This window comes from Lytechinus variegatus, chromosome 11 (genome assembly GCF_018143015.1).
Source record: "Lytechinus variegatus isolate NC3 chromosome 11, Lvar_3.0, whole genome shotgun sequence".
Lineage (NCBI taxonomy): Eukaryota > Metazoa > Echinodermata > Echinoidea > Temnopleuroida > Toxopneustidae > Lytechinus > Lytechinus variegatus.
The window spans coordinates 6170898-6305000 of record NC_054750.1 but is presented as its reverse complement, the minus strand read 5'-3'; the positions used below and the strand labels follow the sequence as shown (position 1 = coordinate 6305000).

The following is a 134103-nucleotide window of genomic DNA, read 5'->3' as shown; positions in this document are numbered from 1 at the left end:
ACAAGCATTAGAATGATAAGCATCAAACATTAAAGCAATCGTAAATTTAAAATTGTAAATAATATTGCATCTACCATAAATAATGGGATATAGGACAATAAGAATTGATAAAACCATATAAGAGAGATCAAATGACATGATGTTGAGGCTGAAATAGGCCGGATTAAATTTAGTGTATAAATTATGAATAAACTTGCTCTTTAGTTGAAATTTGTCAATGGGGAAAATAATGAATTAAACATTATAGAAAGAAATATTTATAAATCAGACATCTAATTATTCAAAAAAACACAAAGAATTTCACGACGAAGGAGGTTCAGAACTTTTGAGATGTTTCCAGATACAATTTCATCTTTGATATGTGAGGGCATACTTTCCCATATAATTGGAAATCTATGTATTGCAGTTTGATGCAAACGTTCGGTTCTGGCTTTCATGTGGTGGAATAGGATTGTGTGTTCACTCTGGCGTGATCGGACCGTTATATTGTCATTGACTGCCTCACATAATACAATGTTATACAGGTTTTTGATTACAAATGACATCATTAAATACTTCCTTCTGGATTCGAGAGTAAACCAAGAAAGGGTCTGTAAGCGCTGTGGGTAAGACATTTCCTGTTGCCTTTGTTTCAAGATTACTCTCGTTGCCCTTCGCTGAACTCTTTCCAGGGCTTCAATATGTTTCCTAGTGAAAACGTACCATGACGGGACCCCGTATTCTAAGATTGGCAACACAAGTGATTTGTAGAGACAGAATAATGCCTGTTGTGACACGCCATTACCTAATCTCGATATAAGACCTAGCATTCTATTTGCCCTTTTAATAACATTATCAACCTGGTCATCCCAGGTCACACTAGAATTAAGGGTGACCCCGAGGTACTTGACAGAATGTACTTGTTCTATCATTGTTTCGTCAATTGTGTACTCTGTTTGCCCGACATTTTTCTTACGAGGTGCAATCCTGAGAACTTTAGTTTTCGCAGCATTAAGTTGCATTTTGTTTGATTCACACCAGTTAATTACACATGAAATGTCAGCTTGGAGTAATTGTTTATCGGACTCATTTCGTATTATTCGGTATAAGAGCGTGTCGTCCGCAAAGAGCACACATTGAGATTTTACTACATGAGTAATATCATTAACGAACAGATTGAATAATCTTGGCCCTAATACACTTCCCTGTGGTATTCCTGAAGTAACTTTTGACCAGCGTGATCGTGAACCCCGGAACTGAACGGTTTGCTCTCTCCCACAAACAAAAGATTTAATCCATTTCCACGTATCGCCCTGGATATTGTAGTTTTTTGATAATTTATTTAGTAAAAGACCATGCGGCATTCGGTCAAACGCCTTGCTAAAATCAAAGAAAATGGCATCGATTAAAGGGGTGGGCAGTACATCCAGGGACGTTAACCAGTCATGGGTGATATTAAGCAATTGGGTAACACATGACCTTTTGGGAGTGAAACCGTGTTGTTTTGGAGAGAGCAAACCATATGAATCGACATGTGACACTATTGATCTGTCAATAAAAGTTTCCATCATCTTACAAACTATTGAAGTGAGTGCAACCGGACGATAATTACGATAATCAGAGGGATTACCAGACTTATGAACTGGAATTACAATGGACTGTTTCCATTGAATGGGGAGTTGACCTAGTGAAAGTGAAATTCTGAACATACGCTGTAATACCACTGATATCGGTTTTTTAACTTTCTTGAGTACAACAGCAGTAATCCCATCGATACCTGGAGATTTGTTCAATGATAGGTTGTCAATAAGCTTCATGATTTCACTTGCAGGGAAATCAAGGGTACTCATTGAATCAATAGGGAATTTACATACACTCGGTAATTCCGGAACATTGTCAGAATCGCATGGACTAAACACTGAAACAAAATAATCAGAGAAACAATTGGCAATCTCATCAGGCTTGTTCAATACTCTGTCATTATGACTAGAAATTATTGGTGGAGTTGGGTTGCGTCTCAGCGAGCGCATGTATCCAAAAATCGTTTTCCGTTATCTCGCATGGAGAAAAGCCCATTTAGATAATTCCAATAGGATTTGTTAGATTCATGCTTGGCGAGATTGCGAACTGCTTTGTACTTAGCCCACCATTCATTCCTTACACCCTCTTGATCATTCACATGCGATTTGGCAATAATGAAAATTTGATCTCTTTATTACAAAACAAAATGTGGATTGATTTGATAATTTTTTTACCAATTGAATTTGGCTTGTCTTCCATTCAAGTCAACACTTGCTTTCCTGTTCTGCTTCAATTCAAACTTGTACACATTCCATAGTATATTGTTTTATTCCATGTAGCTTTGGTGTATGGCGGAGGCGTTGACAGCTATGACCTGACCATGTTACAACCAAGCACCCGTTACAGCATCACAGTGGCTGGTGAAAGGATTGATGCAGAGCTTCCTCAGGTTGGACCGGTCTACGTCACCACACCTGAAGGTGATCTTTATATTTTATAGAAGTCTACAGAACTAACCCTTTGTCTACCGAAGCTTGTAGCTCCTATAGGCTTTGTACAGGGGTCATATAGTCTCAGAAGGCAATGGGTTAAGTTCTTTTACAAAGGTCTGAGCCTTTTGATTCCGTAGATGCTAGCTTGATTCCCACTCTGTATCTTTTTCCTTTTAATCCTTCATTTTCTGCTTGGACAAAACAGTTGGAGGTTGGGGAAGAGGTAAATATTCTTCATTTTGTTGGCAGTTTCCAACTAAATCGAAACAATATCAAAGAAATATGGAGAATATCTGGCCATTTTATGTATATAAAAGATGTAAAATGTCAAATTTTAGCAACTTGTGGGAAGGTTTTTTTCCCCTAGATTTATATATGCTTTATACTGTTGTCAAAATGGCTGAACTTTTCTTCATTTAACGGTCATTGAACAGCGTTCAAAGTTCTTACTCAACCCTCAAATAGTTATTCTTCCCCTTCTGCTTCTCCTGTTCTAGGGCCTTGTCCTGCTTACTATGAATCTGGTCCTAATGGCGGTTGCTATCGGTTTGTCACCAGCGAGTATGGATCTATCTGGTCCAGTGGCAGGAGTGGGTGTGCAGCGGTCGATGACTCTGACCTGGTGATCATCGATGACCAGGCGGAGTTTGAGTTCATCGTCAATCGCACCAAGGATTTCTATCCCATCAGGGATTGGTGGATAGGTACTGTGATTGATTATTTAGACCAGTTGGAGACTGGCAAGATGTGCTTTATCACCCATTTTCCAAAGACTATAGCGTTCATACATATAGGTTCGGTATCCAATGGGTTAATCGCATACAACTGGTAGCTTTTAACTGTTATTGCAAATTTGTAATTGCAACAAGTTTTATGAAAACGACTCCTGACCCTGCGCTTACTGAAGCATATACTTGGAGGAATATTTTTTTCTCTTGTATTGGTGCCTCTATCTTGGGCATATAAGATTCTGTGAGAACAATCTTAAATATTTTGTTGTTTAGTAATCTACATTAGATGTAGACATATCACACTAACAGATAAGATGTAAATTCTTTTGAAAGAAAGATGTGTGTATCTGTAAATATATTTTCTCTCTCTCTCTTTTATTGGTGCCTCTATCTTGGGCATATCAGATATTGTTTTAGAATCCTAAATGTTTGTTTTGTAATCTACATTAGATGTGGACATGTTAGGCTAACAGATAAGATGTAAATTCTGTTGAAAGAAGTATGTGTGTATCTGTAAGGATATTTTTTTCTCTTATATTGGTGCCTTTATGCCAGGCATGTCAGATTTTGTGAGGGGAATATGAATCCACAGGTGTCAATATATCTGGATGATTTACGCCCATAACTGTTAATTTGTAAAATAAACAATCAAACATACATGGTTTATGATACACAAATTGAAACCACTAATGATACATGTAAGTTAATATTCTATGTTGTAAATATATTATCTTGATAGATGAGGCTTACTTTTTCTGTTTTCGTAGGTTTTTCAGATTTCTCGGTTGAGTCTGACTGGCGCTGGCTGACCTGTGATGCCCCTACTGATTGGCAGAATACCATCTGGGAGACGGGGTACCCTAGAAACGGTCTCCATGACTGCGGTGCTCTTAGTTCAACCAGCGGACAGGTCATTGATGATGTTTGCGACAAACCAAACTATTATATCTGTGAGATTACACCTAAAGGCAAGTTTATTCATTATTAGTATTATTATTGTTACCTTTGCCTAGGAGGCGAAATGCAGACTGAATCAGTGTGACCTGCAGGTTTCTCCTCCTGATATAACTGATGGGGGGATGATTTGGGGTGCAGGTGGACTCAGTTTGTCAAGGTACATTGTTACTTGATAATATCCTTATCTCTCCAGAAACATTACATTGTGAAACCTCCAGGTTGATAATGTATGTTATTTTTACCCAGATATCATCCTTTCTAACCAAAATAAAAATGGAAGGACACCATATTGATCTGATGATAAGAATATTTTATTTCAATGAGAAATATTTCATATTTGGTTGAACAATATTCTTTTTCTGACATGTCATTAATTTAGCAGTCAAGTAATCATGCATGATCTAATAGTTCATAATCATAATTTTCAATTTCTGTTTCTGTTTGTGGTAACTCCCGTAGGAACTCTGCAGGACAGTATTTTGCTGGTAAACGCCAAGCTGGTATATAACCAATTACCTTTGAAACATTTTACGTCTAGGTTAATCAGTCATAGTGGATGACGTAATAGACGACAGATATCACTCTTGGGCCTTTTTATCAAAGTGAAGACAATGGCAAAGTTGGGATTCCAACTTACAACCTTGCGATTATGAGTCCAATGCTCTAACCACTGGACCACATGACCCGTTATTCAAATATCTTTAAATTTTGTTAGGTCAATATTTTACATAATAGTGTGGATTTTCATTATGATTTGATGAAAAAAGAATCAGCATTCCTAGCCTTGTATTCCATTATCATTCCCAGACATTAATGAATTAATTTATAAATTAAACCTCTACTGCTGGAGATTAGTGTCACATTTGGCTTTCCATAGTTAAACCACAAATTTGGATCAGAGATTGAATATAACCAGAATACAGACCAATGTGGATATCTTGTGACTTGATCTTACAGACTTCACCTCTGCCGATATGAATGTCCGTGATGTGATGGCATCCCCTCTATCAAACACAGAGATAGATGTTTCTTGGGTCCTATCTAACATCACATGTGATGTCTATGGATATAAGATCTACTATGGACCACAAGGAGAGCCATTGGATAGTAAGAATTATTGCACTTTTCTCTCAGGGGGTGTTGCAAGAAAATATTTGCGATCAATTGCAAATATTCTGTTGCAATTTTACAACTGATAGATCAACGTTAGCTATAGCAAATTGAATTACACTTCTTGTTTCGAGGAGCAGATTAGCAATTAATCACTAATTTGCAATTAACTGCAAGACATATGATTGATTTAGGGACCCAAAATAGACTTGCAATTGATCGCAAGTTTCTTGCAACACCCCATTAGTCATGAAGATTTCTATACATTTTGGGGTTGTTTTTTTACATTTTTTTGGGGGGGGTATTATTCCTTATCAGATTTCGATCAAATTTTCAGTGCTTAAGTTTGTCTGATTTTTCTTTATCTGTTGAAATCATATTATTTTCAGCCTGAACTGACCCTTGAAACATGGATTTACAAACTTTCTCACGATATCAGTTTTTACTGCAACTACTTTCATTTATCTTTAAATTGATGTAAATTTATGTAGCTATTGTGTCTTTTTCTTTCTTTCATGTGTGATCTATATTGCATTTCTTACATTTCTTACATAACATTTCTTTCAGTTACACAGTTCCATGTAGTCTATGGTGGTAACGTATCATCTCTGACTGTACCTGGTCTATCACCATCAATGACTTATGTGTTCCATGTTGCTGCTCTGATCCCAGATCGACTGGAACTGCCAAGAATAGGACCCGCTAATGCAACCACATATTCAGGTAAATACATCACCATTAAACTATAGATGATGGATTACAGTGGTAAAAATGCATTTTGGGGTCTGATACTTATTTTTTTTCATCAGTGATTGAATTTTAATGAGGTTATCGGTCCAGAACAAAATGACTTGGAATTAATTATGCAATTTCAGTTTCATGGTAAAAAATTCTTCTTCTGAACCCATTGAATATTGTATTTTCTAAAAATAGAATGAAAATTAATAAAAAATGTTACCCCATCATTGGCCTGTGTTATCCTGGTGTCTACAAATTCTGTAATTGTATCCCCTGAACAGAGTTAGGAGGATACTATGGATTTGGCCTCGTCGCGCCGCCGCCGCGTCTGCTGCAGAGATTTCCTTGTGAGCGCTCTATCAGCTGCATTTCTTCTCCGATTGTCCTCAAATTTTGCATGAAGGTTGAGTATGGTATAGAGAGGAAGCCGATTGATTTTGGTGTGGGCGGAGACATCGTTGCCATGGTAACAAGAGTTCTTGTGGAAATATAGCAGAGATGTCTTTGTGAGTTCTCTACAGCTGCATTTCTTTCCTGATCATCTTTTAATGTGGCATGAAGGTCCATTATGGTAAAGCAAAGCCGGTCAGGTCAACGTTAAAGTTTACATGCAAGACTATCTTGCATGAAGTCACTTTTCAACCAAACTTTGATGGAAAGCAAGACTGAGGGATCCAAACATAATTCCACAACTGTAAGTCTCTTTACAACCAAATTTGGATGGTAGATGGACTTACATGCAAGACTCTCTTATGACACCTAACTCCACAACCGTAAGTCACTTTTCAACCAAATTTGGTTGGTAGATGGACTCGGGGGACCTGCATGTTATGCTGCAATTGGAGGTCACATGGTAAGGTCAAAGGTCATTTTCAGGTCAACGCTAAAGTGTACATGCAAGACTCTTATGACACCTAACTCTGCAACCGTAAATTACTTTTCAACCAAACGTGGATGGTAGATGGATTTGGGGTACATGCATGTTATGCTGCAGTCAGAGATCACATGGTAAAGTCAAAGGTCATTTTCAGGTCAATGTTAAAGTTTACATGCAAGACTTTCTTGCATGAAGTCACTTTTCAACCAAACTTTGATGGTAGATAGACTTGGGGGGGGGGCCTGCATGTTATGCTGCAGTCAGAGGTCACATGGTAAAGTCGAAGGTCATTTTCAGGTCAACGTTGAAGTTTACATGCAGGACTCTCTTTCTCCGCAACTGTAAGTCACTTTTCAACCACACTTGGATGTTAGATGGGCTTGGGGGACCTGCATGCTAGGGTCATTGTCATTATGATAATTGTATTTTTTTGTCAAAATTCTATGTGAGCTCTATGTATCGCAATGACGGATGACGCGGTGGGTTCGGGGGATACATGTGCTCGGCTGCGTGACCCGCCGAGCATCTCTAGTTATTGTCGTCAATATTTAAGGGACCGCCAGGTTCCCATAGCCAAACAGGTAAATTTGTTGATGCAGCCCTCAAACATGTACAGTATGTAATATATTTGAATTCATTTCTTCATTATGCAATATATTCATGATGTGATCATTAAAAAATAGATGTTATAACCCTGATTGATTGAGATTGTTAGCCATGGAAGTTCTTGTGGAAAAATCTTTATTCTCTCTCCTTCGTCATGAACTGTGTGATTCCCTTGTGAAAGTTGGTCTTGAACTTTTCATTACGTCAAACTTCCCTTTGAAACAATACCGCAGTTCGGATTGCGAACTGCGGTGTTGTACCCCATTTTCCATTTGGATCTCCTAAAACTCATTTCCAAGCCCTTATCAACCGCGCTTGGCCAAGTAATCCAGGGGTAATCCCCGCTGTCTCAATTTCACCCCCACAGGCCAGTATATGAGCGTTGAGCAAAGGACGAAAAGATAAACAACAGCTGCGCTATTACGTAAGACTTCTCTGCCTGTAGTAGGACCTTCGGAATGAAATTATTGTATTCCATATTTAATCACGTTTTCAAAGGCATATTGTATTCAGTAACCCAATGTTAGTCCATTTTCAATTTTGAACGAAGAAAATCGACCTCGGAATAAGGAAAGTAAGCGAATAAAAATGACGGCATGCTTACAGGGACCGCACTCGGCGCTGCGCATGCATCCCATCGTGTGTGGCCCCCTACTGTGACTGTATATGCCGGGCTGTTGTTTTATCTTTGGACCAACGTCAAGAAACAGGTGTTTTGATACTTAAATTGCTCTCTTGAGGCAGTTACGGCTGGAGAAGGGAATTGATGAGAAAGGGGAACTGGGGTATAGTGTTCTCAAATGGAAGTTTTTCGTCATGTAAAAACAATGATGCATATATCTTTGGGGGGCGTTTTGGTCTAGTGGTTATGAATCTCATATTTCAATCTGAAGGACGGGGGTGTAATTCCAAGCCATGGCATGTTTTCCTCCAGCAAGAAAGTTACCCACATTGTGCTGCATTCAACCCAGGTGAGGTGAATGGGTACCTGGTAGGAATTTATCCCTTGAAACGCAATGTGTGTAACGGCTGCTCTGCTAAAGCCAGGGTAATTATACTGCATTACTGTAGAGGTCTTCTGATAAAGTAGGTGTAAAGTAGTTGTTATATTTTTATTATCATTTTATTATTCGTATATTATTCTTCAGAATGTGGACGTATCATAGTTGACGGGGATGGAATGATTATGAGTGCTGACTATCCCAATGGGTATTATGGGCCAGAAACGTGTGAATGGCTTATCAGTGCTCCCGTCAACCAGTTTGTATTATTGCAGGTAAATCATCATTCTTTCCAAACCATGTTACATAAACAGTTGCAATCAATACTTACTACGTTTTGTTCATGGCTTGCCATAGATTTACAGTGATGTCTATTTGTAGAATTGATTATGTTATTAATGTAACAATGCCCTGGATTGTTTAATGTACAGTAGTGCTTACATGTACTTATGGGGAAAATTGCATGTATTCAAGTGAATTTCAGTTGTAAGCTAGATTGATTTTTAAGATAAAGATTTGTTAGGATGGAGAAACAGAGAAGGATGGAGGGAGAGAAATACAACGTGTATAGAAACAGAAATACAGAGAGAGAGAGACAAGTAAAAAGATGATTGTTGAGGTTTCAACCATGTATTAGTTTAATGCATACATTTTGATGTATGCACATTATTCCATGAAGTATTTTCTCCAAACATTGACATTCATTCTTCAAAATAACCTGTTTTAGAGTGTCAAGAAACATTTGTTTCTAAATGAACAACACGAAACTGGTCTGAAAGAATGTAGGGTATTAATAAATATTTGTTGGCTCTTATCTTGTTAATATTTGTGATATCTAGATCCTGAATTTTGACACCCGCGCTGGAGTTGACTTTGTGGTGATCGGTAGCGGTGTTGACTTCTCTTCGGAGAGCACCCTCTATGTTCTGTCGGGGTCCAAGGACAACGCTGGAACCACACCCATCCCTGACAAGATCCTCAGTCCTGATCAACACCTGTGGATATCCTTCAAGACTTCGGAATCAACCCTCGATCATGCAGGCTTCTTGATGTATGTTACGATGGTTACTCAAGGTGAGGTCATAGAGATATCTGGAGAATTTCATGAAGCAATTAGTCTGTGATTTTCACCAAATGATTTGCTCTGAGCCAATTAGATGCAGTGATTTTGTTTGCTCAGAGCAAAAGTAAGTGAAAAATCACTGATTGTTTTGTTAAACGCCCAGGGTGTCACATCCAGTGCAGAGTGGACAGCATCTGCAAGAAAAAGAAAACATGCAAAAAAGGGTGTGGGTGGATAGGTGTGGAACACATATTTAGTGTCAAATGCAACAAAAATCTTGTAAAAAACTTTGTACAACTAAATTGTGAATCAACATTTTTACCTATTTGTTAAAATTGAAGGACATCACATGATATAATAGGGTAAAATGAACTACTTCTAAAGAATGCTAATAGGGGGGCAAATTTGTGGAAGAGTCAAGGTGTAGTGGTTTTGACTCTCACCTTTGTAATCAGAGGGCCATGTGTTGTCATTCCACCACGCCTAGCATCCTTTGGCAAAGGCATCCAACCACACTTTGCCACTCTCTACCCAGGTGCTAAAATGTGTACCCAGTGTGATGTGAAGTCCTTGTAGCTTTTACAGCATTGTGTGTGCACGTCATTGCCGCCTAGCTGGAATACTCCCAAGGGAGTGGAAGATGTGTATACGCGGGAATGAGGGATTCTGTAATGGCTTTAAATGCATCATAAATAACCAGATTATGATTATTAGACTGTCATTGAAATAAAAATCCATATATGTCTTTGGCATTGTGTCTGAAGGTCCTGGGGAACCAACAAGAGCATATGACGAGATAACAGAAGAAGGAACATTGACGTCACCAGGGTGGCCAGATGACCATCCAAACTTTGTGGTAAGGGAACCAAAATTTTAATTTAACCGCTGATTTTAGGGCATTCGGGATTTCACAATGAATTCAAGGAAAATTTAGGAATTCACGGGAACCGAATTTGCAATGACGTGAACATATTTCAGCTCAATAAGCAGGGGTATCTTTGCTTGATGGACACATAAATTGTCTTCTTATAGGTATTGATCCTAAATGCCACATCCCTTGGAGATGATGTAGAACTGTCAGTCCACTGGTTTCTTCCTGTTTTCTTACCCTTGCTTTCTTAACAGTCAGATAAAAATCCAACTCTTCCCTACTTTGGTAAACTACCAACACAACTAGCATGCTTCTGTTGCCTGTAGTTGAAACCCCTCATAAAGCAAAAGAAATAGTGCCTTTTAATTTTATTGATTGTAAAAGCGCCCTAATCATTCACTGTAAACTTTTGACACTATTAGATTTATTATTATATTGCCCATGAGAAAATTGTTTTTGTTTGATTTTCAAGCAAAAACTTTCATTTTGTGGTTGACTTCACTTCCTTTGAACACAACTCAGGATCCTCAGGGTATATAACACGCAGGACAAAGATTTAACCAACCAATCTTCTTTCTAACAAACCAGGACATAACGTGGACCCTGATTGGCCCAAAGACTGGTCGTGTCCGAATGAACTCCATCGAAGGCGTCCTTGAGAGTGGTTATGACACCCTGACCATTGGTTACGGAAACCCTGACTCTTCGGTTATTGCTACCTACACTGGGGATTTTAAATCCGATGAAGAAATATCGTCACCAACCTATAATTTCTGGGTGCGCTTCAAAGCAGATGAGACCATAGCTAATAAGGGTTTCACCCTCTATTGGGAGTCTTTTGATGATCAAGGTATTGTACTCTTCCCTCACTTTTTCTTTATTTCATGTACCACATGTATTATAGTTTGCACTGTATTTACCTCATTGATAATGTACAGCAAGAAGATATCGCCTTTATCATTAAAGCAGGTCCATTATTAAATTTCTGAAAACAACTGCAACTTATGATCAGCTAAGTGCTCAGACCCCATTGATAAGAGCTCATGGGTCTTACTGGTGTGATAACAGTGCTTTGAAGTCAATCAGAACCATAGATATTACTTGAACTGTCTTCAATATAAAAGTTGTTGATAACCATGAAAAGAAAAGCTTTTCATGATAAGAACAGTATCTATGTGACTCACTGGAGATGTCTGGTATATTTTTAGTATGATGCACCAATGATTTAGAGTACTTGCATGCTTTGAGAGTTTGGAATCCCATCATTTATCAAAACTTAATTTTGCTGAGATTGCAGAAATATGTTTGTGGGATTACAAACAGATGTTTGACCAGAAAATTTCTGCTGCATTTTGTTTCAAATTTCATGTGATGACATCTAAAGCGCAATCCTTTGCAGTAGACAATATTATTCATTTTGTTCAAAATAAGATGAAAAGCATCTGAAAGCTCACCGCTCCCACAACTTGAGTTTCCGTTTAACCATGGGTAAATTGGTCTTGTACAATGCAACTGAAATAAATGAGCAAGGGTTAACTCATAATGAAAACTCTTTTTGTTATAGCTTCCTGTGGGAGCCAGGAATTGCTTGAAGGTTCGGGGTCGGTGATGTCCCCCAACTATCCTCAACCGTACCCTGACAACCAAGAGTGTACCTGGTTTATCAGACTTCCCAGCATGAATCATCTTGTCAGAGTTGAGTTCAATGCATTCTCTCTGGAAGAGAAGTAAGTTTATGGCTTAATCTGATAAACTATGGAAAGCCATCAGGTCCATTATTCAAAAGAGCACACTGGTGGTCAAAAACAATTTCTTGTCTTTTTAGGGTCAAAGCTTCCATTAATTGATGTGTATAAACAAATAGATCCTCAAACAGATGTCATATTAATTGCAAATTTATTATGTGGTATATATTGTATTTTGGTATACCAACAGCCAGAATATGATGTTGATGCCATTGTTGATTTCTTTTTACTTTGTGCATGACAATGAATTATAACTATCTGATATTTTTTCCCCTTTTACAGATTAGTTACATGTATTTCCAGTATAATGTTCTACAATGAATTTGTGTGTGAAATAAATTTCACTTGAGAAATGATGCATGTCATATCTTGCATGCTTTAAGTTGCTCATGCTTATTCTATGTGTCACTCAGTTTTTCCATACAATTTTTATCCACCACAATAAAACAGCCATGATTTCTTAGTGCTTGGTACTGGCAAGACAATCAACGAGGAAGTGATTGTCATACTAACAGGAGATACTCTACCGACCCCTGTGCAGAGTGCTAGCTATCGAATGTGGCTGCAGTTTAAATCTGATGAGTCCTTCTCATCCACAGGATTTTCACTGGAGTATAGTAGCATAGACAATCCAGGTAATGATGTCATTGCAAAATTGTTCATTTGTTCATTCTCATAAATCAAGGGGTAGGTACTTTGGAGGTTAAATTAGGAGACACATTGGTCAGTTGTGCCTGTCTTAAGATTGATCCAATCAATCTCGACTATAAGGAAATCCATCTATGTCATTCTGTCGTTGTGGCCCAGTGGATTAGTCTCTGGACTTTGAAACAGAGGGTCATGGGTTCAAATCCCAGCCATGGCGTAGTTTCCTTCAGCAAGAAATTTATCCACATTGTGCTGCACTCAACCCAGGTGAGGTGAATGGGTACCTGGCAGGAATTTATTCCTTGAAATGCCACCGCGCTGTAAAAGGCTGCGGGGCTAAAGCCAGGGTAATGATATCCAAGTCCTTTGGAAGCGCATAGAGACGTTATTTATAATGTGTTATGCGCAATACAAGAACTGTCTATTATTATTATTATTATTTATTCTACAGGAAATTTGTACAATGTCCTCTGTAAACAAAGAGAAGCACAGTTAATATTCAAAAAAGCAATAAATGCATGAATATACATCATATATAGAAAATCTTTTGAACAAAAATGCACTTTAATTGCTGATGTTTCTGGCTTTCCATAGTTGTGGTTGATTGGATTAATCACAACACTTTGTTAGACAGGGCCCTGGTTGCAGTAGCCAACGGTTTAATTGTAAACATTGTCATTTATGCACTTGTCATGCAGGATTGAAATGAATCCATTGACCGGGGTAATAATATGCTGTAACGCGCTGTGAGCCATTCTGGGAAAAGCGCTTTATAAAAATTGGCTATTATCATTATTTATGGAAACTACAAAAAGTTTACAAGATTTATGGCTTGTTGCAAAGTAAATGTCAATGCTAAGAACTCATGCATGCATGCATGTTGTAGATTTTGTGTATTATGGTGTCACAATGTTGGAGCTTTCCATAGTTGAAATTGATTGAATCGCTCACAATTTTTAAAAGTTCAAGGGTAGCATTGTTCCATAAAAAAATGGCTTCATATTTACAGACCCATGTACTGGTACTACAATCAATGTGATTGTTACATGTATGTGTCTCCATTGACACAAGGATCCTAACATGTTAATATCATTTCTATCCAATATACAGTCAACTTTGATTAGTTGCAAAGTATATGCCATTGATTTATGATGTTACTGGCTTGTCATAGTTTACATTGACTGAGCCATTCACAGTGTTTATAAGATGGGAACCCTGAGCAGAGGTATGTGTAGATCACAAAAAAAAAACTTGGTGACATCATAATAACATCCACATGTTCTGGTTCTACACATGTTCAAATGTAGTACTTAGATCAATGCAATTATTCCATGTATGTGCCTCCATTGTTGCAAGGATCCTAACATGCTAACGTTGTTCATTCTAATACAGAACCACCTACACCTTACAATGAGATAGCCGATTCTGTGATCTTCATTGTACAGAATGAACCTATTGGATGGGTGAGTCATTGACTGTTCTGCCTTTCATCATGAACAGTCTCAATTGAAAACATGTTGAGGATTATATCATTTCTTTCTGATATAATCATTAATGCATTTAACTTCCCATATTATTGTGATAGAGAAGAGAAATTTATGAATCAGGCAGTATGTATTTCTTCTTTTCTTTCTTTGTTTACATTTTATTTCTTCAAGTATTGAGGCCTTTACACAGAACATGAGTTCTTTTTTTATTGTCTCATTGCTTTCATCAACCTATTTCCTAAATGAACAGGATACAGAATCTTTTGTTTGATGCAACAATATATCTGTAAAGCGTATTAAGCTCAGTGCTGCTCTAAAACGAAAATAATGATTTTAATGATATTCATGGCACCTTTCTGAGTTAAAAAATTTTCAAACTAGTGTTTTGTTCTTTAACAAATGTCATGACCTTCCACTCCATTGCAGGATTCTGAGTGGCTTACCCAATCCAAAACTCTTTTGTGTATCTAGACTAGAGGTTTAAAAAGCGAAGACACTTGGAGGGATTTCTGCTAAAAGAAGCAATAAATACTGGCTCAGACTTTTGTTTAGTTTCCTCATTTTACTATTTCATAGAAAGTATATAATTTTTTTTCTGTTTTAGTTCACTCCTGTTCGTCAGGAAGACCTTGCCACTGCTATAGCTACATCGATGACTGATTACTGCAGGGATAAATCCGATACCTGTGAAGCGATACGACGCAGAAGAAGAGATGCAAGTATTCTAGAGCTAACCTTCAGGTATGTCATGAAATTATTTTGGTAATATTTGATGGAACTTTGTGATAAATCTACAATGATATATCTACTAATATTGTTTAAGTTTTATTAATTGATTATATTCATTGATCAATTTTATTTCATTTTCCGGTATGATACAACAGATAAAAGTATAACATAGATTATCAAAAATACCATAACAGGATAGTTCATGAAAGCTGACATGGCTTATTTCCAATGATGTATTTATTTGTTTATATTGCATAGTTGTGGGGTATATCGTGCATTGCTCAATAGCTTTGCTCTGAAAAGTCAATGGATAGGATATGTTGTGTTTTTGTATGAATTTGAAGATATTGCATTGATAATAGATTGTGTTAAGAATAGATTGTATATTATAGCATTTTTAAAAAGGGTCTTGGTACAAAATAGAGTAAACTGTGTACTACTTAATGGCTATTGTACTCAAAAATAAAGAGAGCGAATTGTTTAATGTGTGTATGAATAAGCAAATTTTGCATATCCAAACAGAAGATACAGTCTTTATTTCTTTCAATCTTAGCGCCAGTGACGTTGAATTCCTTGACACTGTTGCGGTTGAGAACGACCTCCACATCACCACCTGGGTAGGCAACCCCAGCATGGCCGACGAGGACATCATCCTGGGCATCGAACCTGAGATCGTACAAACCTCTCTCATGGAGGAGACTTCGCAGACCACGATCAAGGACATCATGGGGGAGGGGTTTGAGTACACCGTCACCCCCAGTGCGCAACCTACGACTGGTGGACCAAGGACCGATCCCCCTACACAGGGACTTGAACCATGGGCCATCTCATTGATAGTGATTGGGAGCTTCGCTTTAGTTGTATCAACAGTGGTGGGAATAGAGGTCAGGTATGTGAAATAGTGTAAATCTGTTGACGTCTGGTTCCCATAAGTTTTGTGCAGTTGGGGCTGTTTTACAGAGCCTTTAGCCACACGTGAATTCGTAGTTGTTTGCGGTATAAAACGTATCACATCATTGGTCAAATCATGCTTACAGATAAGCCAACCATTTCCTTTTTAGAGTATTTGTTCCTCTTTTTTGCTATAAATACACCAAAACCTTTTTTGTGTGATTTGTTACTTCTTTTTTTTCTGATCATGGAGTATGTATTATACACAGTGTGACACCAGCACCGGTCCGACAGTCCCAAACCGGTAAAAATCACTGTCGGGCCAGTAACTTGTTGCATGAAAAGAACAAGTAAATTCTTGCCTACGAGCACATGTTAAAACTGGTGAATTATCAAGTTTTCAAGTAGAGTCATTTCACATGTTTTTTCACCTATCACACTACAACAGGCTGGCAATTGATACTCTTTTTTTGTCAAAAGAAACTTTTTTCCTTATAAGAATATTTTTTTTGGTTGTAGAAGGTTGGCAGGTCTGTGCTTTATAGGGGACTCACCTTAAATCAATGAGATTTAAAAATCATGTGAGCATCAGCACTAAACATGGCTTGAAGTCACACCCCATGGTACAAGTGTGGCTGGAATATGTGATTTATTTTTTAAAAAGGGAAAATAAATGTATACTTGTATCAAAATATATCTAGATTTGAGAAAAAAAACACTGATATGTATAGTGTAAACTTTGTTTCTTTGTACGTAAATTTAAATGATATTACATTGAGCAATCAATGTTTCTACAGGAATCGTCAGAAATGATGCTACTTCTGCTGCTACATCTAATTTGTTTTCTTTTGTTGTAAATTTGTAATATCACTTTATTGTTTTACTTCCCTTCTCCAGACATCGACGGAAGAAAAGAAATATGCAGACTGGTGATGGTATCATGAACTCGCAAGATTTGCAAACATACAGTGAGAACTAATAATTGAGTTTCAGTTCATGTTCAGTTTCAGTTAGATACCATATCCCACAAAGCGTCTTTTCATTGTGAGCTCTCCTACAGTCCCCATCGTTTTGTTGGTAAATTTTCAATTAGTCTACTGCCAACTCGTCCACTCACCACATGGTCTACTTTCATTTAGTCTAATGCCATTCTGTTCATCAGCATTTTGTCTAACAACCATTTGGTTCATTAGCCATTTGGTCCAATTATCACTACGTCTAATCACCATTTTGTCAATGACCATTTCGTCTTATAACCAATTGGTCTAATGTCCATTTTATTTTCATTCATTTTGCATAATTTAGAACTTAGTCCAATTAGACCAAATGGTAATTGGACTAAATGGCTATTGGACCAACTGGTACTAGACGGAATGGCATTAGACTAAATGAAAGTAGACCATGTGGTGAGTGGACGAACTGATGGAAGACCAAATGACAGTTGACGAGTTGCCAATTGGATGAATTGGCATTAGACGAATCGGAATTAAACCGTTCTGTCTATGTTGACTGTGATGGTTTGTAATGAAAAGCCGCTTGTAGGATTCCTGCGGGAAAGAAGAGGCTCTTACTTTGAGAAAGATACCTTTATTGAATTACCAAAAGCAAAATAGTTGCAGAGCCATCTCAGAGTCTTCTCAGCTTAACGTTATCTCAGATTTAATTCTTGTCTCGTATGTACTGTATCTCTTACCATTGTCAAAAATTATTCTTGGACTTCCTGTATATCGTCCTTACTGCACACACTTCTCATACTTACTGTACTGCAAACTTATCTCACACTCATCTTTGACCCATCTTAGTCATGTTTTTTAATCTCGGACTCATCTCACACTAGTCTTTATACAAATAATGCATGCAGCCGAGTGTGTTAGTGGAAATGCAGAGCACGCGAGGTTTCTTTAGAAAGGTGCCGCACTGTGCACGAGCCGCTGGCAGCGAGTGCCCAGTGTGCATCATCTGAAGAAACCGAGCTTTCTCTGCATTTACTTTTACGCAGGACAGAGCAAGTTCATTATTTGTTTTATAAAATAGCAACACAGAAACAAATTCTTAAAAAGTTACAGTACAGTTTTGTTGGACTTCTCCCATGACTTCTACCGCACTGGTTTCCTTGAGCATGCAATGTCAATTTTCGTTGCGCACCTTTTCCACTGCCGTGCAGTGTCAAAAGTTGGATTCATGTGACGCGTATTGGCCAATCGCGATGCTTGAAAAAATACACCTATTTTATAAACCTTATATCAGATATACTCTCTTTTGTATCGTACCCATTTCACAAACTATTCTCAGTCTTACAGGATCACAGACTCATCTCACACTTAATGGCTCGAATTCACAAAGGTAGTTTTTAAAACATTGGGTGAACCTGTGGTTTATGCAGATTTCCTGTATAAATGACACTTATTTTACTGCGTATATTAAAAAATTCCATTGCCGATGCATGCTTTTGTCACAGTGCGCCAAATTGATGGCTGCTGCCATGGTTAAGTACACTATATTATCGGCTCATTAATTCAAGACTGTGGATTCATGAATAAATTAGCATGGATAACCACAGCAACAGGCATCAATGTGGCAAACTGACAAATGCGTGCATCTGCATTGGATTTTTTTATATAAACAGTAAATAAGCGTAATTAATACAGAAAATCTGCATAAACCATGGGTTCAACCGATGGTTTTCTAAACCACCTTTGTGAATTTGGGCCATTATGTCTCAGACTCTTTTCACACAAATCTAAATTTTGTCTTAGGGTAGCTAAGATTCATCTCATTCTCATCTCACGTGTCCTGTCACTCTCACCAATTTTTTAAACTCTTTTGAGACTTTACTGTGTAGCAAACTCGCTTCAGAATCATCTCCCAGTCATCTCAGACTTACCATATCTCCTATTCATCTCATTCTCATCTTCAGACGTAGTGGTTTTATGAACCATTTTATACTTTGCCAACACTCTTCTCAGATTTGCAGTATCGCAATCTCATCTCAGACTCATTTTAAATTCATGTCACATGCACCCTTCTGATGATAGTTTGTCACTAATTTCATGCTAATCTCACATGTTTTGAAAAAAATATATAAAATTCAAACTGTGTTAATAATAATAATAATAATACCAACATGCTTATATAGCGCATATCTCTGCCAAAGGTGTCCCTATGCGCTTAATTGGATATTATTACCCTGGCTTTAGCCTCGCAGCCTTTTACAGGGCGATGGCATTTCAAGGAATAAATTCCTGCCAGGTACCCATTTACCTCACCTGGGTCAAGTGCAGCACAATGTGGATGAATTTCTTGCTGAAGGAAATTACGCCATGGCTGGGATTCGAACCCATGACCCTCTGTTTCAAAGTCCGAAGACTAATCCACTGGGCCACAACGCTCCACATCTAATAAGATGGTGATTTGATGTTCCATACATGTTTGTTTTGTCTAATGTGATTTACCAACCTTAAATTTTGTAGACTCTTATCAACCACTTATATTGACTTTTCTAAAGCCCAGTGATTAGGCACATGTTTTTCTCAGTGCTGATTGATTTCCTAGGGGCCCCAAGCTTTCTGCCTATTTATTTGTGGGGATCATTTTGGGTAAAGGTGTCGGTGTTGTCTTAGTCCACTTGCTCCTTGAAGTACATCAACTGATGACCTATTTGTAATAAAGAGGTTTGGAGGGGGTTACATTTGTTCAACATGGTTGACTTCATTGTTGTTTGTTCAATTAGAAACAAACTTACTCTCATTATTTATGCACAACATGCTTCTCAATATTTTCATCTTTTGAATTGTAGAATATGAAGAAGAACCGGAATACGCATCGCCATTAAAGCGGTCTGAGAGGCCGTCAACGTCAACCTACACCAATGCAACTTATTCTGATGCTGCTATTCCTGGTGAAGAGTAAGCTATCTTTCAATCACGGACGTGGTTTTATGGTACACCATGTGTAAAGTCCAGGATCTTACACATGGTGTACCGTAAACCACTTTAGCAAATTTTTTTATACCACCATGCAAATCTTCACACAAGATATGTTTCATTGTCATTTGTGTAATCTGTTTCTTCCAGATCTGAAATGCTGGTTGTTTTGTGGGAGGGGGTGCAAAAAGTGATAGTGAATAAGGGGGAGAAGGAGAGTGGAGAGGAAAGAGGAGGCAAAGATGGAGAAGAAGGAGGAGATGGTGGAGGAGGAGGAGGCAGAAGGAGGAGGGAGAACAATGATAAGGAAGGAGGAGGAGAGTGGAGAGGAAAGAGGAGGCAAAGATGGAGAAGCAGGAGGAGATGGTGGAGGAGGGAGAACAATGATAACTAAGGAGGAAGGAGGAAAGAAGGATGGAAAAGGAGGGAAACGAAGAAGAAGAAAAGAAGAGTAGTGAGAAAGGAGAAGACAGAGGGAGGAGAATAACAAGTAAGAAGGATGGATGGACAGAAGGAGAAGACTCAGAGAAAGAAGAATTAGAGGTGGAGGTGTTCAACCAAATGTATACTAGCATTTGTTTTTTTCTTTAATTACTCATCTATTTTCTCTCTCTTTTTTTTTTATTTGCAGTAATGACGGTTTTGATGATGGAGAAAACACTCACTTTTGATACTTCTTCTTATTACAGTTTCTTGTCTGAAACTTTAATTATTATTTTTTTAAATTCTTGTTACTGCTTACCCTATATATTTTCTGTATATGTTTGTACTTGTATAAAGTGTGTTGTAGTGTAAAAAGCTACACGTAACATGTAGACAACAAAATTTAGAAAACATCAAACTAGTATTTGCTTCTTCTATATCTGTAAGGAATTCATTTATTGTTTATTTTGGTTTTTTAATGTTCATTCTATGCATGTAAGGAATGTGTGTTAGTTTTAGTATTGGTAAAAGGTGATCTCTTCAATAACTTAAATCAACTTAAGTGTATTCCTACATTAATTTTTGTAGAAAAAAAGGTGCACGTTTATGCAAAATATGCAAGAAATGGAACTTGAAAAGTGCAGTACTATATAAATGTCATATTCTAAACATTTGTTCTTTGTTATATTGTCCATGTACTAACAAGGCATTAAAAATTCTTAGCATTTTCCTATATATTTTGTGTCTTCTTTGGTTCTGCTTTTCTGTCGCTAATACTTTGCTCTTCCTCTTTTTCTTTTCTTCATCTTTCCCTTCTTAGTATGTTATTTTTTTATTTCATACATGTTTATCTGGTTCTGTTTTTTCTTTATCTGTTATTTTTAGGTATAGACGAATATTACATCTATATTTGTTGTTTACAAAATTAAAAATTCAATTACAAAGTGAATTAAGAAGTAAAACAGAAATTCTGTTCAAATTTCACCTATTTTGTAGCATTCTTTTCCTCCCAGTATTGTAAGCCTTGGGATTTAGAAATATGCCATTTTATGTTGTTTATTTTGTTATAAGATTTCTCTTTTCTATTAAAATGTATTCAATATTATCAACTTTTCAAGATTTTTCCTTCATGTCACAAGTGTTTTCACTTGCACACTAGCTCTCTACGGAATCATTTGGTCCCATATAACTTATGTGTGATTATTTTTTTCCTCTAAGTGATCAATGAGTCAGTCGGCCATTCCGTTTTCTCATTTGTGTATGTTGTTTTTGGGGGGTTTTCTTTGTATGTTTTGGGGTGGGGGGTTAGTGAAGCAATGAAATATTTTTTACTTGCACAATCCATATATTAATTGTTTGATTGATAGAGACACAAACAGTTGTGTGCCATGAATTATTGAATAAAGTAAATTTTATAAACTCAAACTAATGTACAATGTGTTCTTTCTTTCCTCCCATCCTAATACATTATTTTTTCAATCATGAAAATGATAATGAAATGAGATTTGGTAGTATATATAGGAACGTTCAACATTTGATCAGAATGGTGCCGTTTTTGCAATGAATTTTATATGAAACTATATTTGATATATAGATTAGTGACTACTGAATGAGAGCTTGAAAGATTCTTTCCTTGTATGCAGTTACAGTAGACATCGCCACCTGGACCCCGTCTTACAAAGAGTTGTGATTGATCCGATCAATCATGACTATGGAAAGCCAGCAAAATCAACACCTAAAATTCATGTTTGCATGAAATATTTTCTAGAAATGGTGTAAATTCATACATTCATTGAATTCTTGAAAATTCAGAGTGACTCTCTTTGCTTTCAAAGGACATTGTACAAATTTTTCGTCGAAAAAAATTATGACATCAATGGATTTCCATACAGTGAGGTTGATCGGATCAATCCTAGCTATTTGTAAGATGGGCCCCCAGAAATGTTTTTTTGTAGAGAAAGTTTCATTTTCTGAGATCTTGCTCTACTTCCAAGAATGCTGGGGCCGATTGCACGAAATGGTCTTTCCAAGGACCGTCTTTCGTGTCGCCCATCTTTTATGATACGCTTATAAGCGGGGTGTTTCTGAAATTTATGATAAAGAATAAGATTCGTTAGCTTGCTTTTAAATCAAATTTTATACAATTTCATGATATATCATATCATTTTATAAACAAATATTTTGCTTATTTTAACGGACGAATGAAATATGTTTGCAGATGATTTATTTAAAATGCGTTTCACATGGCGCATCATAAAAGATGGGCGACACGAAAGACGGTCCTTGCAAAGACCCTTTCGTGCAATCGGCCCCTGATTCCCATTGAATACTTAGGCCAATGTGTTTGAAAATTCCATATTGAGATGGATATTTGTCAACTCACTGACGCAAATTCATTTGGAAGTCTGTGACCTTTTTAAAAGCGTCCTCCTTATCAATGCTTGATCCTGTCGGCATTTACTAGCTGTTGACATGCTATTCACGGCTCGTTGAAGTGCCATTCATTTTCCCCGGTTCATTTTTCACCCCATTATTTGTTGGTCAGCAGAAATTCTCCTTCGATTGTCCTTTCATCCAATTGTAATATTTGAAAAGCAAAAATCCCCCACTTTAAAAAGCTTAAACAGTTTCTTTTTTGGAGTGTCATAAAGGTTTTTTTTTCTAAATAACGCCTCTTCAGTCTATTTGACTTGTACTCTGTCAAAGAGACAAGGGAATTATGCCCGAATAAGGTTGTGAGATCAGGGCAAAAATGGGTTTGGAAATATAAAGTCGAAAGCTTTCATTAAACTAGTTTGATAAATAGTTTGAGATGTTTTGAACTAACACATCTCATCTGAAATTCCTTACTCAATGTCTTACATAAGTGTAATCCAATTCAGTCTCTTTTGGTAAATATTCAATTTGTCAGATTAGACAATATTTCGCTTCACTAGATTGGAGGATTCAAGCTGTCGATCAAATAATATCCCTTTTTCTAACACAGACAAAACATTTCTAGCTGGGAGACGATAGTGGTTCGAAAATGAAGTCTGTACGCGTTACCCATTGTCATTAAATACTGAAATACCATTAACAAAAGTAAATTTTGTGTTACCATTTAATTCACGCACATACTAACACAATCTAGCAATATGATTCTAGCAATTTCGATGAGAATGGTTCACTTAACAGAAATGAAATGCAATAAAAAAAATTGTCAAAGTTCTGATATGGCTATGCTATTGACAGTATTCCACTTTAACGCTTTCAACGAAAAAGGGAAACAAAACATAGGTGACATATTCATATTAATTGTTGCTATTCATGGCATCTACCAATATGATCTTTAGGGGGAGGGGTGGGTATGTCGGACAATCCAAAATCTGTCTGCATGATGATTAAAGGGATGTTTCAGCCCGGAGATATTTATATCTCAATAAATAGAGTAAAATTCACAAAGCAAAGTGCTGAAAATTTGATCAAAATCGGATGACAAATAACGAAGTTATTAAATTTAAAATATTTGCATTAGTTACTCCGGTGAAATAGTTCTAGGCATGTCATTAGGTGAGCTGATGATGTCATATCCCTACTTTTTCTTTTGTATTTTATTATGTGAAATTATGTTTAATCAAAAAATTTCTACCAAGCATTAAAACAATTGTATTGACAACTGATTAAGTGCATTAGTTATTTACTGCCGCAACTTATTTCATCACAATGGAGACACATCATTTACACATGTATGAAAAAATGAAACATTTATGATTTCATGTAATAACATAAGAAAAAGGAATGTGGAGATGTAACATCATCAGCCCACCTAATGATTATTCATGACGATGTGCATATAACTGTTTTCACAAAATATTGATAAACTTTAAAATTCAATAATTTCGTTATTTTTTATCCGATTTTGGTATTTTCAGCATTTTGCTCTGTGAATTTTACTCTTTTTATTTAGATTCAAATATTTTCAGCCCGCAGTACCCCTTTAAACTATTTAACTCTGCAAAAATACGTAAGCATCCTCTATTCAACCTTAGTACAAAGACTTTTAATATGCTGTGATTACTCAAACGGTCTTGTGGTTACTATTTCAATTAGTCCCCAAAGTATAAAGTCATATTTATCCCCTATTCTTTCGCACCAAGGCCTATGATTACCCATCAATTATAAATGTTTTCCTTTGAGTAGCCCGAACAGAGAACGAACAAAAGAGAGCGCACTTCATCCTTCTTTTTAAACAGTCGTGGTTCTGATGAAAGAAGGGATGTAGGTTTAACATCAAAAGAAGAAAGAGGGGGTTAAAGAAAGAGGAAGGGGCCGTGACAATAACGTCTTCAAGCGGCGTGTCATTAGATCAACATTATTCAAATCCGAGTGTCAATATGATTTTTGTCTAGCACTTTTCGTGTCTCGTGAGCTTGTGTGATGCAGAAATACCTGTCCGGGTTGACAGTCGACAGGGATGCGTTGAGATTAAATTAAATTAAAATGACCTGGCAAGGAATGCATTCAGGGCATGCTAGCGAGAGATGTATCCTCGCGAGGTCATTATTTCATCTATGATGAAGTGGATACATCATTTTAATGATATGTCTCTTTATTCTCCAGCCTACTCTCAACAGCTGCTCCTCCTCTTCTGCGTTACTTTTAATTTGCCTTAATTTTACTCTTCATTTTAACTGGGTAATCCCATGCACTCTCTCCATCTCTCTCTCTCTCCCTCTCTTCCCCTCTATCAATCTATCCGTATATCCCTCTCTCTCTGTCAATCTATGCATCTATCTCTCTCCCTCTATCTCTCTCTCTCTCACTCACTCTTTTTATTTCATCCCTATCTCATCAAAAATAGAGTAAGATTTATGCGTCCGATTTAACTCAAGTTTAGATTGTAGAACTTTCCTTTAAATATATCAAGGAAATAGTGCACAAACAATCCAATAAACATAATAGGCCATGCATGATTATTTTGCAAAAACACGGTACATAAATGTTTCAATAAACAATTTTCACAGCTCAAACTTATAGCTGAAATGTCTAAATATACATTTTTTTTATTAAAACAATCCACCGAGAGCGCGAATGTTAAATAAATAATAAACACTCAAGTTGGGCTGTTCGCACCTCGAAATACATGCTGGCCTATTTGGCCGATATACATGTAAGTATAAAGCACCCACTCAGGAAAGTGTGCTAGAATTCAAATTTTGAGATTTTGTCACAAGTCGTGATGGACGGTTTGTAATAAGAGTATACTGTAAAAACTATGGTGTTAAAACTGACACCAGTTGGTGTTCAATAGAGGACCACATCCTGAGGTGTTAAAATTACACCCTATAGATATTGAACATAAAACCAAAGAGTGTAAATGTAACTACCAAAAGTGTTGTAATAACACCTACAGGTGATAAACTAACACCAATTTAACAGCGGTGTAAAATAACTGGTGCGGTCCTATATGTACACCGGTTAACACCACAGTTTTTGCTGTGTATGTATATAATTATTTATAGAGAGAGAGGGGAAAGGGTTTAATTTCCATTGCCTTTTCTTTTCTAAATGAAGGAAAATATATAACAAACTGCATAGAACCTATATGGTTAAAAAACATATCAAAGTTTTCAATCCAAGCTTCAAAGCGTCTTCAAAGACCAAAATAAAGTACAAAATAAATTACCTCCTAATCAGTCCCGATGTTTCTTATTCATCGAATATTCATCGCACCCTGCCCCGCCTTCTTCAACCACCCAGCACCCCCTCCTCGATCCGCCATCAGCACCACCGCCATCATCTCGGCAGCTAGTGAGACGGTATCTAGCAGCAGGACACATATTGCTCCTCAAAAAACAATTTGACATGGAACTCTTTACCATCATAGGGATCGAGTGAGCGCCTTCTCTGCGCGCTGTTTCATGTCTTGGTTGGGCGATCAACTCTCATTCAAGAGCCCAAAACTTGATTCAAGTCAGACGCGGGGATCCTTCCAAAACAAACAGTTATTGTCAGGGCGCCGGAGAAGGAACTTTACCCCTCCAACGTGACGGATAATTCAATCTTGCATGAAGAAAAGGTAGGCCATTCATGAATATTTCTAATAATTAATTTTGACCTTCAAATGAATTTTATCGTGATTTGACCTTTCTTGGTGTGGGCTACGTTGACTACACATGTTTGCATCATTTTGTCGAGTTTTATGGTATGTAAGAAACAATCTTGGTACACAATCTTAATTCTCGCGCTTTTTTAAGTGGTGTAAAGTGACGAATATGTTATAGAAAAAATGGCGCTGTTTTGAATATATTTATTATTGTATCAAAAGGGAAGGATATAAATCCAACGATCATTTACATTTATCTCTCTACTTGAGTAAACATCATTCGTAGCATAAGGATACAATATGTGTTTATGAAAGGGGTATAAGTCATGATGTGTAGATGGATATCAATAAACTATAAAGTTTATTGGACTGAATCGGTTATTGCTTGAAATACATGCACCCTGACTGAAATATATTAAAATTGAAAACCAAACTTTGCAAATTAATTATTTCCAAACTTCTTATGACCATCTCATTTTCCTCTTATTTTTAATATCACCATTCGTCTGTTGTATCGAGCAGACGACATTGGACAAGATTGCCAAATTTATACAAATGACGTTTCCCTCCAAATCTCAAAGTTCACGTATGTTGATCATACTTGCTTTTCAATGAGTCAGTGTGTGTATTTACTTGTATATCTAATGATGCATCAGCCATATACACCTGATACCGATACCAAACTGAATGATCATTCATATCAATAATAAAGTAATCAGTTTATACTTTACACAGTAAAAAAAATAGCACGTTGTTTAAGCCTGTCACTCTAACAACATGTTGTTTAAACTGTCTTGTAATTGTTTAAACTTTTCAAACAACTTGTTTGAAAATTTTAGACAGTTGTTTAAAAGTCTCAAATTTGTTTAAAAAGTTTAAACAGTAGTTGTTAGAGTGACGGGCTTAAACAACGTGCTTAAAATTTTATACAGCGTTTTTACAGTGTATGACGTAAGTAAGTTTATCCACTTAATATCTGATGACTTCGTTTACATTAACCGATTTAGTAACTAACTGCAGTCATTATGTTTTCACTTCTTAATCTACAAACATGCAGGCCTAACTGATTGGTTGTGCGATTGTTTTAGACGTTTGCCATGGATTGATTTCTTTTACACAGTCTATTCACCCTATTTCTATTAAAGAAATATGTTATCCGAGACGAATTATGGGTAGTTGACATAAATTTGTTTCACTGAGCCTTGCTCACACTGATGAGCACTGATCGAACCATGGACCTATCCCCAAGTAAAACGACTTAATCAACATTATGCACCCTAACTAGTGTAAAAGGTAATGGAATTAGAATGAATAGATTGAAAGAGAAATACACTTATGGGGTAAACATGAAATCATTGTCATTGATCGATGAAACATAAATTTGTAAATGATATGAACAATATATTAAATACCCTATTGAATTGATACAACTGTATAGGAAATATATTCACACATGTTATAACAGCAAATTGATAAACCGGTGAATTAATCAATCGAAAACAAATATCATGAATATCTTTTTCATGGACAAACAAACTCAGTTTCATCTTCAATTCGGCGCCAAAACTACAATCGGCGGAGGTTACGTAATGTTTTTAGTTTTGTTCCATTGTTGGCTCTAGCTAGCTGGAGTCTACTTTCCTCTGGGTGACTCATACCCAGACCGACCAGCCACAACGGCATTAAATCGATCACTCTTTGCCATTCGAGATGATAATATCAAATATTGAATTCTGCCCGATGTGACTTGGATATTATCAATGACACAGATCTAAATGTAGTATTAAAACCACTCGCATGCATTACAGGCCAAATGCTTATACTCCTGCTGTGAGCAAAGGCCATATTTGTTTCCTTTGACCAGAGTTTCTTTCCAACTGTCTTGAAAACTCTCTCTGTTGTTGTTGTTGTTGTTGTTGTAATATCGTGGATTCAGGATTGGTTTCTTCGTGTTTTGCCTTTGTGTGTTTTGGGTCCTTTTGGGTTGTAATTATTGGCTGTTGGGGGTGGTTGGGAGTAGTCTTCAATAAACGTATATTATGCAAAAATGTCAAAATTACGGTCTTATGTTGACATTTTGCATGGAGTCAGCCAAGACCTTTCTAATCGTTTCACGGTCTCTGTAGAAAGTACTTCACAGTAACCATGTAATAAGAAATAATCAAATGATATTGAGGGAGCATATTTTTATCTTCATGCATATACTGTCTCTCATATTTCTTTAAAGAAAAAAAATCATACAACCTATAACACCTCAGTCATATTTGCTCTACGGCGGCCGTACGGCGAGTCAAAAACAACCGTTTTATTCATTTTGATTCAAACCACCTATAGCTGGTACAACATTATGTTAAAGGACAAGTCCCCTCAACAAATAGTTTATTCGAACAAAAAGAGAAAAATCAAACAAAAATGATGCTGAAAATTTCATCAAAATCGGATGTAAAATAAGAAAGTTACATTTTAAAACTTCGCTTAATTTCACAAAATAGTTATATGCACTTCCTGGTCGGTATGCAAATGAGGAGACTGATGACGTCATCCACTCACTATTTCTTTTGTATTTTATTATATGAAATATGAAATATTCTAATTTTCTCCTCATTGTCAAGTGAATCAATGATTAATTCCTCTCTGAACATATGGAATCAGCATTGTTTAAGAATATATGGTTCAGTCAGCTTGGTCCTCATTGTCAAATCTGTAAAAAATGAAATATTGTATAATTCGAACAATAAAAAACAAAAGAAATAGTGAGTGATGGACATCATTGACTGACTCATTTGCATGACACTGAGTTGTGCACATCACTGTTTTGTGAAAAATAAGCGAAACTTTAAAATGTCATAACTTTCTTATTTTACATCCGATTTTGATGAAATTTTCAGTGTTATTCTTGTTGGATTTTTATCTTTTTATTCAAATCATCTTTTTGTTGGGGTGGACTTGTCCTTTAAAATGTTTTTTTTTCGACTCGCCGTACGGCCGCCGTAGGGAAATGAGACTGAGGTATGACCAAGGAGATATCACATCTAGAGGTGATATCTCCTTGGTATATAACCACTACTTACTAGCTAATCCGAAATACCTTATCAAGATTATTTTTTCTTTTCTTATCTCCTCCATTTCCCTATCCCAAATACATTGACATTCAGAGAGAAAATCGCTTGTAATAATGGTATTTCTGATTCCGATCGCATATGATTGATGAAATAGTTCCACAAAGCTATGTAATCGTATTCCTAAATTGAAATTTGATTAATGGTATAGTTCTGAATGCACGCGACCTTGTTAGGCTTAAACATGCACACATACACACCCAGAGAGCGAATTCATGCATTTCCATTATTCAAATATGAAAACGGTTATTAGGGCAAACAGAATAATTATTTGAGTTTTTCAGCATGTTTCCCACGAACAAAGTCCAACGATGTTCTGAGGATATAATTCAAATTATCGGGGGCATAATGGCATGCACTGCAACACTTACGTCTCAAGAGTTGTAGGCCCTATTTTTTTTTTTTTTTTTTTTTGCTTGTCAGTTTTCTTATGCTGTGAAATGTCCTTTTTATCCGGTCGAGGACCTCTTTTATTTTTTTTTTGCTTGTCAATTTTTTTGCTGGTACGAAATCCATTATTTGTGGTTGAAGACCCTTTTTTTTTGGCTTGTCAATTTTTTTTGGCGGATGATTTTGCCCCTCCCCCCCTGGTGAAAAATCCTAGGTACGCCACTGGTTTAGGATATATACTTATTGGCTTTACGTCTATTTTCACTAACTTATGGAGTAAGGGCAGTGGTCAATGAACATGCTGAAAGAAAGAGTCATGAATGAAGAATTGAGGAACCAGGGTGAAATTTTATTTCAACTCCGAATTCGTTAACTTTCTTTCTAATCAAATTCACTCCATTTAGAGTGAAAAAATATTCACTCTTTTTAATTGTATCAGTGATCGAATTTCGAGTAGTTTAAGAGAAATGCAGTAAAATTTGAATAATACACAATAATTGACACTTGCCTTTTATAGATCTACACACAAACTAATTGAACCCATGTATTATAAACGGGGGCAGAACCTGTTCAGTCTTTAGATCACTGACGTTTGACTGCGTGTAGCTTAATGTACATAACGACATGGGGCGGGTCCAGGATTTTCGGGGGGGGGGTTCCCGATGAAACTTTTAAAAGAAAAAAACAAGTCCTCGCTTTCAAAGGGGGGGGGTACGCTTATGCTATATATAACGGCATATTCACACTACCAATTTTAAATGTGCCTCTCAAAAGGGGAGGGATGGACTGGCTGTGCCCCCCCCCCCCTCCCCCAATCTCTGGATCCGCCAGTGCCTAACGACATAGCTAATTTGTAATTCATATGTGATTATATTCATGTGTCAGTGCAATCCACTCGTACATTAAATCACGAAGGTATGTGATCATCATCGTGATGATTGCACATATAGGCTTACTGCATCTTATCACAATATACTGATGATTTTCTTTCATAATACTTAACGAGCGTCGTGACATTGCTCTTTTTTCCTTATATTCTTTGAGATAATTTACTTGCGGTTTCAAAGTATAATATGTTAGTATGAATAAATCCAGCCATTCATCAAATCCAGACTGTAGTTATACTTTAAATCTCATAGTGCATTGACCTTGGCATTGATTTAACACGCCGTCGTTTTTTTTCGTTTCTTTTCTTTTCATTTTTTCCTTTTATTCTTTTCTTTCCTTTTGTTCCCCTTTATTTTATTTTTTTTCCTTTCCTTCCTTTTTTTTATTTTTTCTTATTCTATTTCATTGTATTGTATTTTATTGTATTGTATGTATTGTATTTTATTGTAGTGTATGTATTGTAATTTAGTTTAATTTAATATAATTTTTTTTCGCTTTATATTATTTTACTTCATTTTATTTTATGTTATTCTATTTCATTTTATTTTGTGTTATTTTATTTATTTACTCTTTTTTTTCTTTTTTTTCTCTTCTTTTGTGGTGCGTCCAAGTTAGCATTTTTCAATTATATTTGGCGATGGCAGAAATTATTTTTTAAACTTGTCATTCTTATTGTTCAGAGGATTTATTGTATGGATTTGAAATAGATTGGCATGATAAATCACCTTTTCAAGACTAGAGTTATTATATTTAATCTTTTGCTCCAAGGAATTAAATTATGATTTGTTTGACTCGTGGAGGTCTGAAATCCAAAAAGAGATTTATTTATTAAAAATTGATATCAATTTCATACCATAAAACACATGAAGGTAAATATGGTTGTGGCAGATTTTCTCACTAACTGCTAATGAAAACCTCACCATCTTTAAATTCAAAATTAAAGCTGCCTAAATATTTAAAAGGGCAGTTCACCCTGAAGGAAAGTTTGTCGTAAAAATAACAGAAAAATGATTTAAAAATATTGGTGAAGATTTGAGAAATCCATTAAATATTAAAAAAGTTATTAGAATTTAAAGTTTTGTATTTGTGACGAAACGAGCAGCTGCCCATTATTATGTAATATAAAATGCATCAAATTTAAATTTTTAATGGTTCTTGATGACTTGTTTTGTTTTCTTTTTAGAATCGGTTGTAAAGTAATTTGTCTATTGATATTCCGAAGGCACAGTAAAAAAAGAAAACATTTTCAATTTTCTGAGAAAATGACATTTCATTGAATTTATTACCATGTAGGAAAGCTGCTTGCATATGACGTCACAAATTAAATAATTAAAATGTTAATAACTTTTTCATTCTTTGATTGATTTTTGTCAAAACTTCGGCAATATTTTTTATCTGCTATTTTTACAATAAATTTTTTGTCAGGGTGAACTTCCCCTTTAACCCCCCCCGCCTCCCCCTCCTCTCTCCCTCTCTCTCCCTCTCTCTTTCTTTCTCCCTCCCTCTCCTTCCTCTTTTGATCTGCTGCCCTAGTTTTCCTTTCTCACTGCCGCCAATCGACCAACATTCAAAGTTATTGACAGTTCCCTTTGCTCCATCTCAAAGCCGGACATTTTGTCCTACAATCCTTAAAACCACCGCTGCATTGTACTCCAAACCTGCACTGGTTAAGGACAGCGGGTGCCCAATATTTCCCCTATCAATTTTCATTATTTTCCCCCATCTTTTCTTGTGCCAACAGGAGAGGAAACCCGAGACTCATTTTTGCTTAACAAATAGGAAACACGTGTAGGGAAAGGAAGGCAGACAAACGTATACCCAGACAAACACATGCTGGTATCCTGCCGTTTGATTAGTCTGTGTTCTTAAGGTTTCTTCAAGTAGGTGAATCAATATTACCAAGAGAAAAAAATATCAAGTTATCATTTTTTGTTCAAATCAGGTCTAAATTCACAGTCATTAGATTGTATGATGTTCCTGTTTGAAATTATGAACACTGTAAAAACGTTGTTTAAAATCTTAAGCGCGTTGTTTAAGCCCATCACTCTGACAACTATTGTTTAAGCCCATCACTCTGACAACTTTTTAAACAACTGTTCAAACTTGTTAAAAAACTGTTTAAACTTTTAAACAAATGTTTAAACTTTTTAAACAAGTTGTTAAAACTTTTAAACAAGTTGTTTATAAGTTTGAACAATTAAGAAAAGTTTAAACAGCTTGTTGTAAGAGTGACAGGCTTAAACAATTTTTTTTTTTCTGTGAAGGAATAATTTACACGGCCCGCTGTTTTCCTAATTTAGTATAGGTGAAATCACACAGTAAAAACAAATTATACAACGCTGTTTACTATATGAACTTTACAGTAATTGTTTAAACAGTTTAAGCAAGTGTTTAAATCTTAAGCAACAAAGTTTAATTTTCAATATCTAATCTTTAAAGTTAAACATGATTGTTTAAACGGTTAAACAAATACTGTAAGGTTCATATAGTAAACAGCGTTGTATAAAATCTTAAACAGCGTTTTTACTGTGCATCGGGTTGTGTTCCAGTAAAGAAACCACCGTTCTCGCCATTATAATTTTCACGATGCCGAATGTGGGTGGGATCGGGTGGGGGTGGGGGATTCACGATATATATGGCGAGACGAAATCAATACTAACGTTGGTAAACAGGTAAAAATCTACTCCTGCTACAAATCTAACTTAATGTCTTGGATCAGACGAGTAAAGCATGTTTTCATGTTCAACTTTGTCCCTCGTATAATGTTCAGGTCGAAAGTCATGATCGTTCCTGGTAATTTGTGAAATGAGAAAAATGAAACGGTTGATTTCACACTAGTCTATACATCATTATGTCTACGAATAATTCACTTTTTTATTTTCACTTGCCTGGGCTACTTTCTTAGGGGTTTTCCCCCCTCGGGTTACTTAAAAAAAATGAATTGTTCTTTTAATTTGATTTCTACAATATCAAAAGATATTAGGATGGTTGACATATAAACCTGAAAACTGCTGGTTAAAAGAAAATGGCATGTCAAAGGAACGAAGATTTGTCTTAACCAACAGTTGGTAAGTTAATCAACCCGGTAGGTTGGTTAAAACATTTCTGAGAGTGCAATATGAAGAAAATGCACCTATTTTCATCAGACACTTTCATAAATACTTCCGCCTAACTATACCGTCTGCATCAATATGGCAGAATTGTTCGAACGATTAAGGACCATGAATTCATGTATCTTATTTTATTTATTTCAGTTTTAATTTCAGTATGTTGACAAACTGATATCGATGAGGGCCCTGTACAATAATAAAACAAACAAAATTATATTAAAAAGGCAGACAATTTTTTTTTCAAATATGAAGAAAAAAGAAGAAAGAAAACAAAACAAAAATCGGAAAGTGCATCATGTTTGCATCATCCTTGCATCATCCTTGGATTTGTGTGAAGACGTACTTTCTTTTGAAATAAAATCTGGAATACATCATAGTTGAATGTGTTTATGATCAAACAGTCACCTTTGACATGGATTGACAATTAGGGAAGACATTTGTGCAAAAAAGAGTGAACTTCCTGAATTTAACAGAAAGAAATGCTTTGTGAATTTGCTTGTTTTAGAACATTAATGGATGTATCAAAGCGGCAACTTCCTATATTCCTGTTTTGTCTGCTCCGATATTCATGTTGCATTCAAAGTTTATTTTGTCAAATGGCGTACCCATGGCAACGTATACCTTGTAAAGTAGGGTTAACATGGAACGCGAGAGCAGTCTGCGAAAGATATACAGACAAAAATGAAAAAATAATTCTTGCGCAGTTCATGCGAAGTCATCACGGCAGTTATGAGACAGTGATATGCCAAAGTCAGAAGTAAACAAGAATAAAGCACGAACAAAATGCGAATAACGTTAATGTTCAAAGAATCACAAGCTATGTGCACGAACTCAGAAGCTTACGCGAAACATTTGCGTTCTGACTATATGGTTTTGCGAAGGGTTTGTAAAGAGGTTTGCAAACATTGCGTAGTTTTGCGATGGTCCTGCGCATATCACGACACCTTTAAGGCATGTTTGCGGATAAAAAGCGTCCTAACATGCGATAAATGTTCGCAAGTAGTATAAATTTTCTTATCATGTTTGCCGAACAAAAAAAAATCCCGCGAACAATCGGCGAGTTTTCCCGAATAAAAGCGCACATTTATATAGGTCATTTATCGCCTAAAGTTGAACTGTTGTACTACTAATTCTTTGACATTCGCGTTCTTCGCAAAAACGTCCGCGAGTCCCGACTCTTTTCGTTCACTCTGTGTTTCAATATAGGGTCTAGTTTCTGCAAATCATGTAACCGTTCGACGTTCAATGCAATAAAGAAACCAATGCTTACTTGAACGAAGCTGAACATTCGTTTTGATTTCTTGTTATTAGATACATTCGTGAGGGTTAATGGGTTTTTTGTTATCGCAGAGATTGTTTATAAATTGGGTATTCATGTTTCCATCTATGGGGGCGTCGTAATGTAAGGAGATTCTCTGGTTGATCAAGGAACAGATCCGAGAGTTTTAACAGTTTCCATGGTAACCATGTCGTTGTATACTCCCTTTCCATGATACTATGTCTTTTGTCGAGTATTCCTCTTTTATTTTATTTCATGTTCCCGTATATTTCTCATTTTCCTTCTCGATATATTTTGATTCTCTGCTTTCCCTTTTTTCACCCGCTCGCCAGCCCACTTTCTCCTATTCCTTATCGCTTACGTCTCTATATATTTAGTTTTTAATCGTTTTTTTTTTAGTCTTAATTTGACGTGTCGTGTGATCGTTGCATTTATATATATAGTTACGTGGATAAAAATGATCAAACAAACCAAAGTATCGATGAATGCAGGCAAATTTTCTGAAGAAGTATACCGTTTACTAGAAAAAAATATTTTTGGATAGATTTCGACTTAACATTTAACAAAGGGTATAATATTGCACTCTTTACCTTTCCTTCTCTTTCTTTTTCTCTTTTTTTTCTTTGGTCCTGAAACTTGCAATCTCGTACCATGCAAATTACTACCAATAATAATAATAATAATAATGATGTTTAGGTCTATGATGCTCGTCGATATACGATCTACTTGTTATTGCCTATTAAGTCTGCATTATCTCTTTCTTTTTTTTAATCAAACTTGCTTTTTTCATATTTTTTCAGGGTTTGAGATTACAGCGAGGAAATCTCTCAATCTTGTCATGTTCACTGACTTCCTTTGTTATCGTGGTAATTGCATGTCTGGAATACATTATACAAAATCCAGCTTTATCTTATCAACAATATACGAAAATCATTGGAACTAAAAGGAGTAACATGTAACACCCCTCCAGAAAGTGTTTTATTTTTTTGATGGAATGTGAATTTTATCATCATTATAATAATTATAATACTAATTCTCTAAATGCAAAAGAGCAAATTTGGTCCAAAATAACACTCCTCTTGGAGTTATATTACCTCAATCCTATTGGAGTGGGATTTCCATCGTTTGAGAGTTGATTATACCCGTTTTAGTCAAAGTGAAAATGTCTAAAAAGATTGACACTTCAAGATATGGAGCTTACAAAAATCCGTGGATTTAACACCCCGGTATAAGACATGAATACCATTTCTTAGAAGGGGCATTTGAGGCCGACTCGTACTTGACTATACACACCGTCTATTCAGCCCCCCTACCCCCTCCCATGTTCCATCCATCCGATTCTTGCATCAAAATTTGCTCTAGATGCCCGGGTCATACGCAGCACGATTTATTTCTCAACTTATTCCAGCTGTGTGCAAACGTCATAATAGGTTTATTGGGCCAAGACGGGAAGGAGTGTCGTGAAAAAAAAAATTCGGCCAATGTGTGTTGAGGCAGAATGGATGCCTTCATTCTACAGTTCTACATCTTTTCATTGACTCTAGTGAAGTTAGGGAACGGTGTTACAGTTTGGAAGACATGTATGTCATGGGAGATGTACGGAGAGGGATTGCAATTTCTTATGGGCCTGCAGACTTTCCCAGAATATTCAAAATGTCAAGAGCCATTTACAAGATGTATAGGCTGCCGATCAGGAGGGGGGGGGGGGTCAGCCCCATCTTTTTCCAAAGCCTTGTACAAAAATGTAAAACTTACCCCCTGATTGTGATTTTTGCATGGCGTCACCCCCCCCCCCCCACACACACACACACTTACACACACACATTCAAAACCGTTCCGAGACCCCTGCGATAGAGATTGGTCACTTAAGTTTCAACTTGCTACCCTCATTTTGATGAATTTAGGGAAATATGAAATTGCCATTTCAAAGTTGATATATGCATTACCATCTTACCAGACTGGACGCATCAGCAAAAAGGTTTGATGCGCAACTAAAAACTAAAGCACATTTAGCAATTAAGATGCAGTGAGTCAATATCCAGAACAGGAATGACGCCACATTCCCATTCCGACAATAATATTCAATAAAGTTTACCCTCGTTCATACTCTCTGGTGGGTTCATCCAGTACATGTATTATTTTGATTGAATCGAATAATGATTGTTCGATGACAGAAATTAAAGGTCCCTTGTGTCGGTATATGTACCGTTGACTGCACCTTTCTGTTGTGGATGCGCTTTGAAATAATTTTTCAAATTTAATTGTCTTCCTTTTTAAAGTTGACACACCTTTAATGTCATCAATAAGCGTATGATTAGATTATACTTAAAATATGAATTTTATTTTCTGATTTAACAGACCCGCCGTCACTCTTCCTGTTTTTCACGGAGCGCCCTTTCGGCGACATGGCGAGCCAATAATGGCATAAATTTGGCTCCGTATATTATTCCATTCATACGTGACCGAGTCCCATTATGGCGGGCTTCCTTTGCACAGTTAATGTTGTGCCAAGGTGATGACAGAGTGCACATTCCTATGTGATCGATAGCCATTCACATGCTATCGTTTGATGTGAGCAGACGACAGCCTTCACGCAGAGTTGTCGTCCCGCTAAAAGTTCAGTCGGAGTCAACTATTTACCCAATCCAGAGGAAGTTTTAAAGAGCTTAAATTGTAAGAGATTCGGAGTTGCATTTACCTGTATACTTTTAGAATCAAGAGTTTGTATCCTTCAGATGTCGGATGAAAAATAGTCCTTTTCTCTTAGGAACGTTATAACAACGACTGGACCCGCCTAACATCTATTGGAACATCACGACTATCCAATAACATTGATGTTGATTTTTTAATGGATCAGTTTATGTGTGTCAACAAGAGTGATGTTGACGATATTGTTCACAAAGGAATGCTTCATTGAACGTCACCGAGAAATTTGCTCTCGACTAATTACTATGCAAGGATCTCCGTAGTTTATAAAATTGTCAGCGAAATGCATTAAATAATCGCTTCAAATTGATGTAGTTTAATACGAGACGAAGATGTTACGAGGATGTGGCTCTACTCCCGAACCACACCATTTTAAGTGCAATTTGCTGGGCACCTCCACAAGCCTACATACCAAGACAATAGGGAGATTTTGTATAACGATATACCACGTAAACGGAGATTTAACATGGCGTTGACGTAATTATCACTAACGGTGATTTCCCCCTTTCATTTTAATGTCTTTAGATTGTTAAAAATAATGCATATAAGTTTTGCGATTTATCTAAGCAAATCCCAATACATGAATACCAGCGAGATTTCGCAACACAAAGCAGACGCTTTCAGGAACGTTGAAAATCTATTGTCAAAAGCCCTTCATAACAAATAAGCTTTTGTCGAAAATCGGTGAATCAAAACAGCAGGGTCGTTTGTGACTCTGGACAAACGACACATTTGCCATTGTTTGTCGGCTCCGAATCGTAGGACGATCAGCTGTGTCGGTTCGTAAATGTTTCGACAATGACCTCCAAGCTGTTCATTTTGATTTGAAGGGCATTTTCAATAGCTTCCCAACGTTCCTGAAAGCGTCTGCGAATTAGTTTCGAAAGCTCGCTAGTATTCATGTATTGGGATTTACATAGATAAATCGTAGAACCTACGTGCATTATTTCTAACAATCTTAAAAACATTGAAATTAACATAGTTGTTAGTAATAGTTTCGTCAATAACATGTTTAATCTCTGTTTACCTGATATATCGTTATATCGAAACGACCCCTTATACTCATTCTCTTGCTCTGAGATTATAATGATTTGGTCCCGTTTATCTTCGTCACTGTAAGTTATTCCTGTTCTCCTGTATTAGGTGACACAAACCCGCTCCTGAGAAACGAGATGGGCTGCCTGCGGAAGATCTGATGAGGAACGAAACAGTTGCCATGGAAACACACCAAGGGGACCCCGTGTTCGGAAACAGAATCTTTGTAGCTGATTTCTGGATTAAATCATAGAGCAATCGAAATGCTTTTCATCAATCAGTAATTCGGGACCACCGGACCGAGAGTGAACAAATGTGAGTTCGTGATTTTATTCCACTTTCTAGATCTCCCAGAGCTCCCCCCCCCCTCTTGCTCTCAATATTTCTTCATATTCCAGTTCGCTCTTATCTGTCTCTATTCGTGCATTGAAATTCTATTGGCGCTCATGTTGCATGGCAATTTTCTCTCGAGAAATCGATTGATTTATGCCATTAGCTGATCACTTCAGTAACCTTGGTTTTTTTTTGGTTTTCTTACAAGTTCAAGGAGCATAAAAGTCACGTTTCGTTTGCAGCTGTTGAAAACTAATATCTTTTCAACTTTGTTCTTTTCAACTACCATATTATTGGTATCAAGGGATACGTTATGTGAACGGTTTAAAGCTCATTGCTTAACCATACTTAACCCTAAAAGTACTGGGCTATTTGAGATGTATTGAGGGCGGTGAGGGGTATCATTGCCCACCTTCTAATCTCGGCCGCCATTCGCGCGATCACGCCGAAATTTGGCAAGCCAATATAAATTTAAAATCCAAATCCAAATTCATTTATTTATTTTCATCCACTCTTTTACCCGATTGGTTTCTTAAAAAGTTAGAGAGGGTGTTTTTCAGTTTTATTTGGAATAGACCCGACAAAATTAGAAGAAACGTCATGATCCAGGATCTATCAAACGGAGGAATTAAGATGGTAGATGTGTATTCGGCTGTTAAAGCCCAGCAGTTATTTTGGATAGAGAGAATTAAACATGCGGATAAACAAGGATGGTTTCAAATTCTTCAATATTACCTTAAAAAGAACGGGGGATTGTTTGTATTCAACTGTAACTATGGTCTCAAAATGTTGAACTTTGATATTCCTCAGTTTTATAAAAATATTTTACAATGTTGGGATTCTCTTAATGTGAGAAACAGAGAGGATAATACGAAGTTCCAGATCATCTGGAACAATAAACAACTGAAAGTTACTCGAGATATAATCTTCTTTCGAAAATTGTTTTTAAAAAGAATTGTGTTTTTTAATGACATCCTTACTGAAGGATGTATTTTAAGACGATTGGATGAAATGAAAAGGTTATTTGATTTAAATGCCAACGATTACTTTCGATTACAAGGAGTGTATTCTGTTTTTTTAAGACAAAATTTTCTAAAATATCATATACGGACTCATTTAAGAATGCTGCTATATCAAATATTATTCTTCCTGTTGAGTTGGTACAGCTAAACAAAATAAAAAGTAAACATTTTTATGATCTGTTAGTAGCAGAAAAATATGAGCGTCCTGTAAGTACGTTTAGACTTCAAAACAGATATCATGTTTCAGATAAAGAATTGGTATTAACTCGTTCATCTATTCTATTAAACACTATTGATGTGAAATACAGAGAATTTCAGTTCAAAGTATTGAACGATATTTTAAACTTGAACTATAAGTTGTATAAAATGAAAGTCATTACTTCACCTTTATGTTCTTTCTGTAATGCAGAAATTGAAACGATTGAACATTTATTTTGGAATTGCCCATTTACACAGTTATTTTGGAATCAGCTAGGAAAAGAACTCACTATGTTTGATTTTTCATTATTAACCGAAAAAAGTGTAATACTCGGTATTTTATCAATAAAATGTCTTCTTTGTAATCATGTTTTAGTTATTGCAAAGAAATCAATATATCTAAGTAGATGTAAATCATGTAAACCAACAGTTTCTGATTGTGTTGATTTGTTAACTCGATCGTATAAAATAGAAAAGAATACAGCAATTCGAAATAACAAAAGGAGTGTCCATGAACGCAGGTGGCGAGACATGGTACAGTGGTTATCCACTTATGTTATGTAACTGTTATGTAATTTCTTATAATGTATCATTCGTATTTGTTCAACTGTATTGAATGAATGTACCTTGAAGTGACCAATAAAACATCATTTAAATACAAAAAAGCCAATATAAAAGGAAATTTCTGATAATGATTACTTTTTATCGATTATAAATGAAACATCGAAATTTCTTCATGAAAATATATTTGCATATTTAACACCCAATTTCACTTCAACTTTTCTTTTATTTTGTAGATGTCATCTTTGTAATATAATTTAAAGGTTAATTCCACAAAGGAAAATTGCGAAAGCCAATTTTTTCCTTATGTATTTCTTTTTTCTTATGTATTTCTTTGTTTTTCATCCTTTGTTTTTTATTGTTTTTTAAAGGACATTATTACAGACCATTCAACAGCTAAATTAAACGCGTCGCGATGCTATACCCGTATGTCGCAAATGTGGTTTTAAAAGTTGCGCGAGTCATAAAATTTTGCGGCGCTATCTTTTCCTGTTTCGGAAATATTGCACGAAGCGTTGAGGGGGCGTCATACCCCCCCCCCCCTCCCCAGTCCTTTTAGGGTTAACCATACTCGGGAAACTGTTAAAGGACAAGTCCACCCCAACAAAAACTTGATTTCAATAAAAAGAATTCAAAATTCAACAAGCTTAACACTAAAAATTCCATCAAAATCGGATGTAAAATAAGAAAGAAAATAAGAAAATATGGCATTTTAAAGTTTCGCTTCATTTCACAAAACAGTTATATGCACATCTCGGTCGGTATGCAAATGAGGAACCGATGACATCACTCACTATTTCTTTTGTATTTTATTATATAAAATATGAAATATTTTTATTTTTTTTAGTCATTGTTATGTGAAATGAAGTTTCATTCCTCCTGAACAGGTGGAATTCCATCATTTTAACATTTTGTGCTTCAGGCAAGGAGGTCCTAATCGCCCAATTCGTAAAAATTGGAATATTGTATAATTCAAACAATAAAAAAAAACAGAAATAGTGAGTGAGTGACATCATCGACTCTCTCATTTGGATGTAAGTGGCTCGTTCATATTATTTGTTGAAAATAAGCGAAACTTTGAAATGTCATAACTTTCTTATTTTCATCCGATTTTGATGAAATTTTCAGCATTGTTTTTGTCTGATTTTTCTCTATTGATCCAAATCAACATTTTTCTGAGGTAAACTTGACCTTTAAGAAGTAAAATGCCATAAACGAATTGTGTGGTGTTGTGCTTTAGGAGTCCCTGAAATTGTTTATAAGATAATTATTAGCATTGCGAATAGTGGAAAATGAAGGATAGAATTTGTCAACTGTTTGTCTTTTTTTTAATTTAAAGTGATGATAAAGACCTGTCAATTCTTGGCAATAAGTTGTACGATGTTGCCGGTATTCTTTACTTTTGTGGTTCAGTGATTGAAGTAGAATTTGAAGCTCAATTTAAACAAGGATCTTCGATCGTTGATCGATTTTATTTTATTTTAACAGTTACCGACTTTCATGACTTTAGTGTCTTTGAACAATTTTTGTACTATTTTAAAATGCCATAAGTGCGATTATAAATCATGTAAATAGTTTATTTGGACTATATTGCTTATTGATTTTTATTTAAATTGCGATTCAGTCTCATTACGGTGAGAATAGAAATGTTTTAATAAGATATTTCAGTCAGTTAAAGTAATTCAACAAATTTATTTCCTGCAAAGTTACATAATATGCTTTGTATTCGGCTAGTTAAACCTAACTTACATGCTTTACTTGATTATAATTTTCACTTTTTTTCATTCCATTTACAAAACATACAGAAGATGATGCGCCACGTGCTTCGACTCCTGGGCCTTCATCATTGCTCATGGCGCCGATGTACCACAGTCCTCAGCATCCTCCTAGTCGTCAACACTGCCTTCCATTGGACCCTGGTCGATGATGTCCACTCCCGATCACGTCAACTGGGTCAACGGAGCTCGATCTCGATGTCGAATGACGGTGGCGGGTTGCCGTTTCGAGAGCGAGTGATCAGCATCAATAAATGGTACGACGAATTGAAGGGTGGGAAGGCGGACGGCAGAGGCATCGACTTCGATGACGTCGAGACCAAATATGATGGAAAGAAAAAAGGAAATGATGAGGACAACCTGATAACGTACATAACGAGAAAACCTTCAAACAGACGTCCTCTTGGAGAGTTGCATTTATCTACAAACCGTAGTGTTGCTGGGTCTCATCTGACTCGGTCAAAAATACAAAGGGTTGAAGGAGATGCGCACGAAAACCATCGGCTGGTTTCGGCTTCGCTCGGAAGTCCTCGGAATGGAAGTGATATTGTTAGAAAAGTGGAAATAAGTCGAAAGGAAATTGAAAGCATGAGGGAAAGGGTTCAGACACGACGGAGGGAGATTAGAAATAAGAGCATGGCGGAAAATGTTGAAAACAAGCTTGCGTTTTTGAGAAAATCTGCAGTAAGAACCCGGTCGACTTCAGCAAAAAATAGCAATCAAACTAGAAATCAGGTTGTGAAACTGATAGAGATGATCAAGGCTGCAACGGAATGCAATGTTGTAGAAGTTCATTCAAACGAAAAGATTCGATTCTACAGCCAACCAAGTTGGCTTCACGCAAGTGACATAGACGATATGAACTTTTTGGCGGGCTCTTGGGTATTAAGCAGACGATTTCATCGACAGCTCGAGACACCTCTATCGGTTAATCGTCTTGTACTCGCCTCGAATGACGAAATCGAACGTCTGGTGGGTAATTACGAACGAAAAGAAGAGAAAGTTGACACCGAAATGGAATGTCATCAATCGCAGCGTACATTGGTTTGTCAAGCAGCATGGTGTTCGATTGATTTAAGCCTGGTGGTGGCATTTCATTTGGACCGGGTAATTGGTTTGAACGTTACTCTCCCGACAGTTGGCCGGGAGCTGCCGCTTGGGACACGGCACCCTCCCGCGTTGCAACATGTCAAGCAATCGAACACGACGCAGGGCTCCAACTTTGTACTCGACGTTGACCTTCCTGTCCGGGTTGTCGCACTCATTGTGACGTCATCGAGGAAGTTACATTCGGGACCTGCTGCTGAGCGAGGGGCCGCCGAACATGACCGCTTTTTGACGAGGAAGGCGACTGAACGCAAATTGGAAGTTTCACCCGATCTGTCTGAAAAGCTGTTTATCTTCTGTTATATTTTAAAGGTATGTGCCAGTTTGATGGGAAGAAAAGTGGAGCCAGAACTGAAATAAAAGACACATAGCAAATTACTATGTGTCTTTTATAAATTGGAAAGTATTTTTCTTCAATGGACTTCTTTAAATGAAGTCCATTGAAGAAAAATACTTTCCAATTTATAAAATTGAGGCATATTCGATTCCCAACCTCTCGTCAAACTAATCCTGTCTGCTCGCTCCACAAATAAATGGACAAAACGTTGTACCATAGTCAAGAGAGTGTTTCACCCTAATACTCGCAGTGATCGTTCTGATTTGATATTTTCCCTTCTATTCAGAAACTGCAATATTCATGGAAACAAAAATCATCCCCTCTCTTTCCCTCATTCACTCTCGGATTTGTGCTGTCTTCTCAATTGATTGGATATTCTGTTTACTGATTATTGACATTCTTCATTTTTTTTAGTCAGATATGTCATGTGCGTTCTTTCTTCGGTGTTTGTATTTATTCATTTGTTAAGAACAGGAATTCATGTAAAAAAAATCTGGATTAATTACTAATGATATCGTTATCAACAAATCATCAGTAAAGAATAATGAAAAATCAATCTGTACGACAAATTCAAGTTTACTCAAATTACGTTTTTAACAAAGCAAAATTATTATTAATTTTCGAAAGTTTCTTCATTTGACCTCTTCTCATTTTCCTTTTGTTTCTTTAAACATGTCGTTTTAGATATCAAATTGCAGCACCGAAATCTGGACAACCCATCTCAACTCGCTGCATTCCTCTCACCCATCAAACTTCAACGAATCGATCTACGGCTATTGCGATACCAATATATCGTCACCAATCAGCGTGTTTCGATCATCGATGATTCCAGATCGAAAAGACAATATTCTGTTAAAGAGATTCAAAAGGTGAAACAATCGTCTTTTTATCGATACTTTGTCTTGACTCGGACACAATAAAAAAGAATAGCTGAATTTGTCCTGCCATTTTGGACTTGTTTCCGTTATAGGATAGCATGCCATGACACCATGGAATATATTTTGTTCAAAATCATACACTGTAAAATATTTTCAAACAACTTTTTGAATATAAGCAACGGTATTTTGTGCAATACTGTTTGCAACACATCACACAGATCCCTAAATTCTCGATATCTGGGGCCCGTTGCATAAAACTTTTTACCTGAGGAAACTCAGGTTGTTTTTACCGGAGTTTTTGCTGTGTGTTAAAGTCAATGGCAGAAATCAGACTAACCTTAGTTTTCAGTTTTTACCAGAGTTTTCTCAGATAAAAAGTTTTATGCAACAGTTTCCAGAAGTGTGAAATGATCTTTTAAACAATATATTGTGCGGTATACGGGTTTCTTTTCCAACACCGCGGCATGGCCGGCTTTATTGTGGCAGCGTATAGCGTTTAAAGTATATTAGGTGTCGGTAAATTTTACCGAAGAAATTATTCCAACAGAACAGCCAAATGTAGAACTTTCTACCATAGTGCATCAGAGGGACTGTTACTAATAAAATTGGAGGCAGGAGTTCATGAGCTCAATAACCCGCATACCCCCCACCCCTCCTTTCAAAGTATAAATCCTGTCTGTGTACATTCATATAGAATAAATGGTATGGACTTACTAGGCCCAGTTATATCAAGACGAGAAAACTAAGAGGCCCATGAACGTGTTAAGACAAATTAGCAAACGTTCAGTGTACGGGGTATTAAATCTAAGTGCTTACAAGAAAGATTCAACCTGTTATAAGATATCATGTATATTGTTAATGTAAATGGCCGGCAGGTATGCTCGACCGTTATCCCATTATTATGCATATACTATGTATTAGTTCAGGTGGCCTACTGAAGGAAGATTTGTGATTTCAAACGCAAGTTGTGATTTTAAACGCAACTCAAATCGAACGCATATCAGATTTTCATCCAATGAGAAGTATGCATTTTGAAGTTACCTGTAACGGATCTTTGCTAAGAGGGGGTCCGGATTTGACCGGTTTAACGCAATGTCGAGTTGCGACGTCCTGCGTCCTAAACACCCCCTCTAGATCTGCCATTCTGCTTGCATAACCCTCGTCAGCAGGAAAAGGGGGTGTTTGGTTCCCCTCCTTTTTGACCCCCCCCCCTCCCCAGATCATGTTGTTTGGTTCTTTTCGTGGTTTTACTTGACTTGAACATCAGAGAATGGTCAACCTGAAGATTTATTTCAGATTTATTTCAGATTTAATAGAAAGAGTGTTTAAGCGTGGGTGCGCCCTCTAACTGAATAGGCATTATAGTTTATCAGTTAAAACAGGATACTGTTACACGGCAGGACCCGGTCTGACAAAGAGTAATTACGGTTGGTCCAAATAACCTCAACTGTATGGAAGCCCAACAATGTCCTTTTTCTACAGGAAATTTGCACAATGTCCTGACCTTTGTAAAAGAGAAACACACTGAACTTTCAGGAAAACGATGAATGTACGAGTATACATCATATCTAGAAAAAGAAATTAACAAACAGCAGTTTATCATTTACATTGCTGGTTTTCCGTAGTTTTTTTTTTTTAAGAATGTTTTATTATATTCTCTCAAATCAAAATACACAATCAGATTCTATAAACAATTTGTACAAACTATTTGAAACATAATTATAAATTATACAATAAATCCATTACAATATAATTATACAACTTATACATCAAACTTAAAAAATACTAGAAATTAATACTAATGCGTTTCAGCAATTACAAAATGAAATATTAACAAAATACATGACATGATCAGAGAGAAAAAAAAATAAATAAAAATGTTGTTCCACGTCTTGTGGTTGATCGGATCGATCGCAACTCTTTGTAAGACGGAGCCCTGATCCGCCAATGATCGGGTTTAATTTTTTTCAGTTGCTTTATACTTTTTGGCAACGGACTCCATAAATAAATAAATAGAATTCTCGACCATAGCCTGACGAACTGTTTTTGATTCGCATTTTTTTTTCATCTGTGATCTCTCTCTGTCCTTAGAATATCACCAGAAAATATGGAGCTCCTCCAGGCTGGTCGACTACGACAGCGACTCCTTCAGTCTTTATTCCTCGATCGCGTCTTCTGGTCCGAGGCCGGTGGTCGTCACGGCATCGAGATCATTCTTGACATCATCGACGGACGCGTCAAGGAACTCTTCGAATGGCTATCACGATTTTCAAACGCGAGAAAGAAGAAACGGAAAATATGAATCTGTGCGAATTTCTATGACTAGTCTTTTCTGAAATTGCCAAAGTTTTTTTTTAATTCCATTTCTTTACTTTGCGTTGTGAAGTAATTTTGAATTTTCATTTATTTATTAATTTCTATACAGAGTGCTGTGTTGATGAGAGGGTTTTTTTTTCAAAATTGTTTTAAAACTAGTTTGGCTGAATAAATGTCATAACGCTGCAATAGCAATGCTGTCTTTGATGTATTATTTATTGGCTTTGATAATGTGTATTTATATTACAGGATAGTACTTAACTGGTCTAAACAGTATAAACAACCTGTTACCTTTTTTGTATACAATACCCGTTTTAATATAATACTATAATTTCATTAATGTTCGTGAATAGTCCTAAGAAAATTCAAACAAAATGTAAACAAATTTGAACAGCGGTGTTCAACTTAAATTAATCATAACAGACAATTTAACACTGTTGTCTCAATTTCAAAAGTCTTGTTTAAAGTTTAAACAATATTTTATATTTCCATAAAGTAAACCATGAGTGTTATAAAGCATTTTTACTGTGTATACAATTGTTACGTTGGTGGGAAATGTAATGTCCTTTTGCTTGATATAATAGCCTTGCTCTTCTTACTTTACTTAACCTCCATCACATTTTCTTATGCTGAACAATAAAGTGATTTGCAGTTAGCTTTACAATCCTCAAGTAAAATTAAACCCTGAACAAACAGGAAAATCATAAGGTTTTGGCAATATTAATTCTTGTAAGTTTCATGTACACATGCAAGAATATGATATTCTCGATAGTTCATTCAATATGATAAATTGAGTAAAAATACTGGTGAAAATGGTGTTAACATGGTTTGCGGAATGCCCAATAAATGCTAATGTAAATTCATTTGTCATTGGTATAATAAAAGTCCTTGATCAAAGTTATGAAATTACAAAAAACAGCTGAAAACTTTTTGACCTGCTAATATACGGGTATAACCGGGTTATGTGCAATGGATCCGGTCAAATATCCGACTTTAAGTTGAAGGGGTCCACTTCTTTATACATCATTTATATAAAGGTACTGACAGCAAAATTAGTGTACGTATGATGTAATTGGATAAATTCCTTGCTATCGAATTAAGTTCTGTCTCAACTTCCCCCTTTTCCACTTGCTTTAATTATTTTTTATTTTAAAACGTCAGAAATTCTAAGTTTTTGCGTCTTAAATTATTTTTGTTTATTTTTTTTCAGTTTTTGTAGTAAGAATCATTTGAATACGTTAAACGCGAAATAACTACATTGTGAACTCAATCATTTATGAAGTAATAAAACAATTTTGTATTTTTTGGTAATTTTTAGTAGTTTTGTTTCAGAATAATTATTGGATCATATCACTCGCTTTGCCTATGCGACATAGATTTGTATTTGATAAAAATAAACAAAATAAACATATGCTTGGTTTAAGAAGTCATATAGTAAGTTTATTCTAAGTCTAGTAAATCATGATAAGAATATTTTATCGACATATGAATCTGGAAATGAAGATTGTATGGTTTTTCAGCTGTACTTCAAAATCCGACAGCGCAAAAACTAGCTCTTTCATTAGATCCGCGCATACAATCTTTAAAAAAATGAAACAATGTATAAACTCGTCACTCTAAAAGCTATTGTTCAAAAATTTCAAAAGAGGTCTTATCTTTAAACAAGTTGTTCAAACAAAAAGTTGTTAAAATAATCTTTAGAGTGACGGGCTTAAACAGCGTACTTGAGTTTTTTTAAACAACATTTTTTACAGTGCAGAATGGTTTATCATTGCAGGAACAAAACAAATTTCGCATTATTATGAATTTGTTAATGACGCATATTCTCTCTTTGTAAATTATTTTACATCGGATTTTTGTAGTGTCATTTGCAGAGCTTGAAAACTACTTTAACGATTATTGCTACATAATGTGCCATTAATTAAAATGTGACTATCAGCATAACCTAAGATTTTCAGAAGTGTCTTTTTTATTGTTTTACTTAAATGTGAGAATATTTAGCCCTACTTTGGTTTACCTAAAGAAAATGAGTACAAATTTAATAGCTTACATGGACCTATCATTTTCTTTCTTTTATTTTTGTCCCACCTGCGAAGCAGAGTGAGACTACAGGCGCCGCTTTTCCGACGGCGGCAGCGGCGGCGGCGTCAACATCAAATCTTAACCTGAGGTTAAGTTTTTGAAATGATGTCATAACTTAGAAAGTATATGGACCTAGTTAATAAAACTTGGCCATAAGGTTAATCAAGTATTACTGAACATCCTATTAGAGTTTCATGTCACATGACCAAGGTCAAAGGTCATTTAGGGTCAATGAGCTTAGACCATGTTGGAGGAATCAACATCGAAATCTTAACCTGAAGTTAAGTTTTTGAAATTTCATCATAACTTAGAAAATATATGAACCTAGTTCATGAAACTTGGACATAAGGTTAATAAATTATCACTGAACATCCTGCATGAGTTTCACGTCACATGACCAAGGTCAAAGGTCATTTAGGGTCAATGAACTTTGGCCGAATTGGGGATATCTGTTGAATTCCCATCATAACTTTGAAAGTTTATGGATCTGATTCATGAAACTTGGACATAATAGTAATCAAGCATCACTGAACATTTTGTGCAAGTTTCAGGTCTCATGATTAAGGTCAAAGGTCTTTAGGGTCAATGAACTTTGGCCGAATCGGGGGTATCTGTTGAATTACCATCATAACTTTGAAAGTTTATTGGTCTAGTTCATTAAACTGGGACATTAGAGTAATCAAGTATCACTGAACATCCTGTGCGCATTCAGGACACATGACCAAGGTCAAAGGTCAATGAACTTTGGCCGAATTGGGTGTATCTGTTGAATTACCATCATAACTTTGAAAGTTTATGGATCTGATTCATGAAACTTGTACATAAGAGTAATCAAGTATCACTGAACATCCTGTTCGAGTTTCAGGTCACATGATCAAGGTCAAAGGTCATGTAAGGTCAATGAACTTTGGCCATGTTGGGGTTTTTTGTTGAATAACCATCATATCTCTGTAAGTTTATTGGTCTAGTTCATAAAAAGTGGACATAAGAGTAACCATGTATCACTGAACATCTTGTGCGAGTTAGAGTAGTATTCAAAGTCAGCACTGCTGCTATATTGAACTGCGTGGTGCAGGTGAGACGGCCAGGGGCATTCCACTTGTTACTTTGATTAGTAAGAGAAGTTATTTAATCGTGTTCTATAAGCGAATAACATTTTTTTGTCATCCTTTTAATATACCGACTCGAAAACAATTTTCATGTAAATATATATTGCTGCATCCTCAAATCATTATGAAAATCAAATTCTTTTTATTTTAGATGATACAGGGGTCGCGGAATGGTTTTGATAGTAGAGAAAATTGGGGGAAGGGGTTGGCCATGCAAAAAATCACAATCTGATGGTATTTTTTTTTTACGTTTTAGTAAATGGTTTTGGAAAAACAAGTGGGGGCTGAAGCCCCACCAGCCCCAACCCCCCCCCCCCTTCCCCCGGTTCCGCGACCCTTGTCTTATGAGGTGCGCCGCCAATGAATTGAGAGAGTTTGTTCCTGTAATCAAAAGACAAATCATGGAGAATAGATTCGCAGATATCAGAAGTTGTTCCTTGTATTTAGTCTTTAAAAAAACATGTAAACGTGATTTTTAAATACATCTTTTCATTATCTTCTCAAAATCCTCTCAGAGTTAAAACTTAATAAGATCATGGATTTCTAATAGTGAATGTGGTACGCGAAACGTGTAAACTGGATTATTGGTAATATTTTTTACATTATTTACCAAAATCATCTGGTTTGTTGATTTTGCTGGCCTCCATTGACAAAACAGTTTAATTCAAAAGTACCATCTTATACCTAAGTCACATTTTCTTTATGGCGGCCGTACGGCTAGTCGAAAACAGCCGATTTAACATTTTTTTGTAATAGCTGCAAACTTGGTTTGAATAAAAATGAATAAAACTGCAGTTTTCGACTCGCCGTACGGTCGCCGTAGAGGAAAATAATGTGACTGAAGGTATCATAGTACACCCTATCTATTGAAACGCAGCCAGGAAGAACCGTTCCTTTGTCAGTCTTAAATATGTGGTCAGTATTTTTAAAGCAGCTGAATAATGTTCTCGTTGAGATTCACTTTATCAGTACTATTAGCGGATCTCATGGCTACATTATGGGTGGTTTGAATAAAAATAAATAAAAAGGCTGTTTTCGACTCGCTGTACGGCGGCCGTAGTGGACATGTGACTGCAGCCTAAACTCACTGGAAGGAATGTCGAATGTCCATTTTAAAAGGTCTACAAATAGCACAAAAGGTATTACTGTGACTTTTCTGCGACAAGTGCCTAGCTAGCTCCAAGATTTCGGTTCTCGTGTCGACAAAGTAATAATAATGATAACCGGATGGCGCCTTTTCCCGAGAATGTGAATTGCATACAGTACCCCGGATTTAGCTCGAGATGCGGCTTCAAAATAAGGTAGGAAATATTTCATGTCTTCTTGTTATACGTATATAGCAGATTCATTGAACTGTACATTATCAAAGCATAAGTTTGCAGAATCCTAGAATTGGGATTTTTATTATTTAATTTTAATATTTGTCCTCAGGCTGCGCCCATGGCGCCTGCAGAATTTATTAGTCACTCTGTCAAATTGTAATTTAATTCACAACGGAGATGGCGCCCTGCAATGCATCATAGATTATCTTGATTGATGTTTTCAACATCAAATTATTGCTCGAGGTCTGGACCATCGAAATCCATGTATGTATTGTAGCTTATGACGGCCATAACTGGGGGCTCAAAACAAAATCTTTAAATTGGTTATGTAATGAGCCCGGTACATTGTTATTTCAGTGCATGACTGATCCTTTGATAGGCATCCCCACGCCCCCCGAGTTAGAAATTACCATAAAACAACATTTCATCCACTGGCATAGCAACGCACCTGGCTTATTTTATAACCAAATGAAGGTGTCTTTGTTCGTCGTTGGAAGCTCCTCCTGGTTATGGCCACCGATAAGTTACAAAGTGACAAAAGCGCAACATTCCCTTGCCATTCCCATAGATAACATACATATAGCACTGCAATCGTTCTCAATACTTTATGCCGCCGCCCCCCCCCCCCCCCCGATCTGATCTCTGGTATCCCGCTTTCAGAGTACGAGCATGAAAGTTCTCGTGGCGTAAGTCGTATGGGTATGAGACGCTTTGGATGCAGGACGTATGGGACGTACTCTGCGACGTATACGGATATTTTCCGTCTGAATGTATACGACGTGGTGGGTTGCATGTAATTTACTTTGATATCTTTAGTTTATGATCGCATATACGGTATAAATAAAAATTTATTTGTAGGTCGGTGTGTCTCATAGTCGTGCAATCGGCCTGTATTTTCTGAACTAGTTGAAATACTTATAAACTTACTTACACTTACTTTCTAACTTATTTACTAACTTGCTTATTTTATCTATTACTTACGTACTTACATACTTATTTACTTACTTATAACTACCTACTTCCTAACTTACTTATTTGTAAGCTTACTACTTAAAGTACTCACTTACATGTACTTACCTTACTTACTTATTCATTAACTTACTTACTTGCTTACTTACCTACCTACCTACTTATTTATTAGCTTACTTATATGCAAACCCTTCGTTGATTTTCTGTAGTTGAATGCACTTCCATATTTCCATGTGCATGTATTGAATTCAAGAAAACAATTGCATGGGCAATACCAGACCACTGTCTCGTTTCGGTTTGAGTTGCATCCCAAATATTGATACTAAACGGGTACAGATTCATGCTCAGTCACATACAACTTCACCCCCCCCCCCTCAAACAAAGTTACATTCACATTTCTGTAAACTCCGCAGTTCGGCTGCTTGGCGCCAAAAGGTCATTAATTCTGTTTAAAAACAAGGCCTATAAGGTTAACGCTCTTCTGGCTTTATTATTGTCCATTTAGTGTCCAGGGTATATGCGGGCATTTAGCAATCACTTCGTAGACGCTTTCTATAACGCAAAGAATCTTTTGTCAAAAGCCCTTCATAACAAAACACCCTTTGACGAAAATCAGTGAATCAACAAAATAGCAGTGCGTCCTGGACTTTAGACAAACGGCATCTTTGCATTTGTCGTCCGGTCCGAATCTTAATACGATGTGCTGTCCCGGTCCACCAACTTTCGACAATGACCTCTTAACCGTCCATCGTGATTTGGCGGCCGTTTTCAATAGATTCCAAAGGTTGCAGAAAGCGTCCGCGAAGACGCTGCTAAAATACGCTAATGTCGTTCTCGTCCGGGGATTATCCCAGGGCATCGTGCATGGTTATGGAAGTTTGTAGGTCAACTTATCAGAAGTTTCTGGTTCAAAGTTGTTCTACGAATTTGTAGATAACAGTGTTATTTCATACAAGGTTAGCGCCCTAATTGCTTCCATCATAGCACACTGGCTTAGTCATCTGTCCAAGGTATACCCTTGTCCGTCTGAGAAAAAAAAACTGTTGTAGGTCAATTCGTCATCACGATCAGTAGTCAGTATATTAAAAAAAGATGACCTGGCGGAAGAAATCGTAAATGGATTGTTGTCTTTGTTTTTTAATACTATTTAGTGTCGTTCAATAAAAGGAAACCACCATTGTGGGCTTAAACAACTTAACCCTAGATGTCCAGGGTAGACCATTGATTGAAAAATCGAGGCGCTCGTTAAGTTGGTCGTCTTTCAGAAATCGTTCGTTAATGGAAAGATTACCCATAATCAGGGGCGGAAATCTTTCCCAAAAGGTGGGGGACAAGGGGCTGGAAAATTTGACAAGCAAAAAAAAAAAAAGATTTTCACCCCAAATTTCAGGTCATTTCAACGAAAATAAATTGAACAAGCAAGCATAAAAATGAATGAAGAATTTCTTACCATCATAAAAGACCAGAAAAAGTAGGGGGGACATTTGACATTGTGTCCCCCTACTATTTTGAGTAGGGGGGACACACGTTCCCCTGCCCCCCTGGGATTTCCGCCCATGCCCACAACGTATCGGTAATATAAGCTTACCGTTTAAGATAACGGTACTCAAATATTTAAAGTGTAATTATTTTAGAGATGAAACATTTGAGCGATGGGCATTTTTTTAATGAAATTACTATTCAGACTTCATTATGTATGCCAATGGGCTATCTGTACATTTTTTTAAACTGCGGGTTGATTAATCATCGAGCAGCATGAAATTGTTTTCATTTTGTGCAAGAATATTATGGGCCCTAGTGAATGCATCAAACATTCTTTTCAACCTTCTTAAGCTGCCGTGAATAAAGATAAATTATATTTTTCTCCCAATATTATTTCATTATACATTAATATTTTCATTGCAGCTTACAGATTTGCAGCGTAAGTTTGTACTCTTTTTCTGAAAGATGACTACTTCAATAGCTACATACTTTACAGTAATATCTATAAGGCGCAATAAACTTCTATTTGCATACACTGCTTTTATCTTTCCAGTTCATCCATAAAGGAATTTTTAAAATCTCATTTAACCTGTTGGAATAGACTTCTGTCCAATGAGAAGAAAAACTCAAGAACAGAAAAACAGGCAAGGTGTGACTCATGATTATTCTGTTTACGACATAATGGAAATAGCCAATCAAGATCTTCGTTGCATCAATAACAGGTTCATATTCCTTACCACTGGCCAATCAGAAACATTAAGAAGTTGAAAATGACAAAATGCTTTCATTGATGAATGTCACTTGTAAGACGTTCCTTAAAACTACTACAACTTAAATTAAACCCTTATCTCGTGCCAGTCAACTTATTCACCAATTGAAATTATTCTTATCCTGCATGGTGCAAAAAGTTGTCAAAAAATATTTGAGTCTTGGAATGGACAGAATATGATAATACAAAAATATAATGATTTTTAATGAATTAATTTGTACATTATAATTCTCACGAATGAATAATAAATTTGTGAATGCAGCATTCCATAGAAATGCGGTCTGAAATTCTAGTTTAGACTAGGATTAAACTTACTTTTAATTACTAGAATACCATCCCATCTTCTAAAATAATCACCAACACATATTGCACTGATATAGTGAGAGGGTGCATGGATGTAATAGATATATAACAACATGTGGTAATGCACAATCTATATATGAGTCATATCCTTTGTGTTCAAGAACGTGTACTGTCCTTAATCCTTAGAAATTCGAATGAAAACAATATAAGGGCGACTCCATGCTAGAAAAATCAGCCATTTTCACATTTTTCAACCTGCTGTTCAAATGAACAACGAACTTCAATTTGCTAAAGTACTGCTGAGTAGACATACAAAAAAATGACAACCAACAAAAATATGTCGTCCATAGGTGAATAACAGCTTAAAATGTTGCGTGTCGTATACGGGACATTTCTGTGTCCCGTACGACACACAACATTTTCACCTATAATTTACCCATAATCATTTTTTTTTGCGTTGGCTCTTAGTTTCTCACTTGAATACTCACTATAGCTTTATCATTGACAAAAAAGAAGATTATTTTATTGCTCAAGCATTCGGCTAGGAAACCAGAAATTGTTGTCAAAATATCCCGTAAATCGCCCATAAACGCCTTCATAAAACGCTTGGTTTTCACTTTCAAGGAGGGGGGGCACACTTCTGTTTTAACGGCATTTTTACATTACAAATTTTAATTTTTCTTCTCGAAGGGGGAGGACAGATGGCCCATACCCCCCCCCCGCCCTTCGAGAAGAAGCGCCTGCTATCATAGTTACTATATACACTCAGAGGTCTTTTGGTTGTCAGTGACTTTTTTCGGGAAAAGGATTATAAATAATTTAGGTAAGGAAATTTTGTATGATTATGAACCATGGACGGTCAAGTCCACCCCCGCAAATAAATGATTAGAATCAATAGAGAAAAGTCAAATAAGCATAACCCTTAAAAATTGATCACAATCGGAAGTAAAATAAGAAAGTTTTAACATTTCAAAGTTTCGCATTAGTTTTCGCAAAATGGTTACATGCGAAATACAGTGAGATGCAAAGAATAGTCGATGATGTTCCTCACTCAATATTTCTTGTGTTTTTATCGTTTGAATTTAAAATGCTTCAATTTTTTACAGAATTGACAATAGTGATCAACTTAACTAAACCAGAATATGTCCGTTAAAACAATGGTAATTTCACATGTTCATGGGAAATAAGAATTTGTTTTACATGACAGTAAGGAGAAAATGAAAATATTTCACATTTCATGTAATAAATCATTACAAAAGAAATAGTGAGTGGGTGACGTCATCAGTCCCCTTATTTGCTTACTGACCAAGATAAAGAACTGTTTTGTGAAATGAGACGAAACTTGAAATTTTCCGTGTCATGCTTAGATTTTCTCTTTTTATTCAAATTAATTTTGTCCTTTAAGCTATTGGAATACTTAAGTTCATTGTCTTAGGGCATAAGTGATGAATCCTAAATAGCAGCTATGTTCTGAATCTAATCAAAATAAAATTAATTAACCCGATGTACGTAACACTTTCAAAATCGGAATTTGGAATCGTCCTTTATAATCACAGACTTTTGGGGCAAATTTAAAATCGTTGATATTGTGATTGTAAATTGCTCTTAGAAATAGGTATTGGATAGCTAGTATCGCTCCTTCTCGTGTGACTGAGTATTGTCAAGGAACCAACTAATTATATTTAAAAGATAAAAATTCTCAAATGTGTCAGCTTTTCAGAATGCAAAGGGATATGTTGTAACTATTATGATATTATTTGCTATTATAGCCAAGTACTACTGGGGGAGTCTTGGGCCTTGGTACAAAAACAAAACATAGAAAATTTGACTTTTTCATTTTACACCATCTGCTTACCATCTACCTTCCAGAATAGATTCCGATTTTTTTTTAGATCTTCCGTTTTCATGGTACTTGGAGTTGGAGTGGTATAGGGCCAATCGAGCATCAATGATGCAAAACCTCCTCTTCCTCCAAACGTAAAATAGTACACCCGTTTAGCATTCATTCACGTTCGGCATGTGCAAGAAATATCGATTTTGTCTGTTGGGGTAACATAATAACTTACCATTACAAGAGATCATAAAATAAACAACCCAAATGAATTTTGAAATGAAGTAAGGAAGCAACATTTGATAAATTGAAATGAAATTTAATAGAACTGATACGAAAGCATATGGAAGCAAGAAGTCATATGTGAAACCCCTTATATACCAAAATTGGGATTTCCTTCACCATTTAGTAGCTTGTGCAGTGAAATTGAAGGAGGGAACAATAATAATCTCAGTAACTTAATGAGCTAAAAAATAAAAACATGAGAGGGGTCGGACACGGCGCATGAGATAAAATATCTAAAAAGGTGTGAGCGAGCGAAGAGGACAAGCAAAAAAATGACGTTTTGATACAAAACTCAATTTAAAAAAAAAAAAGATTTTTTTTGGGGGGTAGATTTTTACATGATTATATAAAGTATTACATTTTACAATCTTCCTATTCCTTTTTATCATTTTTTTATTCTTTAAAATAACTGGAGTCTAAAGCTCCCAAGACCACACCCCCCCCCCTGCACGCCAGTGGATCATCTCAAAGAGGTGACGGACTTGCACTTATTCACCCTCTCTTTCTTCTATCTATTTTGAAAAATGTTATAAGAACTTCTAATCTTGAGGAAACACTGAAGACCAGACAGTGACTCATCTTTGGACAATGATGATCTCGGCCAATTCTTGTCTGACTTTTTGTCTTAAAACCTCTTAAACTTTCAAACTTTCCTACAAGAAGATACTTACAAAGAAAAGAGAAATATATAAATAATCAGGAGCGGCGTCAGTATATTTTAATGGGGACAAGGCCATCTAAAAGTAACGCTTTTTTCAGTTGAGTATTAAGAATATTATTGGGTCACATGACCCAGACCCTTCATTTTATACTTTTCCTTTTCCCTTTTTCTTCCCCTTTGGTCCCAATGTTCTCAGTTTTTTTTCACCACTTAAGAACTTCTAAGGGCGGTCGCTCCTGCAGCTCCCCGTTGCGGCGCCTCCCCAATTCACAAATGATATTTTGCTCTTATGTAGCGTTTTCAAACATTCTAAGGTATACTTTGGGTGCCATGACATTTGCTCCGACGACAATTGCTCCGCTGTAGATTCCACATATTAATCAAATGACCACTTCAACGCTGGATTTAATACTCTAGCCTATCCTACAAATTACACGCCTCTTCATTTACTATATTTCAACCCTTACCCCTATATCTTACACGAAATGAAGCCCGGAGCAATTGCCGCCGAAGCAAATGTCGTAACTTGGGTATGACATCAGCCTCGCAAAGTTCAAGGTCAGTCGATCTCAACTTTTTTCGTTCATAACTCAATCATTAAGAAGGCTTATATTTCAAATGATAGATTATACATACATCTGAACAAATAACCAAATGAAATAGATTCGATCATATCACTGTCAAAATAGCAATCCACTCTTTTATACCTTAACGTCATGAGCCAAAATTCTGATGTCAAAAATTTCATACGGTTCCGATTTCGCGAAGCGAACGAGGCAAAAAAATGCACATTCGAAAATAGATTATTGATTCTTTGAGCAGATATTTAGATACTTTGATGTTTTATATTTTTATTTCTAAGAACATGGGTTCCAATTAGCCAGATGTTCTAGAAAATTTGATACGAATTTTGGTTAAACAACAATAGAACGAATTAACCCTCCCATGTAGGCCTATACCACCGCTGCCCCTACCTCAAAAGTATACCAGTAATCGCGTTTCTTCTTTTATTTTCAAAATTGTCATTTCAGTTCATTTCCCGATCCTTGAAAAATGGGTTTGTCCTCTAAAACAATTCTAATGACAACCTCGTGCCCGCCCGCCCCCCCCCCCAAAAAAAAAACCCGATGATATTCCCAACATTATATTTTATCAATGCAGTAATCATTAGCACAGTAAAAAAGTAGTCATGTGACCCATACGAAAGTTTGTTGATACATCTAACGCATGTCCTTAACCTTGGCCTACTTGTGAAAGTAGGTTGGGTCACTCCCAAGTGCATGATGGGAACAGAAGTATCAGGTTGCCAAATTCCAATCCCATTTTAATCCACCGTTCTTATCTTTCTCTTATTTTTGTAGTCAGCGAACTTATAGTTCGTTCAGACCATTCGCCTGCTTATTCAAGAAATTCGGAACAGATATAATTCAAAATTTGTTAAGATTTGAAGATTTTTTTTTCATTTCTATCACATACAAATACAAATCAAATATGAGCACACATCAACTTACAGGCCATTTAATAATAATAATAATAGCATAATCATATTATAACATAATCATTATGTATTAAATAATGCCAAGTGAGAGGATTTTGTTTGATGTGCCAACAAAAACGACGTTTTTTATTTATGATATTGATGTCCTGTAGAATAATCATATACGTTAACGGTCCCCGCATAAATAATTGCAATTATGCATTTTGATAAAACGAACGGTCACATTTGCTGTGTTTTGCGAGTGAGAGGATCATGCCCCCACGTCTTAGTACTCTTGGTGCCCTCTCCCCAATGACATGGGACTGGTTACGACACTACATTCAAAGAAAAAACCTTTTAAATTGTCAAGTTTTGCAGTATTATAACTTTTGTGTTTGTTTGCGTTTTGATTTGATTTTTTTCTGTTGCTCTAATGTAGAAAATGTATATTTGCAACGGGTGTGTTTCTCTGTGAGTTCTGCTATCCTTACATTTCTTTTATGACTTTTACAGATATTAAGGAAAAGGATATGTAAGAAACAAACCGAAAATACAAGTTCCTTTAGTAAATAGGCCTATAGTTTGACGACAATTCGACTATAGTCATTTGACCACCGAAATTCCTTAGGCCACCAGAAAAAAAAAACGAAGAATGATCAAGGTTATAATCTAAATATTAATTGATATTCCCAAGTTTAAATCTCATACTCCGCATTTTGAAGTTCAAAAACATTGTCAAATTCCAATGTCAATATTTATAATTTTATATGTAAGAATTTTTCTTTTTTATCGTTTGTCGTTTTGGATCTGTCGTTGTTACATGTTTGATGTGACAATGATGTAACACCTTCGTGTGTCGATCCGTTATCTATGTTTTGAGAGGCAAAATATGAAATTTGTTTATTCCTTAAAGATTTAGGGGGAAAAGGCTTCCATTAAACATTTGTCTTCCACATCTTCAGATGCACGTGAGATTTTGAATTATACATGACAACGAAACGGTGATTGGTATATACACAAAAGTCCTACAGATTAATCGATATACTTTGTATATAATCTTCCATAAAATGGATGTGTATTGTTCTGAGGCACACTGTAAACTAGGTTTTTACAAAGAGAAAGTGAGCCTTCGGAAATGTTTTAGACAGGATAATTGTCAGATTTTTTAAAATCTCATTTGAATGACAGAATTTCGTGTGAAGTTCATTGTAGGACATGGTAAGTTACCATAAAATAAACAAAGCGCCTGAGTAGAAAATATATAGTTTATTACAAGGTGACATTGTAGAGGGCTTACTAAATTAATTCGTTACAAAGACTAAAAATCATGATGACTTACAAGTACGTACCTCAACCGTGTTTCTTTCAATGCAAAATAAAGATAAAACTTCAGATTGTTTATAGTTTCCATAAACGTGATAAGGATATAGGGATTGGACTAATACTAGAACATATTACAACTTATATTATATAAAATAGATTTCAAAATAATAAAGCATACTTAACATAAAAAAGAGAAGGGTACTTGTCCAAAGTTGAACGAGACGTTTTGGAAAATGAAAACTAAATAAAAAATAAATCATTTGATAGATTTATTATTAAAAAACGGACAAGAATTCATAGTTAAAAAATGTCATATTCCTTTTTTATAGATATACCTTACGTAAAATTGTTTAACGTATTCCGCAAACTAAAATATGTTTAGCTTGTGTGCCTACATTAATTAGCTCAGAAAAGAAGAAACACGGTTACCAAATTAAGGATAAGGAGGAGGTACATATATTCACGATTTCAGATAATTTATTGTCATGTAAAAAAAAATACACAAAATCTCAAATCTTATTGACTTTAATATATGATAGTAGTATACGGATGAGATATATGCCTGTGTTGCAACTAACTCTGTTCTCCTAACATTAAAAAGAAGACGTCACACTGCGTGGTGTTTTTCAATGTAAACCCTAAAAATTCTAAATAGAATATTCCAGCTGATTTCCCAAAGAAAATACTTTATTTTTTCTGTAAATATAACTTGATTGGATATGAAAACTTGTATTTTGAATGGTAACTTCAAAGTAGGACGCAGTTAAGAACTTTAGTCTCGTCCATCATCCACCCCTTATAGGTTAGAGACTGTAGGAGTAAGTTGATGAATCTATATGATTCCCCAAAGAGAATTGATTATCGATTATATGATTTTCACCTCATCTTTTTTTCACGTGATAAGAAAGGGAAGTGAGAACCTAGGAAAAGAGGAAATTGTTGAATCCTGTATCTAATCTTGTTTTGAGATTGCGCAAAAGAGTTGGAAGGAGATCAATGGCCTCACCGAAACATCCTTGAGCGCTGCGCCTTTCACGAAAAAAGTATCACTTACATCAGTTTATTTTACTAAAGCTTTGATTTGTTATATTCCACTTCTCTTGCTGTGATTTTATCTTTATTCTAATCAACAGATGTGTTATTGCCACTGTTAAAATCGGGGTCCCATCTTACGAAGAGTTACGATTAATACAATCAAGCTCAACTGTATGGAAATCCATCCATATACCATATTTTTTTATACAGGAAATTTGTAGTAAATAATCAGAATCACACTGAATTTTCAAGAGAATGAAGAATGTAAGCATATTATTCAGAAAATATTCCGAACTTACACACTTGTTACATGTTGATGTTCTTGGCCGTCCATATATCGGATCAATCGCAAGTCTTTGGAAGACAGGGCCCCTGATGTCGTATTTTTAATGTGGTAAGGGCCGCTAAAAAATGATTACTTTTCAGATGCACAAACAATATAATAACGGTAACAGCAGCAGCAGAAGACTAGCGTTCTGGTCCAAGAGTAGTATGTCGTACATGTAATACATTTTTTTTTCTTTAGTGCAAACGCGAAAGACATAAATTACATGCCAAGGTAATTTCTGATAGCAAAACAATTTGTTTGTGTATCAACTTCATCATTTCCCAATCCCTTTGGGATGATTATCTTCCATAATGTTTACCTCATGAACAGAAATTATCATTTCTGAAAATGAAGTGATAATTTATAGACAGAATAAATGCGAACATTGAGAACAGAAGAAGAAGAAAGTGGTATTAGAATATGTAGCATTAGTTTTTTGTCAGCTGTGCGTGCGTATAGTGTTGGTTTTTTGCCATCAGTGGCGTAACTACGGGGGGCATGGGGGGGCACGTGCCCCCCCAATCGGCTGGCCAAAAAAAAAAAAAAAAACGGGGAAAAGGAGAAAAAGAGGGAAAAAGGAAGAGAAACCTAGTGGGGAAAGAAGAAATTGTTGTTTATCATAGTGTTATATTATGTTATATAACATAAGAAGCATTTTTCACAACTTTATGAAACATTGCTTAATTGTGTCTTCATTGTTCCTGGTGCTCGCATAGACTTTTTAACAAGACATATAAAACTGCTGTACTAACGCCTCCCGTTTTCAAATCAATATACAACAAAATAATATATTTCCTCGCAATTAGAGTTATTATTGTTTTAAGTAGTGATATATTCTTCTTTTTCATGACTACTGAAAGTTATTGCCCTATTTTAGGGTCTTAATATAAAACATTTCCTGTCCGTGCTAAAGGCCCGGTCACATATAGCCCGACGCACGACCAACGCACTGAAAATTGGAAAATAGGGCCAGTGCGTCGTTGTGCGCTCAACTCCTGTCAGAATTTGTGAAAGGCTAGCGAACTTGCATCGAATACATAACATATTGCTAACGCGCTGCGCGTATACTGGACGCATTTTGACCGTACACAGAGCGCATATACAAAACCTCCCAACGAATGCACCACGTATTGCGAGCTTGTTGAACGAATGGCTAGCGCTGGGCTAGCGCATGCACTGCGCATTCAACGCGCAGCCTGCGACCGAAAACTTCCAGTCACGTGACTGTGGCTGCAAAACTAAAAAGAACCTCAAGTCAGATGGCATCTTCGACCTCGGGCCAGATGACACCCAGGGATATGAATACTCCTACTATGTCTGGTGCCGGTGAGAATCAGTCTTGATCAAGATTGGGAGGGACGCTATGGAATGATGCACAAGGACAGTTGTGCTTTTTAATGCATATTTCATTGTTAATGTTTAATTGAAATAATACGCTTTGTGTTTGCCCATTTCTCACGTGGACAGTGCAGATTGAAAACAAGTGGTAATAAAAGTCTTGGAAAATGATTTTTTATCAACCTCTCATTTCAACTGTTAAACAATGTGCTTCGTATTCGATTCTAATATTCCAAAAATGTCAAAAGAGAAAGCGTTAGTTATTAAACATAGTAAAATGTTTATTACACCTTCGATTTTGTCATTCTCATTACAACACGTTTTGTTTAATGTGCAGTAGATTAGAAACTATCCTCCTTGAACAAGTCCCTAAGTTCAAGTTTCAGTGCTTGTAGGCTCTTTTTTTTCTTTTAGTTTTTCTTCGTTTATATTGTTTGAACTATTGATTTGCTATTTACCGGAATATTAATAATGAAAACTAATGTAAGGGGGCTTGCCAAGTAAATGATATAAAAAATTGAATGCAAAAGATTAAGACAAAGATTTTAATGTTATAGAAATGCTAAAATAGAAAACACTAATGATGATTTTAGTTTATTCCATTTCGGTTTTGTACCCCCCTTCCTTCCCCTCAATAAAAAAAATGATGGGGGTATTAACTTTTGCAAGGCCTTTAATAAAAACAATTAGTGCATTGAATAAATACAGCACAGTCCTGTTTCTTGTCAAGCTACAATAAGTGTGTTTATTAAACTTACTCTTCTGCAGCATGCAAGTTGGATTTACACAATATAAAAGGCGACATAATAATCAATGAAATGGAAATATAAAAACGCGAATACATTTAGTTCTTGAAATAGACAAAATATAATTACATAATTAAAGAGAGGTCATGAATAATGAGAAAAAGATAAAGAATAGGAATTGAAAGGGATATCAGGAAAGTGGAAGCAGAAGTACATTAGAACACATTTGGTAAAAAAGACTGACGTGATATCCAGTAAAAAAAACAAATACGAAAAACCCTATAAACAACTGTATACATTAATTTTGTAGAAAAAATACTAAGTTATTAAGAAAATATATTTTGTTACTTACAATACCAAAGAAAAATAGTTTGAAAATATTTTATATCTAAAGCAGTTTCAATTTATCAGGCAGGGAAAACACAAGTTATTTTTTGAAAAAAAAAATGCCGGCATATCTGAATATTATCAATGTACATAATATTTTTAATACTTTACAAAGAAGAGAGGGGAAATATGAAAAAAGCTAATAGACACATGTAGAAGAAAAGGGTGTGTGGATTTAATAATAAAATAATAATAAATAATAACGTTTTATTTACCCAGGGTAGCTACCTCAGTTAGGAAACTGCTCTACCAGCGGGCCCTGCATAACATAAGATATTATTATTTCCCTTCTCCAATCTAAATGCTGAGCGCCTTGCAAGAAGGCAGAAGGTCCCATTTTTATAAGTCTTTGGTATGACTCGGCCGAGGATCGAACCCACGACCTCCCGTTCATGAGGCGGACGCTCTACCACTGAGCCACCATGCCCAGATTTGTCTTCAAATGTTACATTTGTTTCCTTTCTCCTTCTGGAGACTTGTAGTTGGTGAATAGTCAGTGCCATTAGGTTATGCTTATGTTGAAGAACTGCAATTTTATATTTCATTTGAGTGTCAGGATCATCCATCTTCCGAGGAGATTCTTTCGAGGGCTGGAGGAGAAGTGATGAGGAGTTGGTGCCGGATCCACTTAAATGTCATATGACTACACGCTAGGCCAGTGTGGCCAGCGCTCAAAATGAAATTATGCTAGGGAGGACCGCAAAATTATGCTAAAATTATGCCAAATGAAATAACAACATGGAGCAGAAAAAAATACTAAATTACGCTAAAATTTATGCAAAAATGGGTGAGATGACTAAACAATTTTTTGAAATCAAATGAAATAAATAAATAGGTCTATATAAATAAAATAAAAACTATTAAAAAAACAAAAAATTGAAAAACAAAATTTGATTTTTTTTTTAAATTATAAAATCAAATATAAAAAAATAATAAAAAAATTGGACAATTCAATTACAAAAAACAATTTGCTAAGTAGATGCAAAACTGCTTGCAATGACTTGCACGGTTCTCATGCGCTGGGAGAAGCCTGAAAGAAGGGGCAGGGGGTATGAAAACCTGTATGTATCTTGTCCAGATTGTGAAGACTTTAAAAAAAAACATAAAAATATTGGCCTGAGCCCCCCCCCCCCACACAAACACAAAATGCATCCAGCCTTGCATCGCCACTCACACCCTGCCTGTCTTTATTCTAATCTTTAATAAACAGAATAGTCAAGCTTGCTGAAAAGGGGTATAGTTCTATATTCAAAATAAGATTTTTAGATCCTGCATGGGAATACTTGGTTGAAATAGTAACTGAGGGGGAAACTTTCTTGTAGTAAGCATGTAAAATTCATGTTATATCTTTTTTTTCTGAATGATGCTGCAGGAATTGCTTCAAATCTATAAAAGACAACAACATTATTAAATATTTCTGTCTCAAATTTTGTGACTGCTTAAAATAAAATTTAAAAATGGTATATTTTTTTTCTCAACCCATTTGTTCCCTAACTGCGATTATGACATCATGAATCAACATCTGTCATGCACAACTGAATTACAACCAGAGAAAGAACAACACAAAATGACGCATATATTTCCATATATGTCTGGTATAATTATTGGCATCTGCAGCTTATTTGTGAGGTATTTTCACAGAGACCCTGAGTCAACATAAGTATTTTTATATAATCTATAATGTGTGCATGCACAAAATGAAATACCTCAGACTTCTGACCTTTAAACTCATGACTTAATATCAAATCTATATACAAGCATAACAATGCATCTACCAACATGTATAACAATTACATAGCTACCAAAATTCAGAAGCAGATAACAGTCTTACTTCATGAAAACAGGAGTACACATGTACTTGCCAACTGAATACATTTTACATGGGAATGACCGACATATAAGCTAGATTCTGCAATTCGCACACTAACGGGAGGGAGTACCTCTTTTTGGTTTTGAATAGAATTGGTTGAAAGGCTATGCAGTTACTTAATAAGGTATAACAAGGCATGTATATTTGTTGTCAAAGTTTGCAAAGCATATGAAAATAACTACAAAAGTAAAGTTTGAGGTATAACAAGTCATCAAGTTTGAGGTATGGCAAGGCATCTCATAGCAAAATTCAAGTGTAATGTATAAAAAAAGACAAGTGGAAAGACAGCAGCAAGTTTCATGTATGTATATCAAGGTATCAAGGAGTTTCAAGTTTAACGTATAAAAAGGCATGTGGAAAGTGAAAACACAGAAGTCAAGTCAAAGGTCCAACAAGGCATCTGATGACACATGTACCTAAACCATTCAAGTTTATAAGGTATATCAAGGCATCTGAAAACACCTACAACATTCAAGTTTAAGGTTTAACAAGACATCTGGAAAAAAAAGTTTAAACAAATTTCGAACATCAATTCTAAAAACAGATAATTAGACTTGCCAGTGGCGTACCGTGGGTCACGGCATTGGGGGGGCACCAGCAAAAATTTCGGGTCACTTAGAGAGCGCGCGAAGCGCGCTCAGTTGTCAGGTATACTGAACTAATAGAGATATTTTAAGGACATGCAGTGCCATCAAACGAATATGTATCTCACTGATTAAATAATGCGAGCGCGAGCTGAAAATTTTTGATATTGAGGGCTAAAAATTGACATTACAAGCGAATTGTTTTGTAATCATGATACTTAACTGTCTCGTTAAACAAACAATGCAAGCTCGAAGCGCGAGCTAAAATTTTTGTATATACTGACCCTAAACAAGGAAATTTTAAGGATTTTAGAATCCATTAAGAGTATAAATATCTCACCATAGTCATCTAATGCTATAGTGCCATCCTTTGCTGATTTTGTTAGAATTACATCTAAACACAGTCATGAAGCACCTTTTGTAGTCATGTAATCATGATTATCATACGTATCTTACTAATCAAATACTGCAAGCGTGAAAGCGCGAGCTGAAAATTTAGGAAATATAGACCTGAAGAGGGGCATTCTAAGGGTTGTTTGTAGGAATTCTCTAAGACCCTACGTATTTGACTAACCAATATTGCGAGCGCGAAGCGCGAGCTGAAATTTTTGTATATATTGAACCCAAACATGGATATTTTAAGGACTATAGTTACGAATCCATTAAGTCAGAGTAGGCCTATACATATCTCACCATAGTAATCTAATGCAAGTGCCAAGTGCTTGCTGATTTTGTTAGAATTACATCTAAACACATGGAGCACTTTTTGAAGTCATTGTAATCATGATTAGCATACGCATCTCACTAATGAAATACTGCGAGCGCGAAGCGCGAGCTAAAAAATTTTTTATATTCAGATCAGAAAAATTGACATTTTAAGGACTGATTTTAGGAGTTCATGAAGAGCAGAAATCTCACCAATCCACTAATGCGAACGTTAGCACGGACAGGAAATTTTTTATATTAAGACCTTAAAATAGGGCAATAACTTTCAGTAGTCATAAAAAAGAATATATTACTACTTAAAACAATAATAACTCTAATTGAGAGGAAATATATTATTTTGTTGTACATTGATTTGAAAACGGGAGGCTTTAGTACAGCAGTTTTATATATCTCGTTAAAATGTCTATGTGAGCGCCAGGAACAATGAAGACACAATTAGGCAAATAATGTTTCATAAAGTTGTGAAAAAATGCTTCTTATGTTACATAACATAAGATAATACTATGATAAACAACAATTTCTTCTTTCCCCCACTACGTTTCTCTTCCTTTTTCCCTCTTTTTCTCCTTTTCCCCGTTTTTTTTTTAGCCAGCCGATTGGGCGGGGGGCACGTGCCCCCACATGCCCCCCCCCCCGTAGTTACGCCACTGAGACTTGCTATTGTATTTCAAAAAGTTGAATTTCGCAGAATCAAAAAGAACGACATGACTTCGCACAGATATCGTAGGGAATTGTGGGACGGGAAAAAATGTTTAATGCATGAGGACATGAATAAAACATTAGCGTTTTATCCAATCATACAAGTGCATTATGCGTATTTTGACTTCATTATCATGAATTAAACATTGACCTTCCAAAATCAACCTTCAAATTGGCCAAATGGCAGCCATGTTTGTTATGTACAAAACCTATGGAAAATAAAAAACGCGCGAAAAGAGTTGCCTCTCTAGGAGCTTACGTATACGTAAGATCGTATCTCTGTGTGTTGACTGGTGTTGACACACAGAAATACGATATGCATACATGCCTTCCAAAGGAAGGCATACTGTGTGTAGTGTTGAGAGCTAGAGAATTATGGAGTACGTGTACGAGTTTGAGTTTAAATTTTGGACAACTCACCCGGTAGACAACTCAGTCACCCCGAGACCGCTCATCCGGCCTCGGTTCAGCAAGGGCAAGTCGTCTCACATTTTGTAGGGTCGGGGAAAATTGTTTCACCAAAAAAGTCCAAATTATGCTAAAATTATGCTAAATTTTGTCAAATTATGCCAAGCATAATGCCAGATGCTGAAGTGGTCCAAATTATGCCAAAAAGCATAATTATGCCAACTCTGGCAACTATGGGCTAGGCACACGCCGGGTATAGGTTATGAACACGCAGGATACACGTTGTGTGCGTTAGAGACACGTTCAGCACTCGTTCAGCATTCGTTCAGCTCGTTCATATTCGTTGTGTGTTCGTTGGAAAGCACGTTATGTGTGCGCCAGTCGTTCGTTCGAAATCAGCCGCCGAATACTCAACGTAGGCTCAGCGTACGTCTAACGTTGGTCTAGCGCGCTTTGCGAATGTTTAGCGAGTTCATGGCGTATAGAGTCATGCGTCGAGCTCTGCGCATAGTTTTGAGCATGCTCAAAAAATCACGACGCACAAGCGAAGAGCGTCGAATATATAACGTTGGTAAAACGCGCTCGTCGAACGCTTAACGAACAATAGCGCAGATCTAGCGAGTAACAACGCATTGACCAAAACAGCAAAAATTCAACACGTGGGACATGCGCCCCTCGTGCGTCGCCTATATGTGACCGGGCCTTAACGTTCGCATTAGTGGATTGGTGAGATTTCTGCTCTTCATGAACTCCTAAAATCAGTCCTTAAAATGTCAAAATGTCTGAATTTCCTAGATTTTCAGCTCGATCTTCGCGCTCGCAGTATTTCATTAGTGAGATGCGTATGATAATCATGATTACAATGACTTCAAAAGTGCTCCATGTGTTTAGATGTAATTCTAACATCCAACTCGCATTAGATGACTATGGTGAGATATGTATACTCTGACTTAATGGATTCGTAACTATAGTCCTTAAAATATCCATGTTTTGGGGTCAATATATACAAAAATTTCAGCTCGCGCTTCGCGCTCGCATCATTTGGTTAGTCAAATACGTAGGGTCTTAGAGAATTCCTACAAACAACTCTTAGAATGCTTCAGGTCTCTATTTCCTAAATGTTCAGCTCGCGCTTTTGCGCTTGCAGTATTTTATTAGTAAGATACGTATGATAATCATGATTACATGACTACAAAAGGTGCTTCATGACTGTGTTTAGTTGTAATTCTAACAAAATCAGCAAAGGATGGCACTAGCATTAGATGACTATGGTGAGATATGTATACTCTTAATGGATTCTAAAATATAATCCTTAAAATTTCCTTGTTTAGGGTCAGTATATACAAAAATTTTAGCTCGCGCTCGCATTGTTTGTTTAACGAGACAGTTAAGTATCATGATTACAAAACAATTTGCTTATGTCAATTTTTAGCCCTCAATATAAAAAATGTTCAGCTCGCGCTTCGCGCTCGCATTATTTAATCAATGAGATACATATTCGTTTGATGGCACTGCATGTCCTTAAAATATCTCTATTAGGTCAGTATACCTGACAACTGAGTGCGCTTCGTGAGCTCCCTAAGTGACCCGAAATTTTTGCTGGTGCCCCCCCAATGCCGTGACCCACGGTACGCCACTGTTTACCATAGCATACTTTAGATTGCGGTCAAAACAGACAAATATGAAAGAGATTTAAATGGGTTTCCCTCAAAATCTTCCAGGTGTCAATATTTCGATGACACCAACTTTCAGTTTGTTTCCGGTACTCATAAACCCTGGCTACCTGCCACCAATCTGAAACAGGTTGATATCATTGGGCATGCTAACTACTTTTCGACCTTTGGCCATTCGAAGTGGCGAACTTTTGGGAAAGAAAGATCTGCTTTTATAATGCTGTTGATATTTTGTCGGGAAACCACATGCATGTCATATCGTTCCACAGGTTGGACTATTTGTCTTTATCTTGCTGTTGTTGAAATTTCGATGCTGATTAAGAAATCATCATCTGTACAATTTGGTTGTGGAACACATGTGAGGATCACCTTGTTTCATTTTGGCTATTTCTTAAAGTTGGACTGCATCTATTGATTGGATATGGTGTTATTGTCTAGAAATTACATATCATTGTGATAGAACTGGTGTGATAACCTCTTCAGAAACAACGAAAGTTTTAGAATAATTAAGCCAATAAGAGCAGCTAAGCTACAAGGCAACGTAAGAAAACATATTTGGTCGGAGGAAACACTTATGCAAATGCATTCCGGATAATCTTGATCTTCTCAAGACGAGGCGCTTCGCTGAAATGCATGAAACTGATCGACACCCAGAATAAGTGAAACGTCATTTTAATTATTGGAGATGATACACATGTCCCAGTCAGATTTATTACCAGCCATCGTTAACTCTACAGCGTCAAACATGTACTCTAACATCTGCATCAAATGTAAATTTCACATTGTGTTAGTTTTAATTTGTGCTTTTCTTTCCCGGGCTACAAGTCTAAACACCCCAAGCGCAAATGCTATCGTAGTTGATGGCCCAGCAGTAACTGAGGGTGATGACATCATGCTCTCATGCGCTGTCTTCAATGTCTCGGGAGAACGCGCAAGGACGTTTCGAATGGAATGGCGACGCGATGGCGTCGTTTTGACGCGTGGCCAACGCGTTATGTCCCCCGATACTCGTTACAGAGTGACTATGATAGCCGGAGTTGCCGACCGTCGGGACTTCGTTCTTCACATTGACCGCGTCAATCGGAACGATACCGGACAGTACGTATGCTGGGTTGTAGTTCGCGATTGGTTTCCAGAGATCCCTGCCAAACGGGCTAGCAGTTCTGTGGACTTGACAGTGCGGTACTTCCCGCGTCATCCTCGCTGCTTCCACGATGGGTTTTCAGATATATTTGTAGAGCGGACAGAAGTACGTTTTGTTTGCCAGGTTCCACTTGGAGAACCGGTCGTAAGAACAAGATGGATGGGTCCAAACGACATGGTTCTCTTTGCTCACGAAAATCGAGGAGACAACGACATCTATAACATTTTAACCTTCCAGGCGTCCTCAGCGCACGATGGTATGGTGTTCACGTGTGAGGTGTCGAGCGATGCTGAGGTGTTTATTGGTATTTCATCTAGCTGCCAGGTTGGACCAATCGAAGTCATCCCAGGTGAAATTCAGACCGACCCCATCTACGCCATCTCAAGCTTTAGCGAGTATTCCGTCAATGTTGATAATGCAGCTTTCAGCGAACTGGCGCCGATTCCGTGGACAACCCCCAGGATTGATCATCTTAATAGTACTGATCCTCTTAATAGTACTGAAGAGGATGTGCCACCGGAAGTTTCAATTCCTTCAACAACCCCAAAACTTGGAGAATCCGAAAAAAGTTTTCCCATTGAAGAAAGTGCTAACTCTGCCAAGCTAGAAGTTGGTCTTGCAGTTGTGATGGTATTGCTTCTGATGTCAGCAGTGTTGAATGTGTGGCTTGGTTACAAGGTTTTCAAAGCAAGGTCGAAAATCAAGGACGAAAATGAACATGATCCCCATATGGTCCCATCTATTTGTAGTGGTGTCAGCAATGAAGAATATATGGACATGCAGGATCATAGGAACTACGTGAACGAAAGTGAATTCTATTCCACTATCACAGGGGAAACTGCAAGGCCTATCGACGTACAATATGCCTCTCCTCGTGCTTCTGTAGTTGTGGCCTCTGGTATGTCGCCGGGGAGAAGTATACAAGTGCCACATCGGTCGAACAGTATCTACGAGAACCTCAGTGGAAGGCCTGTTACACCTCCCAGGTCTAAAAGAAAAAGCCGCCAATACGAAGAACACATTGTTTAATGGAAAAACATACAAAGATCGGTAAAAAGTATATGTCCAATCGCTTAGGACGGCAAGTTCAATATTAAAGTTAAAGCTTTCAGACTTAATTTTAGAATGTCAAGTGGAATCATATTTGGGTACCGATGTTGCTACCACTTTTACACAAGGAATGGAAATGACAAATCAAAATGAAATTTGAAATCTTTATTGACATGATTAACTACCCGTGGTTTTGTGCAAATCATTGAATTTAATTTCGAGTCGTTAAACCGTTCAAAAATAGAAGTGTATCGATTGAAAATGTCATAATGTATTATCACTTGCTCTAGAGTAACAATATAGTCCCTTTTGTTGTTTTAGACTGTTCCTGAAAATACGAATAGATACCCGTTTTAACAGATTCCACCATTAAAAGAATATACCATTTTCTAACATTGTATGTACACTTATCAAAACAAATTTGTTCTAGACAACCTGAAAGCTTGCCATGTGTTTGTCACACAATGTTACAAGAACGTTCCAAGGAAATATGAAGAGACCTTGTCTTTATAGAGATAATTATTGATATGAAAAATTGGTCACGTATGGTGAATGAGTACATTGTCATTCTCTTTACACTCGCCTTTACTTTACAGAGGAGCGGCGATGATGATCATATTTTTAAAGAACCAGTCAGACTTGGGTTCCGTAGCAGAACGAATATCGCGTTCTTGATTGGCTGAAAATCTAATTGCGTTTATATTTCGTGGATTAAATATTGGTTGCATCTTTTTATACAACAGCCCCCGCCCCCTTATCTTTCAAAAAAGCTTGTGAATTTAAGAGAAGCAATCGAGCTTTCAAATATTTGTTAAAAATTACTTTATAGAGATACATTAAAAGAAACAATTGAAAGGTTTATAATGATTTGATGATTGATAAAAGAGAATTGGACAAGTGTGGTATATAAAGGACAACCGATTCAAATAACCATGCTATTAAACGAAAATTTGAATTTGAATTTGAGCATTTGAATATTTTTTACTTTTTATACTTATTAAAAGTTGTCAACTGAAAACATTCCTAACAATGTGATAATGCCATGACTTGTTTCATGTAACAAGTGTATTTTGTTTGTCATGTAAATGATAGATTGAGAGAAGAAACTGATATTTTCATGAACTTTAATTAATATCATTTGTGTCTCAGGAATGCATCTATTGTAAATACGATTGATAGCAAAGTACATTTACATAGATGGAATGAACTGTAAATAAATGGTATATACCTATTAGACATTTATAAAACAATCATTTCTATCTCGAGCTCACAATTTATTCTACTTTCACAACTTGTCCCGATGTACCAAAACTTTGACACCATTTCCTTGCACCCTGAAAATGAGGTTAAGGCATAAAACAATGCTATTTTTGTAATCACTGGTTCAATGAATGAGTGAATATCTATTCATGTAATATCATTTTTGTCCATTTTGAAATCCATTTTGATTTAAATTTATTGGCATTACAAATGGTCAAATAAATGAGCATTATTCGCTATACAGGACGTTGACAACTTTATCAACTAAGCAACGTAGCGCAAGGTTATGGACACAATGCCAGAAATCTATAATTACCATTGACATTTACAGGAGTTTCAAAGTGTCTTTATGATTATTAAATTACCGTCTTAACGAGATGGCGATATATTTCATCTTACTCGGTCTACTCAATGCCCTAATCATGTCGTCTGATTTAATTTAAGAGTCGCCCTGGCGGCATAAAAGATCTTTCCAAGTCTACTTTGCAGTAATGGCAAGATACATACCATAGGCTTCTGTCAGACATGAAAATACTATTAAGTCTACATGAAAAAAAATCCCAGAAGAATAATTCGTCATTTCGTCAAGTAAGCTACCCTTTGCTACAATTCCCTTTTATAGCTCTTACCAAAAATACGTCGCTTCATAAATCTCTAATGTTATATTTCCTGTATCATGTTTGTCGGTAAATGTAAAGAGTGCTTTTCACTTTTAGTTTCACGTAGCTTTGTGATTATTTTTGTAAAGGTCTTGCTAGAATCCGGTTGATTTAAGAGTAAAGCAATAATACTTCCTTTTCTGAGGGTCTTAACATTCCCACAGCTTTAGCAAGTCGGTTGTACTTTTCCTTCGTTAGCGTCTTTTCGCAATCAATAAGCACACGCTTTTCAAAGCGCACCAATTCCTTTGAAAATGCAAGTCAAATCACAATGAACAACTAATAGGTATTTGGCGAAATTTAGTGGCATGGGACAGCAGATCATCCGAAGATTCGGACCAGACACTGCAAAATCTCTAGTGTTGATTTACCACCCGCCCGGAATATATTATGTCCACATCAGAGTTAAACAACACATGTTTGGTTTTGGGTTTTACACCAGATAGATGTTTATACAACATCAATTAGTATTAAAACAGCATCGGTTTGATTCCAAACTGGTGTTGTTTCAAGACTTCTATGGTGTGGACATATATAGATTCCGGACTGGTGTTAAATCTACACCGGAGTTTTTGCAGTGGACGAAAAATACAAAAATATCGATTGTCCATATTCCTGTACCACATTGCTATTTCGATTCACCGATTTTCAAATATGGCTGTTTTTGTCATTGAAGTTTTTTTTACATAATTATCTGCGTTATAGAAAGCGTCTGTGAAGTGATTGCGAATGTTCCCTATGAAGGGGCTGTCTCACATTCACACCTTGGTGGTTTAGCTTTTGTGTGCGTCGTGGCCCAGTGGATAAGTCTCCCGACTTTGAGGGTCGTGAGTTCACATCCCAGCCATGGCGTAATTTCCTTCAGCAAGGAATTCATCCACAGTGTGCTGCACTCGACCCAGGTGAGGTAAATGGGTACCGGCAGGAAGTAATTCCTCAAAAAGCTGTGTGCACCTGAATAGGTAGCCTAGCTTAGCCGGGTAATAATAATAGCAGGGTCCGCTGGGAAAACAGTTTTCGGAACTGAAGTGGCTACCCTTGGTAAATATACCGTTATTATTATTATGCCGACATACTGTGTGGCCAGCCGTTTTTCTTTAATTACGGTACGGTACATATCTTTATATCAATCGTTACATTATTGGTTTTAAGAAATTAGGATGAAGAAAACGGCTTGCCAGAGCCAAGGTCCGTAGGCATAAACGTGGAGGGTATCATGAAGGTGCGGAATGGCGACAATGTTTTAATGCTGAATAGATGATGTTAACGATTGGGAATTACATGAACACGAAATTTCGAGTTTGAAAAACTGCAGCCGGACTCAGCCTCCTTTCGGGGAAGATTCATGTTACCGCGCAAAACGCATTGAGAACGTAGTCACATCGCGTTTACGTCCTTACCGCCATCAGTGGGACACGGTTCACGAACTTCACGGCGGTTATAGGGAACCGTCATGAACCGCCATATAAAATTGCTACTGAAACCTGCTGAAAGTAGTTTTATATTACTCTGCCTTAATAAAAAAAAAGAATTGCGTTGCATTACTTCCATGAATTCTTGTGAATCAAGCGTTTTTATTCGAGATATATTAGGGAGTTCTCGCAATCAATACGCAGACGTAAAATGTAAATATGTCGTTTGTCTAGAGTCCAGGACGACACTGTTTTTTTCACCGAATTTCGACGAAGACTGCTTTGTCATGAAGGCCTTTTTGATAATATATTTTCTATGTTGTATAATCCGTCCCCGATTTTTTTGCGAAACTTCCTATTAACAATAAAAATAAAGAATGTGCTCAGATAATTGTACATCTGTAAAACTTGGCTTTAAATAAACATCAATTCTGTTATCTATGCGGGCAAATAGAATTCCTACTGCGTTGATTTTTTTTTAATGCAGTTAACATGCACTCAAATGGACGACTACGCCAATAATTCAAGATCGTATGTACTCCGTTTCGGTGAAGACTATATTGGTGTCGATTCGGCAGACCAAGCAATCAATAGGCTTCTTTTAGTCAGATTACGCCTCATGAACGTTCATTGAACAGAATGACTTTCGAACGCATCGATCAGCTGAGAGCTCGACTGGTGTGACGCGATCGGTAAAACGATGCGCTAGTGCGAGTTTACTGCAGTCAAAATCTCTGACGCAGGTTCGAGAATCGCCTTGAATGATTTTTCAAAATTCTCCCTTTTTATTACAAATTGAGGCAACACTCGTAAGAAATACCAAAAGTCCAAGATTTGTAGACAGATTCAAAGCTTTGTTAGCCCTTATAGTACGGCTATGGGTCTGCCGAATCGATCTGTTTCATTCCATGCAGCTGCCAAATTAGTTAAATAACTATTAAAGCGCTATCTTTCCAGTAATAGCTTTCCTGTGTAGGACGACATATCGTCCCCAGGAGCCAGAGACCTGGCCACTGATTACTTACATATTCAATATTTTGGAATAATGTCAAAACCAGTTTTGTTCTTGACATAGCAACATATGCAAAATGGGTTCCAAGTATTATGGTTTCGTTATTACTAATAGGGTCATGTTGCATTAGAATTTTTTTTTGCCATAGATTTTTTTGTTAATGTTAGTGTCAACGGCATAATTTCATTTGCCAGAGTTTTTATGGCAGAAGTTTTCTACGACAGGCCACAGGTATACGTGCCTGGGAGAAAAATGATTTTGAATCATTTAATTAAAAAGTGTTATCGCTGCAACAAATTTCTTCAATTTTTTTTCTTTATACACTTGCAATTTCAGATAATTAGTAGAACTAATATCACCAATCAATTTCCGATCAAAGCTGATTTAATTCTTATAAGGACTAGGATTTCCCAATCACGTAATAAAATCAAAAGTTTTCAGTGAAGTTATGTAGGCATACCGTGGACCTTTTTAAACAATTGACTCGATGTAACTGATCTAAATATATGACGTGGATCATGGATGAGGTGAGTCATCAAGGATTATTTTCCTTTTGATGTTTGAAAATGCACTTCTCATGAACCTGATAATATCCGGTTTATGATATAGCATTGTTATCGTCCCATTAAAGGGAAGTCAATCTTGATCCTATTTTCCTTCGATATTGTTTTTTCATTCAAATTATATACAAACAAAATATTAACTACGCATATTAATTCCATTCAGCCGCGTTAATACCGAAGGGTTTCAAGAATGATCACGAAAACAAATCATTGGGCCAAAACACAAACAAAAATCAAAAGAATTAAAAGCCTTGCATGTTACTGGTTTTTATTTCAAATACATTGCACACCAACATATACCAGTGTGTTTTTAATTTGGTTGCATGATTCTAAAATATTGCCTAACATTATCTGTCAAAGACTGTCTGCTCATGTCCTTGTAAAATCCAGATGGCAATCGATTAGCTGGCTTGTGAAAGACCAAACATAACAAGATAGATGAAAATAAAACCACCGTAAGGAAATGGGTTTTCTCAGTCTCGGATATATCAACATTTTACTCCTGATGTAATTTTCATCAAAATATGGGCTCATTTAAACTCCGGTGACCTGAGGTTTCGATGAAAATAAACACACCTGGACTTCACCTACATACATGCAATATGCCTTAACCTATTTATACATTTTCCTATTTCTTTCGAAACAAAACACAAAAAGGGAAAACTTGGTATGAAAATTAATCTCGGCGCAATTGTCAGAAAATAGTAGGGAGGCGATGTAAATTGCAATAGTTAATAGTTTTTCTTAATTTTCTTCGACGCCATATATAGGCCTAATTGTGTGCACGCGTTAACATATAAGCTTAAATTTACGTGTGGGTTCGACATTTAACGTCAACTTCCAAAAATTTATATATTTTAAAAATAATACCAAGGAATGTTGCTTCATAGACGGAATGTATGTTATTACAGTTATGATGGAGTGGCTTGTGTATCTCGGCCAATTTCATATTTAACTTGTCTCCAACGCAAGGATTTGTGAGACGCTGTTACGGTAATTCCGAGGTCATGGGTTCGAATCTCTCCTTTGCTGCCAATTCCCACCCCCCCCCCCCCAAAAAAAAAGCAGCCATTTATTGCACAGCAATTTGGATGTGTTGTAACATTAGAGAAAGTGAAGCAAAAAAAATACATTTCTGCCTTTTTAAAGTGTCCTGCCCAAGGATATGAGAGCTGTTGTTGAGTTTCGAACCCCGGACTTCCATGCATATTTATCCACACAACCGCATCACTTCCGAGTAAAACAAGCAATCGTTTTGTTTCATGCGCATACCCTGATGTGTAGGTGCTGGTTTGTGTGTGTGTGTGTGCATGTGTGTTGGGTGTGTGTGCGTTGGGATGTGTGTGTAAGAGAGAGAGAGAGGCAAGCAAGAGATATGGATATACCACACTAACACATCCACCCCACACACTCACTATTCATATATTCCTGCATACCACCATAGATACTAAAACGCACTCACACCCCCCACACACACTCACCCTCACATATTCCTCCTTACCACCTTAACACACAAACACTCATACACCCACGCCATACCATATTCCTACATACCTCAGTAAATACACATACATTCTTACACAGCCACAAGTATACACTAACCTTCACCCACACACACGCACACACACACGCACACACACACATGTACACACGAACGGACACCCACCCTCCCACACATTCGCACCTTCATACATCCTCACTAATTATACTTTGCATTTTTTCAAACTCGCTCACCTACCCCGCCTTAGCTTTATCGGCATTAAATTCACTTTCCTGATCAATAGAACTTATTTATATAATAAAAAAACTAAAGATTATATAAAACAACATCGAAAAGAGACATTGTAGTTTGAAATATATTAGGTTAAGTATTTATTTCAGGGTAAAAGATAAACATCGGCACTTGTAACTTTGCAATGATCTGCATTTTCATAAAGATAAAAATTGTTTCTAAACGCACTCGAGCCTGTCATCGTGAAATCCATTCACCGGTTTCTATTCAGTTTAGTCTGTTCTTTATAATTTTGTGACTCAGTGTAATTCTTTGAAATTTCTAGAATGTAATGCATAAATGAGAATATTTTTGTAACGATTAAACTCGTGAAGCATTGTTGCAATATAATTGTTTGAAATGAATACACCTTTCAGCAACCCCTTCCCTTATGAAAACATAATAAGCTATACAAAATCTCATTTTTAATTTGAATTCCAATTCCGTTTACTTAATTTATTTAGGTGACATCATTTTTTTTAATCTGGTGAATAAAATCGAGTCATAAACTTTATTTATGATCACAAGAATTAATATAATAACATATTACGACTGATTATTATTCACAAAAAGTGGTAATTAGGCAATGGCATTTAAACTTCCATACAGTATAAGTATAGGCCCTATATTATCGTAGTTATATAATTCAAAATAGTCATTAGAAAACAACATATAAAAGAGATTTTTACTCAGATATGGAAATACTTAAAACATATAAAAAAAACACAGATATATATTTACATTATTGGCTTGTTAGAAATCATTCTTCTTTCTTTTTTTCCATAAATCACGCAAAAATGGAACTGTGTCTTTGAATGGTCACAATAAAAGTACGATGTATATTCTATCACTTTTCACCAAATTAACTCAACTTTATCAGTTTATCCATCCCAAATGAAAAGCCTTCAATTGAAATTTCGTTCGTCAGAAAACGACAACTCCAAAAGAGATGAAAATGGGCAAGAAATAAAGTTATTCATTACTATACATCGAATCAATAAACGAGGAAAACCTTTCATACCAGAAGGACTTTTGAAATAGTGGAATGCATACAAGAAATCATCAAAATGCTATCCTTCGTTTAAAACACTAATTCGTTTTTATTTCAAAATACCATTAAACATGTTAAAGGGAATTAAGTTATTAGATCTTACAGAGGAAAATATTTATCTCAGTTGTAAAACAATCCCCCACTCAAAAATAATTCTAGTCACAGCAAAACAGATTAATATTGAAAGACCATCTGAATAGAAATTAACAAAATCCTTATTAATAAAATATATTATACAAAATTTCAACGTCTTTTATCGCAGTAATGTTAACTGACTGCATATTCCCGTTTATCTTCCATTATCTCATGAATTTCATGTTCACTTGTTTGGCCTAAAAACATGAACAGTCCTCACTTTTTTTTTAATTTGGCCTTTAATAGCATATTATTCTTTTTCATTCACTCACATTTAATTAATATTTTTATGATTTTTTTCTTCAAAATAGTCTTGTTTATTTACAGGTAACACATCATAATTTCATAGAATAATTGAAAAACATGGGGTTAGGTGAAAATTACAACCGGGAAAATCACTTACTAGTGCCAGCAGCACACCTGTGGTTGATCAAAAATGTACAATAAATAACGATATACACTATTGAAATATATGTACAGTTATATTGTCCTATATATCTCTCTTTCAAAGTTATTGTAAATATTCCTCTTTTTTACAAACAAAGCACTAAGCGGTGGCCTAAGTGACATGTAAACACACGAAATGTCACCAAAGTGATTTAAAACGACTAATTTAAAGAAAAGTCAAGAATTCTATTCCATTGCATGTTTTGTTCTATGGATAAAGAAAGTCTTCAATTTATACCAAACATTTATTTCTCAAAATGTGTATTGCGAAAAATATTCAGTCCGATATCATTACATAGAACTTAACTAAATTATTGCTGATATACAATAACTGAAATGCCAAATACGGTTGTAAATGACATTCAAGATACCACAGAAAAAATAAGTCACTGTATGTGATTGTTTTTATTACAATATAAAAATACATCGTATTCAAATTGCATCTTTGAAAACAAAGAAATCCCACGTGCTGCTGTACAATTTGACCACCAAATATCACAAAAATTAGACAAAGACTTGACACATACCAATTCTGAGTATACCTTCTACAAATTGTGCTTATCTCTATATAAACTAGAATAATTGCCATGATTGCCGGCTATATAGCTGAGACTCATTTTGCTTTTCAGTCATTATTAATAATACATGTATTTCTTGAAAAGTAGTGATACAATCAAACGTTGAAATGCATAGTATTATTGAATTAGTTCATTGTTCAAGAGAAAGATTTATTTACGCAAGAATATATACAGACATTGTTCTTTCATTGAACATTTTTTTACAAAGTGGCAAATGATGCATCATTATTCGCCAACCATTTCACAATATGTAGGTCAAATATAATTTGATAGTTATATCACGTAAAAGAAATATTAACTTCTGTTTGCTCTATTTTTCGCTGATGAATTCGATGCTAACTTTTGTGGATCTGTCTCTCTTACCATTCAAAATAATTCATTATTTTGTCCATCATCAAAGTTATTTTCAATCATATTCTAAGTTATGCCAGTTGCAGTGTTGAGCCTGGGTAGTGTATATATTTTTTTTATATAGTCGTAGCTGGTTTTGTTAGTGATGGTGGTATTTTTCAAAGAATAGACCGTACTGTGCTTGAAATGCGTTGCCTTGTGTTTGAGGTCCCGAAACACCGGAGTCACTGGCAAACTGACCAAAAATCATTCCTTATCCAAAGCCTCATGGCACAAAATTTGTTGAAAAGCAAATCCAGAAAATCGGACACATCTTTAGTTTTACCCAGTCTGAAACGCGTATTACAGACTTTGCAGATTTAAACTCCGATAGAGTCAGTACAAGACGTGATCTGTCAATACCAAGAATGGCCATTTAGAAATTAAGCTTTAAGATCAAAAGCAGTCAGTATCTGGGTAGAACAAAATACGATATTCTTGGTAGCCCCATGACCTTTACTTCCTCCCATCTTCATCAATATTTCGTGGAAGGAACGGGTCAAACCTTATGTCCTTCATTTCCTTGTCTGGTTTAATGGTCTTTAACCAGCCTCAATTTTTATACAGAAGATACATTTCCGAACCTAGGCTCCGTAAAACGGTTTGCGATGAACTGCAAATGTGAAAGAACCGCACTGATTGGTCCCTGATCCATATGTTAAAAATAATGCGCGTGTAACATTGATGTTGATTGGTCAGTTCATTTAGTAATTGGTCGCTAATCTTTGTGTTACGGAGCCATGATATCAAATAATAGCCAGGATCTCATTCGGGGCAACCGGGCTTTAAGTCGTTCAGTAGTAATCCGGTTCCGGATGGTCGGAAGGAATCACTTTGGTATCATCAGCTCCAGCGCGGTTATAGAGCCATGATCTCGGTTTCCCATCGTCCTCATCAATATCCTGTACATAGACCACGGGGTGGATCACATCTTTCTTCTTCTCCGTCAGAGCAACAGCTGGACGGAATCGAAAAATAATCATATTATTAAGGAAAAGAGTCTGACTTCGGAACTCTTTATTGACAAAATTCTATATAAGTTTCTCAAGTGAAAGAGTATAAATAATTCTTAAAGGAACTCCGGGAAGGAACTATTGTAAAGATGTGATTTCTTTGATATCTTTGTTCTTTGAAAGACACTGTATGAAAAATTGTATGGATAGCTTCAGACATCCACGCGGTATTTATCCGAAACTTACAAGCCCAATAAAATACATTTTTAATGTAAAATCATTTTTCATGGAAATAGATTCGATATTCCGGCCATTACGTAAGAATAATAGCAGTACCCTCTGGGAGAACAGAACGGAACTGAAGTGGTTTCCATGGGTAAATTTATCGCTGTTATTATTATTATCATTATTAATAATATTATTATTGACGACATATGGCGGTCATTTTTTTATCCCTAACTCAAGCAAAGGGGAAAAAGGAATTTATACGGCTAAGCTATCGTGTTTCCAGGTTTCCAGGTCATGGTAATGATGTTTTTTAATTCATCCATCATTTATTATGCAAGTATGAATTTGTAAACAATTCATGATATTTTTGCTTGGAAAACGGGAGAGGTAGCGTACTAATGAGTTTAAGGGGCTTCTAAATATTGAGAATAAGAAATGCATTAAATTGAAGTATAATGCAAAAAAAATATTGTAAAAATTTATTTTTCGACACCCAATGACTGCAATAATAGATGTTTCATTTAAAAACAGAAATAACTTACTGTCTGGCTTCTTGTTAACCTGTAAAATGATGGGTAGAAGAAAGAAAGAAGATATTAAGTTTTAATAGATAAAACAGATCTGAGCTGGAGGGAAATGAGATAATAAAAAATCGAAAAGGAAACAAACCAAAAGTTTGTCTCGTCTCATTGTCGTCTAGAATGCACTTAAGTCAATATTTATTTAGACAAAGAAAATGGACCATTTTGTGACCTTGAAGTCTATACTGGTAAGCTAAATTCGCTCTTGTAGATAAAGAACTATATATATATTTATTTCATTTTTTCTAATATAATTTGTGGGGTATAAGAGGTTTAAGTTCTGGGCTGTCACCCTCCCCATGCACATTCGCGGACCTTGAGAAATAGCCAAATTAAATTTGGAAATGATGATTATAGGAAGATAAATCAAGCTTATTTCATGGGTACAATATCTCTTTTTCTAATTGACCCAATTTCATTAAGAACTTAATGTAATAATAATGCATAATGTAATAATTACGAAAAGTAGTTTAATAAACCTTTAAAAAAGGGCTCATATGTTATGTATAATATTAATAAATTTCCATTTATATCAATGCTCCATTGAACGGGAATTGATATATCTTTGTAAGAAAGAATCTTCCAGATTTTTCAGATCATGACCCTCTTGTGGTAAACAAATTGTCAAAATAACCCTGATATTAATGATAATACTGCTAAATTATTATTGGAAATAGCATATTTTACAATGCTACCATCGCGGCGGGTATTTCATAAAGTTTTCTTAAGTCAAGAGCGACTTTAAGACCGACTGGTAAACCTTTCTTATTCTCTAATAATCACCAATGAACATTAAATGGTGAATATCATTTACCACAAGAAAGGATCACCGGTCGTTCTTAAAATCACTCTTAACCACTCATCTGTATACTATACAGATCAGTGCCATTAACATACGGACAGCTTTATGAAACGTCCTCCGGTATGGTGTATATCCTATAGCTCTTGAGACAAAACATATGTTTAATCACACCTTAAAAAATCAAACATAATTCCCTGGTGTCATGTGCTTCTCTCTGATTGGCTGAAAGTTGAGTTACTTTAGATTTCCTGATCGAGTCGCGTCAATAACGTAAACTTGGCGAAAATGGTCTTAAGCCTATACGTATAACTTACGGGTGGCGCAGTGGAACTTTGAGTTGTGCTGTAAACACTGCTGCCAACACGGGCCACAGCCTCGAGTCTCACCCGGAGACATGCCGGCAGACATGGCTGACGAAGGAGAAACTTGGCCATCTCTTTCTTGATTCGTTCATTACCAAGACAGTGGTATATGAATATAAACATTCCCTGATAGAAAATGAAAGGAACAATATTATATCAACAAGTTACTTTTCAATGATCTATAAATCAACATTTATTTGAAAATTAACAACTTTCTTTAAGAGTAAGGTCTCAGCATTAACTTCAACCAGGTTTTAGCGCGTAAACTCAGCTACAAAGTTTATATCAGCAGTTGAATTATTCTAAAATTTACTATTCATAATGCGATAATAATTCTGTTTGATTTTGCAGTGATAAATTTCCATATGCAATGCTTGAAGATAATTTTAAGAGTAAGCTTCATACAATTCTTATATTCTGTCCATTTCAATTCGATATCATTCAGTGAACTTAATGAAAAGCCATGTAAAAATACACACGTAGTACTTCCAATCAATCAAATTCTAGAGAAAGAGCATGAATTATCATGGAATTATTATTCAAGTTGCACCTTAAGAAAACCCCTAAGAAATGCAGATATCATATTAGAGTTTAAAACGAAATGAATAAAACCCCAAATAGTCATGTTGGACTGTGTTGGACTGTGTTCAATCAAATTCTACAGAAAATGCATGAATTGTCACGGAATTATTATTCAAGTTGCACCTTAAGAAAACACCTAAGAAATGGAAATATCATATTAGAGTTTAAATCGAAATGAATAAACCCCCGAATAGAGTCATGTTGGACTGTGTTCAATTTTCGAATTTTAAAGTAGATCGCTTTCAGGGAATAGGATTGTATACAATTATATATTATATTTTCATATTATAACAAAATATTAGAGTCTGATGGATAACTTAATGTTTACAATGTACAGGAACATGCATGTTTATCAAAGTTTATAAGTGAATATGAATTTGACACCTATCCGAGGGACTGTTGCTCACCTGCAGAGAGTTGAGAATGGTGAATGCATACGCCAGGGGTAGGGATGATCCGCTTAGAAAGAAGAATCCTACACCCCAGGTACTACCCAGGAGAAAGGTCAAGGTCACTGCACCTTTGATCCAAACCCTGCATTAATGGAGGAACATGTGATTATCGTCACGATGAAGAAAATGTTTGTGATAATGATGATGATGAAGACGACGATGTTGATGATGCATTGTGCACCTATCCATCTTGTTAGGTGCTCAAGGCGCACCGATATATGATAATGATTAATGATAGTCACGATAATTAGAATCATTAAATTGACATTATTATCATAAAAATGATAACAATATTAACAATTTATCACAATGATAATAAAAAAACGTTATAATAATAGTAATACCTATTATGATAATGATGATGACAGTGATCATGATAAACATGATAATGATAACGTAATGATAATGATAAATATTAAATCAAAATAACATTGATTATAATCATAATGAAAGTATGCATCAGACATAGGAAATTACAATAATGATAATTAGAATAGCATTAATAATGGTATTGAAAACAATAAGTTTCAGTGTTTAAAAGCACCTATTTTATCATGAGCCAGCTTTGTAAGTCTATGCATGAATATCATTTCAGGCGCATCAGTTGATAATATTAATCAAGAGTAAAAATGTCAACAAAATTATCAATAAATTGTAAATATATGATCTCTTAAATTACTTGATATTCTGTGAGTTAGTGGCATCTTTGCTGACTGCAGCCCTCCCTGAGTAGGCAATGCGGATTGATACAACTAAAAACACAAAATTCACCTGGATGAGACAAAAACACATACAGCTATAGTATTCAGTCATATGATAATCACTAATCAGCCGTTTTACTTCATCATGCTCTGGTTATTGTATATTATATCCTTCAATTTCCCTTCATACAGTTCAGCTTATATATACATTAATCGCTATTGAGGGGAGCACAGTTAGGGACCACGATCACCGCCCCCAAGAAATAAAATAGGATAATTTAACTTTTGAAAAATATATGAAACGAAAATGTATGCGTATAATATACATTAGCAGTAACATGAATTTGCTTTATTCATTGTTATTACTTCCATCTTTTTTTAATTTGAATACATGTATAATGAAAATGTTCTTAAATTTTAGAGCTCATAGAATTTTTCAAAGATTTCTGTCGTGGTCTAGCGGGTATGACTCTCGTCTTTCAATCTGAGAGACGTGGATTCGATTCCAAGCCATAGCGTTTTTTTTCCTTCAGCAAGAAAATTATCCGCAATGTGCAGCGCTCGACCCAAGTGAGGTGACTGGGTACCGGGTATGAATTAATTTCTTGGAACGCAGTGCGCGTAACAGCTTCTCTGCTAAAGCCAGGTTAATTATGCTGATTTACTGTAGAGGGCTTAGAGACTTCTGAAAAAGTAAGTGTTAAGTGTTGTATTAAGTATAAGCAACTATAAATATTATTATCGGTTTTATAACAAAACTGTATTTTCGTGATAACTTACCAGGATAATAAGGGCAACAGGGCCAGCAAAACTCCATATGAATCCACGATCAGTAGACAACCAGCAACTATAGATAAAAAAATGAAGGACTTTATGGAAAATGTGTACAACAAAAACGTACAAATGTGACTGTCAAAAGTCATGTTATATTCAGTTACAAAGTCATATAATATTTTTGCAACAAGTGAGTGGAAATTTATGTAATGATAAGTAAATCCAGATTAGGAACATTTTCAAACCAGTGGAGGCCTTTAGAGAAATGGCGTCATCTTCAATCCTCACATAGCTATGGTAAGATGAGGATAAAAGAAGGAGAAGGGCAAAGAGGAGTTAAAATTGAAGAGGGAGAAGAGGGTGATATATAATGATAAAAAAGAAAGAAATTATGATAGTAGTGGGGAGTGAGAACAAGTAAGAACAAGGAAATTAACATGACATGAAAATTTAGAAGACAAATATAAGTTCGCTTACTATGTTTCTTGTCCGTAACCTTCGCCTTTACTTATACCACCAGCAACGGCTACAACAATAGCAGGCAACCCTGAATATCAAATTGAAAATTTGAAGAAGTGAATAAGTGCCAATAAGTGCAAAATTAATCAAATGTCAAAATCGCGAGTGTCTCTTACAGATTTTTAAAAGGAAATGAAGGTGTCAAATGAAGGAAGTCGAAGACAAGAATATAATTAGGGTTTAGCAAAGTTTTACGTTTTAGCACGATTTAAGGACTCTAAAAAATAGCAAAACATTTTTAAGGCAAAAACAATAATTTAATGCCTTGACTTAATACTTAAATTAAAAAGCCCCTGTACCATTTTTGCATTCCATCTATGTATAATGTTGGCACTATCGACTGCAAATAGAAGGTTGTTGAGGACGGTAGATTAAACATAAAATTGCAGCTCGCCTGTCCACAAGTAAGCCATATCTGTTTTATACATGTATATACACTTGCACCACCCCCTCCTCCCCCCCCCCTTATGTGCAAAGGACATTATGTTTCTTCGATCAGTCAGTCCTCAATATTTGAACGCCTGCACCCTTTCTCCCCTCTCTCGTTTTGCTCCCTCACCTTACTGGACACTACACTTTATGTCGAGAACAGGTGTACACATGACACCTAACCTGTACTCACCATAGCCGGCCAGGTAGTATGGTAACACCTTGCCACTGGTTGAAAACACGTGTACCAGCATGATGTATAGTTGAATACCTTCCAATGCCATCCAGGCAAAGGAACAGAGAAAGGTGTAGTGTAGTATAGCCGCAATCACGGTACAAACGATCTGTTTTTGAATATTGAAAGTTGATATTGAAAAAGTAGAAATAGCATGAAAAGGGATATATTCAGCCATTCATCTAATTGACTAATCGTTCACAGTTAAGGAAATTTGAAAATCTTTACAAGTTCTATAGTTAAACGACCCTATATTTTACAATGGATACCGCAGTGTTGAAACGAAAGTGAACTTTTCATAAAAGATCTAGTCTGCGGAACAATTTTGGAAGTCGTGGGGGTGAGATGAGCCAACAGTGGTTGGGGTGAAAATGTATGAAATAACAAGTTGATGGTTATTTGCATGTTTTATACACGTTTAAAAACAAGGGAGGAGGATGAAGCGCCCCCTCCGGTTCTACAGCTCCTGTAAAATATGAGGTATTAAATCTGAGAAAGTAGGTACAGATATATCTCTATAATTCTTAGTTATAATTACATATACACCACATCCCACTATTCTTCTGGAAATGAATCAATGAAACTGAAAATTAATCTCCAAGCACGTTTATAATCATAGTTATTCGATTAATTTTCAAATAGTGCTCTTAGATTAATCAAAATTTTACAGGAGAGTCTATAGTGACACCGCAATAAGTTTCATTACATGAGAATCAATGGCTCTTAATCCTGAACCTGTGCTGATGACGGCATTGACAAGCTTGTTGCAGAATCATTATACTCACATCGTGTTCTGTCCTCTCCACACCCACTAAGAATAGAAGCTGAGCAGTTAGTAGGGAGATGCAAAGATTTCGATGGATTGTTGTACGAGTATTCCACAGTGACCTTCATAACAATAACAAAATAAAACCAAAAAAAATCAAATAAAATCGAATTGATATTTTAGGTTCATTCTTGAGACTGATTGATTGATTTTATTCGTCAAGAATATCACAATGAAATTGAAGAATACCTTGAATACTGACAGAATATTCGACCTAGTACAAATCTACTCGCTATTGACGAGTGATTTTACAAATGACTATGATGACAGAATAATAAGATTTTAATCATTATAGAATTGAAATGCCTTTATGATAGTGAGGAAATAATCTCATGCACTGGCGTATGGATGCGGGGGGGGGCTTGGGGTGCTATGCTCCCGCCCACCCTTTCAAAAATGGAAATAAAATGATAACAATTAATTAATCAATTAATCCCCGACCAAGAAAAGAGGAGGGGAAATGAAAGGAAATATAAAGGAAAGGAAAAGGGTAAGATATGATGTTATATCAAAATGTATCACAATCTTCTATTATTCGGTGCTAAGATGCATAAAGTAATACTTACTTGAAGAAGCTAAATGCAAAGATGCATATTGCAAGACAACCAATAGACACTGAACAGCCAATGATAGTCAGTAGCCCCAGAGCTGTTGTATGGGCAACAGATAGCTGTAATAATCATAGAAAACACTCAAAAATTATTGGTAAATCATCTCTTGATATAACAATCACTACTTTTCTTCTTCTTCTTCCTTTTTTCTACTACTTTTTCTTCATCCTCTTCTCCTCTTTCTTTTTCTTCTTCTTCTTTTTTTTCCTCTTCCTCTTCTTCTCCGTCTCCTTCTGTACAGAAAAAGAAACAAACAAACAACAAACAATTCACTTACATCTTCGTAGACACCAGTGACATCAAGAAGGATAGCAAAGTTGGTAAGATGGTTGCAAGTACATTCAGTGTGCGTTCGATTGGTATTGACAAGCCTACAGCCTTCCGTAGATAGTCTAGAAAATTAATATAGATGGGAAACGTGAACTTGGAAGCAATTTGAGCTGGGAACAAGAATATATTTCTCAATTTCTATATGATGAATGTGATAAAGGACTAGTTTTCAAGTTGATTTTTCGTATTTCCACCACCTTATTTGCATTAATCTAATCAACTCCCAATTTTTTTTTGCATTTCGAGCTTAAATTAAAGCTTTCTAAACTTCTTAGTCACATTCATAGTTGCCACAAAATCTTGAATGTATTATGCGACATGCAGGTTGCAATCATTGGACTTCCTGAAATCATGCGTTTTTAATTACTATCCTACTTATAATTTATCATTCTTACTTTGTGGTTGCTTGAAAACCAATACTGCTTAATGAAACGTAATGTTTTTATTGTGTGAGATTACAGTTAAACGGTGATGTCAGTTTATTCAAATACGATCTTGCCCCCCGTGTCATGATTATTTTTCTGTCTTAATGGAAAGCACGCACCAAACTTACTTGTTTGTATCGTCAACAAATACACAGGACACCTTTCCTGTTACGTTGGGCTAAAATAAAAATTTGAAAATTGAAATGAAAAAAAGAACCGGTTTAGTAACATAACCAAATTACATACTATTCCAAAGGATGATCTTGACGAACTGCTATCTAACTGGAGTCTAGTCTGCATCTCATTAAGAAATTAACGCAGAATATATTACAAGAAATTCCCATTCATTAATTCATCAATAACAGTTTAATTTCAGTAATAAAAAAAGTTCATCAAAGTAAAGATCCCTGGACTGCCACTTACTTGAGATAAATGGGGGTTCCGTAAAAATGATTATTTTATGACATTTTGATAAGGTTAAAAATACAGCTCTTTATAAACCCTCCCTTCAAAATGTATGTAATTTAGATACATTACAAATAATAATATTACAATTTATATCACACCATACAGGAATATCTAAAAAAAAATCAATAATGTTGACAAATGACAAGAAAAATATCGGCCTTATTTTCAATTAAAAACGTAAAAGCAACCGATGAATGAAGGATTTGCGTCCTCTTCGAGGAACCTTGTAACAGAGATTGATTCATACTCACAAAAGTCGATTAAAATAAGGGGCGGATCTAGGTTTTTCCAAGGAGGGTTTGACCGAGAAATTTGACAACCAAAAAAACGATTTAAAAGGCTTCCCTACAAAATGAAGGTCATTTGAATACCGAGGAAGTGGACAAGACAAAAAAGAATTCACTACCAAATGAAGATCATTTTGGAACCGAGAATTTCTTTTAATAGCCAAAAAAAAAAAAAAAAAACCTGGGTTCACTATAAAATGAAGCCTTCATTTTATAGTGAACCCAGTTTTTAAATTTTGGAGCCAACCCCAAATAGAGGTCATTATTATTTTTTACTTGGCAGCGCAAGGGGGGGTTAAACCCCCCTAGATCCGCCAATGGAAATAAAACCCACAAGACTTTCGATTCTATTAAGTACCAAAATCTTACATTTGTATGTTTCATGATGTAGCTGAATGTCTGATCGTTTTGAAATGATTTAACAGGAGTATCTCCTTTCATCGCTGAGACCCCAAGCAGAAGAGAATTCACTACCGATTGGTTGACCAATTCATCAGGATTATCTCTTTAAAAACAGAACAAGAGCATCAGGAAAACGACATTAAAAGACATTCCACAAAATCAATAATATTTACTCTTTAATGTAAACTTTTCGTTCACGTTAGTAGCAATATCTTCAGTTAATTTTCAACATGTCAATTAAATTTTTTACGAAGTAAAAAATAGATTTAATGTCAATTTATCAATAGCTTTGATTATTTTGTAAGAGTATGAAAGCGTTTCAAATATTCATAACGAATTTTATTCATTTTTTTAACTGCGTAGCCAACTAGTATGGTATTAATAACATTTATGAAAATGATCTGGCACATTAAATAAAGAAATAATTACGATTTTATATTCTAAAAGATAAAACACAGCGTTATATATATATCCTATGTATTTGGCTTCACAAGAAAATAAATAATCGCCCCACTTTTCATTTCACTTATATATATAATTATTGTTCAAACTCGGATTTTTGAACGAAACTTTACAAAATATTTTCTGGTGAGACAACATGTTCGGAGTACCAGATGAAAAGCAACAAAATAAAATCTTACATTGGTTGAATAGTCCTACTTCCTATGTTATTGATCTTCTTGTATTCAACTATAGCAATTGTGTTCTCTGTAAAGGGCAAAACAATAGGGGGAGACAGAATAACAGTAATAATGATAATAATGATGATGATAATAATAATAATAATAATGATAGTCTGTATTGTGTTACAAGGAGCATGACACTGAATAAATTGGGACGATTCGGGGTGAATACTGACGAGATCGTGTCGTATATTTAGAGAAAACAATGTCTCTCCAAATCGTTGAATATATTTTGTTTGTATAATTAAATCAATATACTCTCAAACATTTATTAAACATAAACCTTGAAGGATATTTTGCAGTAGCGTATACATGTTATTTGAATACATTAGTTTGATCTCTTTGTTTTGTGCATTTTGATACAAAAAGGTAAATTCATTTTTTTTCCCAAAAAAAAATTTGTTGGATATTCCGTTGGGCCAACTTGGGTGAAGTGATTCAGGGGGGTGACATGTTTCTTCTCAATCTATTTCTGTGTAATGAACCATGTACAAAATCGAACATCTTGTTATACATAACGTCTAAATCAAAATGAAGGGAACAAGTTCTGATGAAAAACAATAAACTACTGTACAATCATGTGGCGGCAAATTATGTCGTCATTACATGGACTGACGCATTTTGACATTCAAATGTACTTCGAAATATGTAAAAATGAGGTTGTAAAAGGCTGAAGTTCAATAAGCGAATCTAAATCTAGAAAGAAAAATGGGATAATTTAACAATGATACTAATAAAATTAATTTCTGCGATTTAGGCGGTGGGGTGCCTGACAGGATTTACATGAAATATTGCACCCGCCGCTCATCCTCAGCTGCGTAGATATACAGTGTACATGTACATGCCGGAGCTATAATTCCCTGAAAGATGTTTCCTTACTTTTGCTGGGATCATCATCGAACGTAGAGGGCGGTAGAGTGGCTCTAGCTTGTGCATTCGTCATACTCTCACGATCAAAGATCCTATCGGTAGGGTAGGACAGAGCTCCCCGCCGACCACCCGGTAGACTCCCACACGTCATATCTGTAGGGGCAACGCCAAATGAAAATTAAAGCAATTTTTGTACAAGGATGTACGCATGGCCCTAGAAAGCGGGGGCGCTGGGGATGCGGAAGCACCCACAATATTTTTTATTGGTACTATGCATATAGGCAGCACCCCAGACGCTAAAATGTGGAAATGTGACAAAAATCACCTTTATTTTTGGACGCAGGTGAATGACGAGGTCAACCAGTGCAAGACCAGGGTGTGTTACGATCTACCTTAGACGACGATCCGGCGTACATTGCACATTCTGTTGCGATCCGATTTTCAAAGAAATCGTTATAGCATTATGGGCATTCCAACCGAAAGATCAAAGTTCCGAATAGTACTATGAATACTTCAATCGAAGCTCCAATCTATTTTGAGCCTCTTCATGTAGTAATACAAGCAAATTCAATTCCGAATCACAATGACGTCATCATCGGCTCCGAATTGAAACCGATTTGGAATTTTCTCCAACCACAACAAGGCCTGCAGCAAAGCAGGGTAATTGGTATTCCTATCATCATGCCAAACTTCAAATAAAACAATTTTACTTCTTGGAACTATCACACTTAATGCAAAATGCTATTTATTTTTACAAAAAAACAAAATCACTTCGCACATCAGATCGTCTAATGCGCCTAGGGTTTTAAGGTTTAACTATAACTTACCAATGGTATCAGTGGATACTGTTTTGGAAGTATCTTCGACGAGTTCCCCAGAGAGTATAAAGGCTACCTCTTCAACAAATTCGGTGATGTTCTTTGAAATGCTCTACATACGGTAAACAAAACAAGACGTTTCACAAAGGGTTTTTTTTTATTTCCCGCCGACTTTAGTAAAATCACGTTCAAGAATAGTTTTACAAAGAGCCTACACTAATCATGTTTATCATTCGAGTTAAAACTATCTAATAATTGTGTTTAAAATTGCAACAACAAGAAAAAGAATAGGGGATATGTACACCTAATCTATTCCCCTTTCTGTAATATTGGGCTATCATTCATCGTAGTATAAATTTTTCGCTGATTATTGATATGTTAATTTACAAAGATTGTTCTCACTAAAATAAAAAGATTATCAATCATTACCGATCTTCAATCGTGTATACCACAAATAAAAAGAACAATATTATGGAATTCACACGTGAATCAAATATAATGAATTATGCGAAAAACACATTTTGATCAAGAGAACTAATATGTGACAACTATTTGAATTGTGTCCACTTTTTCTTACACAAACCATTTTGAACACCGTCCCCCAAAAAGTGTTTAGTCATGCATGTACTTTTACCTACCTTTTTGTGTCATCTAAAAGCAAAGCCTTCAGGGTTTGTATAATGACTCATTCATTGTAAATTTTATTTTATTGATATATATATGACACCTTCAATCGTTATTGCTAATACCCTCTGTATGAAATAGCTCACAAGCCAAACATTACATCTTTTAATCACTGCTAGAAGCCACTCTCATGGCAATGGTGAAAACCTGATGAGGCTGATGAATAGAGAGGTATTAGCAATCGATTATATACAAAAAAACTTTTTTTCCGCTTTGGTATTCTTACTTTTTGTGAAGACGTATCATCTGTATCCTGATCATCTGAATTGAGCAGAATGCTTGCGATACTCAGTGTTTTCTGGGGGACAAAATCAAAGTAAGGGCCAGAAAATTGCAAAGTGTAATTCAATCCTAATTCATCTAAGATCTTGTACATACGTGTTGGATTTCATCGCCATTGTGAAATAATCTTTTGGCAATGATGAAATACGATAATGACATAAAAAAGTAACGTAAATCAGTTCTAAAACATGGAAAAAATAAAGAATTGAAAAAATGTAAGTACGAGTGAAAAACTATATGAGAAGAAGTAAAAGTGACTTTCGTGATTGATGAAACCTTTTCAAATAAAACCGAAAGTTAGTCAGAACAAAATAGTCGAATATCCGTACCTCTGCGTATGAAGAGACAGTGCTGATACGTTCACTCGTGTTCTTGTTCGTGTCTTCGAGTTGTTTCTTCTGCAGTTCATTTAAATCGGTTAGGAGTTTAACTACCTCGGTATCCTCCAGGGTTGCCGTGTCCCCGCCATCTTTAACAAGATCATCGATGGTCTCCGCGATTTCCACCGCCTCCTTCTCCCCCGACATAATCTCCTAGATAAGAAACCGAACCTCAAATATTTTCACAACTTACATAATAAAAACTTCATTTGAAATGATTATACATCATTGCTTATCAAAATTTACAGCATTTTTTTTTAGGTCAGTTGAAAACTTGTGTTTATAATATTTCTAATAACCATGCATGCTAAGTTTAGTGAAGATCAAATAACAAAAATTGAACTTTGTTCTTTAAGATTTTGTTCATCCGTAGATGGCGTGTACACTCTACAGAGTTGATTTATTTTGAAAATAAAATTGATAGAACGCGCGTCTTTGAGGCATCCGGAAACGTTTAAAATATACTATTTTCTCTTGGGTGTGCGTGTCGTTTCTTACATGTTGATATGTCTATTATAACGGGCAACTTTTCCTGTGACTTCAGGGTCGTGTACGCGTCAACATACAACAAGCTCAATCGACTGATTTAGGCTTCACGGGCCTAATTACTAGTGGCAGGCCATAGATATTCATTCGAGCCAAGCCATTGCTATTTTTTTTTATTTTGATATGGCTGATTGACAAAGTGTATGCATATGATTGTCCATCTAACACTGATTCTATTTTTGGTAGTTACTGAACTTCCTTTTCCCTAATTGGGAAGAAATATCACCAATTTTGGACTATATTTTGACTGGCGGAAGGATTAGGGCTATTTTGCTGTTTGAGTTGATGAATCTGCTCCCCCCGACGGTGTCTTCAAACACGCCAATTTATTTTTAAAATGAGCCGGTCGAGGGACCCTTTCTGGTCAGATATGGATTGCCAGATATAAATCCTATCCACTGGTAGTAAACATTCGACCCCCGAATTTCATCCTTATTTTTTATGAATTTTGTAAAGTACCAATTTAACACATGAGTCTATGGGGAATGAATTAGGCCTGTGAGACCTCTACTCGTTTTCAAAGTGTTGACGCCATCTACGTCCGCTTGGCAAAATAAACTACATAATTACGTCATTCAGGTTATCGACTGCTCTGATCATGGTACATCCAGAATCATCGGGGCCATGGTCGTGCCACATACCACCCAATAAACACAAGAAGCTCACTTGTCCTGAATAAAAATAACATGAAATATTTCTTATGATTAAGTGTCACACCCTTGATATTAACCCATTGGCCCATTTTCTAAAGTCAGGTTTAATTTAGACCATGGTCTTACTCTGTGCCAAAATTATGGAAAGCCCCCCCCCAAAAAAAAAAAAAATTCTCACATTGTATGTTTCTAATGACTTTTGTGTACTTTGCTCTGCCAACTATTGAATGGTGAAGCAAGCTATTATCTTTCGAGAAAGAGTTAAGAGTAAATTAAGAGTCAAATGAGCTGATCCTGTGAACCTCTACTGTTAGAGCTTTATTCTACCAGTTGAACCAGAGTTTAAATTAAACCCGACTTCATAATACGGGCCAATCTCATCATTGTCATAACGCACCTCAATAATTGGCGTAAATCAGTGACGTCGTCAAGTGGGAATGAAGCAATACTTCACCCCCCCCCTCCTCCTGAATAATAGAGGATTTAAGTCAGTGACCTAAACTCTAGAAATCGGCGGGAGGGTGTCAAAAGTTTTTATCCAACAAGTTGCCAAATAATTTTCCTTGAATTTGACTGTTTAAGAAAACCAGTTGCTATGGTAACTATTAGATGAATATTACATACTTTGCCGGATACATGAAATAGGCCACTATGCAATCACGAGTAACTAATTTCAAGATGTTCTATTTTTAAAGGACAAATCCACCCAACAAAAACTTGATTTTAATAAAAAGAGAAAAATTCAACAAGCACAACACTGAAAATTTCATCAAAATCGGATGTAAAATAAGAAAGTTATGACATTTTAAAGTTTCGCTTCATCATTTCACAAAAGAGTTATATGCACATCTCGGTCGGTATGCAAATGAGGAACTGATGACATCACTCACTCACTATTTCTTTTGTATTTTATTATATAAAATATTTTCATTTTCTCGTCATTGTCATGTGAAATGAAGTTTCATTCCTCCCTGAACACGTAAAATTCCATTATTTTAACATTTTGTGTTTCAGGCAAGGAGGTCCTAATCGTCAAATTCGTAAAATTGAAATATTGTACAATTCAAACAATAAAAAACAAAAGAAATAGTGAGTGAGTGACATCAACTATCTCATTTGGATGTAACTGGCTCGTTCATATAACTATTTTGTTAAAAAAATAAGCGAAACTTTGTAATGTCATAACTTTCTTATTTTACTTCCGATTTTGATGAAATTTTCAGCATTGTGCTTGTCTGATATTTCTCTATTGATTCAAATCAACATTTTTCTGAGGTGGACTTGACCTTTAAATATTATCTTTCTCGTTTGTCCTATTGTCAGTATCAAGGAAATTTCTAAGTTATGCCAATTCAACAAATACCCCCAATAAGGTAAAAGTTCGTTGACTCTAAGTGACCTTCGAACTTGGTCATGTTACCTGAAACTCATGCGGGATGTTTAGGGATACTTGATTGCTCTTATGTCTAAGCTTCATAAACTAGATCCATAAAATTCTAAAGCTATGATGACAATTCCACAAATACCCCCAACATGGTCAAAGTTCATTGACCCAAAGTGACATTTGACCTTGATCATGTGACCTGAAACTCAGGCAGGATCTTAAGTGATACAATATTATCATTACATTTAAGTTTCATGACCTATGTTCATATACTTTCTAAGTTGTGACGACATTTCATAAACTTAACCTTGGTTAAGATTTCAATGTTGACGCCGCCACTGTCAGCAAAGCGGCGACTATAGTCTCGCTCTGCTATGCAGGCGAGGCAAAATCGGTAATCCATGACAAATTATGACATATTAAACACCACATTTGGCTTAACGACTGTTATTAATGCATCATTATTCGTAATTTTATGACAAATGAGTGGAACCAAATTTCTAAACAAAATTATATGAAATGGTGAAAGCACCTCTATACCCTTCAGGGCATGGTTTGTAGACTGTGGTGTTTTCTGCAGTGACCTCGTAGGTTGTGTTCCCATAAACCCTCATCTTGCAATACATGGTTGGAGGTTCAAGTCGGGCAGGAGGGTAGGGGGCATCGTAAACGGCCGGGTCATCTAAAAATATCAATCATAGGAAGAAGAACAACGTCATTCACCTATACTTTAAAACGATGTATAAAGGCGACCGCACACCTTACGATCGGTCTGCAACCCGATTTTGGAATAATACGTAGTATAATTCGATGGCATTGATGCTAACATTGAGACATGGAATATCTTACTGTGTAATGTTCGATATCATTGTACTTATACATATGTTCAAATATGTGACTATGAACATATGTACGAATACATATGTTCAAATCTGTGACTATGCTATAATCCTTCTTAGAATAAAAGCAAATTTAATATCTAGTCGTAATGACGACATAGCAGTCGTACGATTGGCTACGATTTGAAACTAAATTGGCCTTTACTCCAAAATAAAGGCTTGCAATCTTTCAAAATAGTTATATTAGTATTCTTTCAATCAATTTCAACCTGTAATAAAATGTTATGTTCCATTCATATTCTCAGAAAATTACCAAAATGCGATTTGTTCCAAAATCGGATCGCGAGCAGTCGTAAGGTGTGCGGTGGCCTTGACATTCTAAGCACGTCACTCTTAACAACTATTTTAAAAAAATCTTAAAGGTTTTAACAAGTTAAAAGCTCAAACAACTTGTTGTTAGTGTGACATGAATAAACCCCCAAAACGTGATAATTTTGTTCGTTTAATATTATTTTTGTCAAGGATATTGAGATTATGTCCATTCGTATAGTGGTCGTAATCCTGCCGCATTCAGACTGTGTAGTATCCGGCAGACATTGTCACTTACTTGCAACACATTGGTAACGTAAGTCCAAATGTTTCCTCGGGATGCATGGGTTGTTCTGGAAGAACTCATTACCTACTGAAATATCACAGAAGGATTGTCCCTGGCAACTGTAAATAAATAAAACGTGACAAAAAGTAGTTCCTGAGGTTAGACTCCTGATGTTAGATCTAGAATTGCAATCGTTTAATAATAGTCTTTTATCTAACCCCTTAATATAGGGAACCTACCCCCCGGCTCTTTCCCGGACTCATATAGAGAGTTTTTGCAATCGCAACGGGGACTGATTCTAGAACATAGTTAATGCATTGAAAATGCCTGTCAAATCACAATGAGCATGTAGCTGAGGCCTTTGTCGAAATTTGGTGATCTGTGACAGCAGATCGTCATATTAATATTCGGAGCTGACGAAAAATTGTAAATATGTCTTTTGTCAAGAATCAGGGACGACACCGCTGTTTTGATTCACAGATTTCGACAAAGGCTGCTTTTTCATATAGGAATTTCAATAATGATGATGATAATAATAACAATAGCTGGATTTATATAACGCTTTTGCCTGAGGATACAAAGCGCTTGCTATTGTTATTATTATTATTATTATTGCTATTTTCACAATAGATTCTCTACTTTCCAAAATGTAAAGTTGTGTTTACCTACGGATTAAATGTTAATTTTGGTGCCAAAGTTGTTACAAAATGTTTAAATGTATATCTGTTATACGTCAATGGGCTTAAAATGCAAAAGAAATGTATAAGAAATGTACCGCACGGTCAGTTTGTTTTCCCCTTCTTTCCTTGACACAGCGTGAAAATTATCATTTCTGCGCAAACCAATTTCTGCGAGCTTTACAAAAATGGACAGTGATCACTCGAGTGTAACATTCCGTCAAAATTTTTACTTTCATTTGATAGATAAGACCCAAACCCAAGAATATATGTGAACAAAAAATGTATTTTTTTCAATTCCTTGGACTTTTTCGAAGTGAAAGTTTTAAGGCATTTATATGAAAACATCGCAGAAATCAATAAATGAAATAATAATTTTACACCAGTATATCTTTACCCCTGACATAAACCTCAATACATTTTCAATCTGACCGTCTGGCAAAGACGGTAACGGGTAGTTTTCGCACCTGTAATTGGGAAAAATTCATGTACATAGAAAGTGCTTTGAATATACCCGTCAAAGGACAAGAAACAGCTGGTAGGTCTTTGTCGCAAATTGGTGCACCAGAAGAGCAGTGTCGTCATGAGTTTCGGAGCAAACGTCAAATTGCAAATATGTCGCTTGTCTAGAGTCAAGGACTGAAGTGAACTTTTGATTCACCAATTATTTTCGACAAAGACTTCATCGTCATGAAGGTCATTTGACAATACAGTTTCAATGTTCTTGAAGCCGTCCCGCTTGCAAACGCGAAAACTCCCCATTGTTTCTGACTTACACATCGACTGTTTTCTGCACAGAATTCTCTGCTACGCACTTCTGACCAGGTGAGAGGAAGGTATGGCCGTCATTGCACGTTGTGTTGTCATATACACCGTAGGCGGCGTACTCTATGCGCATCACCTTCTGTTCCAGTGCACAGGTCAACAGATCGCTTTCTCCCTCGCAAATTTTCAATGATTTGCTGCTGGCTATTGAGTAAAAAAAATAAGTAAAGTGACCAAAAAACAAGACAACCATATTAATAATAATTCTTATTTACACAGGGTAGCCACTTTAGCTCTTACGAACTGTTCTCCCAGCGGACCCTAAATAGCATTATGTTGTTATGCATTACTACCCTTCTCTATTCTGCAACGTCGAACGTCTGACAAGAGGACATGGTGTCATATTTTGCAGTATTTGGTATGACTGCAATGAAGTTAATATATTAATATACTCTCAGAAAGAATTTTTCTCTTTCCCGTTTATGCAAGCTATTAAGGTTCTTCAAAAAACAGATCAGGGCTCTGTAATCAATAATTAACGTTTTTAGAACCGTATTTCAGTTGCTTAAAGATCCTTAAAAGGTTCGTTGTAGAACCTACGGGGTTATCGACGGTGAGACGAACTCTATATTAGAATGGTAGTGTTCTTTAATACACCATCAGGAACACCATTATGAAGTAAAGAGGACCATATTTTCTGCTTCTTCGAATAAATCTCAAAGGGTTCAAAATATGGGACCAAGAAATGTTATAATCAGAACCCCTTTTTTAGATTGTTCTGAACAGAACGTTACAAACTGTCACTTTTGTCTTGATGATCACGCAAAAACTACATCATAGCTGTTATAAAATGGGCTTACAGCTATGAAAACGCGGGAGAATAAAATGTGATAAAAAAATATTGATGTTATGATTACGATGTCGTTGGAAATATATGATGTATTTTAATCTAACTAGTCTAATGAATAAAGATGAATTGCATAATAATAATGATGATAATAATAATAATATGCAACATTTAATGTAGCGCTTAATGCAATGTTTCTATACGCGCTGCATACACTATTACCCAGGCTTTAGCATGGCTACCCTGATCTGGTGCTCGAGCATTCAGGTAATTCCTTTCAACCGGGTAACCATTTACTACACCTGGGTGGAGAGAGGTAATTGTAGATAATCGCCTTGTCGAAGGACGTGAATGTCGAAACTCGCTCCTTGTTGGTTAAAAGTTCGGAAAATTACACAGCAAAAACTGTGGTGTTAACCGGTGTACATAGAGGACCACACCAGTTATTTTACACCGGTGTTAAATTGGTGGTGTTAGTTTTACACCTATAGGTGTTATTACAACACAATTTGTTGTTACATTTACACTCTTTGGTGTTATGTTTAATCTCTAGGGTGTAATTTTAGCATCTTAGGGTGTGGTCCTCTATTAACACCAATTGGTGTCAGTTTTAACACCGCAGTTTTTACAGTGTAGCCACTAAGCCACAACACTTCTACGTTGCATCCATCACCTATAAATTCTCGTATTAGTACATCAACTTACGTGTTCCGGGTTCGTCTTGGTTCTCGCAGAAAGGGCCAGAGTACCCCGGTGGACACCGGCATTGGGATATCAAGGCATTGTAATCCTCTGCAGGTATGAGGACACAAATAAGATGCGGATGTCACTTAATGAAATCACGAAAGCTCGAAGCGCTAGGAGAACTATTTGTTATAACCGATTTGAAAACGGAATGTTTTAAGCACTATCAAATCATCTTGGATGGGGTTTATGTATCAAATTTAACATGCAATGCGTAGGCCGGTAGGAACACGTACAGGCCCTAAACAAATTCTTTTTCATCAAATTTTGACAAATATATTGCCTTTTTCCACTAAGATTCTCTTTTTTACCAGCCGATTGGGGCACGTACACCCCCGTAAATACGCGACTGATTATTTGATCATGAAATACTTGTTTTTATGATAATGATGACAATAATAATGATGATGATAGTAATGGTAATAATAATGATAACAGGCCTAATATTTACAATATCATTTGTTAAAATGAAGAAGAAAAAGTACGAATAACAAAGTAAAACTAATGAGAAAAATAATGTGTTTATCACTGCCTTCTTACATTTCTTCATTCTTTTAGCAACAAAGATTATATACTCTCTTTGTTCTACATCTTTTCCTTTCTATGCCATTCCTAAATCCAGAAAATAGCTTGGCTTCAATTCTTTTGAATCTCTTGCATTGCCCCCCCCCCCTCTCCTCGTATGGCTTTGGAACAAACTCCCTCTAACTCTCTATAAAAAATTATCTATCTTGACCTCTTTAAAAAGTATATAAAATACATCTGTATCAGTGTAAACCTTAACTTGCTTTAACATGTTTAACCTGTTTTAACAGCACTATAAATCCTCTGCAAGAATCTCTATATAAATCCAATTTTATTAGAATAATAAGTAGTATTTAAATTAACATCTTGAAGAATGATAATCATTGAAGATAGAAAATAACCTTGGATAAAGCTTACCACATACGAAGCTATGTGTAGCATTACACGATTCTCTTTCTGGTACACTGATGAAAATGCGTTTGGTATAGGTCATGCAATCACCATCTGTACTATTATCTAGGATGATGTCAAAAGTTTCGTTCGATGGATACCATTTCCACTGCGAGCTGGTCCCGTGGTAACGGGCGCTAACCCAGTAGGTTGCTGGTTCAAACAAATTAAGGGTACCGTGAAGTGTATAGATATAAACAATATACGGTCATTTCATTATGTATTGTATTATTAACATTATCCTGGGCTCCTGAGGTTTGCAATTAATAGCAAAATGCCAATGACCAATCAAAATCATCGTTGCATGTGCATTTTGTTCAAAACACCGACCTCAGACCAATCAGAATTACAATTCATCGCAAACCTTTATGTAACAGAGCCACAGTCATATTATATCCCATGTTGGACAAATGTATTCCTTCCATAATGTTCATTTAATTGAGAATTTTTTTTTTTGCAATTACAATTACTGCAACCAACTCATTGCATGCTGCGACCCGTGCAGGGTTACGACTTCACGAAAATCAGGATCCATTTATTTGCGGTCACTCCCGACCAAATCGGTATGTTTGAAAGTTAGAAGTTCTCGCTCCGCATACGGAGGATTCAAGAACGCAGTAAATGTATTTAAAATTCCCATCAAAATGACAATGGACAGCTGGGATATCTTGTCATGAAGTGGTGAGCAGGGACAGCCGTTTCGTCCTAAGTTTCAGAGCTGACGAAACATTGCAGGTATGTCGTTTGCCCAGAGTCAAGGACGAAATTGACGTTTTGATTCACCACATTACGACATTGTGTTGGGTTGTTCTTTGTCATTATGGGCATTCGACAATAATTTTCTCCGTTCTTGATCCCTCCGTATTTCGCGGAGCTAGAACTCCCTATCATTATTATTCTTATGATTAAGTGGACTTACTACCTTTTAAGTAGACTTACTATCTTGTTCGATGAATTGTTTTGCAGCATAGTTATCCCCAAATTTTTCTTCTTCCTTGTCCTCAAAGCCGACGAGACCGCCTCCTTCATGATGGCAATAGTTGCTCGCTTCAGACCATGTCATCATTGTGTCAGAGACGTATAAATAGTACACATCGTTATATCGTAAGCTTTTCCCGCCAACAGGTCCTAAACATATATTTAAAAAAATGAGGTAAGGGCAGACAAATGGGAGGGATGACAAGGAGAGAGAGAGAGAGAAGAATAAGCTGGAGTGAGCAAACTATTGAAACCGGACATGTTGGCTCAGTGGTACAGAGTCATTTCACTAAACAATGTGAAATACTAATGATATTTTATAAAATTTTCTGTATAATAACTACTTATCTGTCTCAGTTTTGTTGATTTATATTGTCTTTGCAGTGTAGTATGCATGATTTGAAACGAATGAATGTAATGAATATTATTTACATAAAAGACTGTTCATGGATTCAGGTCGTATAAATGCTTGTTTGTGGATTGTAGAAAATACATTCTACCTTGTTCTATCCTGTTCTATCTTGAATGATTGACACTCGAAAAAAGTAGGAATATGTAAACAAGTTTCCTTATACGTTGAGTTCGAGAGTATAGAATTTTCTCTCATTATCATCTTGTCATTTTTCAAACTTTTTTTCTAAATTTGATTCCAATGAAAAAATGTATTACTTTATTCATAAATAATAAAACAATAATAAGCATAAAGCTCAATACCAAAATATTACGTGTTTGATGCTTCCAAAAAGATGAAGATAAAACGTGTTTGTATTATGCATTTCATGAGTTATTAATATATCTGCTTTTTTTATAAAATAATTCCATTTCATCTCATCGCTGTTTTATTTCCACAAATCCATGACGTTACAAAACATTGTTATAATTACATTAATAATCTGAAGACCCTGCATAAATTACGAGTATGAAATTACAAGCTTTCTCATTTAATATGCTGCATTCTACACTCATACATGTATTTATTTTTGTTTATCAGTCAAAGAAATTAAGTTATTGCAAAACAGAAGCCACTTAAAACAAAAAAGCCGGTGTCACGTCATTATCACTGCAGCATACCATAGATATATATATATAAAATAAAAAAAAGACTGGAAAGAGCTTGTCATATCTCTGTCTTGCGCAACATATCCTTTACAACGAAGACCTCTTTGTGTGAAAAGCTTTGCATCATTTCAGTAATTATGTTTGCATCAATATGATTTCTTTTGTTCTCCTTTTCTTTCATGTAATACATGCATGTACGCATATAAGAATAAGTCAACTATAATTTCTTCATTTCCAAGGGGATCCACACTTTACAAGCTTTGCTTTTTAGTGGATCCCCCTCATTTCCATTTATGCTCTTTATTATACTGTTTTTTCTGTTTTACGAAGTAAGAATACCCTTCTATAAAATTGTACTTGATTTGTATTGCTTTATATTACTTTGTATTATGCTTTGAATGGAAATGAAATAAAGAATTGAATTGAATTGAAAAATGGAATATGATGCCGCACACTCGACATTGAAGCTACAAGAAGAGTACTCCATGACACAACAGTATGTGAGGCCGTACTAACACATTAGAAACAGAACGCACACACTGGGGAAAAATGTGTGGAACTTTGTGCATGCATGCTTGGCCTTTTGAAGTACTTTTAAGTGTTTCAATTGCCTCAAAAGAGCACGTTTTGCTCGATCCATATTTCTAAAATGTCAGTGAGGCCTGTTATACTTACTCAGAACATTCATGCATGTTCCTCCATTCTGACAAGGGTTGTACACACAAGTCTCATTAAGAATCGCTCCATCACAAACTGCAGCTACTGAAAATGAAAAAAATAACAGATACGTCATGATGAATATAAATATAAAATATGTCTTACCATACAGAAAGAGCAGGGCTATTTGAATCAGATGAGAATGAAAACATCGGGCTTTATTATCTATCAAATTGGTTTAGCAACGATGCAATAATTATGCATCCAACTTAGCTCATTCAGGGGCTCTTAAACACGATTCCACAAATATTGTCAATAGAGCTGCAAATATTTACTGAAAATGAGATCATAAAGAGAAAGGTGTGAGGCCCTTAACTTGTGTATTTATGTTTGAATTAATTGAATACATTGCAAATATAATTCGTTTGTATTGTTATTACACACGAATACTACAGCAAAAACTCTATAGCCAATACTTTATCAGTCAGATGATCACAGATTTATTTTATCACGGTGAATACCTATTCAGTAGCCATTTCACACATTTCGCATAGAAGCGACAAGAAAATGGACTCACATTGGTATGAATAAATGAAAGCAATTTATATGCATGATGTTGTATTGGGCTTCAAACCGCAGCCATCCCTTTTCCGGACATGTTTCATAATTTTGTAAATGGTGTAAAGTAACTAACTACAACGTTACTGTCTGAAACCACTTATTTGATTGACTGAAAGCAAATTTTCCCCACTCTCCTTATGACCCTAAATTTCTCTATTCATGTTGTTGTTTTTGTCTTATTTCCGTATGATACAAAAACATATATTTTAAAAATACAAATTGAAAAGTATAAAAAAATTGAGATGAAATGACTGGAAGCCCATTTCAAGTGTTCATTATAATGGGACAAATACGCTGTTAAAAACAAATAAAGTAACAATTCATAATTATCAAACAAAATATACAATGAATTATAAAAGGAATCAAAACAAAGCAATTAAAGCAAGTATTATGAAACAAGGCAAAAAAAATCGGTCCATAAAAATGTTCCACATCAGACGAAGATGGGGCAGTTTAAAATAAATGAAAATAATGAAGATAAAAGGTGTCAGTTAAACAGCAACAAAAAATAAAATCATAATGAAATCCAGACATTCATAATACAAACACTGGTGTATATTGTATCGTTATTTTTTATTAACGTTGCTTCAATTTTTTTAATATCCGTTTGTGTGTCCCACAACATTTGGATATCACTGCTTCACCGGCTTTCGCCGCTAATTCACGGTCACACTAATATCCGTGTGTCAGTTTTCGTCGATGGCTCATTGTAGTATAATAGATGATTAATCATAAGATAATATCTCCCTCTTTTTCTTATTTAGAAACGGCGAACAGAGGTACAATTTTGGGAAGGTTAGAAATTTGGCTTTAAGCGCACCAATATGCTCAACCTAACATTATTTTATCGAACATTTATTGACTGAATTATGAGTCATTCACTGTCGTAAGTCTGTCTTCGATATCACATTTGGCAAATAATCCATTAAATAAGGTAAATGATTATTATTTTCTCGATATTGAAATTACAATAATAAATCGTAGAACTATTATCCAGGCAGCGATATCTTGTCTTTTTCTCCATTAACCTATCCCCATATCAGACCCAAACATCCCCTTTACCCCCCCCCCCTCCCTCGCTCTCCATTTCTCTCCCTTTCTTTCTGTCTCTCCTACACACCCATGTACCTCTCTTTCCCTTTTACTCTCTTCCTCGCCCAACCCTCAACTACCTTCCATCCCTCCCCTCCCTCTTATCCCTTCTTTCTTTTTCCTACGTCTTATTTTTCCCCTTTTCCTAGCCTTACATTGATACCTGCAAACTAGGCAACAGCACTGAGTAAGGGAATTTTAAGCACAAAACTGGTGTAAATTTTATATATTAAGTTAACAATTCATCTGTAGATTCGTCTTTCATGTCTGTCCTATATTGTAGAAATTAATCTGGATCATCACATTGATATATTGTTAATAAAATCCACTTGATCAAAGTGATAAATTGCACTTCCCTCATAAATATTTTCAACCAAACCAAAAGTTGTTTAAAAGTAGAAACTGATCCACTGTTGGGTAAAAATATCAATTCATTTTGCTTGCAATTTTGTTTTAAAATCAACACTTTTCTAAAAAAAGAAATGAGTTAATAAAAAATATTTCTGAAAGTGTACATTCTCTTAATTTCTTACATTGAAATATATTGCGATCAGGTTCCAGTCCAAAGTTAGATTGAAGTTTTCAATCTAATAGATTTAGAATTCAATCTTTATTCGATTGAAACTTTTGATCCAATTTTTGATTGGTCCCTAACCACAATCTATTAGATTGACTTTCTTTGTACTGAATTTAAAGAAATCTATTTTTATTCCTTTCATGTTATTTCCTATTTATTTTCTTCAATTTAAAAAATGTCTTCGATTTGTAAACATTGATTCATACAAATCCAATTCGTCATCGAGTCATAAAGAATTATAGATATATAAAAGTAATGTTTGTTGAGGAAGGCGTGAGTCCCTGAGAGCAAAAGCTTGTGGAGGGATACGTAAGTACATAAACACATTGATAATTATCAAACTGAAATTTTCCTGGTCATTATTCAGCGAAAGTTAAGCGTCATTTCGTCCAAGGAAAATTTGTCATGCAAAAAAAAAGAGGTCCTCGCTTTCAAAGGAGGGGGGGGGGCACATTTGTGTTATAACGGCATATTTGCATTACGAATTTTGATTATGCCTCTCAAAAAGGGGAGGGGCAAGGGCCTGGTGTGCCCCCCCACCCCCTCCTGGATCCACCAGTGCATTATTCTGTCTAATTTTCTCTATTTCCTAGATATTACAAAGGGCCTATGCCCGGTGATTAATTATTATCACAGCAGGCGGCTTGCGGGAGGCAATCAATTTAATGATATATTATTAATGACTTGTATCCAATGACGCTTTTAGTGAAGGACTTTCAGGCTTTTAATATTAAGAGCATTAAACCGTTAATCGCTAGTTTATTGTCATCATTCATACTGAAAATTGCCATAGTATTGATATAAATTGGATTGGTTTTCAACTAATTGTGTTTGGAAAAGGTTGTCCGGGACATCTTGCTGATAAGTCCCACATGTACAAATCCCTGTAGTTCTTCCGGCACATGTGTACTTTGAGTAATGGAATTCATCAAATTTGTTAACATGTCAATGATCGTGTAAACATTCATTACGTCCAATTATCATTAAGATTATCACTAAATTATCATTGAAGTTATGATAATCATTTATCTATTAGAATGATGAAAGTGCTGTTACTTTGACATTAGTCTTTACATATACTTTAATAGATCGAAGCTTGGGAATCATAAAAAAATGTTTTTTTTTATACTAATCATCAATTATTTCAAAGAAACGCAACTTTAATCGACCAAAACCTTTCTGGCCAACTTGAAGTACAAAGTCAGGCAAATTTAGTGATCAACGGTGATCTCAATTTCACCTTACAATAAATTTGGGCTCATCGCTTTTCAATATAGAATATGTTGTCCGTTGCTATGACAACCTAACGTGATCATCTGAAGAGAGTGAGGGTGTGTGTGCGAGAGGGTGGGTGGGGGTGTGTGAGGGGTGTGTGTGTAAGAGAGAGAGAGAGGGAGAGGGCGAGAGAGAGAGAGAGAGAGAGAGGAAAGGCTGAAGGTGCGAAAGCGTTTGACCCTGTTTTTATCATTATCGCGTTGGCATGGTGGTTGGCGAACAAATTGATCGTCATGCCTGGAGTGAAATGATATTCATAATTGATATCGCAATCAACTTAACTTAATTAGTCCTTATATAAAATAATAATTGATAATTAAAGAAATATCCAGGTCACAGTGCCAATCAAGTGTCCAAGGAAAGCGATCTTTTTACTTTCTTTTTATATCAGGAATGTTATCATAACCCCATATTGGATAGGATGAATTGTTAACCTGGCGTTTGCAAATCCCTGGAGTATACATGTAAATACATATCCACAGAGAAATATAATCATTTTTCTTGCGCTGATTCAATAAGATAGTGATAAACATGTGTTAAAATGGCGATTCTATGAATCAATGCAATCAATTTATATCACCTCAAAATATATATTTTTTAAATTATCTAGAAGAAGGTATATTCACTTAACCCACGTAGAATTATTTCATTCCTTTTTCTGAAAAAGGGCTAAAACATTGATTCCCTTATCTCTCACAAGAAATCCTATTAATGAGCTCCTTCTTTTCTTCTCAATCAAATTTTCCCTATTATGGTGAATCTGATATTCGAAAAGTTAAAATAGTGAATATAGGCGACAAGGACTTCCTCTCATTGATCAACTGATGAGACTAACAACTTAATTTAGATATACACCAATACCATTGATTAATTCAAATCTATTCAATCTTTCTTTCTCAAATAAGATAAAAACATGATACAAAATAACATCGAAATTTGTATGAGTTGATGCAAAATTAATTACGTTGTTTTCCACGAAGGTTATAAGAAACCTGTGATGCTGGATCGCCAAAACATAGTAAACATCACATTAATAACCATAACAATATCAATATCAATAAAACACTTAATCAGTAATAAATTCAACGTAGAAAAGAAAAAAAGTTTGGCCCGTATTCTGAAGTCAGATTTAATTAAGACCACGGTCTAACTATGTGCTTAAACTATGGAAAGCCAAAAATGTCAAAATATTGCTTACATTGTATGTTTCTTATGTTTACTGTCCTCTTAACCAACTCGTAAATGGTGAATTATGCTATCGTTTTTACCCTTCTGAAATAGTTACGATTTGAGAAAAGATGAGCTAATACATTGAAATTCTACTGTTAGAGATCTATGCCACTACTGGCTATCCACATTTAAACCACAAATTTAAAACAGATTTTAAATTGAACCCGACTTCAGAATAGGGGCCTTAAAGTACAAAAAAATCTAGATGAAAACAAAATCGAAAGATTAGTAGCCCCAATGAATCCTAACACATTCAGGAACCACTTTTGCTGTATCAAGTCATGTTTTCTTTATTTTGTTTCGCATGAAAAATGATTAAGTATATATACTGAACCAATAGGATTACAAATTATCAGCAGAACCTTTTAATAAATTAGATTTTAGAATAAATTGCAGAGTAGAATGTATGTAATTTATCAATATAATTACCTAAGGGATCTAGAGGGCATTGTCCTATTAGCTAAAGGTGTGTTGGTGTAATACCTTTGGTTTTTCTTCATCCAACCCACAAGTATATACAATGGAACAGATAGACACATTTTTTAAGTAATACGTAAAAATAAATATCGGTATAAGGCACAGATGATTTAATAGGTAATTAGTTAACAAATAAAACCTCAAAAACACAAATAAATAGATAGATAGGGGTAGTTAATTAATGAATGGACAGAATAAAGAAACAAATAAATAACCAAATATTGAACTGAAAAAATGAAATGAAGGAATGAGTCAATGAAATCAAAATACGTTAAGTAAAGAATATACCTGAATGAAGCGTTTTGGCGACAACATATAAACACGTATTTTTATCTGGATTGATTAAATCAAAATGAAATAAGTTTTAATTTTCTCCGAGAGTGCAAACCTTGATTCATGCCAAAACTCTTGGAATATTTCTGGTATTCCATTCTGGGCCATCCAATGTAATATAATTACATAATTGTATTGAATCTTCGAAGATTCGCAACGGAAAATTCGTTACTCTCTTTTTTATTTTTTTTATTTTTTTTTTTCACTGGAGTCCATTGCACAAATTTCAGCTCTTAAATTGAATTATTTTACACTCATGTTTCGATATGACTACGATTTCAGCATTCAAGATTTGTAATACTTTTTTACAGTATCTAACGGTATATTGACTGATTGTTTCGAAATCCAGGAATATGGAGCATTGTTTCTGCCTAATATTGCCAATGTTAGAATGAATGAATTAATCGATGGATGGATAAATGAATGAATGAATGAATGAATGAATGAATAAATAAATAAATAAATGAACACTCTGAAAATGGAATGTTACATCAACATTTATGAATGAATCAATGAATGAATGAATGAATGAATGAATGAATGAATCAATCAATCAATGAACACTCTAAAAATTTGAATCTTAAATCAACATTTCAAAGATTGCAAGAGTGACAACCTTTTCTAGCTGTTGCATTTTCCACTTTATGTGGCTTGACCCAACACATAAAGTGTTTGATTCAGCTTTATACAAGGTTGGATATAACATTTGGAAAAGGTTGTTATTCCTCCAGCCTTTCAAATGTTGATTCAACATTTCATATTTTTATAGATAGAATGAATGCCTGAATGAATGTACGAATGAATGAATAAATAAATTAATTAATTAATTAATTAATTGAATGAATGAATGATTTTTTTTCTTTCATTAGACAGAGGTTGTTTGTCTGCAAGAGTGTCATACAGTTCATATCCGCGGATTGGCAGTTTCTGATAGAATAAATTTATCACCAATTGTTTTAAGTTGTTTATCATTCTTTACGTACTATTTATATTTTTAAGCCTGTAAATCTTTTCTTTAGGCAGAATCAGACTCTTAAAATGGACGTCGTTCCAATCGGGCAATTCATACAGAACGAAACATGGGGTGGAAAGGACATTTTCCCCCCAATAAACAAAACATAAAGTGGCGACGTGATCAGTAAAGCTCTTTAATTCTAAAGTTTTCTTGTTTTCTTTTTGCCCTTGATCTTCCACGGATGTGTACACCCCAAATCTATCCATCGATTTTTACTAATAGATATACATATGCTCTATTATTTCGTTTTCAATCATACAATATTACAATATTCATATGCCGTATGCCCGGTACCATCATTGCGATTAGTCTAAACAGGTAGAAGCTAAATTATTCCCCTGTGTGCTAAATTATAGCCCGGGGATCTATTACGGAAATTAAAATGCTAAGTGAAGCATTCAACAGACCTAACAGCTTTACGACAATCGATCGTATTAAATTAATGACAATGAGACACATTCTATCCTGCAGACTGCGACATGGCTTCGTAAATGGTCCCAGTACTTCAGTTGATCATCGTCGGTTCATGCAAATACTGGTAGTCAGAACGTATATGGGTTTTTAATACTTTTTATGCAATTGCCCCAGTTAAAGCTTTGAAAAGGTGAATGAAATGACCCGTTTGGAACCCTTTCGGCATAATCGAGATAAGAATTAGGTAATTTGTCTAATTACTTTATAGTTCAAATGAAATTGTATGGTTTTCTTTGATATGACTAGAGTGATAAAAATGATGATGGGTTCTTCATCTTTTCTGATGACTTTCTGTTTTCATCCGATATCCTGTTTAGATTCATTCGATTTTTTTTATCGATTGACTTCCTTTTGTTAAATTTGATGATATTCATATACTGATTCCACGAAATATGCAAAGTCATCAAATTTGTCCTTAACTTTCCATTTTATCAAAATAACCTACCCCTATTCTTGTAGGGTGGACATGTAGGTTATAAGTCCGTACAAGGATGATTCTCAAGAGTTTACTTTGTCAAAACGTTCATTTTTGTCGAAAAAGGCGTTTAATTAGAATGGGCCGACAAAGGAAATTATATTTGGTATATAGTGTCGAAAATCTGTTTATCTGACGGTCGATCGGATCTGGATCGCCCTTGCCACTAACCCGTCTCTGTGGTCTAGTGATTAAGGAACCGGCGTTCAAAGCTGGGGGCCCGGGTTCGATTCCCAGAAGAGACATTTATATATATATATATATATATATATATATATATAAAGGTCTGAAATTATTAAAGAAAGAAAATTATTCACAATGCGTTTGGGGAGGGATAACTACCCCCATTCCTCTACATTCGTATACATGCGAACATGAAATGCAATAAATTGATGAATTAAGCTTCCAGTCATGCATACAGACTTGGCACTATACAAACAGTCTCAAACACGTACAGAACATGCTCGACCTGTACCGTTCCCAATTTGATTTTTTTGCCTCTCTCATACCGAATATCATTGTTTGCTAATTTAGAGTGATCCCGTTTTTTTTTTTTTATTTTTCCGATCTCTACAGACGTTCTCGGATGTTTGACACCCAGTTTTTCTAATAGACATCCACCATTTATGATTAGAAAACTCGCCTGTTATCGGCCGGTCCTGCTCAATTTGACGAGAGAGGTTAATTCAATAATCAAACCAACTTCAAATACGGTTTGTCATTTAATTACAGGCATTTCAATTCCGATCGATAAGTTCAATTGGATTACACGCTGTCAGTCTCGTAGAAGTCAAGGCTGAACCTAGCCGATCGCTTACGTTCAATGTCTCGAGGTGTCTTTCATGTGTAAATCAATGGTTGCATGGGCTTTGAGTTACCCATACACAATCAATTTTACTAAAAATAGTTGATTGCGATATACAATGCATTTTTCCCATTCTGTTTTAATTACATGCAATAAGGGATGAAGGCGCAATAGAAAAGTATTTCATCCATTCCTTATACTTTTTTTTCAATTTCTTTTATTTCATTTTCAACAGAACAAAGTAAAATGCCATGGTCGTATACAATTACAATGACATTTGCAAATGAAACTTATACAAACAATATAAATTTAGGAAGGTACAATATTTTTTTCATTAGCAAAACAAAGCATTATACATGTATATAAGCAAATTACTATATAAACATAAACATTGTTTTTGAGAGAGAGGGAGATTAGGCCGAAAACAGGAATATTTAACAAATCAATTTAATATCTATTTTCTTCCGATTGACATTTCATCCAATTTCATTTAAAATATAATATAGCAATAAAACAATGAATGTAGATACAATATGTGGAAGACTACAAGAAGGCTTAAAAAGTCAGAGAAAAGCTGCAAAGAAACATTCAATTTTTTACATTAAAACGGGAAGCGGAAACAATAGTGAAATATGAACTCTAGGGGTAAAGAGGGGATATTTTAAAAAGAATAGTCATATTAAAGAGGATGTAAGCACTAGCGTAATGAGCCCGAAAAATTGAGAGGCAGAACTTGTTATACGGAACAAAATTTTGAAAAATTCGCAAGCGAGAGAGAACATTTTTTATACCTTTATTATAGGAAAACTATTATGTGATAGATTTTGAAAATATATTTAGAAAATAATATCACATTTCATCCTTTCCATTTTAAGTTTTTTTCCTTCTCTCCCTTAGTTTCTTGGTGTTGGAACTTTTGGGGGGGGGACATGGCCCCACGACCCCCCCCCCCCCCATTTTGTACGCCAGTGCTAAAAAAGTGTGCATTCCGCAAAAGTGAATAATTTTCATTGCCATGTTTACATGGCATCCCCGAGAAGTTCCGAAAATACAAGAATACAGCGACCGACTGGATCGAGGGTGAGAGCATGGACCTGTACCAATAGTAAAACAATTGTGTTAGGTCCATGGTTAGAGTAGGTGAGTTGTGGACTTGTGGTTGACTCTTTCCGCTTTACCGTGACAAGAAACCTCTACTTGTTCCATATATGCACCAAAGAAAGAAAATGATGGCCTATACAATTTTTCTACGAAAAAATACCTTGACCTCTCACTTCCTACCACTTTAAAATTAATATTAACTAAATTTACCCAGTAACTTTCGCCTGTCCGATTTGATAATTTTGTTTTTACCTCCGTGTCAGTAGTTTCCTACACTCTAAATTACAGGGATTTAAAATAAGTCCAGATGGACTGTAGTTAGGGACCAATCGATTTCTGGATTTAGTTTTAATCCAAAAAAACTTAAATTTAAATCTCAAATGATTTAAATTTAAATCTTTCGAGATTTAAAAATGAATCTTAAGGATTCAAACTAAATCCGGAATTCGATTGGTCCCTAACTACAGTCCATGTGGACTTATTTTAAATCCCTGTAATTTAGAGTGTAGCTAATTTTGTAGAACTATCCTTATTTATTAAAGGTACAGTCCACCCCAGAAAAATATAGATTTGAATAAATAGAACAAATTCAAACTCGCATAACTCTTAAAATCCCATCAATATCGAATGTAAAATAAGAAAGTTATGTCATTTTGAAGTTTCGCTTATTTTGGGTATACCTTCTTCCATATACATAACTAACATTGTTTTATGACTATATCATTGATTTGTATATTTCATATGAAATTAAATGACAAAACAATCGGAAGAAAAATAAATGCTTAATTGAATTGCATTGAATTGAAAAGTAGTAGTTATGAAAGCAAAACAACATGTATGTAGGACACGTTACTTGGTTACCTCATGAAAAAATATAAATCGATTGCTCTTTTATACGGCTCGATAGCCTCTCAGTTCGCTTTTGATTCAAAACGTTGGCTGTCGACCTCTCCCCCTTCGTTAATGAGAATTGATTTAGATATTGAACTTACGTAAAGAGAAAATTTTGTATCATACATATTTTATTTCTAAAATGTAAAATTAAATAACAGAAGGAGAATGGTTCATTTTGTAAATTATTGTAATTGGTGGCGATGAAGTGGTCATGATTCGCAGTTGTAAAGCAATGCTATTAGAACAACCGCATGCACCAGCAGTGATTCAACATCTTACCTAGATAACACGTATGCATTACGAAGAGATGCCAAATTATGTATTACAATTATTGATATTATATAATGATGATGAATATACCAATCATTGGCATGCATCTATACATGTTAACAGGGTCAAATAGAATCGGGACATGAGATTACAGAAGTGAGATGATAAGGGAACAAAAAAATATATAAGAGCAAAGGGGGAAGGAGGAGAAAAGGAATGAAAGAATTAAGAATATAAAAAGGAGAAGTCGAGGTATGCAACTCTATAATATCTCTATGATCCAATTAAAAAATATGTTTGCAACCCCCCCCCCCCCCATCAAAATAGCAAGACACTGCCCCTGCTGAACTTCTTTGTCTACTTAATATTTTATTTTACAATATCATAATCATAATATGTTTCATTTGGATTAAACACTAATATATCAATCCAAATCAGTCAAAAAGAGAAGAGAGAGAATTGAAGACGGGTCAAATGAATGCGAGGGAAGAAATAACATAAAGCCAATTGTTTTTTTTTTTATGGTGACACGACATATTCTCCTGCAACATTTGCTCCTGTTTAAATATCTCAGAGGGCAAAATATTTGGTTCAGAACATAGTAAAGATAGGGATTATGGTGTATATAGTTTTGGAGGTTAGGGTTTATGTTTGGCTTAACGTGCTGATTTCCATCCGAGCAATTGTCGCCTGAGCAAATATGATGAAACCCTTTTTTTATACATATATATTTATCGTGGGACATCTGACGTTTGTCGATCACATTCAATCTATAAGCCTAATCAAGCTAATAGAGACATTTGACATTTCTTCGAAAGTGAATGACAAACACTTAAGAAATTTCCTCCACGATAATTTCTGAAAGCCGATTGAGATAGAAGGATATAAACAAAGATGCAAACATCACTTCGCGCGTCAAGTTCTGATTAATTGCCATTTTCCCGCCCTTTTCCATACACTGCCCCGGACGGAATCACCCCTATGCAAGCAATGAGGACTTAATGATGATGAATGTTTCGGATCGCGCATGGTTTGGCTCTGGTATGCTTTGAGTCCACTTCCACAGAGAATGGTGTGTTGACAATGGACTTAACCAAATATTCCTCCTCGGATCGGGATTGTATGGCTTCGATTTGGGAGTAGAAAGCAGTTGATGATGTTATAACATCTAATACTTTCTCTGGATGATATATCGCTCCCAAAACCATGCTGGAATTTTGTTTAAACAAATAATAATACAAAAAAGGTAGTGGCGAAAATACCAGCGTTTCTGTCTGCTCTGTCTATATCATTTTGAATTTTTGATTGTCAAGGCTTCTTTCTTTTCCTCTACCTCTCAACAAAATTAGGGAGGACTAGTGTTCTCCAAGAAGTCTTCATCAGCATCACCTCCGCCACATTCATCTTCACTATCATCATTATAATCGTCATCATCATCATCAACATTCATCATTATCATCATCATCATCATCATTCATCGTCATCATCATCATCATCATCATCACTATCACCATCATCGTCATTATCATCATCACCGTCATCATTGTCAACATCATCATCACCATCATCATCACAATCGCCGCACCTTTGTCATCACATAGCAATCACAATCCAAAATAGCCTCTTATTCATTTTTTTCAAAATTGCAATTGTGATTTCACCAAACTTTTTATTTTTATTCTTGAACTTTGTACCTTTTCTTCAGTTGTGTTTTGATTACTCATGTCTTGATTTTTTTTTATACTGCGAGACTTAAAAAATGCAGATCGTGTAAATTATGTCATACTGAAAGTTTATCAATGAAATATAAATCGATCAATCAATCAATTAACAAATAAATCAGTCACGTGGTGATTAACTATTGGTCTAGATCACCAGCTAAGTAAAATGAAAACTATACTACATCGACAATTATTAACAGAATTAACACAATAAAATATTCATCAAAGTTTGTATATGAAATTCCAATTTTACAAAAAAAAAATCGTAGCAGGAATGAATGTGCCGTAATACATGCACACCCTATCTCATCAAATTCATGAAATAGCTAGATATATCAAAGAGTAAACTAGCTACCAATTACACACATGCACAGTTTATCTCATCAAATTCATGAAATAGCTAAATTTGTCAGACAGTCAAACCACCTGCCAATTATACACACATTAATTACAAAGTTGGATTTTTGTCGTATTTTCCTTATCTGATTGGTCCCCTGCCCTCCCAATGCCGGAATGATTTCCTTCAATGTGAGACTCTGACGTAGATGCAATAAACACTCATTAGTTTTGAATTCATATTGTTTTCATTTGATAACACGAGAACGTACGGAGCACTGCGCCTTGTTTATAATGAGATTAACCGCATTGCTATACTTGGAATAGTGCATTTAAGTTCACGCGATTGAGTAAAATAAAAATGGCATGGAATAGATATTGGTTTATCAAAATCCATGTCGGGTTATTGGTTCTGCTTATCAGCTAATATTTTGAAATTAAAATTTTATAACACGAGAAAGCAACCACGATATTGAGGCTTACGCAATAACAAGTCCTCCTTTTTACAGAATTGTGATACTGTATGAAGCTTTTTCTACTATTGTAGTATTTATTCCATCAGTACTGGTTTTACACACATCATATTTATATCAGGTTTTTATTGATATCTGCAGAATGTCTCCTGTAACTTTTCTTTATTCATAAACAATTTAATAAATTAGCACTACTTTCGGATGGTAGAGTAATCAATCTATAAAAGTGGAATAGTGCAATGAGTCCGCTCACTGGCGAATTGGTAATGTCGTACCCCCCTTCCCCCACCCCCCAAAAATGGAGGCTAACATTTTTTTTACAAAAATCACCAAAAAGTGTGCACGAAATCATTCAGCTTCACTTTAGAAATTACAAAAGTGCCTCTATGACAAGTTTGGTCTCTTCGCTCCCTCACTTTCATTTTTTTTCGAAAAATTTCATGTGTGCTGCCCCCCCCGGAACAAGTTTCCGCGTACGGCCATGAAGCTGATGGTTTCTGAAATATTTCATTTTTGTCATTACAAAGAAAAGTTAATTAGGTCCTTGAAATGGCTCTGGAATACAAAGCAATACTTTAGCAAATATTAATTATCAGTTATCTTGTTATAAACACGCACCATCGCACATTTTAATTAGGCTTTAATCTCTATGGTATCGGCAATACACAAACGAAATATTTCATCTGGTCCTGTGTTGAAACTACCTTTTATCACATGTTTATAGTGACATTTACGTCGATGGTGCATGAGCGTTGTGGCCCAGTGGATTAGTCTTCGGACTTTGAAACAGAGGGTCGTGGGTTCGAATCCCAGCCATGGCGTAATTTCCTTCAGCAAGAAACTGATCCACGATGTGCTGCACTCGACCCAGGTGAGGTAAATGGGTACCGGTAGGAAGTAATTCCTTAAGAAGCTATGTGCGATATGAACGCCTAGCTTAGCGAGTAATATAGGAGCGCCTTGAGCACCTAACAAGGTGGAAATTTGCGCAATATAAATATCCTATATTATTATTATTATTATTAAATGTCAGAATTCGTGTTGAGACTGATGGAAAATAACACGTGATAATTAAACTGATAAATAAAAAAAAATCAATAAATTCTCACCCCATCAAAGACAAAATGCCCTCGCAACCATGAATAGCACCATATTGAGACCTTGGCACGTTGTATAAAAGTAAACTTTTTATAGTAACTTTACCATCCGTTTATTATTACCATAGTAACGATGCTACTTAGCTGCCAATCAGAATCAAGTATTCCAGGAAAGTATAAATTTTAAATCAGCAATTGAAATGTTGGAAGCGTGACATTGTTTTCCAAATTAATGCTGTTTTTTTTTCTTTTATAACTTTCTATAGTAACTTCCGTATACACAAGTGTTTAACTCCAGACATCGAGTGTTGTAACCACGATACTACTATTAGCGGCTTTTTTTGGGGGTCTCAATTCTGTGATAAATCTGTCATTTTATACTCACTGTACACAACTGGATCAATACTCCTCCACCCCCCCCCCCCCCCCCATCCCCGTCCTTCTATGGACATGTGTACTCATCTTCCTCTGTCTTCACAATCTTGTGTTCATTATTTTATCTACCTCTTTTTTTTTACCATCTGCAATTTTTATTAATATTTCTATGAAGATTTTTGTCTGACACTTATTTGCACTTTTCATACGGTTATTACAAAGGTGATCTGTGCTTAACAAGCCTTGCTTTTTACAGATCCCCCTTTCCCATAATATACGAAGTTTGTATTTTTTTATTGATAAGCATATTCTTGCCAAGCTTTAATCTTATTGAAATTGTTAATGAAAGAATGCAATGTTCTTGTTTTACCAGAGGAAAAAGTAAATAAATGAACTAATGTCCAACCTTGCATAAAGCTGCATCCAGTAAGATCGAACAATAAAATTAAAAGTGGTAAACATGCGACATTTTTTCAAAAGGTTGTTTATTCCTCAAACCTTCAAATTGCTAATTTGACACCTTAATTTTAATGTGAAAGGTTTATGCAACAAACCCCAGAGTTGTTGGTTCGTCGTTTATAACAGCATATATATCAGCCAGTTGCTGCGATCATGGACCTACCAGCTGGTAGGTCCATGCTGCGATCAACCAGTGCCGACCGCACAGTTCGTTGTGATCCAATCAATCTCAACTTTATGGAAATCCATCCATACCGACCATTTTTTTTTCTACAGGAAATTTGCACAATCTCCTAAGTATTGTAAAAAAGGGGGTGTATTTGTATTTTCACCCGGAGATTTCTTTAAAAAAGTGGTGTTTTTTATCTCTCTCTTTGGACCCCTGAGAAATTTTAAAAGGGGTTATAAAATGGCTTGAATTACATAGAAAATTGATCAAATCCCGGGATCACTGAAACTCCTGCTAGTTTTGAAAGCTCATTCAGGATGATTTCATTTTGTAAAGTAAAGTACGGACCTTTTGTTGGCAGTGAGAGCTCACCTGAGATAGGAGTACATTGAGCAGTATTCCCGATTTAGGGGGAGTCTCCAAGGCAGAAAAAAAACCGTGAAAAGCCCTCGATAGGGGGTTCAGAATTTTTGGCAGACCTTCGATAGGGGGTGCTTTCAAAGGGAGGGAACGAGCATAGGCGTACCCTAAATAACACTGAGTGGAGGGGGCGGGAGTATGAGGAAGTACAAACTTTGCAATTTCGGTTATGACGTCATTTTATCTAGCGACAAATCCGTAGTTGCTTGGAAACGAGCATGAAGGAATGTTTAATACAAGAGTCTGTTTTCATAAATTAAATCATGAAAATTTATGGTACAAGTTTACTATCGGCTAATCCGATTGAAAAAAAATATTAGTATAAGAACTTTTAACTGCATTTTTATTGCAAGATTATTGTTGTAATTTTGCTTTATGAAACGGTCCCCATGTTAGGTTTACATGCAGTCAGTGCCGTTCTTAAAGGTTCTATCACAAAGTCCCCTCATATTCAACCGTTTCTTTTTTTAACAAAATCTGTATCTATTTTTTTGTCTAGACTGCTATAAGAACCTTATTTTAAAAAGTCTTTATTTTTTTGCATATAAAAAAATGATCGATTATTGAAGATAATTGGATTCGTGTTATGAATGAAGTCAAGATAATCATTTATATTAGAACTTTCAAAAGTTTGTTATTGTGATTCTTTAACAAAGATATATTGATTTTCATTAAGAATATAATGTTCTAGGGACTAATATGCATTTGTTTATTATGTTAAATTTACTTTTATATATTTATTACTGTAGGAAGAATTGTGCTATTTCACAACAAAAATTTCACAAGCAAAATTCTGGTTATTAATGTTTGCGTAAGCTCATAATCCTTAGAAATTTAATGAGTGAAAATGAACGAAATATTCATTCTCAGGATATCTAAATGTAAATTGTATGAACCAGTGTGACATGTTGAAGAAGTCCGGTAAAGTATTGCTTAGAACATGAAATAATGATTAATTTACTTACCCAAAATAAGCAGTAGAAAAAGAACCGGATTGCCCATTTTCCCGCAGATACAGGAATCCGGCGAGGGAGGATCAAAATTTTAATGTCAATGCGAGTTCGAAATTACTAAGTCTGTCACATTACGGATCGGAATATTCAAAAATAAATTGTTTGATTACACGAACTGGAGGAATGAAAAACACATTTTGGTTTCAGACGCTTGCATGAAATACTTCGATAATGCATTCACGTCAAAGGCCAGAGGAAAAATCAATTTGCTATGCCGTCAAGTTTGGAGGGAGAAGTCGATCGATGAATGTCATCCAACAAAACTGACGTCCAAGTTGAAGCTGCGTCAGTTTGCATTGCCATGGAGGACAAAATATGAAGAGAGGTGTAGTACCCTGGATGACTTCATTCTAGAAAATGTGAGCAATAGTGAAGCAGACGATCGCTGAAGTTTTACGGTCCCGCCAATTGGCGTTTGGGCGGGCATCAGCTATTTATCATCCCGCGTCGAATTCGCTCACGATGTTTCAGCGAGCTCAGCGGCTTTTCTCATCAGCAGCTCACTATCCCTTCCTCCATCAGCCTTCACCTTTCTTATCCACTACCTCGCTCTCTTCCCTGAGTCCCTCCCATTTACTGTATCTTTCCCATTTACTGTCTCTTTCTCTGTATATATATATATATATATATCTTAAAGTTTCACGTATTGGCTTCTCTAATAGACAAGTAACAAAATATGCTGAAGATAAAAGGTAATGCGTTCAATGCCAATATAGTTTTTATTTACTCAATGCCAATATAGTTTTTATTTATAGTTTTTTTAATAAAAACTATATTGGCATTGAACGCATTACCTTTTATCTTCAGCATATTTTGTTACTTGTCTATATATAATATATATATATATATATCCATTTAACTACCTGGTATTTACCTTTTTATCTCTCTCTCTCTCTTTCTCAAAACTTTTATCCTGCTCCCAGCCCTCTCTCTCTAACTTCCAATGTGTCTCACTTTCCTCTTTATCTATCAACTATACTGTATATACTGTACCCCCTTGCCCCCTCCCCCTCTCTCTTTAATAATAATAGTCGACATTATATAGCACTTTATATAAGCGTTACATACTTAACCCGGATTTAACACGACTATCATTATCGGGCGCGTGAGCATCCAAGGAATTTCTTCCTACCATGTATCCATTTACTACACCTGGGTGGAGGTAGTCTACAAATGTAGACCCACATCTGCAGTGTGTGTACCTCATCTGATTCAACGAGTCTGCATAGCAGATGAAATGGCTCGCTTCGCTCGCCCTTTAATGCTAGTTTGCTTCGCAAACCAGTAGCAGATCCCACCTCACGAGCCATTCAGAGTCTGCATAGCAGACTAGGGTGGAGGGGGGGGGCAATAAAGATAAACGCATCGCCAAAGAGCGAACCCCAGACCTTACGGTGCAGAGTCCGGAGACTTATCCACTGAGCCACAACACCTCTATACTCAACACCTCTTTACATTGGCCTCTGTGTATCTCTTCTTTTCTTGATACATGTACGTCAAATGTAAGTGAACATTTACACTGTTATCCTCTTCTCGTCATCCGACCAACCATGGACGTTCATACTTCCACCAATGAGAGTCACGTGACCCTGGTAACGAGGGACGCTTCAGTCATCTTTAAAGATATAGCCATTAAGTAATGAGTTCGTGGTACAAGAATGAAATGCACATCGACCATGTCAGCCTATCATGACTATGGAATTGGTAAAGCATAAAATCGTGCATTGTTGTCAGATGATTAATATAATATCATGTTCGTGGATTTTTTTATCATTGTTTGCCCGCTCCTTTTAATGTTCAATGAAATGAAAGCTAAATCATGTAAATACGTAAAATTGTAAAGGAAAGTTGTTTCTACTTTCGTATTCGTGTCTGTGTACCCTAATATATCAGATGTATATAAAAAATATATATTCTGTATCAAAATATACCTATGGCATCATGTTGCCTGCTTTATTTTAATAGTTTCATATACTACATTATGGTTCCCATTTTATAATCATATTTATAATAATAATAATACACAGTTCTTGTATAGCGCATATCACAATTATGGATATATAAATATGAATATTATGTTTATACTTATTTGCATTTAATTAGTTGTTAAATACCCAATAAAAATAAAATAATTTCTGTTTCCTTGGTCTTGGGATCGCTGTAAAATAAAATGATTGATTATGATAATGTGTCATTCAAAGCGCAGGATTACTTTTTTTAGTGTTTCCGGCATTACTAAAATAAAAAAGAGCCATTTAGACCTAAAGCATATGAAAATACAAATATATAATGTTTATCTTTATTATGTTACAATGTACATTCAACATCTATTCTCAATTTCATATTATTTTGACAAGTTTCATATTTTCTATTTCTGACAACTGTTGTCAAGTAATCAAATATAATTTGTTGACGTCCAGTGGTAGCTCAAAAGACACAAACAAAAATCCATACAGGTACGGATCCAGCCGCCCCACCCCCCCCCCCTATATAAAACAAACTTTAGAAAATAAAATAAATAGTTGAACATTTCCCTCCCTTTTGGTGTGATTTCCCAGAGCGCTATGGCCCAGTGGTTTGGTCTTCGGACTTTGCATCAGGGGATCATAGGTTCGAATCCAAGCCATAGCTCTTCAGCAAAAATTAATACACGATGTGCCGCACTCAACCGAGGTGAGGATAAATGAGTATACCTGGTAGGAATTGATTCCTTGAAATGCTTGTGCACTGTAACAGGCCACCAGGCTAAAGCCGGTGTTAAAATCAAAGTCCTTTGGAAACGCCCATGAGACATTATCATTAACGTGATAGACGTATGCAATAACTATTTAATGTTGTTGTTATTATATTTTCTTTTCATTACGTTTTTCACTAGAAATGAAGCCTTTGTTTAGTGAGAATACCTCTTTATTCTTTTATGATTATCAGCAAAAAAAAAATTGTGACTCCTCCATAAAAATCCTGATTCTGCCTCCACATTCCCATCAAAACAACTTACAACCATCAACTAACAGCCAACATACTTGTTAAAACGACAACCTACAACCAACATACTATATTAAATAAATTCGTCCTTGATCACCTGAAAGCCTGTCAGATGAGTACGAAACAACTAGCCTAGGTACTGTTTTGTAGATTATTCAACAATAACTCGTTAATATCCCAATAATAACGATGGAATTCCATGACCCTAAATAGGTCGGATTCCATGATACATCCATTTATTAGAATGGCCTAGTTACAGGTAGGTATGATCTTGCCTTCCATGACCTATCAGAAATGAGGTAGTGAAATGAATGTCAATGGGGAGTTTTCGCAACCACTACACTGTGAAAACTGTGGTGTTAAAACTGACACCAATTGGTGTTGATAGAGGACCACACCCTGAGGTGTTAAAATTACACCCTAAAGATTGAACACAACACCAAAGAGTGTAAGTGTAACAACCAAAGGTGTTGTAATAACACCTATAGGTGTAAAACTAACACCAATTTAACACCGGTGTAAAATAACTGGTGTGGTCCTCTATGTACATCGGTTATCACCACAGTTTTTGCTGTGTACGCAGACGCTTTCTGGAACGATGAGAATCTATTGTCAAAAGCCCTTCATGACAAAGCAGCCTTTGTCGACAATCGGTGAATCAAAACAGCAGGGTCGTCCTGGACTCTACATGGACAAATGACATATTTTTGCAATTTTTCGTCAGCTCAGAATTTTAGGACGATCTAATGTCTCGGTTCACCAATTTTCGACAAAGACCTCTATGCCGTTCATTGTGATTTGACGGGCATTCTCAATAGATTTACTATGTTGTAGATTTCGTTCCCGTTGCAATTGCGAAAACCCGCTATTATCACTCGAATATCGAACTTTCCAAGAAGCAGACGTATTGGAGGGCAATCATCAAACCAGTCCATCAAACCGTGATAAATCATTGTTCATATGGACTAATGCATAGGTTTTCATTGTTATGCCCTTGACTGTAACGTCATCTGTAACTGTTCTAAAGTTCCACCAGTGTCCACGGCATGCTTTAATTCATACAACTTCTGAAGACGACCTGGCATGTCGTAAGCATTTCCTAACGCAACAGAAGCAACAACAGCAACAACAGACTGTTATTAAAAAGATAACCCCTACAACAGAGCCGATGATGATGAACCAGATGTTGGAGACGCTGTACGGTTCCTTGCAGCAGGATGACGTGGAGCAACACGGCTCGGGACAGGTGTTGTTACGGACCAAGCATTCATCGTTGATCGTTGGGCAGCAATCCGTGGGGCAATCCTCGTGCGACTCGGTTGCGGGGTCGCAGCGACCATCGCCGCAGAAAGAGGCATCAGCCGATGACCTGCGGGAGGACAAGAGAAGTTTGAGTGTCATCAAGATTTGATCATTTGGCGATAAAAATTTGAGAAAAATATCGGTAAAAGTTTGATGAAAATCTGCCGAAGAATAACAAAGTTATGAATCATTAACTTTTGATTTTGTGACGTTACAGTGAATTTTTTTAGACATGTAATTTCCTTTTGAAAATGAAGTTGATTTTATTTGTGGGTTGGATAATATAATCATCAAACCATTATTTCACACCCATTTCTAAAATAAAAACATTTTAGTCATCATGTTACATTGGAAGAATAAAATTTGTAGTATTCATAAATTATTACATGATAAGGGGGAGCTGCTCGCATATGACGTCACGTATAAAAAAAATCTGAACTTCGTTATTATTAGACAGATATTCATTTTCATTTAGAGCTGAGCAATTGTCACCCGAGCACATGTCATGTAACCCTCACATTCGGCTCAGTTAACTCCCTCACACCAGGAATAGATAGGGAATGATTTGTTAGTGCACACATGGAGCCTCACTTATATTAATAAGAAAAAACATTTTAGTCATCATGTTACATTAGAAGAATAAAATTTGCAGTATTCGTAAATTATTACATGATAAGGGGGACTTTTTTATTATAAGACAAACATATTGGGGCAATTGTCACCCGAGCACATGTCATGTAACCCTCGCACTCTGCTCAGTCAACTCCCTCACACCAGGAATAGATAGGGGAAAATTTGTTAGTGCACACAAGTCATGGAGCCTCACTTATACTAATAATAACAAGTTTCATTTGATAATAGGACTGTACAGGGATGTAGTAATAATATAAAATAAATACATACAATTTAGATGTACATAAATTTCAATTAAAAAAAATCGAATTCGTTCCCTGGTGTATATACATCACGAGGGAGACAGAGAGGGAGGGGGTGGGGGCTTTGGGAGAAATTTAGAAAAAAAAATGTCAAGGAGATAGATAAACATATATACCCTCTCATTTCTGCTTCCAATTTGCAAACTCCCTTGAAACATTCGGTCCACTGAAAGCAATGTTTGTCTGTGAGCCATCCCCATCTCGTGTCGCACCTGTTAAGTCAACACACATGAAAAAAAGCATGTTTGACAGCGTAGTAGTAGTAGCATAAATATGCATTTATTTTCTAGGAAATGGTTTCTTAAGTAAAGTACCTTAAAAATTAAACTGAAAAAGAAAAGGTTTAAGCAATCCTTTAAAAAAGTAAATAGTTATCATAATACATACATACTTTAATTTAATTATTTTTTATAATCATAAATTGATCTTGGATTTGTTTTATATGGGCATGTAGGGCCGAGCACAACTAGCAATTGTGCTGTTTCCTGGTCCCATTTACTATTTACATAAGGGTTCATTTTGTAATGTTTGTGTAATTTTCCTGCGATTTGTTTCGTTAATTACCTGTAAACATATGAATTTTGTTATAAAGTATAGTCAATTAAATCAAATAAGGTGAAACTATATATATATTTAATGACATAAATTCAGAATCGCCGAAGCGTACAAGCATGACAATCATAAAGATATATTGATAAAGGTGCGCTCATTTTCAAGTTGTAATGTATAGACTAGGCCTATATCTTGAAAACCTGCCGTAATGCATCGATAATTATTGTCAAGTTGACACTCATCTGTTTACATCAAGTAATATTTTTAACTTGAAAAGGTATAAGCACATGGCAACCCAAAGCTGAAACGGTAGGAAATCACATTGTGAAATGCAACGAAAACAATATTGATAGCAATAACAGGAAAATAATAATACGGTTATGTTACTTACCTTTTCCTGGCATTTTCTTCACCGCTGATTCCCCCACAGTAGAAGGCTTCACTCTGGTTTAGTCTGGCGTAAGTCAATCGCAGCGGATTGCAGTCCCAGTTTATAACTTCCTAACAAGAGAGAAAAAAAATCCACGATTTACTCTTTTCTGTTATCGTAAGAATGAAAGTGATTGTCCAGTTAAATGGAATTGTTAGGGTTTTTTTTATAATAATGTTTTATCACTTCAAAGAATATGTTTGTTTAATTTTGTATAAATCCAGGTTATATGCCCCCTTTAATATATGAAGAGTTTTGTTCCAAAAGGAGCTAAATCCACTTTTGGTATTTTTTTGGTAAATCAAGTTTTTTATTATTCACAACTTTCCCTTAGCCACTGCTGTTTTAATTTGATATATATGATAGTACTATTATCTTACATTAATTTAATTATGATTTCAAAAAAATTTCATTCATTATCGATTTTTGAATATTTTGAAATTTTATTTTTCATGGATTTTGCTCCTTTTGGAACAAAACCGTAGTAAAATGTCAATTTTTGCGAATTTAAACATGTTTGATATTGGAAATTAATCACGAAGCACATAAATATGGCTAGCAGAATACATTTCAATTTTTCTGATGTTTATCAATTGAAAATTACAAAAACAAAAACAAATAATATATTGTCATCTTTTCTAAGGGCGGCAACTTTTTAATATCTAATTCCAAAAGGAGCTTAATCCAAAAATATTCATAAAAACTGTAAACGTATGCTATTTTTAGCAAAATTTGCACTGATGGTGTAAAATTTAATCCACAACATTTATCTTAAAAATTGAATGCATAACTTTATGTAAAATGGGGAAAATAACCAATTTTAAATAACCGTATAGTGGATTAAGGTCCTTTTGGAACAAAACTCAAATATGCAATCAATTTTTACAAACCCTTACAAGTCTGTTTTCAAATGCGATATGTTGCATTTGATTCCAACGTCTAGGGTACATAATATTTGTGTCAAAAATCGATTTTGGTCAAAAGTGGATTTAGCTCCTTTTGGAATCAAGCTCTTCATATCTTCATATATTGAGATATAAAGTTTGTGACTATTTTTGTGCAGTCATTGGGCTGCAAAGGACTTTGATTCCTTTTGGGTCATGATGAATAATCATTCTTTTCTGTTGTGCCGGAAATGTGGTTGACGTTAGGAAATACAAAAGCATGTAGTTGCATGGTCGTATATTTTTGGCGTATGATGTATATAATGTTTTGTTAAGAAAATATGCTGGAAACCGTATATAAGGCCTACATCGGAATTTTGAATTTCATTCTCTTGTACCATTTCGCTGCTGTTTAATCCACTTCCCCCTGCATTTTCTTTTCACGTTTGTCTATATACACGTCCTGACATGCCTAAAATGACCAAAATACAATTAAAAGAATTCATTCTGACCCCGCCCCCTACAGTTGTATTGGTGGGGCAGCCAAATCGTTTTGAAAGAAAATTATTTTTGTCTTAATTTGATAATGATTGATAACAATATACTTGCTTATATAGCGCCTCAAGTCTATAAGCACTATTCTGCAATTTTCCCTGATGGATTTCACCGAGATACTATTACGCGTATCATGGAATAAATCCCTGCTCATCTGGGAGCGTTTCATCAACATTTTTGTATGACGAGGTGTCAGATCTGATAACTTTCCTTGATTCTGATTGGCTGAGAGGTACTGTTACTATGGTAATTGTCGGATAAAACAGGACTTGTCGGAGTGCAGCGCAGTGTGCATCAGTTTCTTGCTGAAGATCTTGGCTGGGATTCGAACCCTCGACCCTCTATTTAAAAGTCCTGAGACTTAATATTCTCTAAGAAACAACTAGTAAAAAGCGAGAGTCAAGCGATTGAGCTTGTCACACAGGGCGCTTTGGCATTTTCAAAACTGAAATTGAAGGATATCATGCAACCTTTGGGTGCCTTTTGTGAAATTTTCAATAAATGTAATGTACGTTTTCAAAATTTATGTAGGGCATCTTCCCCCTTGCCCCCCCCCCCCCCTCATTGCTTACGGCCGTGCATCCTCTATCTCAGCATCCATCATCTAACTTATTTTTCTTCATCCCCTCCCTTTTTACAAAATATCTTTAAAAAATTCTGTGTGAATTCCAGATTCTTCAATTTAATTGAACAATATCAAAAGCAAAAATCGCATGGGTAATTGCCTTACTAGCTTCGCTTTCTCGTTATCCACAACCCTTTTTTTACCCCCAAAGCACAAAACACACACTATGCGTGCGACTTTATAGTATACTTACTTGTGATCCAGAAACAGTCGTTCCCTCGCAGCAGGCAAAATATTCTGTATCATCTCCGATAAGTGTTAAAGATGATATTTTACAAGTAGGGGTAGCTGGAGTTGTAGGTGCGGGTGTTCCTGTCGTAGCAACAACAAGGTCTCGTTTTCTCACAACAGCTCCTTGTTCCATCGCGTGCAAAAGTCCAACATGATATATTATGAATACCAAAACCCTCCTTACGTAATCGTTCCAAATCAACATTGTTCTACAGTGACAGCTCAAATTGTGAATACAGAATGTTTTCTTTTAAAAACAAAAAGTAAACAAAAATAAGAACTCTATCGAGTGATGAATGCTGCTATAAAGGCCTAAAGTAAGTCTTCATCTGAAATTCGGAATGAGTTTCGCTCAAAAGTTTCCGAGTTGCAGATCATATCCTTCAACTTTTTTCAGTCAGATTCTTCTTAAATTGATATCTGAGCCATCAATGTGGATGTGTATTTATAACGTTTTCTGCTATGAGTATGGTAAAAATTCGTCCTCACAGAGTTTCCCGAAAAAAAAAACAACTACAAACTGATAAACCAATCAGCGAGCATTGTTTTAGGAAAAGGCGGGCTTTTTTTTAAGGTTTTCCGTATATCACACATTACGATGTCCACCGTGTCATAACAAGCGTCACAGGCCCTATTAGGTAGTTATAAAGACCAATATTCTCATATACATGAATAAGGTGAATTAAATGGGCTATATCGAATGTCCGTTCAATGGAAGTTATTTATTTTTCAACTTTAATACGGAAACCAAATTTCTACTGAGCAAATCAGTATCCAAAAATAAGTATTAAGAACTCAATGTCCACAGAGAAGTCAAGTATCTATATATCATAGAAACTGTTGAACAATTCTGAATAAATTAGAATAATATAAATAGAGTAATGTCAATTTGTCATATTTACAATCTTAGTTTGACTTTGTACATAATTCATAGACCGTATCTAATCCTCGAGGGGCTAATCTTTAAACGCCTAGCTTGTTTGGTTCTTCATTTCTGATATTCTTTTTTATCTCATTATTATTATGTTAAAATATCTAGGACTATATCGAACCTCGGTATTTTATCGCATTGTATTTTATTATTGTTTTTTATAACATATGTGAAATAAAAACTACTTGATCTTGGATATCTAGTCGTTATACAAGTCATGTAGGTAATCTAAATATCGCGAAATATGTCAGTCGACTTTAATCATACAATAACAATGAATTAAAAATATATCAGATGTATAGAAAGTAATTGAGATTTTTCATCATGTATGAAAATATACACATGAATAATGGAATTTTTCATCATAAGTGCAAAATCATGCATGGATCATAAAGAGTACTTTTATTGGGGGAAAGACTGAAACAAAATTTCTTCATTTTCTTCACAATTTTGAGGAAAAATTCACTCAAAAATATGTTTTTGAATTTCCCATTTCCAAGATAGAATAGTAGATCATATAAAACCAAAATATACTTTGAATAGATATAAGGCAGACATTCTCACAAAAAAGATCATTCTGAATTTGGTTAGAAACAAATAAGTTATAATGCAATATTTTTGTTTTCCGTATTATACGAAGGGCGTGTTCAGGCGTTTAACTGTATGCACATCGAATTCGGGGGATGACAATGACAATTACTTTTGTGATATTTTTCTTTGAATCTGGCTTTCCATATTGTACTATTGATACTGCTAATTTTCACCTCACCTGGGTCGAGTGCAGCACAGTGCGGTAAATTTCTTGCTGACGGAACACAGTACACCATGGTTAGGATTCGAACCCACGACCCTCTATTTGAAAGGCGAGAGTCAGAACCTCTAGACCACGACGGAGAAAACAATATAAAATTAATTATAAGAATGTGCAAAATTATTACATTAGCCTTAAGACTGCAACATTATGGTCAAATTAACATACTATTACAGCATAATCATGTGTTATTTCATTCTAACTGAAAAAACAATCTATAATTATGTGCAAGAAAATTGTTACGCGCGATTATTTCACAAACTAATATGAGATTGCTCCCGCTACCTAGAAATTCACATAGCTCTTTAAATTTGGGGCTCCGTGTATGGGCTTTACCATGCCCGACAAAGACATTCACAACTTTATTTGACCAGCTTCAAAGAGCATCCACATTCTAACATGGATATTTGGAACTTATACAATTGGATCCAACCGGTGAATATTTGA

The 134103-nt window shown here is 35.7% G+C and overlaps 4 protein-coding genes across 4 annotated transcripts in view; 2 read left to right on the top strand and 2 right to left on the bottom strand.

Annotated features, from left to right (window-relative positions):
* LOC121423607 overlaps nt 1-21704 on the top strand; it is a 78377-nt gene extending 56673 nt beyond the window's left edge. Inside the window, exons 42-58 of the mRNA XM_041618990.1 lie at nt 2340-2480; nt 2990-3196; nt 3991-4191; nt 5138-5287; nt 5858-6013; nt 8660-8787; nt 9352-9586; nt 10340-10431; nt 11035-11296; nt 12011-12173; nt 12642-12826; nt 14232-14302; nt 14931-15067; nt 15609-15944; nt 16844-16914; nt 19743-19851; nt 20501-21704. Coding sequence (XP_041474924.1) covers nt 2340-2480; nt 2990-3196; nt 3991-4191; nt 5138-5287; nt 5858-6013; nt 8660-8787; nt 9352-9586; nt 10340-10431; nt 11035-11296; nt 12011-12173; nt 12642-12826; nt 14232-14302; nt 14931-15067; nt 15609-15944; nt 16844-16914; nt 19743-19851; nt 20501-20540 — 2684 coding nt within the window. The 3' untranslated portion in view covers nt 20541-21704. The remainder of the gene's footprint in view (nt 1-2339; nt 2481-2989; nt 3197-3990; nt 4192-5137; nt 5288-5857; nt 6014-8659; nt 8788-9351; nt 9587-10339; nt 10432-11034; nt 11297-12010; nt 12174-12641; nt 12827-14231; nt 14303-14930; nt 15068-15608; nt 15945-16843; nt 16915-19742; nt 19852-20500) is intronic.
* A 4403-nt stretch (nt 21705-26107) lies between these two features.
* On the top strand, nt 26108-49395 carry LOC121424155. The gene is made up of 5 exons (XM_041619766.1): nt 26108-26350; nt 39013-39219; nt 42824-44212; nt 44922-45106; nt 47207-49395. Exons 3-5 carry the CDS (start codon nt 42827-42829, stop codon nt 47415-47417), a joined length of 1782 nt encoding a protein of 593 aa, XP_041475700.1. The 5' UTR covers nt 26108-26350; nt 39013-39219; nt 42824-42826; the 3' UTR covers nt 47418-49395.
* A 33408-nt stretch (nt 49396-82803) lies between these two features.
* On the bottom strand, nt 82804-123813 carry LOC121424361 (latrophilin-like protein LAT-2). The gene is made up of 27 exons (XM_041620020.1): nt 123368-123813; nt 106732-106818; nt 104959-105147; nt 103987-104172; nt 103006-103092; nt 101465-101657; nt 100024-100130; nt 99110-99259; nt 97111-97211; nt 95944-96147; nt 95559-95630; nt 94658-94760; nt 93840-93983; nt 92919-92985; nt 92245-92380; nt 91249-91298; nt 90643-90757; nt 90321-90424; nt 89714-89816; nt 88887-89037; nt 88223-88292; nt 87752-87818; nt 86950-87041; nt 86226-86352; nt 85189-85362; nt 84034-84052; nt 82804-83268 (listed from the first exon to the last, which is right to left on the bottom strand). Exons 1-27 carry the CDS (start codon nt 123402-123404, stop codon nt 83105-83107), a joined length of 3099 nt encoding a protein of 1032 aa, XP_041475954.1. The 5' UTR covers nt 123405-123813; the 3' UTR covers nt 82804-83104.
* Nucleotides 123814-127015: 3202 nt separating this feature from the next.
* LOC121424393 lies at nt 127016-132180 on the bottom strand. The gene is made up of 4 exons (XM_041620061.1): nt 131877-132180; nt 129581-129690; nt 128754-128849; nt 127016-127769 (listed from the first exon to the last, which is right to left on the bottom strand). Exons 1-4 carry the CDS (start codon nt 132117-132119, stop codon nt 127457-127459), a joined length of 762 nt encoding a protein of 253 aa, XP_041475995.1. The 5' UTR covers nt 132120-132180; the 3' UTR covers nt 127016-127456.
* Nucleotides 132181-134103: the final 1923 nt, after the last annotated feature.

Excerpts from the sequence above, each read along its gene's own strand:
- LOC121424155 (XM_041619766.1), top strand. The coding sequence starts at position 42,827 with ATGATGCGCCACGTGCTTCGACTCCTGGGCCTTCATCATTGCTCATGG. Across the intron at positions 44,213-44,921 it reads TCTTCTGTTATATTTTAAAG|ATATCAAATTGCAGCACCGA; the intron begins GTATGTGCCAGT and ends ATGTCGTTTTAG. Across the intron at positions 45,107-47,206 it reads CTGTTAAAGAGATTCAAAAG|AATATCACCAGAAAATATGG; the intron begins GTGAAACAATCG and ends CTCTGTCCTTAG.
- LOC121424361 (XM_041620020.1), bottom strand. The coding sequence starts at position 123,404 with ATGGGCAATCCGGTTCTTTTTCTACTGCTTATTTTGG. Across the intron at positions 103,093-103,986 it reads TACACATAGCTTCGTATGTG|AGGATTACAATGCCTTGATA; the intron begins GTAAGCTTTATC and ends TCATACCTGCAG. Across the intron at positions 101,658-103,005 it reads CCAAGACGAACCCGGAACAC|CCAGCAGCAAATCATTGAAA; the intron begins GTAAGTTGATGT and ends TTTACTCAATAG.
- LOC121424393 (XM_041620061.1), bottom strand. The coding sequence starts at position 132,119 with ATGTTGATTTGGAACGATTACGTAAGGAGGGTTTTGGTATTCATAATA. Across the intron at positions 129,691-131,876 it reads CGACTGTTTCTGGATCACAA|GAAGTTATAAACTGGGACTG; the intron begins GTAAGTATACTA and ends CTCTCTTGTTAG. Across the intron at positions 128,850-129,580 it reads GAAGAAAATGCCAGGAAAAG|GTGCGACACGAGATGGGGAT; the intron begins GTAAGTAACATA and ends TTGACTTAACAG.